General features: G+C 40.9%; 8 protein-coding genes across 19 annotated transcripts in view; 6 read left to right on the forward strand and 2 right to left on the reverse strand.

The window, feature by feature from the left end:
• The window catches only part of agla (amylo-alpha-1, 6-glucosidase, 4-alpha-glucanotransferase a), a 39171-nt gene extending 35860 nt beyond the window's left edge, over positions 1-3311 (forward strand). For both annotated transcript variants that reach the window (XM_034556285.1, XM_034556286.1), the window contains 5 exons: positions 315-526; positions 1090-1187; positions 1370-1457; positions 2229-2362; positions 2509-3311. In XM_034556285.1, coding sequence (XP_034412176.1) covers positions 315-526; positions 1090-1187; positions 1370-1457; positions 2229-2362; positions 2509-2626 — 650 coding nt within the window. In that variant the 3' untranslated portion in view covers positions 2627-3311. The remainder of the gene's footprint in view (positions 1-314; positions 527-1089; positions 1188-1369; positions 1458-2228; positions 2363-2508) is intronic.
• A 12575-nt stretch (positions 3312-15886) lies between these two features.
• Positions 15887-43669, reverse strand: si:ch211-267e7.3 (ADAMTS-like protein 2). 3 transcript variants are annotated; one of them, XM_034556287.1, is made up of 20 exons: positions 43447-43669; positions 35783-35872; positions 35436-35536; positions 29692-29767; positions 28536-28638; positions 27942-28087; positions 27658-27781; positions 25912-25992; positions 25419-25594; positions 24906-25305; positions 23149-23217; positions 22115-22421; positions 21680-21780; positions 20003-20129; positions 19574-19787; positions 18557-18712; positions 18298-18468; positions 17999-18175; positions 17616-17769; positions 15887-17528 (listed from the first exon to the last, which is right to left on the reverse strand). In XM_034556287.1, exons 1-20 carry the CDS (start codon positions 43537-43539, stop codon positions 17380-17382), a joined length of 3015 nt encoding a protein of 1004 aa, XP_034412178.1. In that variant the 5' UTR covers positions 43540-43669; the 3' UTR covers positions 15887-17379. The 3 variants fall into 3 exon arrangements, with proteins under 3 accessions (XP_034412178.1, XP_034412179.1, XP_034412180.1); XM_034556288.1 differs by having other exon boundaries at positions 15897-17525; positions 43447-43651; XM_034556289.1 differs by lacking the exon at positions 15887-17528 and having other exon boundaries at positions 17760-17851; positions 43447-43598.
• A 965-nt stretch (positions 43670-44634) lies between these two features.
• rnf2 (ring finger protein 2) lies at positions 44635-58814 on the forward strand. Of its 8 annotated transcripts, XM_034556301.1 has the most exons (10): positions 44635-44741; positions 48410-48506; positions 49209-49375; positions 52312-52394; positions 54226-54358; positions 54450-54549; positions 54838-55010; positions 55208-55397; positions 55829-55946; positions 56107-58814. In XM_034556301.1, the coding sequence occupies exons 2-9, from the start codon at positions 48420-48422 to the stop codon at positions 55928-55930; spliced, it is 1035 nt and encodes a 344-aa protein (XP_034412192.1). In that variant the 5' UTR covers positions 44635-44741; positions 48410-48419; the 3' UTR covers positions 55931-55946; positions 56107-58814. The 8 variants fall into 8 exon arrangements, with proteins under 8 accessions (XP_034412192.1, XP_034412190.1, XP_034412194.1 ...); XM_034556299.1 differs by having other exon boundaries at positions 55829-58814; XM_034556303.1 differs by having other exon boundaries at positions 54841-55010; positions 55829-58814.
• Positions 58815-62073: 3259 nt separating this feature from the next.
• Positions 62074-74384, forward strand: c17h5orf22 (chromosome 17 C5orf22 homolog). Its single transcript, XM_034556298.1, has 10 exons — positions 62074-62365; positions 64238-64383; positions 65083-65232; positions 66212-66345; positions 66648-66940; positions 67548-67610; positions 68495-68616; positions 71431-71497; positions 73395-73534; positions 73626-74384. The coding sequence occupies exons 1-10, from the start codon at positions 62297-62299 to the stop codon at positions 73780-73782; spliced, it is 1341 nt and encodes a 446-aa protein (XP_034412189.1). The 5' UTR covers positions 62074-62296; the 3' UTR covers positions 73783-74384.
• A 2408-nt stretch (positions 74385-76792) lies between these two features.
• LOC117746950 lies at positions 76793-85341 on the forward strand. The gene is made up of 7 exons (XM_034556307.1): positions 76793-77016; positions 80226-80370; positions 80491-80586; positions 83428-83572; positions 83728-83873; positions 84298-84437; positions 84799-85341. The coding sequence occupies exons 1-7, from the start codon at positions 76917-76919 to the stop codon at positions 84945-84947; spliced, it is 921 nt and encodes a 306-aa protein (XP_034412198.1). The 5' UTR covers positions 76793-76916; the 3' UTR covers positions 84948-85341.
• Positions 85342-90056: 4715 nt separating this feature from the next.
• On the forward strand, positions 90057-94845 carry LOC117746953 (actin-related protein 2/3 complex subunit 5-like). 2 transcript variants are annotated; one of them, XM_034556310.1, is made up of 5 exons: positions 90057-90291; positions 91565-91637; positions 92989-93165; positions 94009-94080; positions 94325-94845. In XM_034556310.1, exons 1-4 carry the CDS (start codon positions 90152-90154, stop codon positions 94045-94047), a joined length of 429 nt encoding a protein of 142 aa, XP_034412201.1. In that variant the 5' UTR covers positions 90057-90151; the 3' UTR covers positions 94048-94080; positions 94325-94845. The 2 variants fall into 2 exon arrangements, with proteins under 2 accessions (XP_034412201.1, XP_034412200.1); XM_034556309.1 differs by lacking the exon at positions 94009-94080.
• A 1066-nt stretch (positions 94846-95911) lies between these two features.
• On the forward strand, positions 95912-99154 carry tmem70 (transmembrane protein 70). The gene is made up of 3 exons (XM_034556308.1): positions 95912-96092; positions 97375-97474; positions 98541-99154. The coding sequence occupies exons 1-3, from the start codon at positions 95943-95945 to the stop codon at positions 98984-98986; spliced, it is 696 nt and encodes a 231-aa protein (XP_034412199.1). The 5' UTR covers positions 95912-95942; the 3' UTR covers positions 98987-99154.
• A 7230-nt stretch (positions 99155-106384) lies between these two features.
• LOC117746942 (cadherin-6-like) lies at positions 106385-135843 on the reverse strand. Its single transcript, XM_034556291.1, is given in 12 exon segments — positions 106385-106888; positions 106890-107139; positions 110506-110757; positions 113822-113939; positions 117598-117719; positions 120054-120190; positions 121360-121610; positions 123551-123738; positions 124943-125116; positions 126306-126425; positions 126534-126828; positions 135625-135843. Coding segments are annotated over 12 exon segments (2433 nt in total). The 3' UTR covers positions 106385-106581.
• Positions 135844-144179: the final 8336 nt, after the last annotated feature.

Here is a 144179-nt window from a genome sequence, read left to right on the forward strand (position 1 = left end):
TTGGTTAATACGGATCATCAATGATTGGCTCTAAAACTTATATTTGCTCCCTTTTTTTTTTTTTGGAGCTGATCCGATCCCGGACTTTGATCCGTGATGCAATCCAAAGTGTGAGTTTAGGATCCGTAGCACCACTAGTGGGAATGAGCTTGCATGACAGTACTCTGAGTGGTCGGAAGACGAGGAAGGCGCTGTATGAATGAGCCGTTTACTGACATACTCCTGTATTTGTTCTCCCTGTATTTTCAGATGGAGAAACGTCTCTTGCACTCATTCTCATACATGTGTAATGAACACTTTCCATTGTGCTCCAGGTAAAGAAGTGTTGATCTCGTACTCCCAGTGGAACCAGCAGCTCCAGCAGTCCTTTGAGCCAGCTTACTGGGTGTCCGGTGACCCACATGATCCCAATGAAAAACACCCTGATCTGGTGCACAAAAAAGGCATCTATAAGGACAGCTATGGAGCCTCCAGCGCCTGGTGTGACTACCAGCTGAGACCCAACTTCACTATTGCCATGGTGGTGGTGAGTAGACATGCTGAAGCTGTGTGTGACTTCTTTATCGCCATCAGGCGTAAACCTGGGGCAGATGTGTTTGTGCTCTTACATCCGTCTGTCTGTCCACGATTGATCTTATTATTATATGGGCACATTTATGGCTATGCTCAAGAACTTCTCAGGGTTGAGGTGACTCACAATTAAAAAAGAAAACATCTTATGGACTACTTGATACCGCCATTGACTGCGGACTCCTCACTCCTCGTGATCAACAGCGGCTAACAAAGAAAAAGGCTTCTTTTTCCCTCTTATTGTGGCTCAAAAACTGCCATCCATAAGTTTGGTCTAATCTTGAAGCAGAGCATCTGCAGATCAATTCCATACCCGATATGTTCTGATCCACTAAAGTCAGGCATGATTCTAAAGGAATACATTTCAGTTTTTGTGATTTTTGCCACAATCTGACTGACAATTGAGTAAGATTGAACTCTGATTTGTTTGGGAGGGCAGAGGGAGACTCCTGATGATGGAGATGTGCACTAGATCACGCAGTGATGATTGGCCGGTTCACACGCTCTCTGTGTTTAAAGTCTCCAGAGCTGTTTACAGTGGAGAGGGCCTGGGAGGCTCTCGAGGTGGCTGAGAAGAAACTACTGGGACCACTGGGAATGAAGACACTTGACCCTGAGTAATATATATATCTTCATACAATTTCAAGAATGTTTTGAAGACGTGGTAGAACTACTGCATTCCTTACTGCTCGTAAATGTAATCTCTGCTTGAAATGGTTTATGACACGTTTAGATGTAGCAGCAGTGGCAGGATTAGTCCATGCAGTCTCACACTGATATTGTATATGTGTTGTCCTAGTGACATGGTGTACTGTGGTGTCTATGACAACGCTCTGGACAACGACAACTACAACCTTGCAAAAGGCTTCAACTATCACCAAGGACCGGTGAGTGTGACACACATTGAATACAAAGTATTAATAAAAACAAACTGCTGCTTATAGCGTTGCATGTCACGTGGCTCCTGGAAGAGTTAACCAACCACTTCAAGTCATTTAACAGCTATCACAACTAGCCATGCAGCTTCAACTTTAGCTATATTTGTTAGCCAGCTATTCAAACATGTCATGCTGCAAATGTATTAATACAATACTGTATGATATGTTAGTATTTGGCTAGAGTAGAGGATGAAGGGCTAGCAAAGCTTTCCTTAAGCTATGTGCCCATGTTCTTATGCCTCTGAGGCCAAGTCCGTCCCTCTGCTCCATTCTCTTAAACAAACGTCCATTTGGACTCAAGAATGAACTGATTAGATGTTGAAGTTCAAAGGTCACTGGGACCTCACATCTGACATCATCAACACAATTTCTCAGCGAGTTTCTTTGAATGTGGTACAAACGTCCATCTAGACTTGACTGACCCCCTCTGAATTGCCTTGAAAGATTACGTTGTAGCTCATTTCAGGAGTTCTGGCAGCAGCGTTCTCCCTCGACCCATTTCAGGAAGGATTGACCCCAAAAGTCACTGTAACACAAATACGTAGAAAAAAGGGATCCAGGTTGAAAAGTACCAAAGTTACCCTTTAAACTTAGGTGACAGGATGTTTCCTTTTAATGTTGGTGTCGCACCAATATAATATTTACACGGTTCTCACTGCACATGACTTACTACTGGTGGTGTGTGTGTGTGTGTGTGTGTGTGTGTGTGTGTGTGTGTAGGAGTGGCTGTGGCCAGTAGGTTACTTCCTGCGTGCTAAACTCTACTTTGCCGAGAAGCTGGGAGCAGAAACCTACGCTCAAACCGTCACCCTGGTGAAAAATGTCCTGTCCCGACATTATACCCACCTGGAGAGGTACGACTGCTTCTGCTTTGTTTCACATAAGAAAACTGGACCATTTTTATATGTATCGAGATTCAAGGACACTGAGTGATCTGTAATGTTTAATAATCTTTGTAATATGTTTTTAATTGTTGGTGTATTTACTTGTGCCTTCCTAGGTCTCCATGGAAGGGTCTGCCAGAGCTGACCAATGAGAATGGCCAGTACTGCCCGTTCAGCTGTGAGACCCAGGCCTGGTCTCTGGCCACTGTGCTGGAGGTCCTCTACGACCTCTAAACGCCCCCTGATGTGATGCAGTCTTACTTCCTGAAGCAGAATTCTTTGGCTGCAGTTTCACTGAAGAAGGTCACTTTAAACACAGCGCTGGCTTTGTAGACGCACACAGAACCACACATGCAGTTCACTGGCTCTGTTGTTGCTGTTTTGGTTGATAGTGAGGCTTCAAACTACATGTATTCACAATAAATATTTGATATAATCTGAGGTGTGATTACTCCACCACAGCTGTCCTCCTCTTTCCCCTCACAGTGGACTCATTTGAATGGATTCATTTGAATGTTGCCCTGTCCACTGCCTGCTTGGAACTATCCTTTGAGGACCCCACAGCGCTGCCCAGCTCACCGCTGTGTGTTTGTACCCTTAGTCTGTAAATGTCCTGGTCCAGTCTCTGACATCATTTATGACACTTCAGCTGTCGCCATGTTGGCAATCTCTCAATCATAGATATGCTCTGAATTGGAAATATAGCACCCTGAAAACATTATTTTTTTACCTTAATCCCCTTCACTGATAACCTATTTCAACCTAATAATCCTCACTATCTTTCCCCAATGACATACATGCAGCATACTTCTAGGCTGAGCCATCATGTAAAACCAGTAGCAACTCCTGAGCTGATATGGTGCTGGTGTTCTTCAAGGTCCACTGCTGGTGAATTAAAGTGAACTGTATATATCAACAACCCTTGCCATGTTCTTGACCTGAACAATCTACACACCTTGTAGGTAGAGATCAAAGCATTTGGCTGACGATGACGGACAGTTTGTCTTCTGTGTTCTGTCGCCAGTCAAATGAGACGAAAACTCCTTCAGTCCAAAATCTGCATTTACCAGTCGGACTTTATACTTTGTGTTATAAGTAAATTACACATTCATATTTGATCAAACGCACAGAAAGGTCAGAACAAATTCTGTTTATTTTGTATAGCCCAAAATCACAAATTTGCCTCAGAGGCCTTTACAATCTGTACACATACGACATCCCTGACCTTTGACCTCACATGGGATCAGGAACAACTCTCAAACAAACAATCCGTCAGTACATGAAGGGTAAATTGGGAGATGTTTTTAAAACCTTTTAGCATGGGATGATTGTCATATTGAAAAAACAATAACTCAATACTGATAATTCAGTAATATTTTGAATGAATGAAATGTGGTGATTGCTCCCTCATATCCAGCTTGTTCTCACCCCCAAGTCGTCAAATACGGCCGCTTCACTTCAAACTATGACGCTCTATAAAAGTAAAGGAGGACATTAGGTCATGTGTTGTAAACACTAAAACCAAGCTGCCATATTTGATATTTTGAAGTTGGAAGTGAGAATGTGTTGTAACTCAATATAAAATGGCAGAACACACTTATTTTGCTGCTTGGCAGGTGCTTTAATTAGCATGAAAGCATTTGTATACATTCACTGTTGGACTCGACCTGTCCTTGTGTGACTTATTAATTATTAAAACCAGCTGAGCACCAGTGTACCAACACCCTGTTCCTTAAAGCATACCAAACCTGGTGCCTTTATACACTTCGAATAGTCTTCCAGCTGTCACACATTTTACCACATTTTCCCTACAAGCCTTATAATGTTGTTAAATAATATATAATTCAAGTGTGTATTAATGTTGAAACAGTAACTTTGTTCATTGTGTATCCTAACCATGCTGTAGATGTTACATGACACAGCATTGCTCTCAAAAGGTCTTAAGACATGAAGAGAGGTCACTGTGTGTCCAGGGTCACTGCTGGTAATTGTTCTGTCTTTGACCTTCTGGTCTAGCCTAACTCCTAACACTTGAAATTCTCTCTCTGGGACAAATTCACAAATGGATTGTGTGGCTTTTGCATAAATGCCGATTTGACACTGCAGGTATTTGCTAAACTCAAAAAATAAATCATAAATCTTAAAATAAGAGAATGTAATTAATATTTTCCTCAGTATTGACATAATTTCACCTACCTGACTCGGTCTCAACCCTCACAACCATCAAATTGGCTTCAAGCACATTTATACTTTGCCACATAGAAGATTGCAATCAGACCCAAAAAAGGGCAAATTGCACTCTTTATTTTGTATAGCCCAAAATTACAAATTTGCAGCAGGGCCATGGCAGGGGGCGGGGCTACAGAGGCAGAAGGCCAGCCCACCAGGCAGGAGGCATCGCGAAAGAGGCCAGACCAATGAGGCCAGGCCCTTTAGGCAGGAGGCACAGAGAAGGAGGCAAGGCCATTGGGAAGGGGTCCAGGACAGGGGCTGGATGCAGGAAGCAGGGGCACGGCAGGGAGCAGGACCAGCTTCAGAGACAGCCAGGTCCAATGGACCCTATGAGACGTGAAGTCACAAAGACTACGGGGAGGAAGCAGAGTTAATAAGGTGCAATGGAGAGATGTAAATTCATCCATAAGGAGAGAGAGAAGAGGAGATAGGTGCTCAGTGTATCCTAAAACATCCCCCAGCAGCCTATAAGCCTATAGCAGCATATCAAGGGGCTGGACCAGGGCAAACCTGATTCAGCCCTAACTATAAGCACTATTAAAGAGGAAAGTCTTAAGTCTATTCTTGAATGCGGTGACTGTGTCTGCCCCCCGGACTGAAAGTGGAAGCTGGTTCCATAAAAGAGGAGCTTGATAACTGAAGGCTCTGGCTCCCATCCTACTTTTTAGGACTCTAGGAACCACAAGTAGCACCGCATTTAGTGAGCGCAGCTCTCTAGTGGGGCAATATGGTACTACAAGCTCCTTAAGATATGATGGTGCATCACCAATCAAGGCTTTGTAGGTGAGGAGAAGAATTTTAAATTTTAAAGGCATGTTTTGCTGTTATAGCATGAGTAATATCTTACAAAAATCAAACCATGAGATGGGGCAGATGCTGGTTGAAAATGATGCGTGATTCATGATGTTGTCAGCGGCCGCAATCTATTCTTAGTGAATTTGTCCCTAACTGGCCGGTTCTTGGAAGACAACACAACATCGTTCAATATGTAAGATGTTGACATGGAAGCTTATACTAACAAATCTTACTGAAGCTGATATACTGTTCTAAAACCAAGGGATAGCATTCATTGAAAAGGTAATGCAACTAATTACAAAAAAAGAGCATTATTAATTAGTGTTATACTTTTGAGGTTGGCCAGCAGTGCCAATAGAGAACCAATATGTGTGTGCAATGGCTGATTTAATACGGAAGTATTTAAACACGTCTCTACAATAATACAGTCCAGGCAGTGGGACAGTGTCTGTAGTGTAGCTGCCATGTCATCAGTGTGTCTGTAGTTTCCTCTGCAGTGGGACAGTGTCTGTAGTGTAGCTGCCATGTCATCAGTGTGTCTGTAGTTTCCTCTGCAGTGGGACAGTGTCTGTAGTGTAGCTGCCATGTCATCAGTGTGTCTGTAGTTTCCTCTGCAGTGGGACAGTGTCTGTAGTGTAGCTGCCATGTCATCAGTGTGTCTGTAGTTTCCTCTGCAGTGGGACAGTGTCTGTAGATGAAGCAATGCTGAATAAACTGTCACATGACCAAGCTGCGTCTTCCTCTCCTGTGTGTGTTGTGTGTGTGTGTGCGTGCGTGCTAGGAAATTATATACAATAAACATTATTGTATATCTAAAACAGTTGCAAATGTATATTTTGTCATCAGATTTTTTTAACTTCATAATAGAGAATCACTTTTTTACTGGTACGAATGACAATATTAGATATCTAAAATGTAATTATAAAAATAATAAAAGGAACTGTGGATATGTTAAATACCATTATTACTAGTATGAATATCATTCCCTCCGGGTTCTCCAGGTTCCTCCCCCAGTCCAAAGACTGCTCAGGTTAACTGGACTCTAAACTCCCCGTAGGTGTGAATGTGAGTGTGATGGTTGTGTCTCTCTGTGAGCCCTGAGATGAACTGGACACCTGTCCAGGTGAACCCACCTTCCCCCAATGTGAGCTGGGACCGGCTCCGGACCCCGAATAGGAGAAGCGGTAAGTAAGAGAGTTTCATTTAGGATGCCACCCGATTTTGGAAAAATAAGAAACATTTGTTATTAATAAATTCAATTCAGTTTATTTTCTATAGCCCAATATCACAAATTATCCTCAGAGGGCTTTACAATCTGTACACATGACATCCCTGACCTTTGACCTCACATCGGATCAGGAAAAACTCCCCAAAAATAACCTTTGACAGGGAAAAAAGGGAAGAAACCTTCAGGAGACCAACAGAGGAGGATCCCTCTCCCCGGATGGACAGATGAATAGATGTCATGTGACCAGATAAACAGAGTTACAGAGTTACATAAACACATTCAATAAGTTCAATTAAGTCTCAATCTCGATTGCTACGGAGTTCTTGTTATGGTATACTAGGTGTTCTTTATATAAATAATACATTAATTGGACTAATTACATCACTAAAAACATACACATAAATTAAATAAATAAACGATAAATTAATAAAATGAATGAAGAACACAATGATTAATGATTGTAACAGGTTCCCCTGTTACCCGGTGAGTCGCGGACTTGCACAGAGGCAGCACACAGCTTGAGGTAGTTCCAAAATGCTTTTATTATCAACAATACAGGCTCGGTGACGCTCCTCGCTCTCTCCCCTCTCCTCTCAGTCCCTCCTGCTCTTTATTGGGAAGAGACAGACAGATCAACCCCAGCTGAGGCTGATTAACCCTCAGCCCCAGCTGAGGCTGATTAGACATCATTCGGCACTGTTCCCTGAACCACCCCCACTCCATCCACTCTGCAGCTGAGCCTAACCACACCCCACTGTCACAATGATGAACCACAAATAAATGAACAGGGTTGAATTTAACCAAGTAGAATCAATGACTCATATCATTAATGAATGTTTATCAATAAAATGTGTTATTTGAGGATTATACAAATTTGTTTGAGTTTGAGAAGCACCAGGCAAGATGGTGAAGTAATTTCATACTAGTCCTAATTCACGGGAGATCCTAATCAGGTTTAAAGTGTTTTGATCTGTAATTGATAATGTAATGTAATGTAAGATAACTACCGAAAAAGATTAGAACAAACGATATATAAAAACATCTATGACGTAGGATCTTATCAACTGTTTAATAGAAAAGCAGTATTTAAATAATAATATGTATATAAATTGAAATTGACCAAAATAGAAGACTATCTTAATGTGGATTATATCTCAAGGAATCATAGTATTTGACAGAAGGTCCAAAACCCACTTTATTATTTTATTCACATTTGGACTTTAGATGCTGGTAAAACTCGAAGGTGGGCTCATAAAAGCTCAAAGTAGGCTCAGCCTTGAATGGATTGGCTTGTTGTGTCTTATCTACTGTCAGTCTATCAGCAGTTTTTGGAAAAAGTTTATTAGTTTGGTTTTTGTTATTATAATCCTATTTTTGTTTTTATCATCTTGTTAACGACACCATTTATATCTGTAATGTAAAAGAACAACTGTAGATTTCTATAATAAACATTGCTACTGTAATAATTAAAAAATAAATTATTAACTGGAGCTGTAGGTATGAGGAATTATAGATATCTGGGACTGTATTACAGAAACATCTTAACATAATGTCAGGACTATAAAAGGTTCACACTAAAATATATCTTTTAAAACAGCTGTAAAGTACTTTACCAAAAAGAAAAGGAATCCAACATAAACACATTATGAGGATATGATTGGTCCTGACCCAGATCAAGATGTTCAACGTCTGTGTGACTAGGGTTGCAAAGGGGCGGAAAGTTTCCATGGGAATTTTGGCTCGGGAATTAAAAAAAAAAAAAAATGTGCCTAAGTTTTTTTGCAAAAACATATAACAGGGAACTTAAATGTAGTTGAGAACAAGACTATGCACGCCGAGCTCAGCTGGACCCTGAATGCAGCTGGTTGGGAACATTGTCTGCCAGAAACATAAACATAAAACGTTCTGTTGTTTTTGAACGTCTTTGTCATCAGTGTTGTCTGAACGTTTCAGCCCTTTGTCTGGCAAGTGTGAGAGCGCCGAGTGGCGTAGAGGCCAAGAGCGGTATTGCAGACAGATAGAGATTTCAATTATAGCTGCAACATATTGAAACAAAATAACTGAACTAGTTCATTTTTTGGAGCTGTTAACTTAGTGCAACATTTTGAATTATGAACTATGAACTGAACTAGTTCATTTTAAAATGTGTGAACTATGAACTGAACTAGTTCAGAAAGTGAACTTTCCCAACACTGTTTGTCATATAGCATATTGATTACTTGGTAAACTGAAGCCATGTTCATTTTAATACCAAGTTTATTTGTATACAGTAGACTAACTTGTTACAGCAGTGAGGAGGACGTTGATGAGGTCCAGGAAGAAAACATTTAGACCTGAAAGGATTTTTGTGTTGGGGGGTGGAGATCATAGGGAATACACCTTTTTTATTCAACGTTCATGTTTTTGTTGTTCGATGAAAGAATAAAGTTCTACTCACAAAATGTCAAAAAAGTAAAAAATGTCATTTTTAAAAGTTCTATTATAAATGTTTGCATGCATGTCTGCTTATGACGAGGTACATACAGTCAAATTACCCCAACATTTTCAGTTTATTCCTGTTAATTCCCGTGGAAAGTTTCCAACTTTGAATATTCCCGGAATGTTGCAACCCTGACAGTGACTACACAAGTAAAGTAGCTTCAATGTGGAACTCTTCACTGTTAGCCAGGCAACAGAGAGGCCAGAGGAAGATTAACATTGTTATTAATTTAAAAGATGTGGACTAATCAGAAGCTCCAGCTGTAGAAGACTAAATGAACTGTTTGCATGTGCACCTTTGTTCCTAAACTGGAGTGTTTACTACAACTCCTGCTACAACAAATGTAACAAGCACACATATTTCATTTCTAAACAATGGTTTTATTTGTTTCATGAAAGTTGGATTCCTTTAAACCATTGTTTTATTTTGAGCTATATCATTAGAAAAATTGTGAATATTGACAGCAAAACAAAAGATAGTAAGCAAGATAATCACCTTTCTACCAACAAACTTCTACAACAATCACTTCTATTCATATTCTAGTGTGTGTGTGAGTGTGTGTGTGTGTGTGTGTGTGAGTGTGTGTGTACACACGTGTGTGTCACTAGTAGGCAGACAGACTCAGCAGAATGATGAAGAGCAGAGCTGAGGAGGAACAAACCTAGAGAGAGAGAGAGAGAGAGAGAGAGAGAGAGAGCTCCATCAGCAGAGTTTGACATGAAGTCAGTCAGTCAGTCAGTCAGTCACCCAGTCAGTCAGTCAGTCAGTCAGTCAGTCAGCCAGCCAGTCAGTCAGTCAGCCAGTCAGCCAGTCACCCAGTCAGTCAGTCAGTCAGTCAGCCAGTCAGTCAGTCAGTCAGTCAGTCAGTCAGTCAGTCAGTCAGTCAGCCAGTCACCCAGTCAGTCAGTCAGTCAGTCAGCCAGTCAGTCAGCCAGTCAGCCAGTCAGTCAGTCAGTCAGTCAGCCGCTTCTGAAGCAGTCAGCACAGCACATGAGTAAATACATCAATCTGTCCGTCATCCTCACTCCAGCTGCAGAGCTCCCACCGCTGTCCAGCCTCAGAGTGCTGCTGTTCAGCTGGACCCAGAAGGTTTTGTAGTCCTGGACCAGAGTGGCACTGCCATGTCAAAAACAATAACATTAATAATGCGGGAGGTCAACAGTAAGTTGTAAAGTAAGAAATGATCCGTTATTTGGATCCATTTTTGCTGTCACAGATGTGAAGCTGGTTGATGCAGTACCACCAATGACCACTAGACGGCCAACGTATATGATTAGACACAAGGTAGCTTCATGAATGTTTCAGATGCTGGCTTTAAGAACATAGTAAATATTAAAATAGTATCATCAGCAAGAGGCATGTGTATGAGTGCAACGCTGTTACCTGAAGTAGACATCGCTGTAGTTACTGTTGCTAGGGGCCTCCCACGTCACCTCTACTTTCTTCCTCTTGATTGCTGACGCCTGACTGACAGTTGAGTTCTGCATAAAGAACACACAAACAAACACACACAGACACACAACACACACACAAACAGACACATTGGTCATCACAAAGATAAAAATACAAGCCCATATTTACTTTTTTCCAATGTTCTTCTCCATTATTACCAAACAATTTAGTTAACTATTGAAAAGAAAAGAGAGATAGTTGTGAATAAATGTTTCTAATAATACATATGGTTTGTAGCCTCCACACATACCTCCATGTCGTTACAGTGCAATGCAGTAAACAGGGTGGTGCTGATGTTGGTGAACTTCCCTACAGGCCAGAGCACCTCTAACAGAAGGAAACAAAGACATGCTGTCCACCTCGTGATGTCATGTGTCTTGGATTGTATTCCACAACAAATACAAACAATGCAAACTATTTTCAGTTGTTGTAACTCTAAATGAACACAGTATGTGAAAATAAAGCACCAGCGTCCATCGTCTGTATTGTTGACAGTAATCCACATGCTGACGTCACTACTTCATTTTTCATTTGAGAGCTCAGATATTTGACAGTACACATTCTAAATGACAGACGTTCCCTTCAAGGATGCAGGTGTTTACCGAGGCCCTCCCTGCTTCTGGCCTGTAAGAGGAAACCCTGGAACTCGGTGGAGCTGTTCTTCACCACCTCCACCGTCACTGAGAGGAGAGAAGTAGGGAGGGGAGGAGGATTCATGTTAATATGAGACAGGAGCAGCAGGAGGCACATACGGGTATCAAATTGAATAAATAAAAACGCATGTGCAACTAGTTACAGAAATATGTTCACATCTGAAGGAGGAGAGAAGAAAGGGATCGACGAGTCTCAGAGGGAGAGTGAGGTCAAACTAAGTTCCACTAAACATGACCTTTGACCTTTGACCTGTTACACCATACCACCTCTGGGATGGAAGGTGGGGTCAGGGAGATTTAGAGTGGGGGTACAAAGAGAACATTCAGGAAAGCAAGAGAATTCAATTCAGAGAAGACGACGAGAAAGAGGGAAAGAGTTGGAAGAGAAATAAATGGTGGTTATTACATTTTGGGTGAAAATTATTATTATTATTATATCAATATAATTTTACCCATTTCTGAGATGTTTTCAAAGTACTGTACATATGTAAACATCTATAATAAATATGTTGAAATACTACTATTACTGGTGATACTACATGTTTTTTGAAAAATAGACATATGTTGGTACTAACATAATACTATCATTATAATAGTACATGGTTTGTAATTCAGAATCCTGTTTTACAAATAATAGATTGACAATGTATTTTTTACGGTCCAAGGCCTCAGACCTTTACTGGGCCTAATACCAGAAAGTCGTCAAGAGGCAAAAAAAACAAAAACGTTGCACCACCACACAGATGATAACCTATGATTTATCTCTTCAAAACATTAGCATTTAATTAGTCTATTATTGTAATTATTGCCACAAGGACATACAAATGTAATGAGGGCAGTAATTTGAACCACATGGCCTTCATTAATTGGTACTTGGAGCTCACCTAGCATGTACAAACACAAGATGTTAAATAAATCATGGCTTCATACACAGTAAATATTTCATTACAATATTGTAACGGACTTCATCAGAATTTTGAGTAAGATGAGCTGCACAGATGTACCTGTAATGACTCCACCCGGCCTATAGGTGGCGCTAGATGTAGCCAGTGTGAATGGCGGGCTGCTGGCGGAGGGGGTGAAGGGTGGGTGTACGGGCATCATGCTGCCACAGGAGAAAGCCACGGAGCCGTTAGGGAAGCCCACACACTCCTGCACACAGCACACACACACTGCTACCAGCAGGGCTGTGGCTCGACGAGGCATCTGAAAATGACAGAAAACAACTTTATTAATGTGGACAAAATGGAACATTTCACTTGATTGGCAAAGTTTCAACTAACCACATGTCTTCTTTGGGCAAATAGTCACAGTAGGGAAATGAGGGACATGCAGTATGCAGCAAAATGAGCAGTGGCATCATCAAATCACATGACAAGATATATTTGTAGGTCAATAGAAAATAAACAATAACAGACTTACAGGTAAAAAGTGCTGCACAAACTTCCAACAAATAGATCGAACAGATTAAAAGAAAGTATCATATGTCATTTAAGTAACAAGAAGGGTGCCATGGATTATAAGTCATTATAAAGCATTGATATAGTAACAACATTGTCTAACGATCAAAAACTAGACTTAGTGGGATATTACAGATATTCTTTGGACACAGATTGTCAATCTTTTCCAACCCAGTACAAATATTGTCTGTGTTCAGATAATATAACATTTGTAAGGTAACAACATAACTACCGTAAATGAACTGCCCTTAGCAGACTATATTACATGTTACGTAACAAATGTAACACCATTGTGTAACACCATTAATGTAACACCATTAATGTAACACCATTATGTAACACCATTAATGTAACACCATTAATGTAACACCATTATGTAACACCATTAATGTAACTCCATTAATGTAACACCATTATGTAACACCATTAATGTAACACCATTATGTAACACCATTAATGTAACACCATTATGTAACACCATTAATGTAACACCATTATGTAACACCATTAATGTAACACCATTAATGTAACACCATTAATGTAACACCATTAATGTAACACCATTATGTAACACCATTAATGTAACACCATTGTGTAACACCATTATGTAACACCATTAATGTAACACCATTAATGTAACACCATTAATGTAACACCATTATGTAACACCATTAATGTAACACCATTAATGTAACACCATTAATTTAACACCATTAATGTAACACCATTAATGTAACACCATTAATGTAACACCATTATGTAACACCATTATGTAACACCATTAATGTAACACCATTGTGTAACACCATTAATGTAACACCATTATGTAACACCATTAATGTAACACCATTATGTAACACCATTAATGTAACACCATTAATGTAACACCATTAATGTAACACCATTATGTAACACCATTAATGTAACACCATTGTGTAACACCATTAATGTAACACCATTATGTAACACCATTAATGTAACACCATTATGTAACACCATTAATGTAACACCATTAATGTAACACCATTAATGTAACACCATTAATGTAACACCATTATGTAACACCATTAATGTAACACCATTAATGTAACACCATTAATGTAACACCATTATGTAACACCATTAATGTAACACCATTAATGTAACACCATTAATGTAACACCATTAATGTAACACCATTATGTAACACCATTAATGTAACACCATTGTGTAACACCATTAATGTAACACCATTAATGTAACACCATTATGTAACACCATTAATGTAACACCATTAATGTAACACCATTAATGTAACACCATTATGTAACACCATTAATGTAACACCATTAATGTAACACCATTATGTAACACCATTAATGTAACACCATTAATGTAACACCATTATGTAACACCATTAATGTAACACCATTATGTAACACCATTATGTAACACCATTAATGTAACACCATTAATGTAACACCATTATGTAACACCATTAATGTAACACCATTAATGTAACACCATTATGTAACACCATTAATGTAACACCATTATGTAACACCATTATGTAACACCATTATGTAACACCATTAATGTAACATCATTAATGTAACACCATTATGTAACACCATTAATGTAACACCATTAATGTAACACCATTAATGTAACACCATTAATGTAACACCATTATGTAACACCATTAATGTAACACCATTAATGTAACACCATTAATGTAACACCATTATGTAACACCATTAATGTAACACCATTGTGTAACACCATTAATGTAACACCATTGTGTAACACCATTAATGTAACACCATTAATGTAACACCATTAATGTAACACCATTGTGTAACACCATTAATGTAACACCATTAATGTAACACCATTAATGTAACACGCGTGACACGAACAGCGGTCCCCTGGATGACAGTCCTGTGTATGTTTAAGCCATCCTGCCGTTAGTGAACTATCTGGCCTGTTATACTTGCTAATAAACCACGTACATTTTCATAACATCCAACTTTCAGTCACAACAGTTCAATATGTGATGTCACTCGACATTCAGCATATCTGTTTTAAAACGACAATATTGTTTCCTGATGACTGAGCCGGCCGTTTCATGTTTCAGATGTCTGAGTTTATGTTCCACCAAAAACACATTTCCCTGGGCCCTTCTCCAATATTTCATCTAAATAACTGAGAGGTCAAATTATGAACTTGTATTATTTCACAAAAGAGCAAATATTAGATTCCAACAACTTTTTGGAATCAGAAGTAATCTTTTCTTTTCTCTCTCATTAATAATTTCAATAACCTCAGATTTCTCTGGTGGCCCATTGGGGGGGCCACCTCTGTCAAATGGAAGTAAAAACAATCTGCACACACTGCTTTTGAAAAGAATGAGGATGTGTTGAGCATGTATTAATTATATAATTATAATGCAGGTTCATAAACAGTTTGCCTTTCATTCTTCTGGCGTATGTCAATGTAAGTAAAGTAAACGTTCCTATTTGCCATTTATCAAAAACCTGGATTCACTGAACACTAACTCTATTAGGAAGTGTCCTCATCCTCAACATGTTGACACACTGATGTTTAAAGCAAGCTGCCATGTATTAACCTTTAGAAACATTGAAAATGGAACTCTTAATATCTCAGAATTCCATTGTCTCTGGATCCGGGTGCAGCTACTCACCTTGTCTGTGGAGCCGTTGGGTCTTTCCTGCAGAAACAGACGAAGCAGCTCCACTGTGGTGACAGCTTAATGGTCTCTGAATGACAGCTTAATGGTCTCTGAATGACAGCTTAATGGTCTCTGAATGACACGAGCAAATCACCCGGAGGTCTCTTACGGTCTTTTGTAAGCCAGGGATCCAAACCACTTCAGAGGAGTAGTTGGAGGGCAGTCATGTGTGTCGTTTGTTTTCAAGCAGGTCATATTTCAGATGATATCTTAATTAGTACCCACAGTTCCCCTGTTATTGCTCCTTCATTTGAGTATGGAACCTAATATCCCCTCTATTGGGTTCCCATACAAGCCCAGCTTGAATTACCATGGTTACGCTGAAAGACATTGACATTTAAGCTTTTCACTAACAGTGAGTTCCAGGTCTGAACCTTGTTATTAAAGTCTCCCTCCACGTTCCTCCCAACCTACTGAGGGAAGCCGGTTGTTTGGGTTCCAGCAATCACAGGTCAGAGACAGATGCGTGTCAAAAACAGTGGACCTTTTATTCTTTATGTGAAATACCGTAAGCAAGAACAACAACAACAACAACTACAGTAGAACAGGTAAACAACACTCTGACAGTTACATGTATGCAGAGTATCTGATGGATGAGAGTGGCCTCAACAGTTTTCACTCAGCTGTTTGGGGTTGTGCCATGTTTGTACTTGTCTTCTGTTCTCAGGACAGCTTCTCCAGTGATGAACTTTGACCCCCTCCCACCTGAGAGGCGTACAGCAGTAGAACCGCTGGCTCAGACGTTACTGTACCTGCAGATGTTACTTTTCACAGCATCAAAATGTGTCTACATTGAAGTGTTTCCAGGTGTTGGGCAGTACAACTGCAGATGTGAGAAGTTGTATGAGGATTTGTGTGTCTCCTAAAGGAAGCTCTGTGAGGAGGTGTAGGCAAAATGAAGACATCTGCATATTTTTAAGTAGCTGACAAAAGAGCGTCCATATCAGCATGGCACGAGTAATAATACAGGGCCGTATATGTAAAGCAGGACTTCTTGTCCTTGGTCCAGTCTGCCCTTCTCTGTTGCCACAGTAACAACAGAGCAGCACAGGCTTTCATGTGCTTTTTGATGAACTCGCTTTAGAGGAACATTAATGACACAGATTTTTTTGGAGTTATATTTTTGGGTTGTCTGTCCTATTCTCAGCCTGCAGGGAATTTCTTCAACTTTGGAACAACTGTCCACCTGGAAACCTGGATAAACTGATTCAAATGTGATGCTCAGGTCACTGTGAACTCACAAAACACATTTATGGCCATAACTCAAGAGTTCATATGCTGCTTGTGACAATTTCACACAAACTTGGGATGGAAATAGGTTAATGTGATGGCATTCTGACATGATAGACATGAATGTAAACTCTACAATGACTGGTTGGTGGAATCTGGAGGCTTGGGCAATAGCAAAGTTACCGGCTTCAGGTCCCCGTTGTACAGATGTATTGTTTAGCTGTCTCAAGGCTAGGTGGCCACAGAAGTACACTGCTTTGCTCCATGCTGGTACTCCTGTCTGTTTCTCCAAACTGGGAGTGTGCTGACTACCATCTACTATAGGTAATACACTGACTATGGAAGAGTACTTCATACAAACCCACTTAAAAATATCCGTACTGTTCCTTTAAGAAGTGAGGGAATGGATAGATTACAGACATTTACTATAGGTGGCACCACTTTGAAAATAGAATTGGAGTTACATGCAGTGATGGACACAGGGGTGGATGGGCTTTTACCGTTATCTTTACTAGTGATAAGGTATAGGTATAACATTGACAGGTAGAAGGTAAAGCCAGTGACCACAGGTTGACCTTTGACATCAGTGATAGGAGGAAGAGTTACAAGGTTACAATGAATGTAGTAAGGCCTTACATTGCTAGCAGCAGGCTTTTGTGTAGCACCAATACGAATGTAATGTGACCTTTGGTACCAGGGGTTGAGGTGAGAGGTTACAGTAATGACTTCAGGGTCTTGGTGCCTTACAGGACTGGCAGCAGGCCTTTCTGTAGTACCAGTGGGAACACAGTTTCACCTTTAGGACCAGGGCACAGTTGGCTGTTGGTTTGTCTTGGCAGGAGTCTTCTACTACTACTGACGCTGCTGGGGCCGCTGCTGGATAAACACACACAAAAACCATAAAAAGTGGGACTTATTTATCCTCCACTGATGGAGTAGAAAGCTTGCTGAAATGTGTTGTACCTGGTGCTTCTGTCGGACAGCTCTGGACTTCACAGCTCTGTCGGGCTTCTGGCCTGTGGGCAGAGTTGCAGCTGTGGCCCCTGGTTACCAGCTCCTCCCCTTGGTAACACTTCACTTCCCGAACCTGGACGCCCCTCCCACAGGTCTTACTGCACTGAGGGGGCATGAGGGGACATTGATCTCTACATATTATTGATGATCAGGCCAACAGACAATCAGTCCAAATACAGCTGGACCTACAAAACAAGATTTCATGAATTGACATAATACAGACAGAATATTTATGAAGGTGCAGGAATGTATACAATTAGCCTCCCGTGATTTGAGATCCTTGTGGTTATGTATTGTTCATCAGTAAGTAGGCATTACAGACAGACAGGTACCTGAGACCAGGATGTGGTAAACCATTTGGAGCAGGGTCTCTGAAAGCAGGAAGAGCTGGTCTCTGGTTTGTTGGTGTTGTCACAACTGCTGTCTGGAAACTCTTTGAACACACCACCTTCCAGTCCAACACACACCACCTTGCGGTGACGCACGCCGCGCCCGCATGTAGCATTACACTGGAACACATTAAAAAAAAAGAAGAAAACTTGACTTCTGGTCTCGAAGAAGTACAAATTCCCCCACCAGCCAAAATATGCCTTAACAAAGAATCCCAAGGACTTCTTCTTTAATCGTTTACCTGCTGCCATTCCTGTTCCACCCAGTGGGGGGCGCAATCTCTGTCACCACAGGGATAGATGGCCAGCGGGCGCAGCGCCTGGTCACATTGCTCCTCTGACATCACTAGCCCACCTGATGATCGACAGGTCACTGCACGGACCATCCTTCCCTCTCCACACACACCGGAGCACTGGCACACACAGACACGTTTCATTGGAGATGCGATCATGCGTGATGTATGTACACCATGCTCAAAGCTGAGTGAGTGTCTAACTCACGGGTCCCCAGTCAGAAACTGTCCATCTTCTGTCACAGGGCGGGCCTTCACAATCCTGACTTTCTATTGGCTGAGAAGACTTGTTACAGAGTCTCATTTCCATGGAACAACGGACCTCCCGAGTGCGGACACCCCGAGAGCCACAACGGGCCGAGCACTAACATACACAGTGACACACAAACACACACATACATTATGAAAATCAATATTGCAAAAAACTGTACAGTTTGAAAAATGTACAACTTGATTTTATACACGTGTGGAGCAAGAGTTGCTCAGTGGCATTCGCTGGCTTGTGATTAGAGGACACCATCCTTATTTGTTAGATACATTTCATGAAGCAGAGAAGTGTCTGTCAGCATTGGCCTTGGAAGGTTCAGGGCTGGTTCAAAACAGTAGATCAGTAGAACAGCCTAACTGTCGGTGGAACGGTGAAGTTAGCCATTTCAATATGGAGGTCTGTTGATGCTGGCGCTTTCTGAGCCAGCATTAAGAGGCCATTTGAGGAAGTGCAGTTTTTGCACTGGCTTTGTCTCTCAGTACCGGAGGTGGACGCTTGGATTGAACGTCCTAGTTGGGCCAAGAGCCCTTAGATCCTCAAACAGGAGCAGGAGATACTTGAAAGACATCTGTCCTGCATTCGGCCCCCCTAATGACTCCAACATTAATGAATGGATGGGTGCAAGGGTTATTATTGTTTGTATTATTTTGGTTTTAGGTCTTAGATTTCAATTCGAATGTAGCTTCATCTTCAAAAGGTATTTTTTTCTCCTCCTGCAAAGATTCCACCAATATGCGTTGTTAGTTAGTCTTAATGATGACTGCACACTCTAGTGAGGGAAATGTTTTGATTCTGAAACCTTTGCATTAACTTTTGGGCAACAGAATGCATGCTGGCAGTTCTTGACTGCTTTGACCACATATCAGATGTCAAGACTTTTGGTACCACACATCAATATTGACAGTACCATTGCACAGCCTGACACCAGAAACATTGCAGCGTGGCATGGTGTATTACCTCGGACCACTCAGACACCTCCCACTGGGGTCCACAGCTCTGGCCAAGGCAGACCTTTCTATTAGCTGGTTTGTGAAGATCATGTGACAGACAAAGTGAATCGTAGACAGAGGAGTCGAGACCGGGCGACAGCATCTTCCAGCAGCGCACAGTACGATATTGAACACCCTCAGCACAGGTTCGAGAGCACTCACTCCAACCACTGGTCTCCCATCTGAGGAGAGTTGCAAGATGGTCAGACATTTAGTTCAATTTCAGGTACAGTTGGTGTATAAAACCATTTCAGTCACATTAAAAGAAGTCATTCCTACTTCTGTTGAGTTTTTATTCTATTTATCTATAGTATGGCATTCTTGTTTCTTTCCTTCTTCTTTGCCATTTTCAAAAGAAACTGTGCCAAAGTCTGAAGAGTTCCACTAAGGGTGGTACCTTGGAGGACATTCCTTCCCAGTGCAGAACTCATGTGTGGGCTCAGGTCTGGTCAGAGAGTCACAGTAACTGTCATCGACCTCAGTACCGTCGTATCGGACACAAAGGGCGTAGCTAGTGGTGATACCTGGCAATACACATAGACACACAATGTCAACAGAGAGTACACAGAGCACAGAGATAGATCAACAACATACAAGGAGACTGGGGCTCAGTGGTGAGCAGGGTCGTCCTTCAATCAGAGGATCGGTGGTTCGATCCCCGGCTCCTCTAGTCCATGTCCATGTGTCCTTGGGCAAGACACTGAACCCCAAATGTCTCCCGTAGCTGTTCTACGGGGTGTGAATGTTAGTTACTGCTGATTGGCAGGTGGAACCTTAGCCCCTCCCATCAGTGTGTGAATGAGTGAATGATGACATGTAGTGTTAAAGTGCTTTGAGTGGTCGGAAGACTAGAAAAGAGAAATAAAAGTACAGGTCTATTTACAATGCATGTATGTTGCAGGTGATATAGGGCTACACCTGTCACAATAATGAATATATCGACTTATCGTCCAATATATGGGCATGACCCCAAACATTACTGCTGCCCTCGACATTGCCTGTTGTGTTTGTTTACATAGGAAATTAGACAGTGCCTATATCTTAATTACTAAACCTAATCATTTTTGTTCCATTAATTGTAAAAATCATCTTCTTTCATTCTTGATTAGGAGTCATTGTTTTCCATAACAAATATTGTCTGTGCTATATCTAACCACTGTCTGGATGGGTCCATTATACGCCCGTTTATTTTAATGTAATTGTTTTCCTTCAGCAACATTGTAGTATTATTGCCCAGGTATACAATCTGTTGGGATTCTATGTCCTAATACCTCGTTCAATACTGTATTTACTCTCTCACAATATGATTTTCATCTGTATGGGCACATTGCCTCCAGAATGCTTGTTTTCTAAATTGTTTGATTTTACATAAGGCATAATAAAGAAACAAATGCAATCTTTGGGATGTCTGTAGTGCTACACAGATATGATCATGATGTTCAATTCCTTTCCTTCACTGTAGATTTGACATACAATTTAGTTTTAGCCTGACATTAAAAAAACTATGATCACTACTATGATGCTATAATAATTTATTGAACCATAATGCATCATATTTTATTTGTTATATCTGTGAGTAAAATCTGGATCTGCAACTGAACCACTCTCTCTGTTCAAGGTGGAGCTTTTAATTCTCATATAATGCTGGTTAGTTCAATCAATAATAATGCATCATATTTTACTGATAATTTAGATGACCCTTAACATTGAATTATTACACTTGATGAGATTTATTTCACTGTATCTCCTAAATTTAACACCAGATTAATTCTGAACAGCGAACAGGAGCATACAAAGCCTGGGTAAAGATCCAAACAAGCTGGTAATCACTTTCACCAATATTAGATGGAAATGCGGTGTGAAATGTCGCCGTGGTTACCGGCACACTAATGTTTAAACTGGGGTCTGGTACTCTGTCTGAGATGTCCTGAAAGGCAATATCACAGTTCCAGCCACACTTGTATGTTCTATAGCAAACAACTTTCAAAAACTGTATCATCAGAAAATAGAACAGAAAACTAATGTGGGTGTTATCATATTGGTGTACTTGTGTGCATGTTATGAATGTGTTTACCTGTTGTACAGGTGGAGCTGCAGGGAGCATAAGCAGAAACCTTCCAGCGATACATGTCTGCCAGACTAATATCTGGCTCCAAACCCACGTCAAAGTCATTACTAGTGAGAGACAGAAACAGAGACAGACAGGCACATATTCTAAAATCCTGATTGTTTTCCGGTTCATTTGATAAAAACCCAGTAAGGCAATCATTATGATGCAGTCAGGAGAAAAGGAAAGTTAATACAGTAATATTAAAAATGAGGGTAAACAACACGGCCTGCAGCAAGAAGTCAATATCATTCAATTCATATAATGTTTTGCTCTTTATAAGCTATAAGCAAAGAGAGAACAAATGATGGTCACTATTATGAAAGTGTAAGCCGTAGGACATCTTACAGCATGACAGTGCCCTTCATGCATATACTGAATTCCACAGCTGTTGCCTCATACCTCTCTGTATTGGCTGCATGGACTGCAGGCACGTGTTGCAGCTGTACCGAGATGGCAGTGTGTGTGTCTGAGTGTGGGCCAGTTTCTGTTTCTGTGTGTGTAACAGAGTGTGTGTCAGTAACTGTGTGCGTCCCTTTGTCTGTGTCAGACATGTGTTTTTCTGCTGGTGAGTGTGGATCAGTAAGTGTGCTCTCCACAGAGTGTGTGTTTGAGTGTGTTAGGGAGTGTGTGTGGTTGTAGTGCAAGTCCTCCAGTAGCAGATAGGGGGCATCTTCTGGCAGGGCTGCAGAATGAACACTCTGACTACCTGTGAATGGATAGAAACGAATGAATGTAGGGGTATTTTGGATATTAACAGATATTACTCAGGATATTATTGTAATATTGTTAAGACTGAAATATATTATTTTCTATCTGTTTAAATGGAATTTCTATGGCCTCTTCTCTTTACATGGGGGCCAGAAGTCAAGAAACACCGAAACAGCAATAATTAGTAGGGCTTGTTGTAGGTATCCAATCCAATCCATTTGTGTAGAGGATTTGCCATATAGAGGCCTATCTCAAACCAGCTGTTTTTTTTCTTATATCTGCAAACATCCCATTATCCGAACCGCTTGTCCTATTGGGGGTTGCGGGGGCGCTGGAGTTGATCCCAGGTGAGATTGGGTTCACCCTGGACAGGTCGGCAGTTTATCGCATATAGAGACAGACAACCATTCACGCTCACATTCTACGAGTCTTTGGACTGTGGGAGGAAGCCGCAGAACCCAGAGGGAACCCACGCTGCCATTGGGAGAACATGCACCCAAACCGGGATCAGGGATCGAACCCTGGCCCCTCTTGCTGTGAGGTGACAGTGCTAGCATCCACACCACTGTGCAAATATTATAGGGAAACAATATCATAACCATTGTCTTGACATTTCCCTGTGCATAATATTTTGAGTGTAAAAAATAAATGTTTTGATGTTTTATTTTCTTAAACATATTTAAACACTTAACACAAAGGTGTGAGGCTTCATGTGTCTCTCCTACCAAGGAGAGGGTGCACTAAAGTGTTGTCATCAGCAGTGGGGGGCTCGTCAATCGAGTTGGAGGAACTTCCTTAATGAACAGAAAAGCTCATTAGACAAATGCAGCTTGATACAGTACATTCATGACAGACAGATGAGCCACAAAACAGCTCAGACTAAAAGAGAATGGTTTCTGAAAGCAAGAGAGGGGGCGAGTTACAACAGTGTTTCTGTCATTGGTCAGGTTTGCATTAGAGCTGGACCAATAAATAGCCAGGATGATATACTGGTCATATAGTGGACTAATGCAGCATAGGTGTACAGCTTCGGCGTAAAGCATCGGCGTACAGCATCTGCGTACAGCATCGGCATAAAGCATCGGCGTACAGCATCGGCATAAAGCATCGGCGTACAGCATCGGCATAAAGCATCGGCGTACAGCATCGGCGTACAGCATCGGCGTACAGCATCTGCGTACAGCATCGGCATAAAGCATCGGCGTACAGCATCGGCGTACAGCATCGGCGTAAAGCATCTGCGTACAGCATCGGCGTACAGCATCGGCGTACAGCATCTGCGTACAGCATCGGCGTACAGCATCGGCGTACAGCATCGGCATAAAGCATCGGCGTACAGCATCGGCGTACAGCATCGGCGTAAAGCATCGGCGTACAGCATCGGCGTAAAGCATCGGCGTAAAGCATCTGCGTACAGCATCGGCGTAAAGCATCGGCGTAAAGCATCTGCGTACAGCTTCGGCGTAAAGCATCGGCGTATAGCATCGGCGTAAAGCATCGGCGTACAGCATCGGCGTAAAGCATCTGCGTACAGCATCGGCGTACAGCATCGGCGTAAAGCATCGGCGTACAGCATCGGCGTAAAGCATCTGCATACAGCATCGGCGTACAGCATCGGCGTAAAGCATCGGCGTACAGCATCGGCGTACAGCATCTGCGTACAGCATCGGCGTAAAGCATCGGCGTAAAGCATCGGCGTACAGCATCGGCGTAAAGCATCTGCGTACAGCATCTGCGTACAGCATCGGCGTAAAGCATCGGCGTAAAGCATCTGCGTACAGCATCTGCGTACAGCATCGGCGTAAAGCATCGGCGTACAGCATCGGCGTAAAGCATCGGCGTACAGCATCGGCGTAAAGCATCTGCGTACAGCATCGGCGTAAAGCATCTGCGTACAGCATCGGCGTACAGCATCGCCGTAAAGCATCGTCGTACAGCATCTGCGTAAAGCATCTGCGTACAGCATCGGCGTAAAGCATCGCCGTACAGCATCGGCGTAAAGCATCGGCGTACAGCATCGGCGTAAAGCATCTGCGTACAGCATCGGCGTACAGCATCGCCGTAAAGCATCGTCGTACAGCATCTGCGTAAAGCATCGTCGTAAAGCATCGGCGTAAAGCATCGGCGTACAGCTTCGGCGTACAGCATCGGCGTAAAGCATCGGCGTACAGCTTCGGCGTACAGCATCGGCGTACAGATTCGGCGTACAGCATCGCCGTACAGCATCGCCGTGGCAGCGTAGCCTCCTGTCCTCAGTTGACAAAAAGTTGACACTGTTGCTCTGTCAGTACATTGTTAGCTGCCTATTTTTACTCCATGATTGACTATCTGCTAAAATGGACAAAGCTTTCAAAGTTGACTTATTAATGGAAGAACCAGCACTGAAACACTATATATTTGCAGCTTCTATGCACAAATGTGTTATAATTTTCAAAAGAGTTCAAAGCTTAATTATTAGAAGACAGATTCATCTGTGACTCACGGTAGCCTGCAGGCACTGGAGGTCCTCGCTCGACATCATTATGGCTGAATACATGACCGGTAACACCTGCCGGTCTGTAGACCAACATGGCAGCCGGCGGCGGGGGGCTGGGTGTCCTGATTGCCCAAAGTACTTCCTCCTCCTCTTCTTCCTGCAGCTGGACATGTGATTGGTCATCAGCTCCCAGCTGGCTGTTGTAGTGATGGACAGATGTCACACTCCCATTGGTCGCTCTAAGTTGATCAACTCCGACGTCCTCGTTGACCTCGTTATAGGTCAGGTTAAGATGGGAGCAGGCGGGGCCTGCTGTGATGTCTTCAGCGGCAGTGAGGTCATGAGGTGTGCGGGGGATCGTGTATTCGTAAGTGATGTGGGGAAGCTTCCCATTCAGGTTGTAGTACTTCAGGTCCAAAGAGAAAATCACATGTTACCTACTGTATACTTGAACTGAACAGATGTAGTTATTGTAGTAAAATGAGACACACATATACTTGGCCCGTGTGTGTTTACTACCATAGCATTCAGGCCCTGAAGTGTTGGTCCTTGGGCAATGATATACTCCAGCCCATCAGAGAAGACATTGCTTGGACGGCGGTATTTAATCACTGTTCCTGCCACATGGAAGTTTTGAGGATTGTCAAACACAGTGTTTCCGTTGAAGAAGAAATGACCAGCTTCATCTGAGAGGGCTAGATAGGAGAGGAAACATAGACTCCAATATTCAAAACAGGGTCAAACACTGGAGATAGTAGTACTTACAATATAGCTACTGGTTGTTGTTTTGGACAGACCACTTAGAGTTAAAAAGATCCAAATGATCTCTATAGAGTCAGTACAAATATAAGTCCAGACCATGTTTAGCCTAGCTCATAAGGATATACAGTATATTTGAATATGTATACATACATAATACAAAATAATTCAGAACCACAATGGCCCTTTTTTGCTTTACATCTGTAGATTTCATAATCAGTTTAACGAGCTAAAAGAAGTAGTAGGTTCTCACCCAGGATGTTCTCAGTCTTGTGTCTTTCTATGATCTGAATGTCTGAAGCTCCAGCTGGGATGTTGGTGACAAACACATAGCCTGATGACAAAAGCACCTACTTTACACACAGGCACAGGCATTGTCAGTTGTGAGCTAATCACCAGGAAACATGTGTGTACCACAGGAAATAAAAGACAGACACCAACATGGCTTAAACATCTAAAACACGGTTATGGTGGGACACTACCAGGAAACTAGATGCATTACCTCAATTCCATCTCAGTTTCTGTACCAAAACATATTTTCCAACGTTTCCACATCCTCGTGGTATCCTCACCATGCAGATCATGAAGCTTCTATACTGTGTGTTCAGCTTTGTAGGTTAATTTAAGTTCTTTGGTAGTCAAAGCATGAACAAATTGTGGAAAAAAACTCTAACAATCACCTGTTTCTGAGGATAATCCACAGATTTTGCAGTTTAATTGGAAGTGTTTTCTAAAACAAGATATCAACTTTCTTTTTGAGACGCTTCGATAACCATTCATTTTATACTGATTTGTATTCGACCTGGGAGTCGAAAACTGGACATATAAAACAAAAACAATCTGCATGGCTAGATACCACAATAGTTGAGTAGTAGTTGTAATTTCTTTAAGTGACAATTTTATTATTATGTTATAATATAATATAATAATTATAATTGAAGACAATTGTGAATATATTATCCAACAACCTTTTTTCCATGGCACCCAGGTGTCCGGAGGCAAACATGCACCAGACACATGTATGTGTTGTAGTTGTATTGCCTAAACCCAACAAAGCATTTTTGTTGTCTCACCTAATCAAACGGCGACTATAAACTGAAATAAGAACAATTTAGAAATAAAACAGAAAGGTTCACTACGTGTGGAAACAGAATGTAAAACCCAGTGGCCTCTGCAGAAAGACAAACTGGAAAAGACAACAGAGACGGATTTGTGTCTTTTGAATTGAATGTTCTTCCTCAGAAGTAGTTTGAGAGCTGGAGAGCAGAGAGATGGGAAACAACAGCATTTTAGTCTGTGAATTAAACCTTTAGGTTGCTGATTGCTGGAATAGTGCAAAGACTAACGGATTAATGCTTTTGGTTAGTGTGTTTTACAAGTTAACAAGGCATTTACACCCTTCCACCAAGTTTTATGGACTTTTTCGTAATCTTGCTGACAAAACGACAAACAAACCAACAAAAGGAGCAGAATACATAACCACAAACAAAGGGAGTAACTGTTACTACATGTCCGTAGAATTATGTTGACGCACAAAGAGGTGACAAAAAAAAACTATCAAAGATTCTCTATATCTTTGTGGAAAGTATTTTTTGTCAAACAATCACGTAATCGACTATAACTAGACTGAACTGTTCTTGGTTTTCTTTAATTAAGGCAAGATTTAAATGTCTAACAAATGTTAGTAGACTAGAAATGGACTAAAGAATTAAAGAAATAAAAGGACTAAGACTGAGATCTAAAATTGGCTGACAAAATGTATACTATTTAAACAAACTGCTGTAAGAATCTCATAAAAGTAAAATTCTGTGAGAAGCAATAATGGTCATCCAGCCAAGATATGTCATGGTATGTCAAGATATTCTGTTAAAACAGCAGCTGACTTTCCTGCTAAATTAGTGTTGTTGTGCCAGTGTAACCAAATTCAACACTAGACATTAATGATAATGCTTCATAATGAATATATCTATGCACATCTGTCTACTTGTGTGTGTGTTACCTAACTGTGTGAGTGCCTTCCTGTATGATCCAGAGATGCGCTGGCAGGACGTCCCGTTGCCTCCACATAGCCCACATCTGTCTACTGTCTTACTGCCATACAGCTCCCCATCACAACCTACAGGCTGGAGGAGACGAGGAATTACAAAACACTGAAGACATTCAGCTTGTTAGTCCTTTAGATGAGCACTCTTCCACACAAGACACATTTGCTTTGAATGAGAGTAAAACCATGAATGTTTTCTTCCAGAAAAATAACATCATATAATGTTCTTGTTGGGTTACCTGACATATTCCCTCTATGCAGACTCCATGGTATTTGGCATCGTGGCAGAACGTACCATCGTGGGCGGGAACTAGCAGCTGTCTCTCACCACTGATGGTTGTACACTGCAGGTCACATGGCTTACTGGAGATGCTGATGTAATCGGCTACAGAGGGGATTAAAGATATTTACTTTAGTGACATCATAATGATAGATTTCTGTGCAATGAAGTCTACAACTAATTGAGTTATGTGATTATCATTTGGGATTGGTCAAATGTAATGTAGCCTTGTGCAGCTTTAACTGAAGGTGGTAGAGCAGTTCAACTCAATCGTTCCCATTTGCTGGACTTATTAACAATAGAATATGTCATGTTTGTGGTCAAACCCAAATGTAATGTAATGAGAATTGACCATTTTTCAACAATTGACTTTAATTTATTCAAGACGTGTGAATCTTAATGTCCAGCATAGTTAGCTAGAAGAGTATGGAGAGAGCATAGAGAAAGAGCAAAGCATTGTCACGTGTCACGTGTTCAAGATTGATACCTGACAGGTGGACAGATGGAAGACTGAAAAGGACTGGAACACTAAGACCAGAGATTGATATCATACCAGGGTAAAGAGGTATCCACTGGTAGTATCTTCTTCCAAAGGCTTTAGAATTGAATTGGGAACACTGGTGCTGTTTGAAGCTCACAGTGGTGCTGGGACAGGGCTGAAAAACACAACGAAACACACAAACACTTATTTTTCAACCTGGACCCTATGTTCCCATGTCTTTTACTCTATCTAACTAATGGGGGCAGCACTTGTTGTAATTGGACCAGTACTGAGTTAGAGCACTGTAGACGGCAGACGCCCACGGGCTACAGTGTAATCCTATCGGGTCATTTCCTTCCACTAAAAGGACGTGTTTTGGCCACTGAGAGGCTCAGAATTGTATAACTGACCGACAACATTATTTCATAAGTCTTACTCAAGGTAGACATCTTGTTCTGAAATCTCACAAGGTGACACTTGCTAGAGGACAACAGTGGAAACAGGCAGAGTTTGGTGTGTCAGAGTACAGGAAGTTGAGTTAAGTGTTATCTAAAAGATGTTCAATGTCATGGCTGAATATTTAGATGATTTTGACAATGTGGGTGAGACCCTTGAATTGCATGGCTGCCCGTATTTATATGAACCAGAGTTTATGATGCAGAAGAGAGGAGAGAGAGCAACAGGCAGAGGAAGGGAACCAGCTGCTGTCCAATGTTCAGATGAAACAAGGACACAACCATTAACAGACCGGATCAAGGCTAAGGTAAAGAAAAGGGTCCTTTCCATAATGCTGTCAGACACTTATTAGAATATTTTGAGCCTGTCATCGGCAAAGCAAGCACTTTTAGTGGACGTTACATTGACACCTCGCAGCTCGTTTACAGCGTTCTTGCTCAATAGATCGTCAACATTCCAAATGTGTCCCAGTTTATTTCCTGTTGCAGTATATGTGAATGACATAAGCTGACATGTACAAGTAAACATGGCTAGCAATGCAATTCTGTTGGACGGGTCGATACTGGACCAATTCAAAAAATGTTTGTCCCTATTAGTCAGTTAGACATAGAAATGTGGAAAAATATGGTCCATGTTAAAAAATACAGAAGTCACCCTTTAAAGACTTATTTAGTTTTTCTCACAAATATCTTCCATTTACCTCTGTATTGTATGGTTAAGGACTCAATGAAGTACACATTTGTATTGTATCAATATCAATGTAGCATCATACCTGGTTTGGACAGAGCTGATACTGTTTAGGAGAGCCAACACAATATGAACTGTTTACGTTCTGGGTTGTGGACAGCCTGAGACAGAGAAAGGATACAGAACAATACAGTATGTTTAATATACTGTGGACAACACACAAGATATATCAAATGATGCAGTATATTGCCTTGCCTATAGCTTCACATCCACACTATAATCCCAGTATCACGTCGGAGAGAGGGTAATGGCCTTTGTCTCCTCAATATGGTGTAGCAAGAGTAGGCAATGGCAGTGTCAGATACTACTTCATATGTTCAAGAACTGAATACAAGTTCTCCAGTTGTGTCTTTGCTAACAAGACAGATGAGTCAAGTTAGGTGAGGTCGACGGAAAGCTTTTAATCTTAAATTTATCCATCTCAAAAACAATTTCACGTTTCTTGTGCAACATTTTGTGTCACGACCCTGATGCACTGACGGTCCACAGTGCATCGGGGTCTGCGGCGATGTCGGCAACCCACCATTTTGTTTACCATGCTTTGTGGGTGTTCCTTTATTCTGTGTCATCACCATTTATATCAATACAATCAGTTTATGATTCAATTGTGAACACACGTGTTTTGAAGATCAAACCTCTTAATTGTGCAATCAAAGTGTACCAGATTATGTACAAAGCTTTGTCCTGGGTCTGACCACAGTCCCCACCACAAAACCCATTCCTGCACCGCGGCTGTGGGATGCCAGTTGAGGCTTAGTGGTGTTCAGAAATGTAGGGTGAAGTAAAGAACAGGAAGCAATGTTACCAACCACAAACAACTTTTTCCAAAACCTTTTCTCTGGCATACAGTCAATCATGCCCACACTCGGCATACATGACATCTCACCCATTACTAAATCTGTCATTGACTTTATTTTGAACTACCCTGCTTCTTTTGTCCTGTGTTTGTTTGACTATATGCCTTTATGGTTTCCCCACCTTTTTTCTGTGCATCACCTGTGTTGTATTAGTTTTGTCAACCTTGCTCTGATCCCTTTGTTTCTTCCACCAATCAGCTTTCAGCCTGCCCTCATGTCAGCCCACCTGTGTGTTGTCGTCTGATTAGTTTCTTGTGTATTTATAGTCCTGTCTGTAAGAGCCAAATGTGGTAATGAAAATATGTTACTATATATGTCTACTGGGTGGCGCTGTTCTGTGGTCCTGTGCTTGCCTATATAGTCAATCAGATCATGATTGACGCAGGTGTTGGACCCTGAAAAGGCCAAATGGTTTTGACCGCTCTTGGGGTACAAGTGTTAGCTTTTTCCACCGCTATCTTGGCATGCCTCAGCAAAAGAGAATAAACCCAATATATTTATACAACAACAAATGTGTCCGTGGGTGATGTCAGCAAAGAGAAATGAACACGGAGGTGTCAGTCAGATCAATCTGAGGGGAAAGCACCTCAGTAGGCCAAAGTACTTGACTGTCTTTTCCCTGTTGCTTGCCAGTTCATCTTTCTTTACCTTGTTGCCTGCCTGCCATCTGGACTTCCATTTTGTAAGCCTGTTTTGTTTGTTAAAGTATCTTTATTGCATTGGCCTGCCTCCAGGTCTGCATTTGGGTCCTTCCCCTGCTCCCTGAATCTGTAACCTGTGACAGAACGAACCGACCAGACATGGACTCAGTGCACTCATTCAAAGCTACCAGTCTGCTTCTTAGTTGGCTAATTTCATTCCTGGGAACCAGTTAGGCTGTTCCAGTTCCCCGAAAGTCAGCAAGCCCCCAGCGAGCAAGCTTCTTGGTCATCCAAATAAAAGTGTGGGTCGAAGAAATGTCAATCCCCGAAGCTACCCAGCAACCCAGAATCTCTGCTGCCCTTCAACCCAGAGTTTCCTTTGTTTATTCCACCAATCAGCTTTCAGCCTGCCCGTATGTCTGCCCACCTGTGTCTTGTTGTCTTATTAGTTTATTTTGTATTTATAGTCCTGTCCTTTGTCTATTTGTCTTTCTTTGCTTTGTTGCTCATTGGAGCTGAACCTCGGAAAGATTAAGCTGCTCTTCTTTCAGGGAAGGCCTCTCCATCACCACTGACAAGTCTGTGGTGTCCCCTCGGACTGCAAGGAACCTGGATAGCTTGCCATGCATCATCATGGGTCGGGGGTTTATTCTCCATAATATCAGAAGGACACGTTAGTTCCGGACCCAGGAGTCAGTGCAGACAGGTTCTTGTCATGTCAAGGCTGGTGTGCCTGCATGTGCCGTGTGATCTCTGCAGCTCATCCAGAATGCAGCAGCGTGGCTCTTCAACAAACCTGAGTTCACCTACATTACCCCTCTCCACTGCACCGTGCACTGGCTCCCCTGTGGCTGTTTAAGCCATTTGCCAACAGTGCGGCAAATGGCTTGGACTCATTTAAGATATGGTCAAACCATACATCCCAGTCCGTCCACTATGCTGTGCTACTGCCAACCAGCCTGCTACTTCCTCACTATGAGAAGGCATTTCTTTCTCTATTAGTTCAAAATTCATCAGTTGAAGCAGAAGTTGAATGCACTTATTGTAAGTGGCTTTCAATAATCAATAACTTTTATTATCAAATGAATGATAAAATGAAACAGACATGGCATTGGCAAGTACAAATGTTATTACCAGCTTGCTGTATTTGGTTCTATTGAGATTGTGTCACTACTTACGGTTCAAATATTCATGTCTTCAGAGGAAACATGCCATCTGATCAACAATAGCTGGCTCTGAGGAACAATTACAACTTTAATGTGTTTTTTGACAGTAAAATAGATAGGACCTCTTCATTCACTTTAAACCAGCTGATGAAATACATCTCATGGGTCTCAGAGCTTTGCATGCGTGCGTGGGTGGAGAAGGACCTACAGGAGTCCATGCATCTGTCTTTCATTTCCATGTTAACGGCACCCCCCACACACCTCTGACTATCAGCCCATCCTCCTACACTGTTAAGACGGTAAAGTAGGAGAGACTCCAGGAAGAGGTGAGCGAGAGGTCACTATGTGAGAGTGTCACATCTAATTGGTATAAGGCGATGAGCGTAGGGCATGAGAGGAAGAGGAGGGGGGGAAAGCAGGAGAGGAAAAAGGGGCACTAGGTGAATGGATTAGGGTAGAGTGTGCAAAAGAATAAGTGGAGAGGAGAGAAAAGGGTAAAAATAGAAAGAGTAGTAAAAGGGGCAGACATGAGAGGAAAAAAGGGGAAGGAGAATAACAAAGACAGGAAAAGAAGGGGGATGAAGGCCCACAGTGAGGGCAGAGTGGCGTTAATCTTGGTTGACAGACATTTCCGCAAGTCTGAGAAGGGGAGGTCAAAGGTGATGAGATGGCTGCAAACACACATTCTATCAACGCTCTCTTTCTAACTTCCCTTTGTGTATGGCCTTGTCTCTACTCACTCCTCTACCATGTTGCTGTGCGCATAACGTTACTTGTGTTTTCTTTATGTTTTTACGTACACCGAGTGTACAAGACATGAAGGAATCATCAAATACCCAAGACGGTGATTTATATCTTTCATTCTTAAAACTGTGGGCTCTATTTTTGACAACACAAAGCCATTTGCTGGCTAAACATTGTGTTTGGTTATTTCCTGTCTCCAAACCAACCCACTTGCACCGGGGTGGGTGGAGTGGTGCAGCTGAGGTTCTGTTTATTGAAGAGAGAAGGTACAGTGCTATTTTGGGGCTTATTTTAACATAAAATGTGCTATTGCATTTCCCCTCTTATAACAAACATAGCTGTAGTTGGCAGAGATGTGTGGAAACAGACCTCTCCAAAATCCCAAAATAATGAACTTTCATGTATGTTGGGTCCAGTTGGCTAAACAATATTTAATATTAATGATGTCATGCAGCGTAACTTGATTAATCATTTAAATCTCCTGACATGGTGACAGGATTGGTCAGGACCTAACAGAAATGGAGGTTCAGTGTTTTCCTATACACCAGACAAATATGCTGTCACGCACAGATTCCACGTTTAACAGGGAAATAATTTGTATCATAAAATGGGTAGTTAAAATCAAGTAATCTGATTAGTTCATAACGGTGATATCATTTCCACATCCCACTGACTTCTAATTCCTTTGCACTTGCAGTATTCAGTAGTCAAATAAAAGAAATGTGACTAATATGTCGTCATGACTGCTTAGCGACGGGGTTACAGAGGGTCACTTCTACACACAAAACAGGTTACAACGTAACAAACTTAGTTACCTAAAACCCGCTTCAAAATAGAAACACTGAAGTTGAATCTTTATGGAGGAGTAGATTGAGCAGCGCCCTTCTCCAGACAGAAATCCACCTGCTAAACAACATGCAGCGCTCCATAAAGATGAGGTTCCATAATGTGGCCCATAATATGCAAGGTAGGAAGGCAGCAGAAATAAACTACTGCCTCCGCAGCACCATGATTCAGAAACTATTTGATGCCCGTCTTGAAACCAGAGAGATTATTGCCATTAGGAGCTATGAGTGTGAAACCTTTATGTTACCATACATTGTCATATTCATGTAATGTGTTTATGTAACTTTGTAAATGCTGTTCATTCTGTACACATGACATCTATTCATCTGTCCATCCGGGGAGGAGGATCCTCCTCTGTTGCTCTCCTGAAGGTTTCTTCCCTTTTTTCCCCATGAAAGGTTATTTTTGGGGAGTTTTTCCTGATCCGATGTGAGGTCAAAGGTCAGGGATGTCATGTGTACAGATTGTAAAGCCCTCTGAGGCTAATTTGTAATTTGTGATATTGGGCTATACAAAATAAACTGAATTGAATTGAACATAGACAGAGAACTAAAGGCTTTCATAATGACGTTGACCATGTCTTGAGACATCCTGTTTCTCTCGCTGCAGAGGTTTCTGTGAGACCAAGGCATTACAAAGCCATCATCAAAACCTGGTATAAATGAATAGTTTGTTATAAAAAACTATGCTTCTCCAGGAATGTACATAAACAGATGGAGGCAGACCTTCCTCTCGTTCATTTCTAGCGATATCCTTTATGTTTAACGGTCTACACTGTAACAACATGAACTAGCATAACAGTTGCTGACGGTAGTAGACAATTCAAAAGTTTAGAGTCAACTTTGTATTGATATTTGTCTTCTTTCCTTCAACAATAAACATTTTAACAGAAACAAAAAGAGTATAATTCAGACAGCAAATGGTGTTGGCCCCAACAGAAGACAAATTAAATGATTAAAACTACATTTTAGTTTTGTGGAAAGAATATTATTTGTTGTCTTTTATAAAACCTTTTATAAAACCTTGCCAGATATAAACTGTTTGATAAAAGCAGTAAGCCATGAGGGGCTGTGATATACAATCCCTTTGCAACAGTGATTTTAGCTCCGCCCCTTAGCTGTAAAATCACTGTAAAGCATGGCCTCAAGTGGCTCATGGCTTAAGTGGAGAAGCTGTCCCGACAAGCTGTAATGGATTCAGGATGGCCCCATCGGTCAGGACCGGTCCCATCTGACAACATGCATACAAGGATACTGAACTTTTTAATAGCCTCAGTAAATAACAAAAGACAGGCAGATAGTAACAAAGGAAACGTGTTGTCCCCCTCCCCATATAATGCCTCCAACATGGGCCTGGTTTGAGCTGCTACGGGCGCTTAAATGAGTTGGTCACCTTCACATGAATGTACGTTTGCCTAAGTTTCCCCTGTGTACAAACCAAAACATCCACAACACAAGAGTAACATAGAAATTCTCCCTCTATAAATGCAACCATATAGCTTTTTGAACACACTACCTCTGTATCAGACAGTGCCTCTCCTGACTTCTCACTCCTCCTCCACAACTCCTGGAACAAGAGGACCAACTGGACCACTCTCCCCACCACTGAAACACCTCCTGGGAGAAAATATAATAACAGTCAGTAAAAGCAACCTGATCTGACGTGTCATTTCCACTAGGGAGAGGTATGACATTACAAATGGAGGTTTGGCAGGAAACTCATTCAAGTCATTCTGTCCCTTGACACAAGGTTAAAATGGCTCTATCTGCAATATTACAGTCAGACACAATTTACAATTACATTACATGTCAAAAGTGAGACAAGGAAACAGATTAAAGTGTGTAGGAGTGTGATCACAGTACCTTGTTGCTTGTCTGTTTGACATTCTGACCCCCAAAGCTGTGTGATTGTAGATGGGTGGTACGCTGCTCCAACCTCCCTTCACTTCTGTCCTGGCAGACACACACCCCAAACACACACATGTACACATGAACATGGATCATTTTTACTCTATGACCCCCCATATATAAGGGGGATGTAACGATATATATATATTTCCATGGGGATATGGATCTAGTTCAACTGACCCGTTAATTCTCCAGCTAAAGTAACCTTACCTAACCAACTCAAAGTTGTATGTGCTGTTTTATTTGCTAGCCCATTATTAATGTATCTCTGCGGGTAGAGCTTTGCAGAAGAGAACGTCTGTGTTTGGAGTTGAAATAACAGGTCTATCTATACGCCTGATCACGTATACTTTATTATCAATGATTGTTTCGAGGGAAAAGTATTTCTTTCGGATTACAATTGTTTTTGATATAAGCTTTCACAAATAACTTTCTAATCATAGTCGACGTAGAAAGGGGGTGTCACCCAGGTGGTTGTGTCCCGTGTGAAACGTAAAGTTAACGTTTATAGATGTTAGATGAAATACTCTATGCGGGTTTGTTTGTTTTATGGAAATTGCCCGGTGCTCTCTGAAAGGTCAGTATTTCACTTTTTTGGATGGCTACTATACTGAAAACCCCTACCATAAATGCTGCATACCAAAAATGTGTTAATTGTGTCATCAGTTAAACATCTGTTTCTTGCTAAATGAGAATATGAAGGAGAGGTTCATCATTAGAATCAGTAATGTATAAATCAAAGTAAATGTAATGCGTGTGAAATTTGAGCTAATGTAAAATTCTAAAATCACACGCACGCACGCAAACACACACACACACACACACACACGCACACACACGCACGCACACGCACAACGTTCCACTACTGTGTTGTCTCAACAAGCCCACACAGGCTCCTTACTCTGTCAGATTACCCTCTGGCTAATTCAACACACACATCTCTGTGTTTGTGGGATATTTGTATGATTGGAGAGCTGAAAATAGACAGTAGTAGTTGCTTGCTCTAAAAGTTAAAAGACAGGTTCATGTTTGGTGGGAGGATGCATTGCAGCAGTGCCAGTGCATTGTTATGGCTCAGTAACCATCAGCAGCGCAAAGTTGGATTGGAAACAAAAAGTATACTAACCCATTGTTTATGATCAACTATTAACAATGTTGCAAAGCTCAATCACAACATTTTGAACAAGTTGAAAGAGTGGAGTATAGCCTCGCAGATATCAGAAAGATCGATATTATCGGCAAATAATAATAGTAATAATATATTGCTATATATTGGGGAGTTTTTCCTGATCCGATGTGAGGTCCTGGGACAGGGATGTCATATGTGTACAGATTGTAAAGCCCTGTAAAGTGATATTGGGCTATACAAAATAAACTGAATTGAATTGAAAATTGCTGTTTATGGTCATATAGAAAAATGTTTGTGTCACGACATGTTTCATTTTCATCCGTAAAATGTCTTTGTCATTATTCTGTCCCAGTGAAACCGAAGGCAGTGACGTATTCACCAGAGAAACAGAATATTTGAATGGTAGAGTTACAAGAGGGCTTTAAATCAAATACTTTGTGTTTGATTGCTAAAAAGTGGGCGTGCTTAGTGTGATATGATGCTATGGTGCGGACTGTGGCTCCACTCAAATGAACTGTACTTGTAGATCTCTTTTCTAGTCTTCCAACCACTCAAGGCTCTTTAACACTACATGACATCGTTCACCCATTCACACACTAAAGGGAGGGGCTAAGGTTCCACCTGCCAATCAGGAGTAACTAACATTCACACACATACATACACTGTAGAACAGCTACAGGAGACATTTGGGGTGAAGTGTCTTACCCAAAAACACATCAACATGGACTAGCAGAGCCGGGGATCGAACCACCGATCCTCTGATTGAAGGACGACCCTGCTCACCACTGAGACACAGTCACACCTCTTTCATCTTTGTCTAAAGATTGCAGATTTATTTGTGGAGGGACGTCATGATATTATTGATTTAAATGTGTTTAAAGGTGCTAAAGTCCTAATTCTGAGCATATTTATGATTGAGGGGTTGCCTCCACACGGCTCTCAACATGGCGGCGGATGAGCTGGAGGATAGAAGCTATCAGGGGACGGCGTTATCAGCGGTAACCACAGTAGGAGCGCAATGCAGTGCGGAAGCAACTACCTAAACAGTAGAAAACAACAGAGAGACTCACATGCACTAACATGCACGTGCGGCCGGACCGGTTTGACAAAGCACAGGGAGACTCAGTTTACAACACAAACAGAGGGATAGCTAATTCAGTCTCTGGTCAGCTAGACATTAGTCCACTATCTGAAATCAAAATGTCTAAATTAGCACTTTTACACCTATAATTAAATCATATTTATTTATTTTTAATATTTATTTTTAATAATAATAACACCTTTTTTATAACGGCTGATACATTGTTATTCGATTTTCATCTCAAATATCGGTGCCATAATTGCCTTGAATAAAATATAATTTTTTTCAGGCTCCAATATGGAGTCCACTTTGATTGTTTAGGTGCAATACATATGTAAAAATGTTGATGTCTCTGAAATATAGGCCAATTAAATTATCTAATATTCTTAGATTCTAAAAGCATTGGGCTACTTTGCTAAAGTAGCTCTCGGATATTAAACTTTTAAACACATTTAAAAATGTTTCAGACATATTAACATATTTAAATATGAGCATACAATATATATATATATATATATATATATATATATATATGGATGGATGGATGGATGGATGGATATATAGTATGCATGTAAAGTATGTAAAGCTCACAGGAAAACTGTTATTTCAAACTAAGAGATGGTAACAACACAATAAACTCAAGCCTTTCAATAGAAAGCATTGCCTCACTGTTGCTATTGTGCATTATGTTTAAGTGTAATAATATGCAAAGACTGCTTTAGAACTGTTGGAAGACAATGTCTTTCATTCGTCTTTGCCAACAAAGGTTTTCAGATGACATGCCAGTTGTTGAGAGCACTACACCACTTTGTTCATGTCTTTTTTTTTTTACTGTTACCATCAATTTAAAGTGTAGTCAACTTCATCCACACAGCTCAGCTTCACATCCAGAAACCTCTTGCTCACTGCACAGTATGTCTTTTTCTTTTTTTCTTTCATTGGCAAGAATGAATGGACTTAAAGATTACAAAAACAGCACTAAACAGAACAATATGTAATTTCATCTCTAGGGCCTTATTGTTCAGTCCATTCATGTGCATAGAAACCAAGCAGTGCTTATGGTTTAGACGAAGAACTGTAAATGCTGCTAAGAAAAAGAGTCTGCAAACAATTGTTTGCACAGCCTTTGGTAAAGCATCTGTTTAGAGTTTCAACCATGAGACCCCAAGACACCCAGACAGGCTGGCTGGCTGTCACCATGCTGTCTTCTTTAGTCGACAGCACTTTGCAATACGCAGTATCACTTTGCAATACGCAGTATCACTTTGCAATACGCAGTATCACTTTGCAATACACAGTATCACTTTGCAATACGCAGTATCACTTTGCAATACGCAGTATCACTTTGCAATACGCAGTATCACTTTGCAATACGCAGTATCACTTTGCAATACGCAGTATCACTTTGCAATACGCAGTATCACTTTGCAATACACAGTATCACTTTGCAATACGCAGTATCACTTTGCAATACACAGTATCACTTTGCAATACGCAGTATCACTTTGCAATACACAGTATCACTTTGCAATACGAAGTATCACATTGCAATACACAGTATCACTTTGCAATACACAGTATCACTTTGCAATACACAGTATCACATTGTAATACACTGTATCACATTGCAATACACTATATCACATTGTAATACACTGTATCACATTGCAATACACTGTATCACATTGCAATACACTATATCACATTGTAATACACTGTATCACATTGCAATACACTGTATCACATTGTAATACACAGTATCACTTTGCAATACACAGTATCACATTGTAATACACTGTATCACATTGCAATACACTATATCACATTGTAATACACTGTATCACATTGCAATACACTGTATCACATTGTAATACACAGTATCACTTTGCAATACACAGTATCACATTGCAATACACAGTATCACATTGCAATACACTATATCACATTGTAATACACTGTATCACATTGCAATACACTATATCACATTGTAATACACTGTATCACATTGCAATACACTGTATCACATTGTAATACACAGTATCACTTTGCAATACGCAGTATCACTTTGTAATACACAGTATCACATTGCAATACACTATATCACATTGCAATACACTATATCACTTTGCAATACACTGTATCACATTGTAATACACAGTATCACATTGCAATACACAGTATCACATTGCAATACACTATATCACATTGTAATACACTGTATCACATTGCAATACACTGTATCACATTGTAATACACAGTATCACTTTGTAATACACAGTATCACTTTGTAATACACTATATCACTTTGCAATACACAGTATCACTTTGCAATACACAGTATCACTTTGCAATACGCAGTATCACTTTGCAATACGCAGTATCACTTTGCAATACGCAGTATCACTTTGCAATACACTATATCACTTTGCAATACGAAGTATCACTTTGCAATACACAGTATCACTTTGCAATACGAAGTATCACATTGCAATACACAGTATCACTTTGCAATACACAGTATCACTTTGCAATACACAGTATCACATTGTAATACACTATATCACTTTGCAATACGCAGTATCACTTTGCAATACACAGTATCACTTTGCAATACGAAGTATCACATTGCAATACACAGTATCACTTTGCAATACACAGTATCACTTTGCAATACACAGTATCACATTGTAATACACTGTATCACATTGCAATACACTATATCACATTGTAATACACTGTATCACATTGCAATACACTGTATCACATTGCAATACACTATATCACATTGTAATACACTGTATCACATTGCAATACACTGTATCACATTGTAATACACAGTATCACTTTGCAATACACAGTATCACATTGTAATACACTGTATCACATTGCAATACACTATATCACATTGTAATACACTGTATCACATTGCAATACACTGTATCACATTGTAATACACAGTATCACTTTGCAATACACAGTATCACATTGCAATACACTATATCACATTGTAATACACTGTATCACATTGCAATACACTATATCACATTGTAATACACTGTATCACATTGCAATACACTGTATCACATTGTAATACACAGTATCACTTTGCAATACGCAGTATCACTTTGTAATACACAGTATCACATTGCAATACACTATATCACATTGCAATACACTATATCACTTTGCAATACACTGTATCACATTGTAATACACAGTATCACATTGCAATACACAGTATCACATTGCAATACACTATATCACATTGCAATACACTATATCACATTGTAATACACTGTATCACATTGCAATACACTGTATCACATTGTAATACACAGTATCACTTTGTAATACACAGTATCACTTTGTAATACACTATATCACTTTGCAATACACAGTATCACTTTGCAATACACAGTATCACTTTGCAATACACAGTATCACTTTGCAATACGCAGTATCACTTTGCAATACGCAGTATCACTTTGCAATACACTATATCACTTTGCAATACGAAGTATCACTTTGCAATACGAAGTATCACTTTGCAATACACAGTATCACTTTGCAATACACAGTATCACATTGCAATACACTATATCACTTTGTAATACACAGTATCACATTGCAATACACAGTATCACATTGCAATACACTATATCACTTTGTAATACACTGTATCACATTGTAATACACTGTATCACATTGTAATACACAGTATCACTTTGTAATACACAGTATCACATTGCAATACACTATATCACATTGCAATACACTATATCACTTTGTAATACACTATATCACTTTGCAATATACAGTATCACATTGCAATACACTATATCACATTGCAATACACTATATCACTTTGTAATACACTATATCACTTTGCAATACACTGTATCACATTGTAATACACAGTATCACTTTGTATACACAGTATCACATTGCAATACACAGTATCACATTGCAATACACAGTATCACATTGTAATACACAGTATCACATTGCAATACACTGTATCACTTTGTAATACACAGTATCACATTGTAATACACAGTATCACATTGCAATACACTGTATCACTTTGCAATACACTGTATCACATTGTAATACACAGTATCACATTGCAATACACAGTATCACATTGCAATACACTGTATCACATTGCAATATACTGTATCACTTTGCAATACACTATATCACTTTGCAATACACTGTATCACATTGAAATACACTGTATCACATTGTAATACACTATATCACATTGTAATACACAGTATCACATTGTAATACACAGTATCACTTTGCAATACGAAGTATCACTTTGCAATACGCAGTATCACTTTGCAATACGCAGTATCACTTTGTAATACACTATATCACTTTGTAATACACAGTATCACATTGCAATACACAGTATCACATTGCAATACACTATATCACTTTGTAATACACTGTATCACATTGTAATACACAGTATCACATTGTAATACACAGTATCACATTGTAATACACTGTATCTTAGTAACTTAATGTAAGCTGTACCGTAATTACAATTGTACCTGAATGCCCAATTTACCAGTGGGCCTCAATGAGTACAGTAAGGACTGACAATCAATCTCTTACAGACACTGCCAGAGTTCTGGATGGGATGGCAGTACTGGAGACCCAAACACAAGTCCTTGTAGACGTATGTGAAAATGATGAGAAGTAAGAAGACAACACACAAATTACAATCTTATGATCTTAAATGAACCCTAAATTCCATTTGCAACAATCTGCCTGCATTATCAAACATGAATATGTATATGTGCATGCATTGTTTCGTTTACATCCCATGGATGAAGTGGGACAGGTCTCTAGCTGCACAACCAGAGACACACAGGCACGTTGAGTTGGGGAGCCGTACGAGACAGACCCCCTCAGAAGGTACACCAAGGCATGTGCATCACGCCAGACACCATTTATAATGCACATAACTGATGTCACTTGACTATTGTGTGTCGTGATGTAAACACATCTCTGAGCCACGGTTTAACAAGCCGTGGCCGTTCTTTCCTTCATGCAACACGCATCCAAACCCGCTGGAAACGCAAGAAAAGTAGCACCTCTTCTCCGTTACATCCCGGCATTCAGCCTCCCTTCAAATACACATTACACTGTAGGGGGAAACGCTCCAACGGAAGCCCAACAGCCCCGGGGACTGGACTTCTATCACACGCCGTGTTCTTATCTCAGCCGGGTACAAAGTGATCCAGCACTACGGTGAAAACTACACGGTGATCAAGACCGGATCAAAATGACACGCTTGAGAGTTCACTCCCCAGTTCCCCTCGGAACTTTGTACCCGCTTTGCAAATGGATTCAGCCGTGAGACGTGAACAGACGGCTGTTCCTCGAGCTATTTACCTTAACGGGCCAGTTGTTCGTTAGCGGGAGAACCGGGACGTGTAGTAGGAGAAACGAGCACACCGGGAGAGCTAAGCCTCCGTTACCGAACATGGTTCATTCATGTCATGGACCAACCACACTTCTCCTCCTCTTACCTCCGCTCCCCTCCTCACCCCCTTCCTCTCTCTCTCGCTCTCTCTACCCTCCTTCCTCCACCCCTTCTGACTTAGCTCCGCCTTCTGGTGTTGCTCGCGCTCATCACACGAGTACGCGCGCGGCGCGGCGCACGCGACCATTCGTACTTTGGTTTCTGTTCAGAAGTTATTCTCAACATTTGTCCAAGTTGCGGTTCAGACTAATGTGACGTGATATTAAGTCCATGGGCCGTGTTTTTGACAAACGGGTGGTCCTTTATCTGCTCCGTGGAACAGCCTACTCTTTAAATAGCACAACTGCCCCTTTGTAGCCTATAAGGCCCTGCTTTACAGCTTCCGGAACATTGATATATTGATATATTGTTATATTGTTGCACCTATGTTCTTTCATGTACTTGTGCACGTAACTGCCGTGTCTATTCTTCACCTGTCCAGTTTAATTGCCCTTGTCTAAAGCTGCAAACTGATTCTGATTTGTAATTATTTAAAGTCATTTTAATGGAGGTTATTTTCCAACGCAGACTTTCACAAACTTCCACACCACCTATTTTAGTCACTGATTGACCGGCACATCTCCAAATCAATAGCCTACTTACTGAGTAAGTAATTCATCAGTGATGAATATCTGCATGCCTTATACACTAGATCATTAAGCCAACGCTCTACCGCCATCTAGTGGTAACAATGAAAACTACATCCCAGTCGATGACCGGTGTGAGTACCTACTGAATGAATACAAAAGATAAGTCTCCGATCAGTGACTTCGAAAGGCTAGTATGGAAAGGGGAGTGAAGCAGAGTAAAAAGATAGTTAACAAGCCTATTCAACCAGCTACCCTCTTCGCTATCATCACTTCTTAATGATTGGCTACTATTTTAATTATTTGCTCTTCAGAATTTTAATTTTAATATATTGTTTTGCCAGTGCCAAAAAAAGCATGTAAACTATTCTAATGTATGGTTTTTCGCGGTGACATTTTGTTTTCTAATGCAAGGCTGTTGGAGAACAGGTATTGTGCACATCCATCCCTCTTTGATTTGGGACCCCGGGCCCCGTTGTCAAAGCGCCTCGATTTCCCAGACTGCATTGCTTCTTATACATCCGCCATATTGCCTTCGCCGAAACGCGCTGGATCGATTCGTACCCTCAACTGAAAATGTAAGTCCAGAAACAAATCAAATTTCAAGCAAGCTCAGACTATGTAGTTTGTATGTCTGTAATGTTGTGTACGTCCCCGTTTGCGGTCCAGTTTGTATCGGTTTAAACGCGGGGCACAAGCCTATAGGTTAGCTCACCTCAGGAGTTGGTGCGTCGGGTCTTTCTCTGTTGTTGTTTTCTCCTCTGTCACAGCGACAAATTACATCCACGATTCCCTCGCAATATTTCAACGGTAAGCGTTTTGTATCATTACCTTTTAATATGTAAATGTACACAGCTGAACTGGTTCGCACGCCTTTGCAGTCTTTGTCTTCGGCCGGCTGCATACGTGCTATATATATATATATATATATATATATATATATATATATATATATATATATCGTTAGCTTATGTGCCTCTAATGGCATCGTTACGAAGAATAGCTAGCTTCAATTATAGCTATTTAGCTTTAGCCGTGCCCCATAGATGTTACATGGAATCTGTACGCGGGGTCTGTCTATTAACTGCAACTGATTAGCTAGTATCAAGAGGATGCACTGAATTGTTAAGTAATAGCTACGTCTGGTGTTGAGCTAGCTAGCAGAAGTACCTGTGAACGTTTCTACTAACAATCACAAAGAACATGTATCTAGTTTGCGTCCATTAGTCTACCACATTTTGGTTTGTTTGTTTCCATGCATTGCTGATTGTGGCAGCGTTAACGTTACAGAGAATGAACATGTTGCAGTTAAGACGTCATACGGTTCATGTCTCTGTTTTTTAATACATTTGTTCAGCATGTATGGGAAGCTACATCCGTGTTCCTACATACCAGTATTGAATTCTCCGTCATATTAGGCAGCATGGCCACACAACAATCTGAGGGTAAGGCCAGACGATGGACATTCCGGTTTCTTGGCTCATCTTTGTGTCTTTTCTAAAGGCTTTTATGGAGGCATGTAACCCTAACCCATCAGGTCCAACACCCATTCTGGTGGACTTTGAATATATTTAGGTCAGGAATTCAAGCAATGCACCATCAACGGTCTCAGGTGGCATTGACAAAGAGGCAACAACTATTATTTGAATTGCCAATTAAAGTGAATTTAGATTTTCAATACAATTTGAATTAAATGTCCTTGAATTTTTTGATGTCTTTCACGTGTTGCTGTGTCTTGGCATTTCTTTATTTTTAGAAATAAGCACAAATACACAGAAAGCATGTATAATGTCATCCAATGCTTTAGCCAAATTAGCCATACATTTAACAGGCACCCAACGTTTTTGAGTTGCCTGCCAGATAGGAAAGTAACCCCCATATCAATGTTTGTGGCTGCAAGAACATTTCCTCTAGTGATGTTTTTTTCACAATTTATAAACAAATGTGTGTTTATGAAATAATGACGGTTGCAATGGACTGAGTATTGTATGTGTGCATTTCATATTTATATAGGTGAATTCAAATGTATTAGAAAATAAATGAAAAAAGATCAAAAGTAATTAACGTGTGCAGGCCACAAATGGCAATAATAAAGAACACTGTTGTCAAATGTAGATCTAATCTTCTTGAGGGTCTTCAATGTGTCTAATATCCATCTCTAAAATATGAACTGCTTGAAGCAAGTTGGTGGTCTTTCACCAATAGAGTTTACTCTAAATAAGTGTTTAGCATACTATGTTTACAGTTAAAATCAAACCTGGATGATAAATTAAACAGACTGAAACTGTCTGTTTATTACACAGTAATTTAATTGAGCCTATTAATGAAATGTTGCATTTATTGTGTTTTAGATAGGAATGCACTGGACCTGTCTTAATTGATATGAACAGAAGGAGAAGCAGTCAGCAGGTTCCCTTTTTAATGCACAGCAGTTTCAAAGGCAGACTTGTTTTTAGTTCTTAAATGCACTTTGAGGACAGAGGAGGCTTCTTGAGAACAGGGGTGTATTCTTTGAAAGTCTTGTCGGCAACCGCAACATAAAAGAAGCCTGACAGCCAGAATAATCTCAAACCAATTGTAACTGTTCTTTTTGTATTCATAAGTTAGTCATTTCTGATGATCAAAGGCGTGATTGAACTTTCTGCCGTTTATGGCAGAGTACTGTTTGTATTGACCTCGTAAGGCTCTGTTCTTACTGCGTTCCTTAATGGAGTTTTCACTTTTATGTTTTTATGTTTACTGCGTCAAATAATGATATCAATAGGAACATCATTTTGTATTCACCACTAATTTGCTGTATTTCATGTCATGTAAATGGTCAGGAGTGCGGCTGGCTAGATAGAGATATGACATCAGAGCATTCTTGTCACATTATGCTGAGCTGTGAATTGATTTAAAAGTAAATATAGCATTTTTCATGAACACAATAATGCTCATCTGATAGAAATTTTAGCTGCACCACATCTCAGTGGTTATTTTCATAAAAACACAATTCGAATGATTAGGAAATAAATAATAATATTTGTATTAAATGATTTGCTTTGGTAGCTTTAATTGTGCATTATAATCGGCTTAGAGCCAGTGGTAGGAAGTTAAACAGTTTATAAATCCTTCTGTGTCTATTTTATATCCCTGTGAAACATTTCCTTCAACCACTTGTTTTTCACCAAAAACACAGCCCTTATAATGGCGCCTTTTTAAAACCAGGAGAAGACAATTCTAAGAATGACTCTTGGGTGGCTAAACTCAGAACGGTTGTCCATTAATTGAAGAGTTTGTGGTTCTATTTCCCCTGCCCGTATGTTTAATACTTTACCGTTTGTAACCTCTTTCAATTTGATCTGCTCACCCTGTGTTACCTTGAATTATGGAAGAAAACATTGTTTTTCTCACATTGTGATCGAAGAATAAAAAAAACGGAGAACGGTCTTGATGAATTCAAGTAAATGGATGCCAGTTTTAAAAACAGCAAAACTATCAAACTGTTGACAAAGTCACTCAACTCGTGCTGTGTGATCCAATGTTTTTCGGTAGAGAAGTGCTCAAATGTCTTTTTCCCTATTTTTACAATTCACCACTAGTAATTAGGGATGCACTGATACCAATATTACTAATAATACTGTGCTCCTGCTTTCGTATTCGTACTTTAGGTGTGTAACAGAAAAAATATCCACTGATTTAGAAATGTCTCTTTCCCCAATGTAAGTCTGGGAACAATTATTGTTAGGCCTCATGTCATCATGTGACGGATCCTACATTTGTAATTCCACCATTTGGCCACTATTTAGAATTAGCTTCAAAGCCCGGCACTCTTCCTGGGGACTTGGGTAGCCCCAAAGTTAGCAACGGCTCTGACTCGGGTGCTCTAGGTGGGCTGACCTTTCAAGTGACCCAGCACTATTCTCCTGTAAATGACAAGAGTTTTGGTCAGCTTTTTTATTTTACTATAACGGTTTAACTGATGCCACCGTTAAACGGTTAATTATTAACAACCCTACTGAAAGACCATGCTGTTTGTAACAGGGAAACGCGTTGTTTGAAGATACAATGTCAACAGTATCATGTTGTGTATTTAATTAGTTAATGTGAGACACATCCAATGAAAATACAACTTTTTCAAAGTTGTTAAAACTGTAATGGTATTATTAAGTAGTAATATATGTACTCTGTATTGAAATGTAGGTGCCTGGACGTGGTCTGAAACAAGGTCATCATTCCATCTTGGATTGGTTCTTTTGTGTTGCAGAGTTGCAGTGATGACTCAGACTGTTCAGACCAACGGGGTTCAACCCCTCAGTAAGACCTGGGAGCTGAGTCTGTATGAGCTCCAGAGAACTCCACAGGTAACAATTCATAGTATTTCACTTCATTCACATATGTGTCTTATAAAAAATAACCCTTTATCAATCGCACATGTGAAATGTGTTTCTGGCATACAAATAACTAAGGATGGTATTTCAGGGGCGAAAGAATCGTATGTTCTATTGGTGTATGCAGATTTATGTCATAAAAGAGATACTTCTGAATTGATTCACAACTTCCAAAAATGTATTAAAAATGGTTTCCTTTTACATACTGATGGACAGTAATCCTTCACATTAGGACTTTCAATTAATATACAACATTTTAGTGGGCAGAAATTACATTTGAATATGGAAATATATTCCTTCATTATCTATTCCTATTTCTGATTTTTTTTCCCCGCTGCTCTTTAGTCTTAATCACACTTTACTCTGCTTTCATGACACACCTTTGCCACACTGCCTTGACTGGTGTAGATCTTTAACTTGGAAGACCACTATGTAGAATTAATTTATCCAAAAATCAAATGGTGAGATTCACACCCCTATTCAATTCTTATGAGTTGATGGGATAGCTTTCCCTGTAACACAACTCTTGAAAATAGAACATTGTGGTGTAGAATATCTAAAATGATGACTCTTCAGTTGCCATGGTTCTAAGATTTTGAGGACCGTAACCTGAAATCATTCCACATGGCTGTATCTTTGTGTGTACTAACCTTCATTTCGATCTGTTTCATACTGGCACAGGAGGCTATAACAGATGGACTGGAAATAGCAGTGTCGCCTCGGTCCCTGCACAGCGAACTTATGTGTCCTATCTGTCTGGACATGTTGAAAAACACAATGACAACTAAAGAGTGTCTGCACCGCTTCTGCGCTGATTGTATCATCACAGCTTTAAGATCAGGGTAAGTTTGACCATGCAGAAGAAAGCATTATTGTTTAATAGATATGTCTAAAATCAGTACTCGCATGCCCAACTGTACATTAAAAGCATTCTCACTGTTTCCCACAGGAGCTTGTTAGACTATGGTGGGTTGACCCTAGACCCTCTAGAGTAGGGGTTCTTAACCTTTATGAACTCGGGCCAACTTTTCATGTACAAAGTGGCCCATTTAAATATTAACACTGTATTGGTTTAACTAATTGATCTCACTCTTGGTTTGATTTATATTTAATAACTAAATCAAATCTACTTACAATTTGACAAGCAAAAACCGTGTCAAATAAATGACATGGTACAATGTGATCATCACAAAGACAATTATTCATCATTTGTATGTAAACCTTGCCCTCGATGGACTGGCGGCCTGTCCAGGGTGTCCCCTGCCTTCGCCCTATGTCAGCTGGGATAGGCTCCAGCGCCCCCGCGACCCTAATGAGGATAAGCGGTATTGAAAATGGATGGATGGATGGATGTATGTATGTAAACCTGCACATACAACAAGACGCCCAACAGGCGAACAATTCATGGAACAAATCAAGCTAATACAAGAACACATTTGAAGGCTCAAGTCAGGCTTAACTCGTAAATAACAAATAAATAGATTTTACTACAGAAAAAAGGAGGGACTCTTAAAGAAACAGAGAAAAAAAGGGACATTTGATAATATGTGGTAATAAAATGAATACATTCAAAATAATAAACTGTAAATAACATTTACATACAGTGCAAATGAAAATATGGCCTTATAATCTGTGAATTCTGATTCAGTAGTCTTAATCTTTGCATGGCAGAAGTTGCACTTCATATCTGTGACATCTGGCTTTTAAAGCACATTTGGAGTTGCCAGTCAGGGACACGACATCTGGAGCCCATTTTCCTTTCCCTTGAAAAATCCCACCGGCTTTCCCTCGAGTGCTGATGTTTGGTCTCGAGATGCTGCTTTTAGCTTTGAAGGCTTCAGTGCTGCGTTGAATATCGTTAGCCCACACACTCCATACACACAATCTAGGTAATTAAAGGGAAACAATGACATTTTTCCTCCTGTCCATTCGGTCAATTAAGAGATCTCTTGTTAAAGCAATTTGAGTGTAAATGATCAGAGATGAAATCAACAGTCATGTTACACAACACTGTAACAGTACAGTTACATTACATTTAGCTGACGCTTTTATCCAAAGCGACTTACTATCATGTTACATTCATACACAGTAGAACAGCTACAGGGAACAACTCAACGCAAGTGTCTTGCTCAAGGACACATCGACTAGGGCGGGGATTGAACTGATTGAAAGACGGATCTGCTAACCACTGACCCACAGTCGCCCGGTTAAACTTAAAACACACTATGACCTATCTGTCCAGACAAAGCCTCTAACTTGAGATCTCTTCATAGCTGTTAGCCTGTTCTTTTGGACCTTCAATGCAGAATTTAGGACCTCTTGATTGCACTCTCTTGGGGGTCAAGAGACAAACAAATCCTCTATATGGCAGCAGGGATTTATTCTTCGGATTTGTATGCAGAGTTTCTCTGAGCCTAGCTCCGGGGACCGTACCGCTCTAACGGCGGGTTAACCGGCATGCTGACTCTCGTCTGGCGGCGGAGAAAACATCAAATGTTAACTTGAAGAATCTTGGTATTCTATCATCTTCCTTCTGCTGGTTAAAGTTGCAGAGCACGGGGAAAGTAATCCTTTTTATTTTTTCGGGATCCAAAACAGTCTATTGTTCGTCCAGCGAAGTTGAGACTCCTCAGAGGTTTTCTTTTAAAAGCAACAACGTTGCGTCACCTCCTTTTATCCAAATCGAGTTCAATGGAACGGCGGACAGAAAAGGTATGCGCTGATGTTTATAGTCTCAGTGACGTCAGGGCCGTATCACAGGGACTCCCTGGGGTTCCCATGGCCCTCATCCAATGAGGAACCAGTGTTGCGGTTCGAACCAAATCTGACACACAGATGAGGTTTTCACGCCTGATGGGGGTTGGCGGGGTCTAAACCAGTTTAGGCTTTCGAAATGACACGTAGCCCCATGCCTTTTATTTGAACCATTTTATTCCCCATCGTGGGCAGAGAGTAGCAGATGACAGCTCAAAGATGCACTCGGCTGTGTGTTATCACTAGCAGCCAGGGACCGGTTAAAAGCAGTGAGTGTGGAGTCAGCTAGCAGAAAATACAAGTTGTTATGGGAAAGTGTGAGTCACCGCAACCATGAGAGGTCCATGAACATGCTGCCATAACTAGACAATAATAATAATAACAACTCTTTCTATATACTGTACATAGGGGCAAGTATTTAAATGAAATGTAAACCTCCTCTTAATATAATATATGCAGGTCTACTCACATCTTCACATATTTGCTCTGTCATCAACCATTAAGTCATTGCGAATAACAAAGTATTTCACCGTATCTCATCAACCAATATCATGAGGCTTGACATGCACTTACTCAATAGTCAGCGTCTCTCTGTGATTTTGACCTCTAAAAGGATGCTGACTAAATGCCAGAGAAAAGGTCAGTGAGGCACTGTGTGCTCTAAAGAACCCAAATGTAGTCAAGAACCCTAGGGGATATTCAGCTTTGACTTGTGTTTCACAAACTCTAATTTTAAGGTTACGTGTGTGGGAATAAGAGTGGTCTATAGGTTTGTCTGAAATAACTATGTTTTCATTAGTGTATAATCACCTGAAACTGAGAAACGTCCTATCACAAAGGGAAGAGTAATTTATATATATATTTTTTATATTCAGTTGGTTTCAATTTGCCACCTCACCGCTAACTCTCAAACACTGGTCCTTTAAACATACCTAGACAGAAATGATAGTGCATTTGAAATGTGTTGCATTTCACATTGTATCAGCACTGTTGAATGTTTTGAAATGTCTGTCTGTGTTTCCAGTAATAAAGAGTGTCCTACCTGTCGTAAGAAGCTGGTGTCCAAGAGGTCGCTGCGTCCAGACCCTAATTTTGATGCTCTGATTAGTAAGTAACCACAAGAATGTCATGGGAATTCTGTCAAAGCACCCAAAGCCAGCAGCACGGAAAGGGTGAGGCACAAACGGCCCCTGGCGCACACACTTTTGAGATGATCTACAAATTGGTACACGCTTCAGAACTGGTGATTAATACAATGTTCTTTCTTGATCGGGCCGTGGTCAGCGGGCGCCAACGCGTCCTCAAATGCACACCGGGGTTGGGACTAAGTTCCTTTTATTGACCCATTCCAAACACAGAGAGAATTTTACAGATCCATCTCAAATGTGGTCAGCAGAATGTGAAGACCTTCTCAATAGTTCATTGTGAAGCTTTTTGGTTTTCGTGGAAGTCAGCTGCATGTGACACAAAGAGTGTGCTCACATGATATATGTCAACATGACTAGAGTGTGTTCTCTAGCGCCACGTAGTGGACACAGAAGGTGTTACAGAATTTGCAATGCGTCGCTTCCAGCTCTACACACTCTTAGAACAAAGACTATTCATAAAACAAACGCATGCCCTCATAAGTACATATGTATGTAGGACAGCTGTCAACTAAGTCCCTTAGCAGAAATACCTTTTTTGGATTCTTTGGACATGTGGAGACTTGTGTGGCCTCCACACAGCTATTTCTCATTTGAGACGCACCAGCCTGGTGACCGGACCCAGACACTGTTCTATCTATTAATTATCTGGACTCTGTACCTACGACCGATAGATAATTGAGAATTCTAACATTTTACAGAGTGCCTCTAGTTTAACCGGCTAGCCTTTCCAGCCCTTTATGGCACTCGTTCAGCGGTCCAGGAAACACACCGACCAATTCTATGCACTGTAAATCACATCAGCCTATCAAATATGTGTATTCTGAGAAGCATCGCGGCTCGAGTGAGATTTACACAGCTGGGAGAGACTCTCCAGACTCCCGAGAGGAGAGGCAGAAACGAATAGTCCGTAAGTCAAGAAGTTATTTCACTAGGCGTTCTCCAAAAAGAGAAATGTGGACAGTGAGACCAGAGCCTTTAACTAAGAATGGACAGACTCTTCTAGGTTAATTCTTTCCAAAGACGGTTCTAAACTAGTATGTTTCTCGTGTTCAGAGACTGTAATGTTTATTAAAAGCAGTAACGTGAAGCTCCACTACGAGACAAAGCACAACTCATTTGAGCAACCGTACCGACTCGCATCCCAAATGAAGGCACAGAAAAATAAAGCATCTAAGAGCCAAATATGATCAGAATCCTGACGCATTAATTCACTGCCCAACATTGATGTTAACAGAGAGAAGCGCTGAGACAATTGGTTTAAATAACCACAGACGCATGAGAATAATATAATATAATGTGTATATTTTGGTTGACATCACTGAACACCTGAATTTAAAGCTACAGGGCAAAAACAATTAAGTTAAATTCATTTTTGTAAAATTAAGTATTTTACTCAAATGCTTTCTGTAATGTTTTAAAATCCAGCTCGTTTTGTAATTAAGAAGAAGATTTTCGTTATGATTCATCCAGTTATATTTGAAAACTGACCATAAATATTGTTGAGATATTTAGTCAGTTGTTGACTTCATACCGACGTTGATAGAACTGCTCTGCTTCTTCAATATTTATGGGACTAAATCAACTAACCTCGTTGAACATTAATTGCAGCACCAGACCCTTTGTTGGGATCAGATTGACTTGTAAAAATGATTAAAAAAACAACCCACTCAGATATTTATTAGCTTCACTTTCATAAGAAAGTTTAAATTATGACACAAAAAAATCTGGCTGAACTGAAAATGGTGTAAAATCCAAGTAGTTAGTTTTCATACGAATCTATGCCATTTCAGGCAAGATTTATCCCAGCCGTGACGAGTACGAAGCCCATCAAGAGAGAGTCTTGGCTCGCATCAGCAAACACAACAACCAGCAAGCCCTGTCCCACAGCATAGAGGAGGGGCTGAAGATCCAGGCGATGACCAGGTTACCAGTAATATCAACACGCACCAATAATGCAAACGCAAACATCACAGCTGTCTTGCTAATAAGTTGAGTTTGCATTTGTTTCTGTCAGACTGCAGCGTGGTAAGAGACACACAGTGGAGAATGGTAGCGGAGCGGAGGACAATGGAGACTCCTCCCACTGTAGCAACGCGTCCGTCCACAGTAACCAGGTATATTGCTACGTATGGTGTTTCACACATTATCAGTCGTGTACGTCATACCAATGCATTCTGGGTCAAACCTTAGAAACCCTGCTGGGAGTTAGTTGTAATTTGTGATCGGTGAAAATATTTGTTGTATTAGTGTGGAGCCCAGTGTAATGATGAGGAAATATTGTAAGACACCTTTCGCTGTGATTGGCAGGGAGGTATGCGACACTAGTGAATATAAGCATACATGAATCCACAGCCCGCCCCCTTGCCTTATGACATCGTAAACATGCGGTGCTTTTCTCCAAGGAGGCAGGTCCGAGCATTAAGCGCACCAAGACTAGTGATGACAGCGGTTTGGACATGGATAACGCTGCGGAGAACGGGGGCGGGGACTCTGTGATTGAAGGTGGCGCCAGTGAAATCGAACTGGTGTTCAGGCCACACCCTACCCTGATGGAGAAGGATGACGGTCACAACAGGTAGCTGCACACAGTGTGTGTGTGTGTGTGTGTGTGTTCGTGTGTGTGACATCGACATCGTTAAAGTGATTGGAAGACTAGAACAGCAAGTCCATTTTATGCAAATAACCACTATAGATGACTAACATGTACATGGTTCACAATGACTTTGGGGTGGTTATGAGTAATATCATCTTTAATAAAGTGTCTGTCTACAGTGTGGAGTTTGTCCCTCGCTACATCAAGACGTCTGGGAATGCGACAGTGGATCACCTGTCTAAATACCTGGCTGTCAGACTGGCTCTGGAGGAGCTGAGAAGAAACGCAGAGGCAAGTCCTGTTAATGTGGAGGCAGCGTCAGAGAAGCAGTACACCATCTACATACCTACTGCTGGGAACCAGTTCACTGTGAGTATACACACACGCAGAACAGGATCATCTATACTGCAAAACATACACGTACTTATGTGATGAGGGATTTTCTCTAGTCTCTACTAATGTCTTCCCCTAGTAGTACTGAACTCTAAGTAGTGAACTCCAAATACATTGTAGGTCAAACTAAAAACCGTGAAACGGATAAGCAAACAGAGAAGGTAAAACATCTTTAGAAAGGAAAGTCTTCCAACTTTGAGATAGCAGATTGCGAAAATACCTTTTTCAATCTGCTAAGTGGTTTTGCTTATGTATAGCATTTGATAGCTATATTTGGAAGGAACAGCTCTGCTCCTACAGATGAATGGAACCACAATTGAGCATAACATGGATGTTCACTAGAAAGGTCTTCAGGGTCAGAATGGCAAACCCTCATGGATGTTTCAACTGTTAAACTCTTTTCACAGGTTCTGAACGGTTCCTTCTCCCTTGAGCTGGTCAGCGAAAAGTACTGGAAGGTGAACAAACCCATGGAGCTCTACTTTGCTCCTACTAAAGAACACAAGTAGACACACTACAGCATACATGCATGTATGTATGCATGCATACATACGTACATGCCTACATGTATACATGCATGTATGTATGCATGCATACATACATACATACATGCCTACATGTATGTAGGCATGTATACATGCATGCATACATACTTACATGCCTACACGTATGCATGCATGCATACATACACACATACATGCACACCGGTAGGAAGTTAACATATGGACTTGACTACACCTGCACACACACACACAAACAAGAAGAGAGGAATGTCAGGAGATGAGAGGGTTTGTTTGAACCCTCAAAAGGACTCTTGTAAAAAGAAAAAAAGTTTGTTTTATATTCTCTGTATCTTTCTCGATGTCTTTCTATTTGTCTCAGTAGAAGGTAGCAGATCAGTACAGCAGCCAGCAGGTAAACGTGACAACGGGCTGTTGATGGTATTTGTAGATTCTGTTCATAAATTTAGGACTATTCTGTCAAACTGTGACTGCAGCCCCACAATATGCAGAATATAAAGTAGAGTACACTAGCCAACAGCAACTCCCTGTGTCAACTGTACATGGTCATATAACATGAATCTGACAGGTATGGAAGCAAAGAGCAGTACCTACCGTGAGTAGTCAGGTGTCCAGAGAAACCGGACTACTAGACAGTTTTACCAATCTAATCCAAGCAAATAGATGTACATCATTTACGTGAACTCTTGGATCTGAATCTTTATTTGTTTTGAATATTGGGTAATTGAATCTTTTGTCTGAATTTGTGAACCCTAAAAATGTTTGGCAATTGAACAGTGTGAAATAAGCTACTTGATTTTTTTCAAGAGGGAAATTAAAACCATATAAATTCAGACAAAGTTTTTATGTTCTAAATTAAATAATCAGTTGCGATTAAAATGATTAGTGCATTTTCTTTGCTTCCATAGACACTTGTCTAAACTGCCGCTAGGCTTTATTAGCGCCATCTGGCACTGTGTGTATGGGTATCTGAGGAAACACCTGTTAAACTGTCTTCATACTGACAAACAACAGTGGGCCGTGAAGGCATATCAAATTGCAGCTACATAGTAATATGAAACTCTAAAAATTGCTTCAGGCAAATTATAAATCTGTTTCTGTTTTTTTTGATAATATTGTAAAGTAACTTTTTTTTGTTTAACACAGTTTTTGTAATTTTAAACTAGAGAACAATGTGGAAGTGAATCTCTGTAAAGGAAGCCACACAAGTCGCTCTTTTGACTCCTTCAGTACGACGAGCTGCACCATCAGCACGGCTCCTTCTTTAGTTCGGATGTGTCCACTGTCCACGAGAACAGGTCCACTCGGTGGGGACAACGTGAACTGTGGTGGAGAAGCTCATAGTTGTTGTCTTGATCTGTTGCCTTGATCTGTTGCCTTGTAGAAACAAACTGTCTTCTAATATCTGTGGCTTGTTCTTTTCTAAATGTATTTTGTAACATGTTGGGTTGGGAAGATGTGTTTGCAGCACATTGGACAGTTGGACCATTAAAGTATTCACTGTCATCCCAAACCTCCTCTCTTAGCTGACCAGTGTGTTGCCATCACTTCTTAGATGTCCAGGACGGTCTTCATGTACAGCTCAGACATTCAGTCATCACTGAATACATATTTCTTCACACATTGGTTAAATGTTTTCAGGCCCAGTGAAGCGGAAATCTGTGTTAGTTTCTGCTGTGACTTATTTTACAGTTAGGGGGATTTCAATCAAACTGTATGCATTTAAATGGACTGCTAAAGTGTTTTTACAAAAACGTTGTAAATGCCCCTGTTTGTAGTCCCAAAACACTCTGATCCTGTTTAGCTAAAGGAGGAGTCAGAGGGTTTGACTAGAGTAGAAGTCCTGAGAATAAGTGACCATTTGAGCCAGTGAGTGGATGTGAAAGCAAACATGTTTGTACTATAAATGTCCCGCTGTGTTGATGCCTTATTTCGCTCTGCATCTCATTTGGTACATTGTCACGCCCACAAGAACACAACCATGACTCCAAAAACATGCATGTTTCTTCTTTTTTTTAATGGCCTTGCTGTTTGTGGACAAGAGTATGCTCCCATTTGTGTCCAAGGAAAACCATGAGGCCATTTCTGCCACTGCAGAGCGAAGTGAAGTTTGCATGTCTGAAGCGCCTTACTTCCTTCTGCAAAGAGAGTGCCCGTAGATGTCATCTGAGTGCACTATCATGGCTGCTGCTAACGGCCTTAGGAGGCACATACACTAATCATGAGTAACCGGATGAATTGCTGAGATGAGAAACTCAGTTTTCACATGAACAAACTTCAGTCACGTGACTTATTGTCACATTCCTGGATACATCGTTCACTCCAGTAAAGAAATAATTGGAGCTCATTTTAAAATGTCAGTTTTCAATTCCATTCAGGACAGTTCAGTCAGTATTTGTGAGACTGTATTTGACAAGATCATCTTGACACTTTTTGTTTTCATCGACATGACTTTAGCTCAGTTGTCTCTTTAAAAAGACTGATAGAATAATGTAAATCTCAAGTTCCTGCTCTCCCTGTTAATGTGCCAAGTAGGTTTGTTGCGGGATCTAATGTGAGTGTAGCTGACTCCCCATGAGGGACCCCACAAATAGAAGGGTCGCAGCAGCTTTCTAGCTTCAGGAAAGAAAAAGTGGTAAGTTCCACAAACTGAACTGTCCCAGCACGTGTCAAAGGTCAACAGCAGGGATCCCAGCTTTCCTCCTGTCTCATTTGGTACTTGACTGTTAGCTGTCTCTGTGTGTGTGTGGGGGGAGGGCTGTGTACTGCATCTTTCTGTTCGGGCAATAAACCTGAAACTGTTCAACGTGGATCACAATGCTGTTGCTAATGTTCTCATTGTCTGCTTAATAAATGACTTCGTAGCATCTTGGGTGTGATCATGGACTCTTGTCATGTACTCTGTCACTTATACAATTATTACAAACTTAAACCACTTAGTTAGGTTTCGAAACACATGGCTGGGCTTCAAATAACCACGTAAACAGGAGGGAAACCCCTTCACAGAAATCACTCCTGGGAGGCAAACAGGTTTCCTGGGTGAAGGGCCTGTGTTTACCCCTAAGACTCCATCAACACGGCATTCTACTGCTGCTCTGTGGTTTACATCTTCATTTCAACTTCTGCACAATGTACTTGTTATACATGTCTCATAACATTTAAAAATATCCAATAATAGGATGTTCTGAAGACGAATTTCAAAATAAAAGCTCTAGAAAATCACATTCATGAGAAAATGTGTTTCTAATTTCAGATTAGATTTTAAAAGAAATTGTCCATAGTTACAAACTAATTACACTTCAGATTAATAGACCACCTCTAGATGTCCCTTAGAGACAATTAAGAAATTCTGATGTTGAATTACAAAATGAAAGTCCTTCAAAATCTCCTAATGACATATTATGTATGACTATGATTGATATATATTCTATACACAAAAACACAGTCCTGTCTATTCATATGACAACAGGAAATTCAGTTAATTAGTGCTAATTTTAAGAGAATGTTCTCATTGACATAATCATTTGACGGCCGCAGCTGTTTACATTTATATACAAAGGATACACCGGTGTTTCCTTTTGACAAAAAAGACGCAAGTGTGAGAAACGATGCAAATAAGAGACTTGTGATGTAGCCCATGACTCGCTCGAAAGTGAAGCAACTTTATTGATACATGCCCATTTGACAAACACACGCCTCTCTTTTCATGTTATCATTGTCTGAAATACACTACCGGCCTTAACTCAAGTTTGCTTGTGAAAACACAAAGATTGCGTTCTCTAAATGAGAGCACATTTTTCATAGATCAATTTATACAATGTTGGCTTTAATATATAAAGAAAGGGATAACCTTAGATCCTATCGTTCTGAAAATCAAACAGGATTAATGAAAAACATATTAGTTGAAACATAAGACTCGTACTTAGCTCTCTCCTCTCATAAGCAAAGTGCCTATCTTGCTTTGTGTGTCCATCTTTATCTTTATGTGTAGAAAATATAACAGCCATAGAAGTTAATATAATTTACTGGATTTTATTTGGACAATATCCAGAATGAGTGTAGACTTAAGACTTTCCTCTTTAATAGTGCTTATAGTTAGGGCTGAATCAGGTTTGCCCTGGTCCAGCCCCTAGATATGCTGCTATATCCATTGTATAATCCATTGTTTCTGACAGTTCATAGATTGGTTCAATCAGAGTGTGATTTTGCTCTGTAGTTTTGCTTCATTCAGTATATGATAACACAAGAGACAGAATTTCAGGGTCATAGTGATATTTTATGCTCATTTGGACACTATCACTGAGATAAAGATGAACTAGTTCAGTGTCAAATATGTCATTCAATGGAAAAAAATAATATAATAATCTATATTAATGCAAAGAATAGAGAGATGTCGATAGTTATTTCTTGTATTTCGAATTCGCTTGTTCACACTCGCTCAATGGAGACAGTTTCTAACTTACCTTTCCTTTGCCTCAAGTAAACCTGAATGTAAACAGGTAACACTCGTTAACTACAGACAGACACATTCTGTAACTACCTGGACTTACATGTAAACCTGAATGTAAGCAGTAACACTCGTTAACAACTACAGACAGACACATTCTGTAACTACCTGGACTTACAGGTAAACCTGAATGTAAGCAGTAACACTCGTTAACAACTACAGACACATTCTGTATCTACCTGGACTTACAGGTAAACCTGAATGTAAGCAGTCACACTCGTTAACAACTACAGACACATTCTGTATCTACCTGGACTTACATGTAAACCTGAATGTAAACAGGTAACACTTGTTAACTGCAGACAGACACATTCTGTAACTACCTGGACTTACAGGTAAACCTGAATGTAAACAGGTAACACTCGTTAACAACTACAGACACATTCTGTATCTACCTGGACTTACAGGTAAACCTGAATGTAAGCAGTCACACTCGTTAACAACTACAGACACATTCTGTATCTACCTGGACTTACATGTAAACCTGAATGTAAACAGGTAACACTTGTTAACTGCAGACAGACACATTCTGTAACTACCTGGACTTACAGGTAAACCTGAATGTAAACAGGTAACACTCGTTAACTACAGACAGACACATTCTGTAACTACCTGGACTTACATGTAAACCTGAATGTAAGCAGTAACACTCGTTAACAACTACAGACACATTCTGTAACTACCTGGACTTACATGTAAACCTGAATGTAAGCAGTAACACTCGTTAACTACAGACAGACACATTCTGTAACTACCTGGACTTACAGGTAAACCTGAATGTAAGCAGTAACACTTGTTAACTACAGACAGACACATTCTGTAACTACCTGGACTTACAGGTAAACCTGAATGTAAGCAGTAGCACTTGTTAACTACAGACAGACACATTCTGTAACTACCTGGACTTACAGGTAAACCTGAATGTAAGCAGGTAACACTCGTTAACTACAGACAGACACATTCTGTAACTACCGGATCCGGCCCGCGGGCCGTAGTTTGCCCACCCTTGTGCTTATAGGCTGCTGGGGGATGTTTTAGGATACACTGAGCACCTATCTCATCTTCTCTCTCTCCTTATGGGTGAATTTACATCTCTCCATTGCACCTTATTAACTCTGCTCCTCCTGCCATGCCCCTGCTGATGCCCCCCCCCCCCCTCCTCTCTACCTCCTTCTGTTTCATGGATTGGAGGTCCATTCATACATTGTCATATTCATGTAATGTGTTTATGTAACTCTGTAACTCTGTTCATTCTGAACACATGACATCTATTCATCTGTCCATCCGGGGAGAGGGATCCTCCTCTGTTGGTCTCCTGAAGGTTTCTTCCCTTTTTTCCCTGTCAAAGGTTATTTTTGGAGAGTTTTTCCTGATCCGATGTGAGGTCAAAGGTCAGGGATGTCGTATGTGTACAGATTGTAAAGCTCTCTGAGGATAATTTTAAATTTGTGATATTGGGCTGTACAAAATAAACTGAATTGAAATTGAATTCAATTGAATTGCTCTTATGTAATGCTTCACATGCGGGAAGATTTAATAAACCTACTTTTTACAGTTCAACGTCCCGCTTTTTATTATATATATTACCAAATGTATTAGCGAACACTCGGAACCAAATATTGTCATCCTGTTTCTAGTCGGACAGAAAAACAATGCTTGCCGTTGTTTCCGGTGCTCCTCCTGCAGTCGGGTATTGTGGCTCCAGCTCGTTCTTTAATCAAAGAAACGGACGAAACGTGATCAAACTATGTGCTTGAGAGGGAGGCGTGAGAACGTGACGTAAATGAGCGGAAGTCAAGTGTATTACGTCACGTCACCGAGTAAACACACGTTGCTGTCTGTTCACAATGAGCTCTGTGCCGCTGAAGAGGTCATACAAGGAGCTGCCGGTGTGGATAGTGGAGGACCACCACGATGTAAGCCTGTCTCTATACTGTTGCGTTGTCTCTGGAGACTTTCAACAACATGTCTTCCCGTATGTTCCACACCTAGCTAACGTTAGCTGTTCTGCTAGTTGCTTAACACGTACGGATGTAACCTAGCAACCACTGTGTAACACTGCTGACAATATGAGCACTTATAGAAAAACTCCCATATTACTGCTCATTATTATGAAGTATAGCAAATGTTACTATTGTGTTTAAAAAAAAAATATCGACAGTTAACTTTAAATTAATTTGTAATGTATTAGCTGCACTTTAATGAAGTCCTCTTAAAGATTGTATGAAACGGATTTCAACATTTGGTCCGTAAAATCTAAAGACCTTTGTGAGGAAAACTAACGTTTGAGGTTTCATGGAATGGGTTAACATGACTAGTCATTAACTAATAAGATGACTGCACGTGTCCAAATCTGCCCCATATTTGACATAGTAGGCTCGTTCGAGATGAGCCAGTCATGTGCAGAATCGATCGGCGCGCAATGCATGCGGGTTAGATTTGATTTATTAATCCCCAAGGGGAAATTTGTTGTCATCATAGTAGCGCCCAACACTTTACAGACACCAAATGGAATAGACTAAATAAACTAAACACACAAAATAAAATATAAGAACAGGGATGACAGATATATACCACAAAAAAAGATATATAATATATATATAACATATATATAAATAAAATATATATATATATATATGTATACAATATACATACACAATAGAATCCAACAAAATGTGTGTATATATATATATATATATATATATATATATATATATATATATATATATATATATATATATATATATATATATATATATACACACACACAATAGAATACAAATAACTGTGCAGTGTGTATTTAAGGACATTAATTTAAGTTTAAATAGAACAGAGCCCACATAAGGTTATCAATTCAACCTATGTTTACCTAATGACAAGTTAAAATTGGTGCTATTACACCTGTATAAGCTTCCCTTCACAGGGTGTTGCTGGGATGACGGATTTTAGAGGCCAACCCCGTAAATTAGAATTGCACTGGTTCCCTCGACAAAAAGCCTTTGAGATTATTGGACACATGAACTACTCTATGGTCGCATGAGAGGGAGGATACACAACAAGGCTGTGAAGGTGGACTAGCCAGCGTCATGACAATTTGTTTCTTTTAGCCACTTGTTAGCAAGAGCTCAGAGATGAGCCCATAAACATCAGGGAAACAACTCCAGCAGATTGACTTCCCTCTTTTCTTTTAACATCTGTGGAATTACTGCACATTCCAGTCAAAGATGCGCTCACCTTTACTCATGCAGCAACGAGTCGGTGCGCTTTCGTATACTGCTGCCACGAATATTGATTTCCAACGTGTGCTGACTGTGCAATAAACTGTACGAACCTCTGCTACTGGTGGGAAAAACAGAGACTTTTCTTCATCCTCTGTTTTGTGCTTCACCGACACTTAGTTGTGGAATGATACTGGACTCTGAAAAATCATCAAAATAATCACTTGTGGGAACATGGGTTCAAAGTGCATCCTAAAGTCCTCAAATGAAAATTAATTTACAAAATATAACATGGCTGACTTGCTTTCAGGCATTAATTGGAGGCGTTATAGAGCCAGCTGGGCACGCCAAGCTCATCCACTGCATTTTCACCACTTCTGAAGCGTGTGCTAATTGTGTAACTTTTCAAGCTTCCTAAGCCCCTCAAAGATACAAACAATGGCAGGAAAATACACATTTCAAAGTGAATGAGATGTAATGTAAAGTTCTTCACAGACTAGAAAGGCGCCATACATCCAAAAAGCATAGATATTATACCAGTTTACTCTTTTTTGATTGTATTTTCACCAGGTGGTGGGTCATATTTATCGTGCCATTGCATCAAGACACCTCCCACTGAAGAACATAAAGATGATTCATTTAGACTCTCATCCTGATCTGCTCATCCCTGTCAACATGTCTGCTGACACCGTGTTTGATAAGGAGAAACTGTTCAGGTATGATTCTTTTTTGGGCCGAACATTACCATTTGCTGATATTCCCCATGCTGACTATGAATGTCAACGTATTTTCAGATTTACTGTTGTGTTTGGTGCCAGCTTCAATTTGTGTTGGTTATTTACGGGCTGTTTCGGGCAACAGTTACCTGATGGTGATGACAACGGGTGATTGGTTTACAAATACAATTCGAAGAAAGAGTTTGCCACGTGGGAGTATTACAGATGCATGTCACTGTCTCTTAACTTTTAGTTTCTTTTAACTTGTCCTGTTCTGTGTTTTTTGTTTGTAACTATGTGTTTCTTATGTTGCTGCCTGTCTTGGCCAGGTCACCCTCGAAAAGGAGATTTTAAATCTCAATGGGATTCACCTGGTTAAATAAAGGTTTAATAAAAACTAATAACAAAAGAGCGTTGTTATGTTCAACGAAGTAAAACTACGGCATACAAGATTACTTTAAACAATCACTGTAGGCTCTGGATGAGATGTGCTAAGAGAAGCCTCAGCCCAACCAGGGGGGGCGTACCACCCAGTACATTACAGTGGGAATATCCTCCATGCCATGCAGCACTTACTGGGCATCCAGTTGTGAGCAGAGTTGTCAAGCCAGAGAGGGAATGCCACCTGAGACCTAACAAACATTGTGTTACATTGTGTTGGATTTCACCAATCACTGTATGTTTATGTTTGTTTTTCAGTGAGTTGAGTATAGAAAACTGGATAATGCCCATGGTTTATGCTGGCCATGTGTCATCTGTGGCGTGGCTGCATCCATACTGGGCCCAGCAGATCAGAGAGGGTGAGCACAGGATGGCTGTAGGAAGAGACTCATCCACCACCACCATCAGGTAGGATATACACTAACCAGACCGGAGGGGGGGCACGACGACATCAGGCGGGACGGCGTTATCAGCTGTAACCGCAGTAGAAGCGCATTGGAATAGCGGCAGACATGAGCTAGCTAGTTGGGCACGCTCACATGCACTAAAAGGCACACTTGGTCGGCCCTGCCACCTCGGATTACAGCACACATAGAGGGAGAGCGACTTCAGAGTTAAGTACATTTCTGCTCTACATGTCTTCCACTCGGAAGACCAGCGGTTTTATCCCGATTCTATCTCCCGAAGACACTTGCTTCCGAGGCTATGCCACCAGTGTCTGAATGTGAATTAGTTAAGTCCTAAAGGGCAGGTGTTACCTTTTCAATTCAGTTCAATTCAGTTTATTTTGTATAGCCCAAAATCACAAATTACAAATTCCCCTCAGAGGGCTTTACAATCTGTACACATATGACATCTCTGACCTTTGACCTCACATCGGATCAGGAACAACTCTCAAGAAAAGAGAAAAAAACCCTTTCACAGGGAAAAAAAGTGAAGAAACCTTCAGGAGAGCAACAGAGGAGGATCCCTCTTCCCGGATGGACAGAAGCAATAGATGTCATGTGCGTGGGAGTTAAAGGACAAGTCTCGGTCAAAGATAACGCTGAGATTCTTTACAGTGGTGTTGGATGCCAGGGCAATGCCATCTACAGAAACCACATCACCAGATAATTGATCTCTGAGGTGTTCTTTTATACCATTAATGTATGAATCTGTGTGAGAATGAAAATGATATGTGCTTAAAGTGCTTTGAGTAGTCCTCCCACACGGATGCTTTCTCTTTTGTTGCCTTAGACGGATTATACTCCCTGTTACCATTTTGCTTCATAAGAGCTTTGTGACTTAATGTTGCTCCGACAGAGATCGTTGTTTCTTGTCCTTTCTCTTGGGTTTTGTCATGAACTTCTCTTTGTTTCTTTGTTTCTGCCCTCTACTCTCTGTGCAGGGTGAGCAGTACAGACAACTACTTCCTCAGTGATGGTCTGTATCTTTCGGAGAAGCAGTTGGAGAACTCCAAACCTCTCAGGCTGAATGTGGTCAAAGTCAATCCTGTTCAACCAAGTGATTGGTCACTTACAGGTGTGGAATGACCCTCTAGTAGTTAGAGACATTAGTAATTGGATTACTTAGATATCCAAACCAGAAATGTTTTTGTTCCCTACCACCTGTTGGCGGGTGCACACATTTAACAGGGTTATTTGCTTAGGCTGTAATTACCATATCATAAATGTAGTTGAGTTGAGTTTAATTAATTAAATGAGCTGACTCATTTAACATTGTATTAAGCTTTCATTCAAAACACCCACATGTCCTTCCCTATGACCCCCCACATTTCGACATGTTTCCATTTCACTCTTTCACTTTTCTGTGGCGCATTTCAGAGAAGAAAACTGAAGAGGACACAGAGGGATTGTTTGCCAAGAGACCCCATACAGAGCGCAACAAAGCTGGGGAGGCCAGCTGCTCTGAGCCCCTCTCTAGATGTACTGACATACTGCAACCACCAGAGGGCACCAACATGTCACCCTTGGGTGATGACGACGACAACGAAGGATCCACTAGTTACGTTGTTAAAAGAATTTCTGCATTAGTTAGTGAGACAGAACCATACATCTTGGACATTGATTTGGATTTCTTCTCATGTAAAAATCCCTTCAAGGAATTATACACGCAGGTAAATCCCACTTGTCCACTTCTAGTTGTGTAGTGGCTCCTTGCTTTACCCTGCCCGGTCCTACCAGTTTTACTCCTACGCATATCGAAGGTTACAATATTGTATAGGGGGCGTCTTCTACTGGATTCCATAGGTGATACTCTTTTCCAATCACAAGCACGGGTTTGAGAATTTACCGACCACAGTGTGTCAGGCAGCACACTGCTCAACATCCTATACCCGTTTTAGGGAGAGGGCTCCCCCTGTGGTTTTAGAACTAGGTTTACAATATCATGACCTTTGGGATTTCACATAACATCGACCCAACCACACACATCCTGACCGACTAGAGGTTAGTTTGCCACAGCCAACCTACTTCTTTATAACCTAGGTAGGGGGCCTAGGTAATACAAGTTGACAAGCATATCTAAATTCACATGTTCACACAGGTAAAGATCCAGTCTTTCACCTATTTACCCCATTTAGTTAAAAAAAAAACATACCGGGGATCAACTAAAGCACAACAAATATGTACTTATAAATCTATGACCAGCTACACGGAGATCCCTCTGTAGTTAAAATGCAATAGAATTGATCTCTGTTGTTTGTCTATCTTGTCTGTGTCAAGGAAGAGTATGACATCCTCAAGGAGCTCTACAACTTCAGAGGACCCGGCCCTGATGCTGATGAGGTCAGACTTAGTTATTACATGTTGTTCAATCAAAGATGATATTCAGTCCACCCTTATACTGTACACACACACACACATACACACACACACACACACACACACACACACAGTAGGACTATTATACACAACTCACCAGGAAACACAAGCAAATCAGAAAGGTGCACTCATTAGATTTGCAGATCTCCACCAGTTGTGTGTGCAACGACTACTTCAATATTGTGTTATTGAATGAAAACAACCAGTGAGTGTTATGTTCAGTTACAAGAGCCTGTGTAATCCGATATTTCAGAAGAATATCCACATTCGACTGTAGTGTAAAGCATGAGCTCACTGCATTAGAGAAACCCGTTTAGTGAATTTTAGAATAATTTCACAGTGTAATTGTAATTTCTCTAAAGGAGAAATCTAATTGCACCTCTACATATAGATCTGTAGAAGATGCTGTATCACTGGCTCTGCATACTATATTCATACATATTGAAGGTAAAAACACCATTTAATACCGTTGGACCATCTAAACTGCAGTAAAAGCGTAAGCACCTTGATCATTGGATGTGTTTCGATGACTTTCTGAGTGTGGTTTACTTTCTTAGTAACTTACTCATTTACCATAGTTCTCAACACAGGAGAACCACGGGGCTGTTGCCTTAATCCCTTATTCTACAGTTAGTTCACATATGACTGTTTTGCCAAATATCCTGATAACAGCATCATAAATACACATTTAGAGAGCATCCTTACTGGTAGCATACTGGTGTTGTATTCTTGATTATTTGTATTTTATGAGTCATACCACAATCACAGTACAGAATAATTTGTAGTATAGTATTAGTGCTTTGTTCTGTAACTAATGTGTGTGTGTGTGTGTGTGTCCGTCTGTCCAGGAGGAGCTTGATGAGTGTGTGGAGCGTCGTGTACATCAGTTAGAAGACCTGGAAGCAGCATTTGCTGATCTGCTGGAGGATGATGGGGAAGAGACGGTTACACGCTGGGCCAGCAACCCCGGGTAAAGTCCTCAACATGCTGCCTTAGCATTGATGGTCATGTAACCATTAGGAGGACACTCTAGATATGACAGTTACTTATCATAGGGGAATGTAATATTGTTTCTCGTGTGCACACATTTTGAATCAGGACTGCGTGTCACTGCAAAAGCTTTCTATCCACCAGTTTAGAAAAGAACCCATCAGTTCCCTGATCACATCCCAGACAGTGAGCAAAGGTGATGAAGTCGAGCCACAGAAGTCCCCGTAGAACTTGTCACAGCAAAGATGGACGAGATGACAACCGTGGCTTTTCTTTAGTGAAGCAACACCAGTGAGCTAGCATGTACTATACCAGGGCTCACTGTTTACTGAGGAGTGTTCTATATTTAGCCTCATTGTGAACTTTATGTTCATGGAATGTACATTTCTTTCTGCTAACACTACCATCACCAATGCAAAATGACAATGAATATGAAGCATCTGAAATCTCAAGTTACTATTAACTATACTATTTGAGTATTATTGGGTGCTACAGGGATGACGTATTCTTTTAGGCCAACCTCAGGAAGTTAGCATCTGCCTAAATAAATACCTTCACTCACAAAAAGCCAATGGGATTTATCCATTGGCTTTTGGATTATTACAGAAAGTAAGCTCTGTGGCAAATAAAATGTTTATGATTCCAGAAAGATAATCATTACAAATGAACACCACTTTTAAGATTCAAGCATAAATGCAATCGCTAAAGCTAACATTCGGCTGTAAACCACGGTCATCACCACCAAAGGCGGACTCGTGTCCTGGTGAGGACGTTTAGTCGTCTCCTTTAGACTCTTGTTAGCAGCCGCCCTCGAAGATATGTAAATCTTCAAAATTAACAAGTGGGGTATTTACTAATGTATTTTCTTTGACAAAACAAAACATTAACATCTCTCAAGCTTGTGTTGATCACAGACTTTTTTTCTGTAATCTAACCAAAAAATACTTTCAGAAAACTGTAATCTGGAAGTACAAAAATGAAAACTCATTCCCGGGTTTTAGAACAAGTAGTGAATAACTATGGGGTCAGATCAGTCTCAATAATTGCAAATGCACACAGAGAGACTCACAAATGCAAACACAAAGAGTCACAAATGCACACAGAACAATTCACAAAAATGTTCGATTTACAAATAAATTCCAATGCACACATAAATAAATTACGATATATATAAATCTAAAAGAAAAATCACAAATACATTTCTATGTGGATTCTTCTATTTGTTTGTATGTATGTATTTATTTGTCAATCGCACTACATTTGTTTGTGGATTGCTCCACATGTGTGTGTGATTTATGCGACTCCCCTGTCGTGGCTGGATTCACAAATGCAGTTTTTTCAACACCTATCCGTAGCCAATCAGATGTCGCCCTCATTTTCAGCCAATCACATTGGAAGGTATTTGTGAATCGTTCTGCGCGCATTTGTAACTTTTTGTGTTTGCATTTGTAAGTCTCTCCGTGTGCATTTGCAATTCTTGAGACTGATCTGACCTCATAAATAAGTTAATCCATCCATTCTTGCTAGCCCTATTTTTCCTCTGGGTAGGGCTGCACAATTAATAGAGTATTAATCCTGATTTTTGCTTCCAGTGATTAAATGAACAAGATTGACTTTGATATTGATCTTCAAAGTCTGCGCTCCGCTGCAAATCAAGCTCCTTAATTAACAGCCAGCCACCACTAGATTGTGGCCTTATTTTTGGGAGCTGTCATGCTGCTAAATGCGCACCCTGCAGCTGCACCCTGCTACAAACCTTCCTGAATGTTGCAGCTGTAGTCCAGAGAAGTAAAATACTGTATATTACTTGTTTGACAAACAGCAGATAGGCAAAACGAAAATGCACTAAATTCAGATGGAGAATAAACTTATTTTAAGTCTTTTTTCATGCAAAGATCTTTTAATTAGCAGGAATGTACATGAAATATAATGCAGTTTATTTAAATATGAAAGTGCAATCAAAGTAGTTTGTCTCTAAAATCAATGAATATTTGTGATAAAGAATTGTGATTTGATATCAAAATAACGGTGGTTATCATTGTGGACACCTGTAGCCAGTCAGGTAGCTAGTCAATCGCACTGCTCACAGTGTCAGACAACCATTTAACTAAGGGCAACTTAGGTAGCCCCGCCCTAAAGCATACCCTGCTTTCTGGTCTAATGGACTCTAAATTGACCATGATGTACTAAATGAACATCACGCTGTATTGAAGAAGACTTGAAACTAGAGATTGATTCAAACCATAAACTCATGTTTACAATGTTTACTGAGGGAATAAATCAAGAGAGAAGTTTTTTTAGACTTGTGTACAATCTGACTTCATCGCCTCCTGCTGGCCAGTTGAGAGAATACAAGTTTAAGATACTCCCACATTTTGCTGAACTGAAGGTTCAGCAAAATACCTGCTGTGAAGAGGGCATGTAGTAATGATGGTGGATGTTATGTTCAGAGAGATGTTATGCAGTACATTCTGTACACACCCACACAGTCCTGAGAACGGTTCTAACACGTCAAACAAAGTGAAATCACCTGTGCTGGTGAACCATGTGTGTTATGGGATGTCTTTACTCCCTGTGTACTAGACACTCAGTAGCTCACTCTATTGACATTTCTGACACTTATTAATCATAAACTGATAAACTGACCGATAAAGTGTGGCACCACTGTAACTGTTGCTTCTAAAAAGGGCAAGGCCTTACATTATGTGCCTATTTGCATAATATCCAATGCTTTTGCTTTTAGGGTACAGCTAGAGTGTGTTACCTTCATTTTTTTTCTCCCATGTGTTTTCAGCATGGCTCCATTAGCCCAACTGGTTTCCAGTTTGAAGTCGAGAAAACAGTGCCCTGATTATGAAATGGTAAGAAAGTTCATGCACTTCCGTACTACAACTGTATGTGCCACTGCTACAACAACTATTACTCAAGTTGTTATGAGAGGTGTGAATCTCCAGTGTATGAATCCTGTGCCATTGACTCGTATCTCAATGTGTCGCATCATATTGGTAGCTCGAGCAACAAGGTAGCGGACTGGTGAGTGTTTGAATGGCGTCTCTCTACTCTGTATAAGGTCCACCCTCGGTGAAACGCAGAGGTCAAAGGGCAAGAGAGTAACCAGTACGACAGTAAATGACAACCAAACGCAGTAAAAACTCTCACTCCACTGTATTCAATTCAGTTTATTTTGTATAGCCCAAAATCACAAATTACAAATTCCCCTCAGAAGGCTTTACAATCTGTACACATATGACATCCTTGACCTTTGACCTCACATCGGATCAGGAAAAACTCCCAAATAGAAAAAACCCTTTCACAGGGAAAAAAGGGAAGAAACCTGATGAATAGATGTCATGTGTACAGAATGAACAGCATTACAGAGTTACATAAACATATTACATGAATATGACAATGTATGAATGGAACTCCAATCCATGAAACAGAAGGAAGTAGAGAGGGGGGGGGGGGGGCGGGGCATCATCAGGGGCATGGCAGGACGCCGGCTCACCAGGCATCAGACACCTCCAGGTCCAATGGACCCTATGAGACGTGAAGTCACAAAGACTCCGGGAGGAAGCAGAGTTAATAAGGTGCAATGGAGAGATGTAAATTCATCCATAAGGAGAGAGAGAAGAGGAGATAGGTGCTCAGTGTATCCTAAAACATCCCCCTGCAGCCTATAAGCCTATAGCAGCATATCAAGGGGCTGGACCAGGGCAAACCTGATTCAGCCCTAACTATAAGCACTATCAAACAGGAAAGTCTTAAGTCTATTCTTGAATGAGTTGACTGTGTCTGCCTCCCGGACTGAAAGTGGAAGCTGGTTCCATAAAAGAGGAGCTTGATAACTGAAGGCTCTTGCTCCCATCCTACTTTTTAGGACTCTAGAAACCACAAGTAGCCCCGCATTTAGTGAGCGCAGCTCTCTAGTGGGGCAATATGGTACTACAAGCTCCTTAAGATATGATGGTGCATCACCAATCAAGGCTTTCTCTTAATTGATGTGAAAGACTAAGAACAAGGCGTTCAAATGAGTTGTAGATTAGTTTAGGTTTAGGATTCAATAATAGGCTTGAGTCAAAGATGGCTGCTACTCCACCTCCTCGGCCGGCACCTCGAGGAATGTGAGTATTAATATGACTTGGAGGAGTTGATTCATTTAGGCTGACATATTCTTCATGCCTCAGCCAGGTTTCAGTAAGACACAATAAATCAATGTGATTGTCTGATATTAAATCATTTACTAATACAGCTTTAGATGACAGAGATCTAATATTTAGGAGTCCACATTTAATTATCTTGTTTTGTTGCACTGTGGCAGTAGTGATGTTAACCTGTATGAGGTTATTTTGTATGACTCCTCTTCTGGTTACTTTTGATTTAATTAATTGAAGTGGCCATGGGATAGACACAGTCTCTATTCTTATGTACATAAATTATTTTAGGATCATGGGCATTTGTCAATCATTTCTTTTACATAGCCTGCTTTCTGTCCACATGAATGTTTGCCTGATGAAGACTACAACATTGGGATTGGGAACACTGGGTTACTCAAAATGACAGTTGGACTTTCTATGTGACTTTGTTGAAACATTCAGAAATTATTTGGTAATATATCATCATAGTCAGTGCCTTTCAAAGTAAAGGCATTAATCACTCAAATTACACATCAAGTTTCATACTTTATTCACACTTTATATCTGATCTGCGATCACCCCTCATCCTTACTCCTTCTGTGCTTCACCCCTCATGCTCTCTCAGGTCCATCAGGCAGGGCTAACCTGTGACTCAGCTGAGCTGCCTCACCACATCAGCACTGATGAGGAGATCGACAGACTCATTTCAGCTGTACAGCTGTTTCTGAAGGCTGTGCCAACACCTACACTTGTTACTATATCCAGGTAAATAATACAGAATGCAAGCCTATCGTGTTAAAGGCACAGTAGTAAAGGAAGAGAAGTTAAATGCGTTTGTTCCTGTGTGTGTTTTCAGGTCCAGTCTGGATGAATACTGTCCGGTAGAGCAGGTGGATTTTGTCCAGAGCAGAGTACTGGCTGTGCTAGAGAACCTGTATGGAACACTGGACGTACACAAAGACTATGACAACAGCAGCATCGAGACTCAGGACTGCCAACCAAAGACCTCTTAACAAACACCCACATACACGTGTCCCTTTTGGATTTGGTGGATGTACCGCTTGATAAAGACAACCACATAAAGAAATGACACGTCAGAAGCTGTTGCAATGAATCTTTAAGTAAATGAATATTGTATCGCCAAAAGCTGGAACATTTTTAGGGCTGTTGGTCATGATTCATTAAAGTACAGTCAACAAATGTGCAGACTCAAACCAGCGATGAATGAATATTGAAGTTTACAGGTATCCCCTAAACAAAACTGTATATTCTGTAAGTATATTCTCTGTGGTTATTGTAGTCAAAGTTTCCACTTCACTTTACTCCTAAAAGAATATAAATGTGTACAACTCCGAGTCAAGGCAGCAGATAGCACATATCTGATACAGCAGGTTTTATAATTAATAGGTTCAAAGAGTTTTACCTGGATGCAAAATGTTCTGGTGTTTTGTCTTCAGGACTCAGTATGGGAGAAGAAGTGGTGACTCCAGTCGGGATAGTGATGCTAGGCGGTCTATCAGTCTGTCAGCAGCTGCATGTGACGGGATACCACAGTAGTATGTGTGCGTTTCAGTGTGTTCTCATCCTCAAAAGGAATTGTGCGGGTTTATGAAGATGTTTTCCAAAAGAGACATGATTAATGCTGCACACATCAGTATAACAATAATAACATTATGGTAGCAATCAAGAATTCTAATAATATATAATTAGCTTATTTTAGCTTGTGTCAACCCTGTTTCTAGCAGCTGTATGCAGGTGTCAGCTAAAACTGTATATTACCTTCCCAGAACCAGGAAGCACACACAAATCAATTAAAGTAGCTTCACATTTGCCCATATTTGACTAAAACTAGTGCCAATTTAATCTTTGGAGTTCATCAACACAAGTCAACAGAAAAACAAGCTAACTATTAAAGGTGCTCTCTACGACTTTTAGAGCATCAACGTAACAGCAAGCAACAATTTACTATGAAAACATATATACAGGACTGTCTCAGAAAATTAGAATATTGTGATAAAGTTCTTTATTTTCTGTAATGCAATTAAAAAAACAAAAATGTCATGCATTCTGGATTCATTACAAATCAACTGAAATATTGCAAGCCTTTTATTTTTTTAATATTGCTGATTATGGCTTACAGCTTAAGAAAACTCAAATATCCTATCTCTAAATATTAGAATATCATGAAAAAGTATACTAGTAGGGTATTCAACTAATCACTTGAATCGTCTAATTTACTCGAAACACCTGCAAGGGTTTCCTGACCCTTGAAAAACACTCAGCTTGGTTCAGTAAACAAAATCACAAGTATGGGGAAGACTGCTGATCTGACTGCTGTCCAGAGGACCATCATTGACACCCTCCATCAGGAGGGTAAGACACAAAAAGACATTTCTCAAAGAGCAAGCTGTTCACAGAGTGCAGTGTCAAAGCACATCCACAAAAAGTCTGTTGGAAGGGGGAAATGTGGCAGGAAACGCTGCACAACCAAGAGGGATGACCGCAGCCTTAACAGCATTGTGAAGAAGAGTCGCTTCCAGAATTTGGGGGAGCTTCAAAGACAGTGGACTGAAGCTGGAGTCCAGGTATCAAAAGCCACTGTTCACAGACGTGTCCGGGAAATGGGCTACAATAGCCGTATTCCCACGGTCAAGCCACTTCTGAACTCAAGACAACGGAAGAAGCGTCTGACTTGGGCTATGGAAAAGAAGCACCGGACAGTTGCAGAGTGGTCCAAAGTCCTCTTTTCAGACGAAAGCAAGTGTTGTATTTCATTTGGAAGTCAAGGCGCCAGAGTCTGGAGAAAGGCTGGAGAGGAGCAACATCCAAGTTGCTTGAAATCCAGTGTGAAGTTCCCACAGTCAGTGATGGTTTGGGGAGCCATGTCAGCTGCTGGTGTTGGTCCACTGTGTTTCATCAAGTCCAGAGTAAATGCAGCTGTGTACCAAGAGATTTTAGAGCACTACATGCTTCCGTCTGCTGAAAAGCTCTATGGAGATGAGGATTTCATTTTCCAGCATGATCTGGCACCTGCCCACAGTGCCAGAACCACCAGTAACTGGTGTACCGACCATGGCATTACTGTACTCGATTGGCCTGCCAATTCCCCTGACCTGAACCCCATAGAGAATTTGTGGGGTATTGTGAAAAGGAAGCTGAAAGACACCAGACCCAACAATGCAAATGAGCTAAAGGCCGCTATTGAAGCATCCTGGGCATCCATAACACCTCAGCAATGCCACAGGCTGATTGCCTCCATGCCACGCCGCATTGATGCAGTAATCCGTGCAAAAGGATTCCCAACCAAGTACTGAGTGCATTAATGGACATTTTCAAATGTTTGATTTTGTTTTGCTGTTATATATATTTTTTTTTAACTTGGTCTGAGGAAATATTCTAATATTTAGAGATAGGATATTTGAGTTTTCTTAAGCTGTAAACCATAATCCGCAATATTAAAAGAATAAAAGGCTTGCAATATTTCAGTTGATTTGTAATGAATCCAGAATGCATGACATTTTTGTTTTTTTAATTGCATTACAGAAAATAAAGAACTTTATCACAATATTCTAATTTTCTGAGACAGTCCTGTAGTGAAGTATACCTGAGTAGAGAATAAAGTGTGTGCGTGTAATCTGCTATAACGGCTCCCATTGTCGACTTTTGTATCATTAATTGCAAAGGAAGGTTCACGTTGTCTTTAGTTCTCCTTTGTTTGCCTTTTCGGTCTGCCCACCCATAAACTACATGCTTTAAATAAACGAGTAAAAGGACTGCCATTGCCTGGAAAGAACGTGTCATGTTACAGCTTCTAGACATGAACAAATGGTTCACTATCCTGTGAATCAAAATGCTCAATCCTCATGTGCCAATGAAGAAATGCACTGTTGTTATGCCTTGTGTCCAGTCGTGTTACCGCAAACAACGTGTTTAGTCAACAGTGAGTTCCAGTGAAAACTCATCACTTGGTCTACTTTGTCTTTAACAAACGTTTGCTCAAAGACTTTGGGCGTTTACACAGAGCTCGACACGTGAAGGCATCACGGTGTTTCTCCGCCCGGACGGTCAGTGACAGCTAGCAGCAGCAGACCGACACGTGAAGGCATCACCGACACACAGCGCACAGACGGAGCTGAAATCCGCGAACATGAAGGACAACAGCTTGCCACGTATTGTCATTATTGTCTTGTGTACGGTGGTTTTTATTGCCGTTTTAATTGTTAACGCTTTGGCCGGAGCTGGAAGAGGTGAGTTAAATCACGTTAGTCAGACACTGGAATGTTCTTTTACAGTTCAAGTTAGGTTACGTTTCCTGGAATACTCCCGACACTGGCTCGGTTAATGTTACATGTTCTGTAACACGTGTGATCTGGCGTAATGTATTGTTTTCGCCTTATTCAACTGTGTTTTACTGGTTATGAAACCGTTTTTTACTGGGAGGGAGGCTCCCGGGAACTCGGCAGGTCGTAACTGTAGTTCTACAAAACAATGGCACACGGTTTCCATGACCGTGCTTGTGTAACGTGAAGACGAATGTAGCATGTTGAGCTAGTGTCCAACTATCTAGCACTATACACCAACACGGCAGAAGTTATTGAAGAGTTTGGGTCTTATTCAAGAAGCCGCGAGAATTGACAGACGAGAAGAGAAGATGTCTGTTCGCCCGAATACGAAGACCGGAAGCTGTTCTTCCTCTCATCTACATGTTAGTGGCATGAAGCTTGACATCTATGGGTAAGGGAGCGGCACATAGACATATAACTATTCTTTTCTACGCACAATGCAACAACAACAACACAAGTTTATTTCGGAGTACAAAATGAGGGAGGGGGGCGTGTTTTCTTTAGCCCCGCCTCCATGCCCTCCGTCCATCCTCCGGCTCATTCACGTGGACGGAGGAAGGAAAATAACAATTTGACTATTGGTACATTTCAACAGCTTTTACGACCTAATGATTTTAATGAGTGCTATGCAAGTGTTTACACTTAGAAGTTGATTAACCTAAAACATAAAGAATCATCTGCTGAGTTAGAGATGTCTCTTTCCCAATGTAGGTGGGAAACATACTTTTTGACTGACCGCCAGAGTCAGAATTTGTGACTGAATTCTAAAAGATGTAAGTAGCGAGTAAATGACAAATAAGAGACTTGGGGTGTACCCAATGTAAGATCTTCTTGAAAGCACTTCCTGAGGCCTTACTGTGGCATACCAGAGACTGTTCAGAAAGGAGACAGCCCACTGAGTCATTTTCCTGTATCTGTGTCGTGTTGGTTTTGCCACTGCCAACGAGACGAGTGGCAGGTCCTGAGTCCACGGAGTCCATCTTGCTGTGTTGTTGTGTGCCAGAATATAAATTGCATACTTTTAAGATCATACACTAATCCTAGGCTCTAGCAGGCTGCCATATCGGTGTGTCCAAGATGGAGAAAGGATGTTGCTAATAGTTTAGCAAAGCCTTCTGCTAACCTCCTCAGTTGGCTGCTGCACACAGAAGGCTAAACTATTAGAGAGATTGAGAGAAGTGTTGCTAATAGGCTAATCGCTGGCAGAAATTAATAAGATGTCCTGTTTGCCTGGGTCCAGACTTTTGAGTCTGCCCCCTCCACCGAGTTTGAGTTGACTGATACATATGGCATTGTGTAACTTAATTAAAAAGTGATCGAGCCAATGACCGCCACATGGGGACGAACAGCGTTTCCAAGTGTTGACAACTGTGTGCCAGAAACTAGGAGTTATAATAACAACAATGGAGACCGCTCCAGACGGCAACTAATAAAGCTGTTTTAAAATTGAAAATGTTTATTATTTTGAAATCAAACAGCACTCTGCTTTGATGTCTGTGAAAATGGGTTATGTACCTCTGGTACAAGAGCCTCTGTGGCGTCTTAGTTTAGCACCTTCCTCATTTGTCTTCTCAATATTGCCCAACATCTTAGGCTAGTTATGTTTTTTTGTTACTTTCTCTTTCTCTTAAAAACTCTTGAAATGCCTGATGGTGTTCTGATTGATTTCCTCATAGAAATTATCTTTATCTTTAGCAATGTCTGATATTAGCCAAATGTCCCAGTGTCAGGCTTATTTTCTCTGTGTTGCATCAAAGGCATGGTGGAACCAGCCAGCACACCAGCACACCAGCTGGACACATTGTTTGATCATGTTTGAAATGTGCCATGAATTAGATATATGGTGTTTGTCCATTTTTAAGAGACATCTTTTGCAAAAAAGTCAGTTTGTTGTAGTACCATCTTGTGTGAAACCGCGAGGTAACAAAGTAGGTAGTTATCTTACCTAATGTGTATTATCAGCGACTCTTTATCAGCTGGGAAGCAATGGAACAAATAAGACCATTTGTGTGTGTTGGTACATCCCGAAACACACAAAGCATCATAGCTGCAGCTAGAAATGTCTCTTAGACTTTTAGGCCTGTAGTCTTTCTTATTACATTTTTTACAGGGTTATACTTCAACATTTTAATGACAAAATGCAACTTTCTTGACGTGCAAAATTATTTTTTAAATTGACAAACATCATATGTGTAATTTAAGGCACAAATAATACAAGATCATTTTGTCCCTCGCTGTTGACTGCTGCTCATATTTTTCCCAAAAAGAGTGAGTGTCAACACAGATTATGACGGATTCTTTCGCTTCATTGTAACCAATAATGGACTCGCTTCAGTCTAAAATGTCATAGCAGAAAAATCAGGAGAAAATTAACTTGTGTTAGGTGACAGGAAGTGTATACCATTTTAAACCATCAGTGGTGCTTGTAATGTCGCGCTCCACTTCGGAGGAAGAAAAATGTTCGTGTCCCAACAAAATTGTAACAAAATGGTCCATGCTGAATTTTTATTGAAATAACAACTTTTTGTGACTCCTCCATCTGTGCTTTTTTAAATAATAGAATAAAGAAAATTGCAATCACTTTTAATTAAAGCAGATTGCTCCATCAGACAAAAACAAATAAAAAGTGCAATCACTTTGTTAGAACAATGCAAATAAAGTTGTGCAAAAAAGAACTAATATTTGGCAAATAGCTTATTGTGGCTGCAATTAACATGTTTGGCACTGGATATCTTTTCAAGATAATAACAATAAAGTGCAACATGTGAAAAACTAAACAAAACAAGTTCAAATATTTGTTGTAAATATCTTGTCTGTCAGCTGAGGAAGGTGCTGGTCTCTGCATTGAAGATGAAGATTTAATTCATTCAGCTTTCCAAATATGTCACCAGTCATGGCCGATCCACTGAATACATTTTTTATCATATATATATATATATATATATATATATATATATACACACACAACTTGCTGTGGATATCTTGCAATAGTTGTATACTATATACACGGAAATAAACACCTCAACCCCATGCAACTGAAACACTGACTGAGAACCAGGCCTTATCATCCAAGGTCACTGATGGACCTCATTAATGGTCTTGTTGTTCTCCAGGTCCTTTTCATTCTTCTACAGGTAATGTGTCAGGCCGCTATGAGACAGACATCACCCCAGCTGGCTGGACCTTCTCTATCTGGGGCGTTATCTATACCTGGCTCACCCTGATGGTGATATACATCACTACATATGCATTTAGAGGGTAAGATAACATCCAAATAGGCATACTCAATATTTACTTGTGTGGATTTAACCTGTCTGATAGGACTCATTAGTCAGAACAAAATTCTGATGAAACTGATCTCTCTCTTTCTGTGAATAGATCATGGGCTCAGTGTCTGATGCCATACACCTTCTATTTTTGCTGGCTGGCCAACATGGTGCTGAACATGATCTGGCTGCTGCTGTGGGATAGAGAGTATGTCTGCTACTTCTACTCATTCATTTGCACAAAAAACTAAATACAGCAATGATAAAAAAAGAAAGAAAAGGAATGTAATGTGGATTTGGGGTGGAAATGTAGGGGTTGAGGATTTGAAACACCCTCAGTTGAACCATGAGCAAGCATTAGCCAGGACATTAACTCCCATTAAGAAGAGGAGGGATTAAGAGCAATGCATGCATTGAGTATCACATGTATATTTATGATGAAAATAGACTTTATATTCTTCTTAAAGAGTAGTTTCATGGAGGACGGATACAATACATAAATGACTCAATAAAAAAATTAGACAGATAATGTAAAAATACATAGGCATTAATTAATTGATATAATGTGACTAAGTGATTTCAATTGGCTTTTAAAAAATCGTATTAAGTCCCCCATTTATTTGCTCTTTCATTTAATTTCCCATTTATTTAGCTCTAGGGAGGAGAGGGACAGGCCCGGCAGAAGAGTGACTCAATTACACATTTTTTAGATGTTATTGCTTGCTCTGGTGACAATATTTTAGAGTTGAGAAGCTCCAAAAGTCCTCCACACACCAGTCTGTTGAGAGAGCTCCAGTCACAGTCAAAGGGGGGTCTGGGAACTGGCTGGCTTGCAGGCTAGCTAGCAATGCGCGTGCTAAGCACCGCCTCTGGCGGTCAGGAAGGATGAAATAGAACAGACGTTTCTGAAAAGTAAAATTTGCTCTGAGCACCACAAACAAAATGCCATTCACCTCCATTGTATGAGGAAGGAGGCAGAAATCTCAGTGATTGATATCTTTAAACACTGCCAAATAAAAACCCAATATCTGCAGGAAAGTAAGAATATAGGTTTTTAGTCAGGAGATGCACTCAGCTGTTAGAGTAGTGAATGAAGGCAGAAGGCAGTTAATGGAAGTTTGAGTCCCCACAAGGTCCTTGAGCATGCAGCCATAACACCCAACATATTATGCAGTTTGCTGCAGCAGAATGTGAGATAAGCCATGGACGACAGATGAAGAAACATAATCATCGATCAAATATCAAATACAAGGGGCCATTTTTAGAATTATTGAAATTGCTCGGATTCTTATTATTCCGCTTTTTATTTTTGAACATTGGGACCATTTTTGGGGCACGTAGACATTTTTAAAACTAACCATATTTGGTACGCTTGTCAGACTTGGTGAAAATAGCCATATGATCAAGGAGTCAAATCTTTGCAATTCATAGTTGCTCTCTAGCGCCCCCTAAAATTTTGAGCGGTGACGCCCCTCACCCAGAATGTCCGATTGACTTGAAATCTTTCACACATGTTCACTTACACCTGCTCTACAAAAAACCCTCTCAGACCCCTAAGGTCCGCCTACTTAGATTTTCCGCCATTTTGAATTTTGTGAAAAACACCTAATTCACTTTCTTAACTACATGCTTGGTCCAAATCAACAAAACCTGATATCAATCAAATCATTGAAGCCAGATGACGTAGAATATGTCAACCGTTTTTTAATTTATCACTATGGTAAGGATCTATGGTCCAATGAACATCTTAGGGGCGTGTCTTGTTTTTCAATGATCATAGCGTCAACACTATTGGGACTAATCACTTTGAAACATTTTTCCTAAGTGCACATGGCATGCCTTAACTTGCAAATAAAATCTTGTACGATTTGAACACCAGGGGGTGCTACAATAATTTGCCGAAGTTGCGCGTTTTTAGCTCGTTTTTGCCACTTTTTGCCGTTATACATTTAACGTTATCTCCCACAAAAAAAAAAATCAGATCGACTTCAATCTTCTTTCCAGGATAATCAGAAGACCGTGAGCATGATTATTCTGCAAAAAAACGTTGCTTTCACCCACTCGTCGTTAAAAATATTCCAATAAAACCCCACTTTCTGTTTTTTGTTATGCTAGAGACTGTTGCTGTAACTAAACCAATCTTTCCAAAAATAATCATGCATGATGCCAGTCAAGCCCTGAACACATTTCCAAGAAGAAACATTCAAAATTGTCATTGGAACACCGATTATAAAATAAAATGATGAGTTTTAGACACTAATATTTTCTAGCTATACGAGTTCTGATCAAATTTTTCAGCAAACTGGTGGCGCAGTGGGATAAACACCTCTCTTGAGTGTGGGAGTTGTGTGTTCAAATCCAGGCCAGGGCAAACCTTTTTTTTTTACCTTTAATTTACATGACGGGGTCTAGACTTCACGTAGAGACACGTGATGCATGTATCTGTTCACATTCTCAAAGCGCCCCCTACTGGCCAAAACAAATGAGCCTAAAATGCATCAGATTCACATGTAATTTACACAACGTGGTCTACACTTCACATAGAGACGTTGTGCATGTATTTGTTCACATTCTCAAAGTGCCACCCACTGGCTCAACTGGACTTGCTCGAATCTGCCCCAAACTCGTCGTGCTTGTTACAAGTCGCGGTCTGAGGATATCGACAAGCTTATTTTCACTCGCGGTCGACACGCCACGTACTGGCGAAAGAATATCGGGGTTACGCGAAAAACTGTAAAACGTACGACCGGCGGCCCCACGTACTCGGCCGAGCAGGTCGGCCTCCCGCCGGTGCCCCCGAACGGCGCGGGTGAGCGAGGACCCGTTCATTGCTGCTCGCAGCTTTAATTCTGTTTGTGATCACCACATGATGGTGAACATCATTATATAGCCATGGTATAAGTTGTAGAATCCATAAAAATGCAATTTATCTAAATGTAGTATTTGACTGAGCATATCAATGCCAAAGATAATAAAGTTAAGGCAGAATGTATTTGATTTTCTGCACTGAAACGACTGCTGACCCTCTCTCCTTTGTTTTGTCTTGCAGGTTGATGCTTGCAGCTCTGGTTGTATTAATCCTGATGACAATTTGCAACTACACTGCTTTGTTCTTCTGTTGCTTTGCCACAGATTACTATGGACTCTGGTTACAGACATTCCATCGCAAAGACCTGTACTGTCTCAGAATACTGGTATGGCAGACTGTGTGTGTGTGTGTGTGTGTGTGTGTGTGTGTGTGTGTGGACAGAGTGTTGGTAGACTATGATCTTTATTCACTATATTGCTGATGAGTCTCAATGAATCCCCTGATGTCATTTTTTGTGCTCATGAATGTCCACATGTTCAGGTTCAGAATGGTTTGGCTCTTTACACCACATGGACGACCATCGCTTCTCTGATCAACTTCTCATTGGTTCTCCACCTGTGGGGTGTGGCCAGGAGCACAGCAGCAACAGCTTCTCTATGCATCCTGTTTGCAGAGGTAGTGGGATGGTAAGCTTGGATTGGATGAGGTTAAATGATGGGAATTTCAGAAGTAGAAGAGTGGTAGATGTGACACTACCAGATTCATTTGCTTTAGTTTTGACAATGATGTAATCATGACTGTCACTTAAAAGTATAAAAATGTATTTTGGGTTAGGCGGAGGCCCTCTTGAGTCTCAGCTGAAGGAATCGGACACTGTGGCACCAATAGCAAGCATTAAGAATAACAATGTCTCACTGATAGTCTCATTTACTTATGTTTCATAACCAGTTCAAAGTTTCACACCGTAACTGTAATGCATTGGACTAATAGCAGCTGCTTAATGCATTCAGACATTTTAAAAAGACATGTTTTTTTTATGATCGTCAGAAAGATCTGAATGTAAACCATCAGTGTACTCCCATAAATGATACCGTTTGTCTGTGTGTGCAGGTTCCTCCTTGAGAACTGGGTGCTGGACCGTTGGGTGCGTAACATCCTGACCGTGTACCCCGTTGTGATTGTGGCTCTGGTTGGAAACGTCTTCAAACATTTTAACCCAGCTGATCCCACTCCCAATTCTGTGTTTATGGGTGAGTACTTGATCCCTTCACCGGCCCCACTCCCATGTTGGGAATAAGTGGCTGCTTTTCATCTGATATTCACAGTGTATGGATCCTGGATGAACAGATTATGAACAGAACAGACATAAGGCACAAACACATAAAATACACATCCACACACACTGTTTCAATGTAATTTGCCTACAGTGTCAGAAAACAAGATTCCTTTATAAGGAGGTCAGCTAGACAGCTGCTTCCAAATATAATGTGATTTATATTTACAAATGCATCATAAAGTGCTGCCTCCCCGCACTTGGAGGATTGTTTGAGTTCTGCTGGCTAACTCAATCACCCACTGTTTAATTCCTTGACTTCTTGTGTGTCCTATCAGTGGCATTGCTGGTGTTAGCATGTGTCCTGCTGGTTTCCCGACTCTGCTCCGTCATCTGGAGAAACAACAGGCGGCCTCTCCACTCGCCAGGCTCAGCACGGCTCATGGTATCACCCCTTGATGGCCAAAGATTCATGATTTTGACTTAAACAGGAATATTTTCAGTACCTCCTGTCAGGCTACTCTTAATTACATATTCAAGTATTAATGTAATGGGAAGGCAGGAAAATCTCTCTTCTTCACATTACTCTTTTTGTCCCTCAACTGTAATCAAGACAATGGGACACTTTTAATCACTAATTACTCCTATGACTGTTAACCATTACTTACCATTAATCTCTGTATGTTATGTACTTTTTAAACAAAAATGTTATAGTTTTATTGTTACATTTATGGCTTTTTTTTATTATTGTGTATCCATTCAAGTACAATATACTATATACTGTCAAACTACCTTTATACAATTTAAGTTCAATAGAATGTTAAAGAGCTTTGTTGAGTTCATTCTGAGTGGCCAATTAAAGCATTCTTTTTCACATCTAACGCGTGTCTGAGTTCCTAAAAGTGTGTAAAATTAACTGCAGAACAACTATTTGGCTGATAAGCACAGTGTCTGATATTCATTTCCCCACCATGAACAGCAGATAATGAAGACTGTTCATACAACTTTGAACAGAGAACCATTAATGCCATTTCTTAAATTTCCCACGCATATACAACGGCTAAGTAATTGCAGAGGTACTGTCACTAATGGATTTACTCGTTGTTTTGATGGGTGTCTTCTGGAGGGGTCATTAAGTGTTGTTGTTGTTGTTGTTTGTTACAACTGGCAGTGTCTACGTGCTAAAGGGGACATCAACAACAAACCTTTTACGCAACCCAATTATGTATAATACACTGCTGCTAGGGGAATAAAAAAGAAATAATGATGAAATAAAAAGTAATATTTCTCTACTGATCTGCATTATAAATGGGATTTCTGTATGATTCCAATTTCAAGCATTTTTATAAACAAAATGGCAGAATTTGTGGCTGTCCTGTTCAAACAGCGACGAGCCGTGCCTCCTCTCAGATTGTGCAATCCATCACAAACTGTTTTTGCAAATCGTGAGATTCTGCGGCCATATTTCTTTGTTTGCGAGCCCTCCGCTTCTAAAACACTCCCGGTGGGGCAGCAACGCCTCGTCGGAGCCGGATCGTGGCGCACCCCAGGTGAAAAATAAATATGCTAAGTATATTTAATCTTAGCATTACAATATTATTATATTTCTATTGTGGTTATAGGATACCAAAAGTTATACTTTTGCCTTATTCCAATTACTAAGAGCACACTTTCTTATTAACATGCTGTATTACTTTGTACACTATACATGTCCATTAAAATATTATAAATGTATTACAAGTATTCTAAATGCTGAATGAACTTCCCAGATAGTAATCAAAATCACTTTATTGAATTTAAGTTGACATGGTACATGTCTAACAAAACAATATAGACGAACAATGAACCATCAAACATTAAACGACAAACAGGATCCATGTTATGTATTTTTCTTTTGGCTTAAGTGCTCATTGTTACACGTTTGCCCGATGACACTCGTCTTTAGATATTCTTTAATAACAGTATCTGTTAAGAGATGATGTCACATATATTCATACAACATTTTCTTATGTTTTCACTACACAGTAAATCCTGTTGAACCAATATTAATTTTTGAACAGTAAATCAGGATTAACATTGAGGAACTATATCAATATGTCATGCCAATATTACCACTACATGTCAAACATATATTTCATCACTGGTCAGACAGCCACGGTTATTAATAACTGACCGTCCTCGTCCTGTCTGCCATTTAAAAAATGTTTTGGTTTCATCAAAAGTAATAAGTGAAACGTGACATGATAAGTTAAGAGCACTGTACGTTACTCTTGAATTGGTAAAAGGATAAAGTCTTTCCCGATGAGGTCCCTTCCCTGAAGCCATGGACGCCGACAATAACATAAGGCATGTGCGGCCGAGCTTTACGGATGGTTCCTCCTCACTCATTCTTTTAAATAAAGGTTACTTGAGATGGTAAGTTTAATAACTTTACTCACCAGAAAGTGTTCTTTAAGTATGGTCAATAAAGTAAGCAGAAATTAGGTTATAAAGGGGCTATCGGTGCTTCATTCTAATACACATAATCAATAATAATTACAAATGTTCTCAAGAAATGTACACATAATGTACTGAAATATAAGGATGAATAAGATATACTAAAATGGCAAGATATCAAGATATATATATATATATTTTTATATTTTATTTTTTGCTTTCGGTGCATTTTCACAGTAATACCTTTTAACACATTCCAAAAGAATAATACAATGAATCTATTGAAATAATAGCATGAATAAGTTCAGTTACTAATTACACTCAAATGTTACTTAAAATATACAAAGTATGTGGTATTAGTGCTGCGTTCGACACCATTGATCATGACATCCTATTACAGAGATTGGATCAATTCAATTCAATTCAGTTTATTTTGTATAGCCCAATATCACAAATTACAAATTTGCCTCAGAGGGCTTTACAATCTGTACACATACGACATCCCTGACCCAGGACCTCACATCGGATCAGGAAAAACTCCCCAAAAATAACCTTTCACAGGGAAAAAAGGGAAGGGATCAGTCGATTGGCATTTCAGGTACCGCACTAAGTTGGTTTAAATCCTATTTATCAGATCGATCTCAATTTGTATTTGTAAACGATGAAGCCTCAATGACCACCAACGTTAATCATGGAGTTCCACAAGGTTCTGTGCTTGGACCAATTTTATTTACCTTATGTATGCTTCCTTTGGGCAACATTATCAGGAAACACTCCATAAACTTTCATTGCTATGCAGATGATACTCAATTATATCTATCGATCAAACCAGAGGAGACCAACCAGCTCGCTAAAATTCAAGAATGTCTTAAACACATAAAAACATGGATGACCTGCAACTTCCTGATGTTAAACTCAGACAAAACTGAAGTTATTTTACTGGGCCCTGAACACCTCAGAGATCAATTATCTGGTGATGTGGTTTCTGTAGATGGCATTGCCCTGGCATCCAACACCACTGTAAAGAATCTAGGCGTTATCTTTGACCAGGACTTGTCCTTTAACTCCCACATTAAGCAAATCTCAAGAACTGCATTTTTTCATCTACGTAACATTTCAAAAATCAGGCACATCTTGTCTCAAAAAGATGCAGAAAAGCTGGTTCACGTGTTTGTTACTTCCAGACTAGATTACTGCAACTCCTTATTATCAGGCTGCTCTAATAAGTCTCTTAAATCCCTCCAGTTAATCCAGAATGCTGCAGCTCGTGTACTCACAAAAACTAAGAAAAGAGATCACATGACTCCTGTATTAGCTGCGCTGCACTGGCTCCCTGTAAAATCAAGAATCACATTTAAAATTCTTCTCCTCACCTACAAAGCCTTGATTGGTGATGCACCATCATATCTTAAGGAGCTTGTAGTACCATATTGCCCCACTAGAGAGCTGCGCTCACTAAATGCGGGGCTACTTGTGGTTCCTAGAGTCCTAAAAAGTAGGATGGGAGCAAGAGCCTTCAGTTATCAAGCTCCTCTTTTATGGAACCAGCTTCCACTTTCAGTCCCGGAGTCAGACATAGTCACATCATTTAAGAATAGACTTAAGACTTTGCTCTTTAATAGTGCTTATAGTTAGGGCTGAATCAGGTTTGCCCTGGTCGAGCCCCTTGATATGCTGCTATAGGCTTATAGGCTGCTGGGGGATGTTTTAGGATACACTGAGCACCTATCTCCTCTTCTCTCTCTCCTTATGGATGAATTTACATCTCTCCATTGCACCTTATTAACTCTGCTTCCTCCCCGTCTTTGCAACTTCACATCTCATAGGGTCCATTGGACCTGGCTGTGTCTGAAGCTGGTCCTGGGCCAAACCTCATTGGTCTGGCCTCTTTCGCGATGCCTCTGTGGCCCTACCTCCTGCCATGACCCTGCTGATGCACCCCCACCCCCCCCCCCCTTCTCTACCTCCTTCTGTTTCATGGATTGTGGTCCATGCCTACTCATTATTCATACATTTCTGTCATATTCATTGAATTTGTTGTAACTCTGTAATGCTGTTCATCTGGTCACATGACATCTATTGCATCTATCCATCCGGGGAGAGGGATCCTCCTGTCGCTCTCCTGAAGGTTTCTTCACTTTTTACCCCACGTATGTGTACAGATTGTAAAGCCACATTTAGGAGAGCAAATTTGTAATTGAATTGAATTGAATGCTGGGGCAAGGGGGCATGTGTCCTAAGCACTGCTCAGTGTGATGTGCCATTTTGATCTGAACTTTCTATTTATTCCTGTTGCTCCCTTTGAAAGCGTCACAATAGACAATGAAAAGCTGATTGGTGAAGTTGAAATGACAACTCTTACAATAAGCCAAGAGAATAATGCATTTTCAGATAACATTTTCAGATAAAATGTCTTTTACCAGTCTGGATCATTAGGGACATTGGAGCCACAGAGCCCATGTTGGACAACCTTGGTGTTGATGCCAGCATCTACAGCCGTGAGCTCACTGAGGTCTTTCACCAATCCCTACGAGCTGTACCAGATGTACCAGATGTCCTCCTCATCCACTGCGCTGGGAATTTGCTGGACGTCTCAAGCAGGTTAGTGGACAGTGTTATGGCTACATATCATTGTTTAAAAGGCAGCATGTATATCCCTCACGGGCTTGACACTCCTGCACTTAGCCCAACCTAGTCGGCTTTACTTAAAATGTGTGTGAAACATGTTGCCTCAGACCATTTAAGTTTTTACACATGGAAGAAACTAAACAGGTAAAGTTGAGTTTACTTTGAACCTTAAATGGATGCAGTAAACATATTTAAGTCCACATTAGTAATCTTTACTCAAAATCATTAGTTCACCTTTCTTTAGTCTAAGTTTAATGAAATAACTTTTTAAAGTTCAACATACATACGCATATATAAATACATCACTAATATAACATTATTTACTTTTACTTATTGCTTTTTCGACTTTTACAATATGTGTGTGTTTTTTTATATATTTACGTTAACTATTAATACTATGATTTGATTGTTACTTTATTTACCTAATTTTATAAAGTTATCCGGGGACAATATCTCCTTGGATGTTCTCCAGTCCAGTAGGTGGCGGTGTGCACCTCATAAGCAACGGGTGCAACCCACCATGTAACTAGAAGAAGGAGACGAATGTAACGCGGAAGAACCGGAAAAAGAGACAGGAGTTTGTGTCGGACAGCTGTCAATCAAACAGTCTTTCCTATCGTGTCCAAGATGTCGAAGAATACAGTTTCCGACCGGTTTAGAAAAGTAGACGTTGATGAGTACGACGAGAATAAGTTTGTGGACGAGGACGACGGAGGAGAGAACCAGGCTGGTCCGGACGACGCAGAAGTCGACGCTCTGCTCCGACAATATCCTTTCACGTCTTCCCGGTCCACGCAACTCGTGTCAGGGCTCACGACACGACGCACAAGTAACCGTACACTTCCGCAGTATATTTTGATATGTTCAAAATATGTCTAATTCCAATGTATATGACATTTAGTTGGCAGAGCATTTCCGTTGATAGCAGCAGTGTGTGGTCAGTAGGGAGCTGGATGCTCATAGAACAAGGTAGCGCGTGCACACCTCATAGAAGAAGGTAGCGCGTGCACAGCTCATAGGAGAAGGTAGCGCGTGCACACCTCATAGAAGAAGGTAGCGCGTGCACACCTCATAGAAGAAGGTAGCGCGTGCACACCTCATAGAAGAAGGTAGCGCGTGCACACCTCCCACTCGGATCTTCGTCAGCTCAAAATGTTAAAAAAAAGGGAACCGCGCCCATATTTATACATAATCCACACCAATATGAAACAAGCTTATAATATGGCAGGTGTGGTTCATCCAAAACATCACCTTCATAAAACCTCCACAAACAGTTAACAATGAAATAAAGTAGATACAAAACTGTGATACAAATGTCATACTTCTAATAATCAAATATCATATTTTATTAAGCATTACATATATCAGAAGATGCATACAAATATATTGCATTAAGTTATAGGAAAGTAGGAAAGATCTTAAATACACATTCAGAAATGGTTTAAACAGTCTTCTAAATAAGTCAAATTCCAATATGGAAGATATATCGCTCTATATTATGTGTATTTACCTTATCTCACCTTCAAAATATACCTACAAACATGTATTTATCCTGAATTACCATGGCTCAGCTTTCCTAATTAAATAATGTTGAAAATCCTCCCTAAATATTCTGCTATACATGCAGCGATGAATCAAATCCCAGTTTTTTTTCTAGTTCACAGAAATTGCAAGAATATTCTTTTTTTTTAAACATATTTTTCACTTACGTTTCTTTTATTACGTTCATTTAAATACATTAACATTAAACATAAACATCACATTTAGACTTGTCAGACAATAATAAAGTGCAGAAAAACCAAACAGAAACACGACAACAACAAAGAAACCCATAAAAACAAATCAGCAGACAAACAAACCAAACAGAAACAAAACACCAAAAGAAAACAAAAAACAATAGAAAAAAAACAACAATTATTTAAACATTAACATCAAACCACCAACCTTGTGGTCAACAGACTTCCCCCCTCACCCACTGAGCTCAGTGATGCACATGTATCAGTCCTGTGGAACTCCTTGTCCTTGACTGTTGTTTTGCAAGGGGAACATGAATGCAGCTCTCCAGGCCGTGCTAAAGAATCCTCCAATCAACACCAAGAACCAGAGTGCAAAGGTAGATTTCTCTTCACAAAGTGCTGTTGTGATGATGGAAGAAATGCCTTCACCTTCTGCTTGTACCACCTGATGGCAGTGATACCAGACGGTGAATGTATTTGAAGTATTAATAAGATGGGGTTCTCAGCTGCATGTATAGATAATCTTTTTTGGAAATTCCACATTCTATGGTATGAGAAGTGTCTCTTAATGTGCCGAAATGATTTATGAATAATTTTATGGAAAGTGATAGCTCAAGCAGGTGGGGGGATTCAGGGATTTAATGTTTAGCTGTTGAAGAAAAGCTTTTTCTGTGACGAGGCAATATTGGGATCTATAGATGTTACACTATGGGGAGAAGCCGTTTCCTGAGTGGAAGGGACTGGACAATGGAAGAGCACTCAGCAGTAGTATGTGAGGAGGATTTCAATGCATTCATCCTTGGTAACAAGTGTGTGGTTGGTCGCAGTAGCTCGTCTATTGATGGAAGATTGTGGCACATTGACAATAATAATTAAAAAAAAGGATTTGAAAAAGTTATTACAGGGTGCATATGAGTTCCAACAGTAATATAAGTTAATATGTTTCATTTGTTTTGGGCTCCAGAGCCAGGCGGCAACCTCTGGTTCCGAAAAGTGAATCCAATGCTGAAGTGCCTTAAACTTGTATTCTCTCTAATATCCACCAGGGGGCGACTCCTCTGGTTGTATAGAAGTCTATATAAATGACTCTACTTCTCTTGATTTATTCCCTCAGTAAACATTGTAAACATTAGTTTATGGTCTCAATCTCTAGTTTCAAGTCTCTTCAATACAGCGTGATGTTCATTTAGTAAATTATGGTCATTTAGAGTCAAACGGACCATAAAGCAGAGGGTGCTTTAGAGCGGGGCTACAGGGTGATTGACAGACTACTATCATGATGTTGTCCAGTCTAGGAGTTACCTGTGTTTTCATCTCTTAGCCTTTCACAGTGTGCTCTCAGTGCATGATATGTTATCTGTTTCATATGTTGGTCATCTTGTTCAGTGTTCTGTTGTACTTGGCCAAGATGGCCAAAATTCTGAAAATGTAAGGCTTCAAAACTGTACTACATCCACTTCTCACGCTGCGTTCCAGACAACATGTAAAGAACATGAGCTGACGAATTGTTTAATTTTATTCAATTATTATTTTTTATAGCTCAAAATCACAAATTTGCCTCAGAGGGCTTTACAATCTGTACACATACGACATCATCATCATGCTAAAATGACACAACTGGGCTTAATCTACAAAGAAAAAAAAACACAACATGTTTTGCAGATGTTCCTGGAATATCTGTTTTGGTACTGCAGACTGTTCCATAAGCGTGTGTGTGTGCGTGTGTAGGAGAGAGCCGAGCTGCTGGTGGTCAAAGTGCTGAGCAGCTTTAAGAGCAGTGACATAGAGAAGGCCGTGGGCTCTCTGGACCAGGCTGCCGTGGACCTGCTGATGAAATACATCTACCGAGGCTTTGAGAGCCCCAATGACAACAGCAGCGCTGTGTTGCTGCAGTGGCACGAAAAGGTATGCACGTGGTCATAATACAATATGAAGCTCATACTAATTCCAGATGAACTAAATAGAATATTGTTCAAGTGTCATATTAGGAACGTTTTTAAAATCAGATTTAATTTTTTTTTACAATACCACTCATTACAAATCTGTGTACATACATTATTGCATGTGTACAGTGTTTTGAGCAGCTTCTGCACCTCAAATGTGTTTTCATTGTTCTTGTCAATAAAGCAAGACAATGTGTCTTTGTTCATGCATTACATTTTAGAATACAGAGAAATATCACAACATATTTATATTGACCTCTTGTGCAGTTTAGTTTTTTTGTCTCACCTGACTGTGCGCAAACTCGATACCTCTTATGACAACATTTCCCTCACCTGCTGAGTGACGGAGAAGAGGTCCACCACTTCTTAGGAAGGTGTTCACCACTTAAATGTTGAGTCATTCTTTTGCTTCATAAAACAGCATGGAGCATTATGGTAAGAGCAGATGGTCACATTTGAATGATGAACTCATTGTTCAAGACTTTCCTTTTCACTTAACCCCAAAGTGACCAGTTATATATTGATTTCTCCCCACATGTTACCTGGAATCCTTGAGGAAAACTTTAAGTAAACATCAAGAACAAACTATATAAAAATGTCCTTTTACAATACGCCACACAATTCCGTATATTCCAAGTCTCCTTTATCTAGTTGTTTGCTCCCTACTTCACAAACAGCATACAGTAAGGTTTTAATGAAGATGTTTTGTGTTTTACAGCTGGAAAAATGAGTTGGCTCAAGTTGTGTGATAGTTGGTAACCGGATGTTTTTATTGTTTTTCTGTTATTAAACTTGCTTCATTCAGACCTCAGTTTGGGATTCTCTGTTCACCGTGGAGGCATGAGGAAAAACCAAAGGTTTTCTTAATGAATTCAAGGTAACACGGGTACTTTTAAGGTTGAAGTATTCCTGTCCTTTTTTAAAGGTAATCTACAGTTTAATGAGGACAATCCAATGCAACAAAACTGGGGATATTCTTCTGAAAGTCAAAACAGCTCCCCAAGCCACACAAACCAAGAATGTGTCTCTTAAAAGGGGTTCACAAATAAGTAGTTTAATTTATAAAAAGGCTCATAAATAATGGAGCAGTTGGCCACTAGTTTGTGTTTGTGTGCCCACAGGCGCTGGCAGTGGGAGGAGTTGGCTCTATAGTCAGAGTCCTGACTGCCAGGAAGACCATCTGATCCTTCCAGAATCCACAGAGTCCATCTGCAACACAAGATCACCAGACCTGAGTACGACGTTCTGTTTTTGAACACGATTCACATTTATTTTACAGACTGTCTGTCTTGTTTTTCTGCATTCACTGTTTCAAACACACCTCTGGAGTTTGTGTGTGCTGGAAGTCCAGCAGGGAGGTGCTGGCACCTCACATGTCTGTGTCGGCCATTGCAGAGAAAAGACACATTTGACACGGTTTGTTCTTGGATGGACCATCATAGACTGGTGACCTGTCCAGGATGTTTCCCTGCCTTTTGCCCAGTGCATGCTGGGATTGTAGTTATTTTATTTTCCCATATCATTCTAACTTTGTAACGTTTTTGTTTGTCGACTATTGTTTTCTACTTGCACCACATTGTTGTGTGGAGCCTGGCTATTGTCTTTTTTTAAGTAAGAAACAAAATAAAGTTATAAACGTGAATATTTACTGGTGACTTTCATCTCTTAAAAGGCCCAGACTCTAATAAGCCTTTACTGTTCTCTGTGTGATCTATGATTTATTAAAGACCATTTCATGCCCCAACATGTTGCCTGTTGTAGACCAACGATTAGTCAATTCATTAAGTCAATTGACGCAAACATCAAATTGCATAATCAATTCTAATTTTCAAGTAAAAATATCCCAAACGATATGTTCCAGCCTATCAAACTTGTCCGCAATTATAATAAACACAATATTTTGGGGGTTTTGAACCAAACAAGCCATCTGGGCTCGTCTTGGTCTTTCTGATGTTTTGCTGGCCTGATATGTAACAACTACTCACATAGCAATCGTTCCTTATTGCATTCCATCTGGGATTGGAAACTAGCAAAGACACTGAATAGACCTTTAGATTGTGTTGCTACAGTATTACAATTAAACTACCAGGGGCCACTTTGTTTTAAGAAAGATAAACTTGGTTACCTGTGTTTTAATTCATTACATTGTGTATCCATGTACACACATTTTCTTATTGTGTGTCCAATACTGTCATTTAGTCCACTTATGATTGCAGCATCAGCCTGACTATGTGACTTCAGGATCATTATGAAAAAAAGTATAACAAAATACAAACGGACAACAACACCCCTCAGCTGGCTGCTCTGGTCCTGTTCCTGACTGTCATGGAGCTGCCGGGTGGAGAAGTCCGGTTTGGGGGTCTCTCCTGTTGGCCTTCTTGGACCTTGACCTCCAGCATTCGGGGGGGTCGGTTTGCAGCCGGCTGTGAAGCAGCGGGATGAGTCAGCACCTCCAACCTGAGACCATGGTGCTCTGCTGCCTCCACGTGGGGAAGGAGTTGAAGTATCTCGGGGTCTCGTTCAGGCTGATCTGTGCGGCTGCAGTAAACCGGCACCTCGACACAGGAACTCATCCACCGGCTCTCTGGTCTCTGCCACGCTGCTGAGACACGTCTTTAAACAGACATAAATCCAACCTGAAGGGGGCAGTAGAGACACGGGGGATGCCCACTGCCGTGACATCTCAACGAAGACGAAGAAGAGCAGAAGCGGAAGTACTTCAGCGTGTGTGAATGCAGTATGGCGTTCAGGGTCGCTAACACCATGTTTTCTGTGAATCTTGTGCGGAGGCTCCGACCCTGCGTCGCTCCGCAGTCCCTCAGAAACACGCCCGGACCGGCGGCGACGTCCTGCGGGTCGGGGAGCCCGAGAAGGTCCTTCCTCAACCAGGTACGTGTTCATATTCATACTCCAGTATTCCATGCTAAATGACATTCCATTTGTTTCTATTATATATATATATATATATATATATATATATATATATATATATATATATATATATATTGATAGCACATTATCACAAACATACATTTTGTTTAGAGTGCTTTACGCATACGTAAAGTATTAAAAGCCTTTTTAAAGGGGAGAACAACAGGAAGAACCCCAGTAACAGAGCAGGATCCTGTAAATAGATTTATGTAATGAGAGCAGTCATAATATTAGAAATATGATCACAACTAACAACAACAGCAGTGGATAGACCATAATGATAATGAAAGCAGTAGTAATAGCTCTAATAATATAAATGTACTCATAATAATAATAATAATAATGTCAGTGAGTGTCAGCAGGACCCTGGTCCAGATATAACTACAATCCTAGTGAAGAAACAGAGTTAGTAATTAAATTCAGTTTATTTTGTATAGCCTACAATCACAAATGACAAATTCCCCTCAGAAGGCTTTACAATTTGTACAGACATCCCTGACCTTTGACCTCACATCGGATCAGGAAAACCTCCCAAGAAATAGAAAAAACCCTTTCAGGGGGAATAAAGTGAAGAAACCTTCATGAGAGCAACAGAGGAGGATCCCTCTCCCCGGATGGACAGATGAATAGATGTCATGTGTACAGATGAACAGCATTACAGAGTTACATAAACACATTACATGAATATGACAGAATGTATCAATGTGCATTAATGGAACGTGAATGCATAGAGAGCAAGAGGAGGAGAGAGGAGCTCAGTGTATCCTCCCCCAGTAGTCGAGGCCTATAGCATGCAGAGACTAACATTGTCAGCCTTTTTTACCAATTTTAATTTGAAACGTCACAAAAAGCAAGACGACACGCTTCTCAGGGATTTCTCATGTGTTCAAGTGGGAGTAGCTCCTCCATTCCCATCATGCATCAGTACTGTCAGCACAGGTGGCTTAATGTGCTGCACTGTAACAACCTGTGGCTGGAATACCATCGGATCACATAACTAGAACATGAGCTCTCAGTATTTGACATGTTTTAATAGAATAACCCATATTGTAGTTTTGTCTACTGCAGAAACCACATGTGAAGAGATGGGATTAGGGGGAAACCTTTTGTTTTGCTTGTTTTTTCAGTAGATATAATGATAACGTGTAGCACATACCATACAGGACATCCCAACAGACTCAACTAACGGAGTAGTTTAAGCGTGCTAAAGCCAGCTCTCATCTGCTGTTCCTATGAGTAGGTGCAGTCCCACTGTCCGTCCACCTGTTGTTTCTCCACCGTGAGCCACTCTGAGGATGGGAACCTCATCTACACTGGCAGCCTGGCCACTGCTGTACGTGGTGAGTCACTTTCACCCAGTTACAACCTTTTTCCTATGTCTGATGTGAGTGCTTATTTAGTTACAATTCAATTGAAAGATTGCTAATCTTTCCCTCATAGTAGAAGGTATACGATAACCTACATTAATAGTCCATCGGCCAGATCAGATATTGGTACCATCTGAGTGGGCCAAAATTACCTATACTACATTTTCTTATATGGTCAATTTAGAATGGATTATGTTTCTGGTGACCATATTTGTAGATTACTTAAATTACAGCTGCTAGATTACAAGCTCGATCTTAATGAAATTCATTACTCTGATGATACAAGTCTGGGATATTTGTCCAGCTCAGTCACTTAAGTTTGGTGTACTGCATTCAATGAGCCTTCGTTTTAAAAAACCCGGTCAAACCGACTGCTGCTTGGATTTAGATTATTATGTATTCGGGGTGCTTGGAGCAGCCAAAAAGGTGTGACTGTGTCTCAGTGGGTCGTCCTTCAATCCCCGGCTCCGCTAGCCCATGTGTCCTTTGGTAAGACACTTCACCCCAAATGTCTCCCGTAGCTGTTCTACGGTGTGTGAATGTTAGTTACTGCTGATGGACAGGTGGAACCTTAGCTCCTCCCATCAGAGTGTGAATGGGTGTGGATGTTAGTTACTGCTGATGGACAGGTGGAACCTTAGCTCCTCCCATCAGTGTGTGAATGGGTGTGGATGTTAGTTACTGCTGATGGACAGGTAGAACCTTAGCACCTCCCATCAGTGTGTGAATGATGACATGTAGTGTTAAAGAGCTTTGAGTGGTCGGAAGACTAGAAAAGATCTCTACAAGTACAGGTCCAAAAGATGAAAAACACCCAATAAATAATAAACAAGACTTATATTATCACTTAGTTTCTAAACCAGAAGCACGGTGGGACTACTGTGTGTGTGTGGATGTGTGTGACACACATACTTCTGCTTTTAAAGTCAAAGTTTAAATGTACATTGTATACATTCTAATCTAATTCACTAATTGCATTAGATCATTAAAGTAATGTTAATTTGTTAAGATTCTCGTGTGAGTAACTTTTTCTCTTCAGGGGTGAAACTGTTTTCATACAGCACCAGCGGGGCCAGCCTCTTCTTCATGCCCTACACCCTCCTGAAGACCGGACTAGTGGTCCAGAGCTTTGCCATGAAGGCCACTTTCTGTGGAGTCATTGGATTCTTCACCTTCCTCACACCTACCCTCCTCCACTTCATCACCAAGGGCTACGTGATCCGCCTGTACCACAACCCAGACAGAGACACCTACACAGCCATCACCTACAGTGTATTCCTCACAGAGAAAAAGAGTGTGTTTCATCAGAGGCAGGTTAGGATCCCAGCTATCAGCAAGATGTTCACCACCTTCTATGCTGACAGAATGGGGCTCCTGGTGAACCCGGACCTGTTCCCCATTCCACAGGACTATAACCACCTGATGGGCTACGATAAGCCCTTCAGCTTTGACACGGACCAAATCAATAAACCTAATGAGAGCTGACCTGCCAACAGGTTGAATGTGGTGTTGGTATATGAATTGTATCCACAAGTCCAATCAACAGTACTCACGTTCACATTTCATGGAGCACATAGCAATGCTTTCTCAAAACAGATTTTTTTGTCAATATTTTGATTGATCTTTTATGTTAATAAATGTACCTGTTGAAAATGGTTTATTTTTCTTGGGCTCTGCTGCAACATTCCCAGCTGCAGAATTTCTCTGTCTGTGTCTGTGTGTGTCTGTGTGTGTGTCTCTCTCTCTCTCTCTCTCTCTCTTTCTCTTTCTCTTTCTCTTTCTCTTTCTCTCTCTCTCTTTCTCTTTCAATTCAATAGGCTCTATTGGCATGGATTTTGCAACAACAATATTGCCAAAGCACCAAGACAGTAAAACAAAAAATATACAATGCATATGGATAATAATATCACATAAATAATTGTTGTGTGTTTCTTGGGACACAATAAAAGGTGTGTGTGTGTGTGTGGCTCACTCACTGTCCCTCAGGTGGTATCCTGACAGGACATGAGGTGCAACAAGGTGGGCTGTGTTTCCTTCTCCTAGGAGGATTCTTAGTTGGGAGGATTCTCCCAGTTCTCTAAACCTTTGATCTGGGAGTCGAGCCGGTCCAATAAAGTCCGTCTGTGTTCTGTATATTTGTCACACTTGAGGAGGAAGGTCATCTCTGTCTCAACCTCACCTGGAGAACACTGACCACATATTCTGTTTGCTTTTGGTTGCCAAGATTTCTTCTGTCGGCCTTTTTCGATTGCCAATTGGTCACTGAGCCTGTACCTGTCTGTCTGTGGTGGTCACTGAGCCTGTACCTGTCTGTCTGTGGTGGTCACTGAGCCTGTACCTGTCTGTCTGTGGTGGTCACTGAGCCTGTACCTATCTGTCTATGGTGGTCACTGAGTCTGTACCTGTCTGTCTATGGTGGTCACTGAGTCTGTACCTGTCTGTCTGTGGTGGTCACTGAGCCTGTACCTATCTGTCTATGGTGGTCACTGAGTCTGTACCTGTCTGTCTATGGTGGTCACTGAGTCTGTACCTGTCTGTCTGTGGTGGTCACTGAGCCTGTACCTGTCTGTCTGGTGGTCACTGAGTCTGTACCTGTCTGTCTGTGGTGGTCACTGAGCCTGTACCTGTCTGTCTGGTGGTCACTGAGTCTGTACCTATCTGTCTGTGGTGGTCACTGAGCCTGTACCTGTCTGTCTGTGGTGGTCACTGAGTCTGTGTCTGTCTGTGGTGGTCACTGAGTCTGTACCTGTCTGTCTGTGGTGGTCACTGAGCCTGTACCTGTCTGTCTGTGGTGGTCACTGAGCCTGTACCTGTCTGGTGGTCACTGAGTCTGTACCTGTCTGTGGTGGTCACTGAGCCTGTACCTGTCTGGTGGTCACTGAGTCTGTACCTGTCTGTGGTGGTCACTGAGCCTGTACCTGTCTGGTGGTCACTGAGTCTGTACCTGTCTGTGGTGGTCACTGAGCCTGTACCTGTCTGTCTGTGGTGGTCACTGAACCTGTACCTGTCTGTCTGTGGTGGTCACTGAGCCTGTACCTGTCTGGTGGTCACTGAGTCTGTACCTGTCTGTGGTGGTCACTGAGCCTGTACCTGTCTGTCTGTGGTGGTCACTGAACCTGTACCTGTCTGTCTGTGGTGGTCACTGAGCCTGTACCTGTCTGTCTGTGGTGGTCACTGAGTCTGTACCGGTCAGCACCAACTGACTCAGGAGACTCTCTTCTGGGTTCAGCTCTTGGCTCTGGAGGGCTCCTTAATGGAGGGTGTCTTGTGAACTTGTTTGAAGGTGATTCCAAAAAGGGGATATCTGCCTAATTCTGCCCTACATGCATTTGTTGGTCTTTTTCTTTGAACGTTGAGGATCGTTCTGGAGAATTCTGCCTGTAGGGCTTCTGTGGGGTGTTTGTCCATCTAGTGTTGCTATGGTGACTGAGTGGACCCCAAACTTCACTACCATACAGCGCAATGGGCTTGATCACATTATCAAAAATCGTACACGATTTTGATTGGAATTTGGATATTATAAAATGTTCTCTCTCTCTGTGGCTGTCTGTGTCTCTCTCTCTGTCTGTCTGTCTGTGTCTCTCTCTCTCTTCTCTCTCTTTCTCTTTCTGTCTGTCTCTCTCTTATCTCTTCTGTCTGTCTGTGTCTCTCTCTCTCTCTCTCTCTCTGTCTGTCTGTATCTCTCTCTCTCTCTTCTCTCTCTCTGTCTGTCTGTCTGTCTCTCTCATCTCTTCTGTCTGTCTGTGTCTCTCTCTCTTCTCTCTCTGTCTGTCTGTCTCTCTCTTCTCTTCTCTCGCTGTCTGTGTCTCTCTCTCTGTCTGTCTGTCTCTCTCATCTCTTCTGTCTGTCTGTGTCTCTCTCTCTCTTCTCTCTCTCTGTCTGTCTGTCTGTCTCTCTCATCTCTTCTGTCTGTCTGTGTCTCTCTCTCCTCTCTCTCTGTCTGTCTGTGTCTCTCTCTCCTCTCTTCTCTCTCTCTCTCTGTCTGTGTCTCTCTTCTTTCTGTCTGTCTGTGTCTCTCTTCTCTTCTCTCGCTGTCTGTGTCTCTCTCTCTCTCTCTCTCTCTTCTGTCTGTCCAGATTGCTGTATGGTCAGTAAACCAGTGTACGGTCTGTGCTGGCCATCCCATCATCCCATTTAGAAAGTCTCGGCAAATTAAAATCTGTTGCCGTCTTTCAATTCTCTTACAGCTAAGCATACATTTGTTCGAGATAATTAGAAAAGCACAAAGAATGAAACATTTATGCAAAGTTTTATAACATGAAGAACAACCATGATGCTACAGTGGGTTATCAGTCAGAATAATGCATGGCATTACACTGCAGTGCAGTCAAAGGAATACAGTTTCAATACAATCAAATGTCAGGATGTATGCCATAGTTTTGCCGTTTATTCAACAACATAATTCAATTCAGTTAATTCCCCCCAGAATGGCACAAACAGAATTTTACTTTTAGGATTTGGTTCTGTAGGTTGCATTATAATTATTAAACAAATTGTGTTTTGGGGCTTATTTGTTCAAACTTGACCTTTTGAAAAGGCATCCCTACTTCACAGCATTGCATCTTAATGTCTTTCAATGGTAACCTCCTTTTCAACTTCATATTACTGTGCTCGGTTGGATTCAGCTGAATCAAACTGATTGTTGTTGTTGTTGTTAAATGTTGTGATGAACTGATGCCGCGGGGCCAGTTAATAGTGCAATGGGAATTTTATATATTCTTAGTATGTAAATCATCTTCTGTCCTGCAGAGGTGAGGAAGCATATTGTTACCTTTTGTCAAAGAAACAATCACTTGTGGAGACAGATTATAACAAAGGACAGAACGGAGACTGTTAGGTGTTATAATTCCCAGGATCTTTGAATACTCATCATCTGACCTGATCCCTTGGTTACTCATCAAAGGATCTGAAGACAATGCCTCCTCCTGAATCCCCCTTCTTGTTTACATGTACATGTGTCTGTGAATGGACTCTTCAGTGCACCCTGAAGACTCCTGTGTGGCTCCGTGTAACGGTGACTCTTCTTGCAAGAATGAATGATTTCATGATTAGACAAGTTCTGGTTCTTCGATATTCGTCAGTTCAGCTTTAAAAGACTCAACACTGGGAGCGGATACATTTTGCGGTCACAATAGTCAGGGTCATTTATCGATTCAAACATTTTATTATCCTGAAATAGGAGTTGCTATTGTGTGTTTTGGCAGTTTCAATAAAAGTGTTGTGTGACCATGGTCTGCTCGAAGGCTTCAAGCTAAAATGTCAATACAATTCTTGAAGGAAAAGAAATGACTGTCCAGCTCCAAGTTTTAAAAAAATATAATTTTAGAGGTGTGAAACTACATAATTTATTTTATGTTTAATTTGATCAAAATAAAGTTTTGCAGTGAAAGAAACGAAAGGATATCTAAAAGTGCCCACTCATTCATCTGACCCAATGCATACTAGGACAGATGACATAAACAACAGGAATAACTAGACACTTGATGAAAAACACATTCAGGTGCTCACACAAGATATCTAGACTGTCATGCTGACATGGAGGTTCATACATACCCAGGGTATCACGGTAACTATCTCTCCACCCAGGTACATATTCCATATTTATGACAGATGATGTGGATAATTATTTAAGACTAATAGTACAGTTGTGTGTGATCACTCAGATTTTCCTTGATCGAGCCAGATTCTGAGAGACCTGAACATGGAGTAACCTAAAGTTCAACCTTTTACTGAGACTATCTTTATATCTCTCCATATGTAGCTAGAAGGTACTTTCAATAAGACAAGAAGTGGAGCACACTGCACCTATGGATGCAAGACTCAAGATGGTACTGGTACTCCTGCTGGATCCATGAGACAGTCTGGCCTGTACGTGGTCTACCCTGTGACATGGTTAAAGCACACTGGGTTGTCTGACTAGAGCTCTAAAAGGGCAGAGAACCCTGTTCTCCATCTGCTTGTGGCCAAACAAAGAATAGAGCTCAATTGTCTACATTTTCTGGGAGAGGATATGGACATGGTGGACATGGTGGGTGGAGGAGGATGTGGACATGGTGGGTGGAGGAGGATGTGGACATGGTGGACATGTTGGAGGAGGATGTGGACATGGTGGAGGAGGATGTGGACATGGTGGAGGAGGATATGGACATGGTGAAGGAGGATATGGACATGGTGGAGGAGGATGTGGACATGTTGGAGGAGGATGTGGACATGGTGGAGGAGGATGTGGACATGGTGGACATGGTGGGTGGAGGAGAATATGGACATGGTGGAGGAGGATGTGGACATGGTGGAGGAGGATGTGGACATGGTGGAGGAGGATGTGGACATGGTGGAGGAGGATATGGACATGGTGGACATGGTGGAGGAGGATGTGGACATGGTGGAGGAGGATGTGGACATGGTGGAGGAGGATATGGACATGGTGAAGGAGGATGTGGACATGGTGGAGGAGGATATGGACATGGTGGAGGAGGATGTGGACATGGTGGAGGAGGATATGGACACGGTGGAGGAGGATATGGACATGGTGGACATGGTGGAGGAGGATGTGGACATGGTGGAGGAGGATATGGACATGGTGAAGGAGGATGTGGACATGGTGGAGGAGGATATGGACATGGTGGAGGAGGATGTGGACATGGTGGAGGAGGATGTGGACATGGTGGAGGAGGATATGGACATGGTGAAGGAGGATATGGACATGGTGGAGGAGGATATGGACATGGTGGAGGAGGATGTGGACATGGTGAAGGAGGATATGGACATGGTGAAGGAGGATATGGACATGGTGGAGGAGGATGTGGACATGGTGGAGGAGGATGTGGACATGGTGGACATGGTGGAGGAGGATGTGGACATGGTGGGTGGAGGAGGATGTGGACATGGTGGACATGGTGGTGGAGGAGGATATGGACATGGTGAAGGAGGATATGGACATGTTGGAGGAGGATGTGGACATGGTGGACATGGTGGTGAAGGAGGATATGGACATGTTGGAGGAGGATGTGGACATGGTGGAGAGGATATGGACATGGTGGAGGAGGATTTGGACATGGTGGAGGAGGATGTGGACATGGTGGACATGGTGGTGGAGGAGGATATGGACATGGTGGTGGAGGAGGATATGGACATGGTGGAGGAGGATATGGACATGGTGAAGGAGGATATGGACATGTTGGAGGAGGATGTGGACATGGTGGACATGGTGGTGAAGGAGGATATGGACATGTTGGAGGAGGATGTGGACATGGTGGAGAGGATATGGACATGGTGGAGGAGGATTTGGACATGGTGGAGGAGGATGTGGACATGGTGGAGGAGGATGTGGACATGGTGGGTGGAGGAGGATGTGGACATGGTGGAGGAGGATGTGGACATGGTGGACATGGTGGTGGAGGAGGATATGGACATGGTGAAGGAGGATATGGACATGTTGGAGGAGGATATGGACATGGTGGAGGAGGATATGGACATGGTGAAGGAGGATATGGACATGGTGGAGGAAGATGTGGACATGGTGGACATGGTGGGTGGAGGAGGATATGGACATGGTGGTGGAGGAGGATGTGGACATGGTGGAGGAGGATATGGACATGGTGGGTGGAGGAGGATGTGGACATGGTGGAGGAGGATATGGACATGGTGGACATGGTGGGTGGAGGAGGATGTGGACATGGTGGGTGGAGGAGGATGTGGACCCTCTCCACCACCTACTGCAGGGACAGCGGAGCACGTTCTCTAACAGACTGCTTCAGGGGAAAGCATCAGGTATTCATAAAAGTATCATGAAACTTGTAATCTGGTGTTCAGAGACTCTTTATTGACAAAAATCAAGTAAACTATGTATTCTTTAAGAAAATCCACTCTGTCCAGCCTGAATTCAAATGATAAAATATGGAAATGCAGCTTCAAGGCAGTAAGTGCAGTTTAGAATACTTTGAAAATCAAATAACTGATTCCACTTACTGGTTTTAAATATAAAATGAAAGAAATGGAGGCAGGTTCCCAAAAAAGGTCAATGTTTCATAAATTAACTTGGTTATGTCACTGTCTCTTAACTTTTAGTTTCTTTTAACTTGTCTTGTTCTGTGTTTTTTGTTTGTAACTATCTGTTTCTTATGCTGCTGTCTGTCTTGGCCAGGTCACCCTTGAAAAGGGAGATTTGTAATCTCAATGGGATTCACCTGGTTAAATAAAGGTTTAATAAAAGTGAGGAAAGCATCAGGTATTCATAAAAATATCATGAAACTTGTAATCTGGTGTTCAGAGACTCTTTATTGACAAATCAAGTAAACTATGTATTCTTTAAGAAAATCAACTCTGTCCAGCCTGTAATGTGTTTTCGAAGCATAAAAAAGGTGGAAATGCAGCTTTAAGGCATTAAGTGAGGAAAGCATCCGGTATTTATGAAAATATCATGAAACGTGTAAGTCTGGTGTCCTGAGAGTCTTTATTGAAGAAAATCAGCAACCATGTATTCTTCAATAAAGCTACAAAACTAGAAATTACGCAATAACTATCTATATTCTCTTGGTTTCAGCACAAAAAAACCCAAACCTGCATAAACATGAATAAATCAGTGCATTTAGTCATACAAGTTCTCCTCTTTTACTCCGTGTTCTGTGTTCTTGAAGCGAAAGTCCCTCAGAACAGAAATGGTCCTTTTGTACAAGACAAAATGCAATCAAGTTCAAAAGTATTAGCCCCCTCCATTCCATAGCTCAGCTAAAGGGCACTTAGTCACAAGCCTGAAAGTATTTTTAAGTCCAATTCTCAATTAAACAAAAATTTAACAAACAAAAAAATTAAAAAACAATTACAATTGGGACGAGAAATGTAAATTTCTACATCTGTTACTTCCAGTTCACAAAATGTCCTTCTTTGAAAATGACTTGGGATACGGTACACACATCTCGGTTCCATGTGCAGTGAAGACAGGTCAAGGATCAGGTAGCTTCATCATGTGTCGTCGGTATCAGTGTTGTTCTAATCTAGTTTGTGGTAGTTCGAGGTTACCAACCTTGGCCTTGCATTGGTCAACATCTCTCCCGAAGCTCTTTGACATGGACGTGTGTGTGTTAAGAGAAGTCACAGTCCTCAGCACCATACAGCTCAGCTAGCTTCCTGAACCGGGGCCCCCAGTCACTCAGGTAGTGGTAGTCCTGCTCAGCCTCGGAGGACACTGATCCCAGTGAGCTCAGTGACTCGGCCACTAAGCCCTCGCCCTCGTAGGCGTAGGTGGCCAGCGAGTCGTACGGTGGTGCTGTCGGGTTACAGTCGTTCTCCAGCACTTTGTGATTTATGAACTGGCGTACATCCCTATCTATCACGTTATCACATGATGCCATGCTGACTGGCGCTATGGTGAAGCCAGACGAGGGGGGGGGGCCGTTGGCGTCGTGGTGAATACAGCATGGCGTCAGTGGGGATGATGTCGCGCCTCTGCTTGGTGGACTCCTCTAGAGCGACAGCAGTGTCCGGGTGTCGCAGTGCTCCAATGTCGAAAGCCTGAGTGTCCTCCTCTCCTCCTCCCTCGTCATTGTAGCTCACCACGTTGTCCCGCACATCCTCCTTGGAAATGATGAGAGGCTCCTGCTTCCTTTGTTGCTTTAAAGATGTGAATAGAACCACAATCACTGCAGGAGACAACAGCAGAAAGATATGGGTTGGACATGTTTACATTGACACAGCCAATGAAGACAGGTAATAAATCAAAGAATAAGGTCAGTATATTTCAAGGGTCTCATTTGGGTAGCTTTGTTTGTAATGGCTTATGACTACATTTTACTCAAGTTAATTGCTTAGGTCATAATCATGATCATGGCTGGAGTTCATGCATTAGTTACTTCTATATTCTAGTTATTCTTATTCAACTTGTCAGTCTTGCTGCAGCACGTCTACCACAAAAACTAAGAAAATAGATCATATTACTTCTGGATTAGCTTCTCTGCACTGGCTCCCTGTAAAATGCAGAATATAATTTAAAATCCTTCTCCTCCCAAACCCTAACTGGTCCATCGTCATATTTTAAAGGAGGTCATGCCGTATTACCGCACAAGAGCACTACGCTCCCAGAATGCAGGGTTACTTGTAAAGTAGTTATCTTTCCCCATGTCATCCCCATGTCATCTAGGGCTGAAACGATTCCTCGAGAAACTCATACCTCATACCATCGGTTTTCCCCTTACGCATACGTCAACAAGAAGAATAAAATCTTAAAGATAACTCATTTCGCAGTCCAACCCCCAACTCTTGCGATTGTGTCACCTCATCCCTGATCCGTAAAACCCAAACAATTTACTCTACCAGCACTTCCTTCTGGATGCAGCTTTGTGCAAGAGCTTTGTTCCGACAGCAATGTTTTAAATGAGTAACTTCCTTTAAAGTTTTAGTCTGTGGTATGTAAAGTGTTAATCCATATCTTGTCTCTTTGGATACCTTTGTATAGATCGGTATGTCTTACTTTCTATTGCCATGTATGCACATTCAGAGAGGGCTCAGCCATAAATAATCATGCAGAACATTTGATTGGCTAAGCTCATGCAGGCCAGTTTGAATTTAAATCAAGTCTGAGCACAGTGGCAACCACAAAAAGAGTTGAGGTCGGAACCCCCAAAGAAAACCACATACTGCATACACATAGCATTTTAAATCATGAAATGTCTGTAAATGTCTTCCAAAGACAGATGAACTGAGGCAGAGAACAACACGGAGATGATGTGAAGGTTGAGGTAATGATGACTACAACATTCATGTGCACATCAGTAATAATAAAATACTACAGTTCATGGCTTTCTTTTGATTACCATGTTAAATATAGTCCAACTACCTTCATCGTGTGCTCTCACAAATGAATATATTTCTTGCATTTGTATGCGTTATCCTAGATTTTCGAAGGACTGTGTTCTTTGAGTGTTATCTCACCTTCAATGTATTTTCTTTGGTGAGAACATAAGTTGAAAAGTTTATGTATTTTTTTTCTGCACACTAGGATTTAATAAGAAACTTATGATGGACTTGACTGCACTCTTGATATATTTATATACAAAAACGTATGGATGGTAGTGGTTAATGGACTGTACTTGTATAGATCTTTTCTAGTCTCCAACCACTCAAAGCTCTTTAACACTACATGAAATCATTCACCCATTCATACAGTCATGGCAGGGGCTACCATGCAAGGTACCACCTTTCCATCAGGACTCTATCTAAGCATTCATCATTCATACCTATTCAGGCACAGCCTGCGGGAGCAATTTGGGGTTACGGGTCTTGCCTCAACCCCAAATTAAGGCAAGACCAAAGCCATGGACTAGCGGAGCCATGGAACGACCCTGTAGGACGACCCTGCTCTACCAATGTGCCACAGTCGACCGTATTCAGGTTACAGAAACAAAACGCGTTATGACCATATAGCTGCCATGCTGTCTCAAGGACACTCGTCTGTGTCCTGGTTGAAGACAATGATTCATTCTCGTTAATTGGTCGTCCTGCTGCTTGTGTTTTGAGTGACTGCTCCACCGCTGCTCGTCTTTCAGTTTCCTCAGATCTCTTCAACCCATGCCATCCTCTTTTCATACTCGACTCTGGCTTCATCAGCATCCCTGCCTGGCATTTCTTCAGTCCAATCACTCCTATAGTATTGTTGCCTGTAGTGTCATATTGTATCAGTGTTGTATTGTATGCTACAATATTATATGTGTCATTTTGTATTGTTCCCTGTGGTGTCTGACTGTATAATATATTGTATAGTATTATTTTCTACAGTGTTGTATTGTATCATATAGTGTCATATTGTATCGTTTAATTGGTGTCCTAATATCATGTTATATTGTATAGTATTATTTACTACAGTGTATCATTTAGTGTTGTAATGTATAAAATGATTGTATCATATAGTGTTTCCGATGGGGTCATATTGTATCATAGTGTTGTATTGTATCCTACATTCTTGTGTTGTATCACATGGATCGTATAGTATTGTATCCCACAACAATGTGTATTGAATCATTGTGTTGTATTGCATTGTACCCTACTGTATCATATACTATGTATTGTATATTCAATTCAATTCAGTTTATTTTGTATTGCCCAATATCATAAATTCCCCTCAGAGGGCTTTACAATCTGTACACATACGACATCCCTGACCTTTGACCTCACATCGGATCGTATTGTGGTGTTTCATTCCTGTATCATACCATGTCATGTACTAACTGTAAACTACTGTATAATGAACATAAGCCCCTCCCCCATGTGCATGTGCTCCTCACTGCTTTGGACTGTGTTGTTGGTGTTTACACAACATTCTACAATTGCTGTAAAATGTTGTCAATAACTACAAGATCTAAATTCTACTGGGCATTCATAAATATGGCACAGCATTTAGTATGACATCATTACATAGACTCTCTCTCAGTACCCCCAACTCTGAATAACTGGTGTAAGTCCACTAAGTCTGCAATGACCGCACTTTCAGAAGCATAAATATGTATTAATTTTCCCAGCAGTGCACTAGACTGTGACCACTGCATGCCTCAGAGGATACGTGAGGTTGTGGTAGCAGATAGGACAGATTCATTTTCATCCGTTAAGTTCTCTAATTTTTATTCATCATAAATTATTTATATAATCTAATTTGTATTTTGCAATGTTTTTACAGATTTTTGCATAAGATCCTATTTATTATATTACATTACTACATGTTTCTGTCATTTAATTAAACATAAAGGCCTATGAGTAAACATACTTTATTTTGACCTGCAGCTCTCACTTTCACTGCCGGCTCGAATAATGAGTGGTCAGCAGAAGTAGTTTCATACAGAACATTTTTATTTTTCTAATTTCCAAATGTCAAAACAGATCAATTTGACCCGCAACATAACAGGAGGGTTAATTCAATGTAACATATGGTCATTCAACTACAGCCCATCTACCAACACATCTACAACTTGTCCCAGTCCCCTATGTGTTCTTTCATACTGTATCTTCCCCATACTCACTCAGCAGTATGATGGCACACAGGAGGATGGCGATAAGAGCTCCAGTGCTGAGGCCAGGAGAGCTGCTCAGAGCCTCTGCATTACACACTTCCATGTTGCCTTCACGGTTGCAGGTGCACACCCTCACAGTAAGAGTGCCAGTACTGCTCTGCATTGGGTAGTCGCCGTCGGTGATCACCACGGGAACCAGGTAGACACTCTGATGAAGGCGGCTGTAGTTGGCTCGTCGAGTCAGGATGCCAGCAGTGTTATCTGAGTAGGAAAAAGCATCATTGTAGCACACATGCAGTGCACAATAGAAAAAATGTGAGTCCAACCCATTCACCCCCCTAAGCAGACTTTCTTGCTCTACGTCATCTAATAATGATGCAGATCTTTTTCATTGGAATTAGTTGAAAGCCTATGTGTCCCATACTGACACTTAAAGATGCCTCGGTATCAGACGCTGTTGGAGCGGAATTTAGACATGCAGTTCTAACATTTAAACACTACCATTTTAGTGTAGGAGTCTCTGCAGGTGTGACACAGGAGTCTGCTCAGAAGCAGGCTCTGGAGTTCGTTGCTGTGATGTAGACCTGTCTGTCTCGTGCATATCTGTGTAGAGGTATGAGGTGTTGCTGGTTGCGTCTCAACACCCCCTGAGGTAGATCCAACAAACTCTCTGAGTGGATGGTTTCTGAAGCACAGTTACAGCTAACTTTGCATCAGTCACCCAAACCCCTTCTCCTTTTTTCTCCGAGCACTGTGGTGCCAACACTTTGTCATGGCGGGTGTTGCAACTTTGGACAAATCAACACAGTGCAAGAATCGAAACATATTAAATGTGAAGCCAGCCAGCTGGAACGTGGAGTCCGGTATCGATCCACAGAGCCAGGTCTCAGTGAAGCACAAAACGGCGGATGAAGAAAAGTCTCTGTCTCTCCCCACCAGCAGCTGAAGTTCATCCAGTTTGTTGCGCAGTGAGCGAACGTTGGAGAGAAATATGCCCGGCAGCGGTGTGTGAAATCTACGTGTGCGGAGACGCACAAGCGCGCAGGCACATTTCGCTGTCTTTACATGCACTTCAATGCATGTACTTTAGCAGAAGTTACGAGAAAAGTTGGAAATAAGTCCACTGGAGTTGTTACCCTGATGTTTATGAGCTCATCTCTGATGAAAGAGCTCCGGGAAACAGAGTTTACGACAAAAACAACACAAAATAACGAGCACCAACACACAGAGGCAGCCATTTTGCGGCGCCATCTTAGATCGATAGCTAGGTAGGTAGGGCTCTCCTGCCTTTTTTAGAAGATTCTTTACAGTTTGAACTCCCCGTTCTGCCTTCCCGTTACTCTGCGGAAACCTTGGGCTGCTGGTAAGATGCTTGAAACCATACAAGGCTGCAAAGGAAGTGAAGGCCTGTCCAGAAAATTGAGGCCCGTTATCTGACATTAGGACCTCTGCAAAAATGTATTTTAAAGGGTCAACAATATCAGTGGACCTGGTGTGGCACAAGGGAGCCATCTCAACATATCTTGAGAAATAATCAACGACAAGCAGATAAGATTTTCCTCCCAGAACAAACAGGTCCGCCCCCAACTTTTGCCGTGGTCTTTCAGGATGACATGAGTGGCTCCTTGTGATTTTGTCGCTCATTGACATGAGCGACAAAATCCCAGCACAGGAGGACTTGAAAGTGCTTTCTTCAGCATCTCAAACTCCATGGCCTGGTCCACATCCCAGAACCAGCAATTCTTAATCGGATCAGGAAAAACTCGCAAAAAAAAACTTTTCACACATAAGGAAAAGCAGTTCGTAATTTGCGATTTTGGGCTATACAAAATAAACTGAATTGAATTGAAATTGAATTGAAAAGAGTGTGGACGGGAAGCACATCGTTTTTGACCGTGGTGTGTCAACTTGGTTGTGTCAAGATATGTCTTATCCCTTCTTTTATTTTTTTTAATTTATTTGCACAATTCAAACAATACCATTTAAATCACAGCAGAGATATATGAATATCACAGTGCAGGAAGAGACAAAAAGCCAACTGGGCTTATTTGAAGCCTCCACCTATATAATATTTAAAATTTTACAAAATTACAAACATAAAATGAAAAATGCATAAAATGGAGAACAAAATAAAAAAGATGTGCATGTGAAAGTGAGCATGGCTTGCGTTTGTTCAGGGATATTGGATTCTACCCCTGTGGCATTTCCTGAGCAATGGTAATGGTACAAGTCCCCAACAGCTAAAACAAGAAAGACATGAACACTAATCCATTAAAAAAAAAAAACTCTTACAAAACAGTAATTAGACTTTCTTTTAGGCAATTTTTGAAACATTTTATAGAATGACATTTTTGAAACATTTTATAGGATGACATTTTTGAAACATTTTATAGAATGACATTTTTGAAACATTTTATAGAATGACATTTCTTTGTGTGGTATCCTGTTAAATGGATCGAAAGACGCAGAGCACTCAACGCTTAATTGTTAACTCATCCGAACAAGTTCTCCCGTTCGCCCCCCAGTGGCTTTAACATATATATTGTATATTTGTTAAAGTCACTAAATATTCTGAGGGACCTTGAACAAGCCTCCTGAATAGGCTCCTCCTCCATCTCATTACTCAAATCCCCCGCCCCCAAAAACTTAGCTATGGATAGAAAAGGGAAAAGCTCTGAACCATCTACCTGGCTCACGACTTAAACTGAAAAAACAGAAACTCAAACATGCTGTGGTACTTGACGAGTTAGGGCTGAGAACAGGTAGGTTGATTCCAATTACCTTTGGACGGAGCCAATCTAGCTGTTTCCCTGTTTCCAGTTTTTGTGTCAAGCTAAGCTTGTGCTGGTTGTAGTTTCATATTTAATTAACATGAGAATAGTATCTTTTTTATCTGACTCGCTAAACTCAAAAAGCAAATAAGCTATTTTCAAATGTCAGACAAGACAGAAATATTGAGCCACCCTTTATATCAAAGTTGCAGGGTGCTGGATCATAATCACTTTTTGTAATATAACCATGACTATAATATCGAAACGGAATGGCCTGTTAGGCTTTGTATGTTGGTATGATGATGTTGGTAATGGTCGATACTGTAAACAATGCTGTTGCTATTACATTGGTTGGTTGAGGGATGACAGGGAGGAACCCTTTATTATCTTTTTTTTAACACACACACAATAGTTATTTTCTGGTTTTTATGTTGTTGTTGTGGTTCATTCTGAATCAAAACAGTTCACATTAGGCAAATGTATTTGTTTAATGTCTGTTTGATATAGTTCATGTAATTAATTTAAGGCACTGTATCTGGTCTAGTGTTGCCTACCTCCATTGTCTCGGACAGTGAAGTTGCTGCGGTGGGTCCTCTCAGGAGCCAGGCTGAAGAAGAACTTGTGTCCTGTTGACGGCTCATCGGCATCAACAGCACTCACTGTCTGGATCCACTGCCAGAGACACCAACAGCCATGAACGTTAACATCCCATGCATTAGTAAAAGTGCATTCAATGGATGGAAAATGACTGGTTCCTTTCAAAGTAACAATACACAGTGCTGTCCTCAAAGAAAAATAAATAAAAAATAAAACATCTCAATCATGATTTTCATTTCTTTTGGGAAAATAGTTAGTAGCAATCTTACAAAAATAATGATATGCTTATTCTAATATGTATGTTGATGTTGTCCAATGTCAAGTCTTTATTTGCACAAGACGATACGATATGCATGAGCTAGTTGGGGCGCAAAATCCAATTCAAGATTGACAACCGTAAGAGAATACAAGAGAGAAAGAACAGGTGGAGAAGGTGGCAAAGCTCCCTAAATTGTGTGTGTGCTTCATAGTAATTAGCATACACTAGTGCCTGTCATAGTAGCATCATGCATAACAACCAATTCGATGAAACAAGTGCTTCTGCTTTACACACCGTGCTGTTGATCAATACTAAGAAAAGAGAAAATTAAATTTCAAATTCTTCTCCTCACCTTGGTCAGGCACCATCATACCTTAAGGAGCTTGTAGTACCATGTTACCCCACAACAGAGCTTATCGTACCATATTACCCGACTAGAGAGCTTGTAGTACAATATTACCACACTACAGAGCTTATCGTACCATATTACCCGACTAGAGGGCTTGTAGTACCATGTTACCACACTGGAGAGCTTGTAGTACCATATTACCACACTGGAGAGCTTGTAGTACCATATTACCCCACTAAAGAGCTTGTAGTACCATGTTACCGCACTGGAGAGCTTGTGGTACCATGTTACCCGACTAGAGAGCTTATCGTACCATATTACCCCACTGGAGAGCTTGTAGTACCATATTACCCCACTAGATAGCTTGTAGTACCATATTACCCCACTAAAGAGCTTGTAGTACCATGTTACCCGACTAGAGAGCTTGTAGTACCATGTTACCCCACTGGAGAGCTTGTAGTACCATATTACCCCACTACAGAGCTTATCGTACCATATTACCCGACTAGAGAGCATGTAGTACAATATTACCCCACTGGAAAGCTTGTAGTACCATGTTACCCCACATTACCCCACTAGAGAGCTTGTAGTACCATGTTACCCCACGACAGAGCTTGTAGTACCATATGCTTGTAGTACCATATTGCCCTACTAGAGAGCTTGTAGTACCATATTACCCCACTAGAGAGCTTGTAGTACCATGTTACCCCACTGGAGAGCTTGTCGTACCATATTACCCGACTAGAGGGCTTGTAGTACCATATTACCCCACTAGAGAGCTTGTAGTACCATGTTACCCGACTAGAGAGTTTATCGTACCATATTACCCCACTGGAGAGCTTGTCGTACCATGTTACCCCACTGGAGAGCTTGTAGTACCATATTACCCCACTACAGAGCTTGTAGTACCATGTTACCCCACTAGAGAGCTTATCGTACCATATTACCCCACTACAGAGCTTATCGTACCATATTACCCGACTAGAGAGCTTGTAGTACCATGTTACCCCACTAGAGAACTTGTAGTACCATATTACCCCACTAGAGAGCTTGTCGTACCATGTTACCCGACTAGGGAGCTTGTAGTACCATGTTACCCGACTAGAGAGCTTATCGTACCGTATTACCCCACTGGAGAGCTTGTAGTACAATATTACCACACTACAGAGCTTATCATACCATATTACCCCACTACAGAGCTTGTAGTACCATGTTACCACACTGGAGAGCTTATAGTACCATGTTACCACACTAAAGAGCTTATAGTACCATGTTACCCCACTACAGAGCTTATAGTACCATATTACCCCACTACAGAGCTTATCGTACCATGTTACCCCACTAAAGAGCTTGTAGTACCATGTTACCACACTGGAGAGCTTATCGTACCATATTACCCCACTACAGAGCTTATCGTACCATGTTACCCCACTAGAGAGCTTGTAGTACCATATTACCCCACTAGAGAGCTTGTCGTACCATGTTACCCGACTAGGGAGCTTGTAGTACCATATTACCCCACTGGAGAGCTTGTAGTACCATATTACCACACTACAGAGCTTATCGTACTATATTACCCCACTAAAGAGCTTGTAGTACCATATTACCACACTACAGAGCTTATCGTACCATATTACCCGACTAGAGAGCTTGTAGTACCATGTTACCACACTGGAGAGCTTATAGTACCATGTTACCCCACTAGAGAGCTTGTAGTACCATATTACCCCACTGGAGAGCTTGTAGTACCATGTTACCCGACTAGAGAGTTTATCGTACCATATTACCCCACTGGAGAGCTTGTCGTACCATATTACCCGACTAGAGGGCTTGTAGTACCATATTACCCCACTAGAGAGCTTGTAGTACCATATTACCCCACTAGAGAGCTTGTAGTACCATATTACCCCACTGGAGAGCTTGTAGTACCATATTACCCCACTTGAAAGCTGCGCTCTCTGAATGCAGGGGTAACTTGTGGTTCCTAGAGTCTCAAAAATTAGGATGGGAGCCAGAGCCTTCAGTTATCATATGGTAAATGGACAAATAGCTTTGCTAGTCTTCCGGCCAATAGAGCTTTAACACTTGTCATCATTCACCCATACACTGATGGCAGGGGCTACCATCCTTGGATACACGGAGCTCCTCTTTCCTCTTCTCTTCGGAGTCTTTGTGCTTTCTTGCATCACCGATTTTGTAACACTTTATAATAACTGCACGCTATGAAACATTAGTTAAGTATGAATAAACACTTAATTCGTCAATTATAAGGCATTTTTCCAATATTAAAACTCATTAGTATGCAATTCAATTAATTAAGATATTATTTAAATGTAAATTATTCATGCTGTTTAATGATGTGATCATTAATAAACCTCTTTAGCTGGGTGAATCTGCACATTGTTTGCAAAAAAGAATGCTTTGGATGGTGGTGGTTTGAGGAAGAGGTTATGATTTCATCCCCAAAATAAATCAAATCCCGCTTCATACGTCTTGCTCAGGCACCGGTACAACAATGTTTGTGTACGGTATGGAGAACTCCGGACTAAGTCGAAATGGCGCATGGACCCGGGCCAGGTGATGGTTACATTGGAGGCATTGCCCGTCAGTGGTGAGTATGTTTCTTAGTTTGCTGAGATGTACACCTTATTGATTATGAGCTTGCCAGCTAGCAAGATACTCATTAACTCAAGGTTCTGAGACACGCCACTACGTCACCTCAGTTGTAAGTTGAGCAATCCAGGTGACAGTTGGTATACGATAATGACAATGTTGACCATGTATCTGCTCATGGCTAAGCAGCGCAAACAAGTCCTTGAAGGAAGTTGGTTGATGAATAACTTTAACCATATTGATTATAATGAAAATGTATATTTGTTATTATTATTATTAGGGCCCAAACACTGACAGTCGGAGCTTTGAAATCACTCCACTCATATAAACCTCAACCCTCAGCTCTATTTGGACAACCAATTCTGATCCTGCTCGATCCTGATTAAGTTTGGTTACTTAACTACCAAAAGGACAGTATATTGTAGCTCAGTACATAGTGATTTGATCAACAAAAGCAATGCCTGCCTGGCTCTCTAAACTATAGCATGTAATGTGTGATGAAGCTGTAGTACCTGTCCAGCCGTAGTTCTCTCACAGACAAAGGTTTCATAGACAACGGCGAAGGTGGGAGGGTTGTCGTTGACATCCAGCAGGCGGATGGAGACCGTTACATGGCTGCTCTGACGGGGATTATCTGAAATGCAAACACAGACAAAATGAGCAACCAGATCCACTTTCACATTCACACTGTAAACTGGGGATGTACCCTAATTACCCGAAAGTATTCCTGAAAGCACAAATAATCTTGCATTGCTCAATAGTTCGAAACCTAAATAGTCACAAAAATATCCCAATGGAACGAAAAAACATTTGTCCGACAGCCTGTTATCCCAAAAACAAGCCAGTTAATACAACTTAGTTTAACTAAACATTTAAGGAGAGAGAGATCAAGATAAAAAGTAGGTTGCAGTATGAGGATGTGGAAATATTTCTTATTAATATTATATGGTATAAACCATGCCTACTTCCGATCCACTATCTGTAAACCAGATTCCTAAAAAATTGCAGCTTGGTCAGTGTTTCTCAGTCTCTGGTGCCGACACTCATGCCTACCTGAGGCGTTACAGGCCGAGCAACTGATGCAGTATCAAGAGCAAGATAGTTGTTACAGGGCGGGTGGGAAGGGAGGTGGATGGGTCAAACAAACAGAGGACCGCCGTACATGTCCCGTAAAATCTTAAAGTCAAGTTGACACTTGTCAGTCGTTAGTTACATCGGAAGACACGTGACTCAAGTGAGTCGCTAGTCATATGACTCGTTTGTCACTTGCTAGTCATGTGAGTCACTAGTCACTCTTTAGACACGATTTGTTTTATTTTGAAATTCCCCTCCCAGTGGTAGTTTGACTTCCTGTCTTTGTGGGTTTACCTCAATTTTTCTGTGGATCACCTGTGTTGTCAGCCTTGCTTTGCTCCAACTATCAGCTTTCAGCCTGGCCTCGTGTCTGCCGACCTGTGTTATCTGATTAGTTTCTTGTGTATCTATGACCTGTCTTTTGCTATGGTTTGTTTGCTATGTAATGGTAAATGGACTGTACTTGTATAGCGCTTTTCTAGGCTTTCGACAACTCAAAGTGCTTTTTAACACTACATGTCATCATTCACCCCTGATAGCAGGGGTTCCCATGCAAGGTGCCACCTGCCCATCATGCCCTAACTAACCATCCGTGTATCATCCTTCTGCTCACCGTGTCCAATTACATTTGGGTACTTCCCCAGTTGCCATTTTTCCACAGTGACAGCGCTAGATTGTTCATAGTTTGAAGTTTAGGTGTTGCATTGGTGTGAGAATGTGTGTGTGTGCGTGTGCGTGTGTGTGTGTGTGATTATGACGTTTCTGTACACCTCAACTGTGGGCTATATGGTACACAATGTGCTACCACTGAGCAGCTCATTGGCTTGCTGAGTGGCACCTCGCAATTAGCTGACAAGAGAGGAAGTTAGAGTGTAACACTCTTACACAAGATGAAATATGGAAACATTAAAGGACACAGATGTTAACTGCTGTGTCGAAGTAGTTAATATAGTCTTGTAACTTCCACAGCATGTCTCAGTTCAAGCTTGGAAACCAATCAGGTTTCTTCATGTATTGTGCTTGAGCCAAACTCTTTGTGGAAGCCGAGGAGAATAAAACCTTAAATTAGAAAATCTCAGCACAACCATACAGCTTCCATTTGATGTATTATGGTGGGTAAAATGGACTTTCAATGTATACGAGTCAGTGGACTTTTGAGCTTAGATAGACAGTTTGGTTACACTTTATATTTAGGTCTTTGTAATAAGCGATAGTTTATAGGTAATATGGTAAAGGGACTTTTCTAATCTTCCGACCACTCAAATCGCTTTAACAATACATTCCTACCCATTCCTACACTGCAGGAACAGCCTGTAGGAGTAATTTGGGGTTAAGTGTCTTGGCCAAGGACACATTTACATGGACTAGCGGAGCTGTGGGTTGAATTGCCGATCCTCTGAAAAAAGGACGGCCGTGCTCTAACATTGAGTCACAGTATGCCTCTTATGAGTCCTGACAAGATGCTTATTAACAATATTATATGTTAAAATAAACTGAATTGAATTCAAGTTTTTATTCTTTTTCAATTACAGTTGCTTAAGGAATAGTGATATGAAGCGACATTGTAAGTGTCAGAGGCATCATTATGTGTATAATGATGCCTCTCACACTTTAAATTTCACATTCTACAGTCAGGCTTCAATTCCCCACCTATCGCCAATTTCTCATTTTTATAGATCATAATGTTTGAGTGGGAATTGGCGTAGGCCTCTTCGGACCCTGTTTATATAAATAAGTCTATCAATAAATGAGTACACATGGTTGCTGTTTTTTAAATGTTATTTTTAGACTCTGAGGAGCATGAATAACTTTCCAGGAGAAATCGTAGAGGCTGAAATCTGAAGAGCTGAAGCTATTTGTACAACTAATTGTTGTACCTTCTGTCTGGACTTACTGAACTCAGTAGCGATGACTGAAACATTATGCCAGGCAGTCTCCTCTCTATCCAGGCCTTTGAGCAGGAACACAGATCCATTCCCTGGATGTACGTTGAACAGGCGGTCCATGTCGGTGCGACGGTCAATAGAGTACCTGGCACAAGCAAGACAGAGAGAAGGTGAGAAAGGGCTACATTAACCTACTGGGGGCCTGAACAGCTGTGTGAAGCTCTTTTAGTACTTCCCACAGGTATTTTGCGTTATAAATTGGGCAGCTAAAATCTGTTTTTAATGGTCCAAATTAAACGATGTTAATTAAAGAAATGTTTCCATGGAGGCCTGTGAATGTGTGATTATGAATAACACATTCTAAAACCACAATCTGGCACTGAGAAAAGAAATAGTCAAAACAACAACAACAAAGCTAAAGTCAGGATGTGGTAATCCCACCTAATTTAAAAGATATGCCTACCAAGCCCTGAGTATGAAATGTGTCCCACTTGTTTAACCTGCACATTAACAGTAATGTAGAAAGAGCTATTTATAGTTCCAGAGGGATTAGATTATGTGAAGTCTTCTTATCCTTCTATTTCAGCCCAGTCGTCAGGAAAAGAAGTGTTGGTATTGTACGTTTCTGTACCAACGCATATGTTGAATGAGGATGCTTTTTTGTGGAAAGCAAGTACATGGAGAGGTTATAATTGAAAGTTATGTGGTATTATAAAGGGGGCCATTGTTGTTTCTAGCTGTGGGGCTAAACACCTCTTACTTTAATCTGCAGGTAGCAAGCAAGACACGGGAACTTGGCAACAGTCTTGAGTTGTAATATAATATAAAACGTTAACTACGAACTCATTGTCACAGACTCTATCCCTTTCTCCCTCTCTCTCGACCACACACTCGCTATGTCATGCTTGCATTACACTGCCTGTGTATACCAGGCATACAGATGACAACCTAGCAGGGAAACTAATTGATGCAGTTGACACTTAGTTGGAGTGTCTGCATAAGTCTCATCAATCTCATCCTTCTTCATAAATGTCATCCTCACATTCTGAACAAAAGCTTCTCTCTCTTCCAAAATCAATTGCAAGCGGCCTTCTGAGCAGAGCATCTTTTGGCTATCTTGATCACTAGTGATAAGAAACACAGCAGGCAAAGCTATATTTATTGTGTCCCACATCCAATTTGGTAAAGACAGAAGTGAGAGCAAAATGAGGCCAATGAAATAATACATTTAAACGGGTCCCACAGACCCGAACACCACACAAGGGTTGATAGTTAACCTTTCTGTAAGATTATTTCAAAATGAAAAAGCCTTACTTGACCTTGCTGCGAGCTCCATCAGGGTCCATGGCACTGACTGAGCCCACGGCCACGCCCACTGCAGCGTCTTCCTTCACCTCCATCACATAGCTGGCTCTGTCGAACAGCGGCGGCTCATCCACGTCATCCACGCCAATCCGGACCGTGGCCATGTCCTTTGAGGCTGGGGACCAAAAACGAGGGTCCACCTGTGTGTTCTGGACCTGGATCTCTACTGTGTATGACGGCTTTTTCTCAAAGTCCAAAGGCTGCAGGGGCAAATAGAAAAGATAAAAGAAAAACAGGAAACACAGGGGGGACTTAAGATCATCTCTGTTGGTACAGTAATGGTATCTTGGTTAAGATGAAGCTGCTTGGAAAAGTTACAGGCCTGCTGAAGCCATCATTAAGTTCATTGAATTTATTGTAAGTAGAGATTGAAATGATGTGCCTGCCGAGAATATTTATGTGTACAAATAAGTCATATAGATAAATTATTTAGCAGATCAGTATAAAGAGTCAGAGGTCAACATTCACATTCATTTGGTTTCTCTTTTAGGTCTCCCCAACTTCTGAGAAGAATCTTTTAGCAGCTAAATATCCATCAGCGACTGAGCAGGTATTGTGCAGTGGGTCAGAGCTATTTCATTTCCAGCAACAGGAAATGAGTTTGCAGGCCACTATGTTTAGTGAGTTTGATCTGAGCGTGTGGCTGGAAAATCAAAACAATGACCTCTTCTCAAACATTTTAACATCTTTCAAAGCGCTTCTTTGTGAGTTTGTCGCAACGAGAGATACCTTTCACATTACACATTGTAATTTGATCCAATGCTGCTTGATTAATGTAGCTATACATATTGGTGACCCATAGTGAAGTTTTAACTAACAAATACAACATGTTATTACCTTTTACCTTTTGCGCTTGATGTTTTGAACCTGGTTTGTGGGATTTACAGTAACTAATTAGGCTAGCCTGGAATACAGACTGAATGGATTTGTGATCAGCCCAAACACAAATAGAGTTTTTATATTGTACATAGTAATAGCAAAGGTAGGATTACTAATACCAGACTTGGAACCGAAGCATTGTTTTTCGTCACATTCTTGATACAATGCAGAACATCATATTTACTTGTAATGCAGCAAGGGAATAACTTTAATATATTTAATTATATTTTAATTTGATCGCTGAGAAGTTAAGTATGAAAGGCATTACAAATAAAAAGAACCATTTACAGAGGGGAATCTAACATTAATACAAATAATATTGCTGAAATTCAATTCAATTCAATTCAGTTTATTTTGTATAGCCCAATATCACAAATTACAAATTTGCCTCAGAGGGCTTTACAATCTGTACACATACGACATCCCTGTCCCAGGACCTCACATCGGATCAGGAAAAACTCCCCAAAAATAACCTTTGACAGGGAAAAAATGTGACAACTGTGACAATGCTGCATAGCGATTGTTTGAAACAAGAACAAAGATTTACTTGAACAGGTCTAACTACATGAGCTGCCTTCGCTTCCTGAAGGGAACCTGGATATTGTCCTCATCTCATATCTTGCTGACAGTATATCAATACTTTCTTTGTTGAAGCTTGCAGACTTTCTGAAAGTTGTGTCAGCAAGAGGAAAACAAGCATTTCTAATTATCAATTTTGATTGTACATCAGTAAACACACACTCTGTGAGGACACTGTGATGACACAAAATCCAGTCATCTATTTGGTGTCTGCTGTAAGGGCTAGGACTGGGGGTTGTAAAGGTAAAGAGGAATACATTTTAATGTTGTTTCTTTAACTGTCAGGCATGCCCAGGCTTTGCATATTAACCGTACGTGTAAAACGGACTACGTGGGCAGTATGAGTGGAACGTGTAGGATCTGCTGAATCACAGCTTTAGAATTCATTTGATTTCAACAATGCCGTGAGAAAAATATCAAGATAACTAAAAAAAACAGCCTAATTTCAATATAGCCATTTGGAAAGCAGATTTCACATTAATGTAAAATATGCAGTTTAACTCCTGACTTTCATTCTGTGTACTGGAATTTACTCTACTGCTTTTTTTATTTTACGGTCTTATATATTATATTATTGCTTATATAATGCATATTTGAACCCGTTTCCTCTCACAGTTCGTCACAATAGTTTATAAATGTGATTAGTACTCTGAGCCCACAGTTAAGTCCTTCTCTCACTCACCTTTCCGACAGTGATAACTCCCTCCTGTGTTTCTTTGTCAGTGGAGATGTCGAACATGTCCATGCCGTCTCCACTAACGATGGTGAAATACATCTCAGCGTTCTTCCCGATGTCCCTGTCGGTGGCTACAATTCTCCCAACTGGAGTGCCAGACTTGGCTGACTCAGGAACTCTGAACTCGTGAATACCTGAAAATATATGAAATACTGTCATCTAAATGAATCAAGACTGGTGCTGCTTTTATGTAACCCCGCTCTCTCAATTTGGTTGGGATTCCATCCGGGCCAGGCCACCTCCCAGAATGCCTTACTTTATTGGCCTGTTTATATTTTTTTCTAAGACAAGCTCATGTAACTCCACTAGACTTGCTTGAATTTGTCCCAAACTTGCCATGCTTAATAAAAGTCACGGTCTGAGTATGTCGACAAGCCAATTTTCACTCAGAGTTATAGTGCCATCTACTGGCAACCGGAAGTGGCTTACATGGCATTTACATGATGTATACACTTGTTATAAAGCATGTTGATGCATGTTGTCTCGCCCCACACAGTGGATACAGGAAGTGGTGGACTGTTTGCAAAGCATAATTTCCAGCATCACTTCATGCAGGAAAAGCTTTAGAAGATGAAAAAGGACTGATCTCAGGATGACGCCGGAACTTATACCCGGCTGTGGTCGTCCAAAGTCAATCATCTCATGTATATATAAATGTCTGTTACATTTTAGAACACATTAAACCTCTTATTTTATGCATGTGATGCAGTATTTTATTACCTCTCAGAAACGCCTCTATGATAGTAACCCTCCTGTTTGCTGGAGAGGATGTGGAAATCTGTCTTTTTGGGATTGCCCTGCTATCACAGACTATTGGAGAGGGATACACACCGCCCTACAAAACATGTTTGAGGGTGAAATACCTTTGGAAAGTAAGACCATGTATCTGGGATATTTACCTAAAAATGTCAAAAAGAGACAAATATTTATTACATGTACTTCTGGTGGCCGGCAAAAAGACTCTCATCAGGAAATTTAGTGGCATCTATTGGTCAATTGCAGTCAACTAAATACCCCTCCCTTCCTTTCCAAGTGTGTAGAGAACTATGGTGGCCTCTAGGTAGAGATAGGTATCTTAAGGATTTTTTACTAGTAGGAGCTCAATACGTATTCAATATTGTTCATGACTAAATAATTCTCTTTAAAAACATATATAGAATTTTTCATGATTAGAATTTAGTAATATTTTAATATTTTTTAGAAGAGCAACATTAATGTTTACAACAACAACATTCCTTTATAAAGTAATTAATATCTCACTGGAAACAAAAATGTCAATAAAATAATCAACATTCCTGGGTGAGAGTGTGTTTCATCATTTGTATGCTGTTGTCTTACTCTGAGTGAAGCGGGGAGGGTTGTCGTTGACATCAGTAAGGGTTATGTTAACTATGGTGGTTCCAGTGAGCCCTCCTCTCTGTCCAGCCATATCTTTAGCGTCAATCACCATCTGATAGTGCTCCCTCTGCTCGCGGTCCATGTTGCCAGGACCCAAGGCTGTCCGAATCACACCTGAACAAAAGTAACACATGCTTTTGTTTAAATTCTGCTCTGCATTTTCTCTTTTCATATAGCCCCCTTTTACCAGCATCCTAAATCTAGCTAAACTTCATAGAACATATTTGTTAAGGTTAAACTTAGGGGAACACAGCAGACCTTCTCTACCTGCGTTTGTTTGGGTGGTTGAGAAGATAATCTACTGTCTGTTTATTTTTGCACAGTAGATTAAATCAGGCATATCTACAATGGTTATTCATATTCATCTGATAAGGAGTTTGCAGTATGGGATTTACACACACACACACACCACACACACACACACACACACACACACACACACACACACACACACACACACACACACACACACACACACACACACACACACACACACACACACACACACACACACACACACTGAGAGAAAAAGCAGAAGATAAACTGATATCATCTCAAGTGCAGAGCTCAGTTATAAAGACACAGCTAGCCTCATATTTACAGCCCAGTTATTTGTTTCCCCCTTTTCTGCATTTCGTGCTTTTTATTTATTTATTTGTTCGCTTTATTTATTATTTATGTCCACATATTTGTTTATCAATAAGAAGTGGGCCTTAATACAAAAGGTTGAGAACCCCAACGAGTTCATCATGCCATACACTGCCACTCACTGGCCAGCCAAAAAAAAAACAAAACAATATCAATAACATCAACTAATGTGGTAATATATTTATTAAAAGAGAGAGACAGTGGCTGAGGAGTGAGGAACATCAACATTTTGTATTACATTGAACAGTAGGTCAAATATGATTTGTTTGACATTTTTAACACTTTTAATGTGGAAAAAAAAGTGAAACCTACCTAAAATAAAATGATTCATTTATAACATGATTATAAAGTTACACAACTCTTTTTATAGTTTTAGATCAGCATATGTATTTCTGCCACCCCTTAAGATCTCTATACATATCTCTATGCATATTTCTGTAGATCTGCCACTGCTTGAAGGTTTGATCCTATACATGTGGATAATTTGTTTTTTAAAGCCTAAACAATAAGAGATAACTCATTATGTTCTGTTGAATTGTCTTGTGGATATGTTGTGCTGTATCTGATTGCCTTTAATTTATTTTCTTACTGGAAGTGATAACCAACAACTCCATTAAGGAGAGTAGGATTTAAAGGATGATTATGTCAGACATACCTGTGTTTGGGTCAACAGAGAAGTACGGGTGTCCCTGGCTGATGCTGTAGACCAGTTTGGCACTGCTCCCATACATACTATCATCAGCATCTGTAGCCGTCACCTGGATCACTGATGTACCTGGGAGATACACATCAACATGGCTATGTTTTAATAATTTGAAGACAATAATAAGTAGAAGAACAGTAAACATTACACTAACTCTCCACCAGTCACTGTTTTCCTTACCAATATCAGACCTCTCAGGCACACTACCGGTGTAAACTTCTTTGCTGAACTTAGGCTCGTTATCATTGATGTCGTGTAGTTTGACAGTGAACTCGGTCTCTGGCTCCAGCTTTTGACCTGTCTGTTTATTGACCACTGTGGCTCTGAGAATATAAAAAGCCTTCTCCTCACGATCCAGCCGGCGAGTGGCGTGCAGGTCCCCGTTATTCTCATCGATGACAAAGATACTGCCGGCCCCCTCACCAGACAGAACGTACTTGACTAAGCCATTGCCGTAGTCCTGGTCCGACTTGAGCTGATGAGGGACACACAAAGAGACACTATTATATATCTTCTAACAAGTATTGTGTTTGTATCCAAGCCTGATGTATCTTCTTCCTCTGACCCTCAGAACTTCATTGTTGTTAAAAATGCATCAGTGTGCCTTACTGTTGCACTGAATTCCTCAATTGTCATGAACACACTCCGTGTGTACACCACTGAGTACATTAACAGCTGCACCTCCAGTCACCAGTCCGTCAAGCTCCTGAAGTTTGCGGATGACACCTCCCTCATTGGACTCATCTCTGGTGGTGGGAGTCTGACCAGCTGGTGACTTGGTGCAGTCAAAACAACCTGGAGCTCAACGCTCTAAAGAGTGAAGATGGTTGTGGATTTCCAGAAGCCCCCCTGGCACCCATCACCCTATGTAAGTCCCCTGTCAACGTTGTGGAGTCCTTCCTCTTCGTGGGCCTGAAATGGGAACTGAAGGAAAATGCCAAGAACTCAAGATAAAAAAAAAGCTTGGGTCAAGAAATCAACAGAAAACTTGACAACCTGGTGTCGGAAATGCAGAGTTTGTCTGCCCGAGTTGGAGAGGCGGAGACCCGGGTGGAACAGGTAGAGGACTGGGCGATGGAGGCGACAGGAGCGCTCTGCACCTGCCTGGAACAGAAAAGACCCCTGCAGCAAAAACTAACGGACTTAGAGTCCCGGTCCAGGAGAAACAACATGCGCCTCTTTGGAGTGGCAGAGGGAGAAGAGGGAAACTCGCTACCACAGTTCATCGTGAAACTCCTCAGAAGTGAGCTGCCATTACCACAAGACTTGGATCTGAAAATACAGCGAGCTCATAGGACCGGGGCACAGAAACCCCGTCCCGAAGCCACACCGAGACCTATCATTATCAACTTCCAGGAGTTCACAACCAAGGACTTGGTACTGAGAGAAGCTTGGAACAAGGGAAAAATCCAACTGGGTAATAGAACTCTCTACTTCAACCACGACTATCCGACAGAGTCAAGAAGCGCAGAGAATACAACGGGATAAAGACAGCCTTAAAGGGGATTCGCTTCCAAACACTATACACGAATATCCGGATCCACTGGGATACGGGGACCCAAATACCTCAGTGCAACATTATATTATCTGGTCATTATTTTTCATGTTTTACCTGAACCCCACCTGAATCTACACAGGCCCCTTTTAAGAGGCCTCTGGGTTTAAATGCTGTCTTGATTATTGCACTGTTTATTGTTTTTAGCAAATAAATTATTCTGATTCTGTAATTTATTTTGACTCCATCCCACATACACTGTTCTGCTGACACAAATACTCAATAGAGCTCCAAATGTAAATTAATCCAAAGCTGAAAATGCACAATTTTCTCTTGTTGGAGGAAATACATTTACTCAACATCCCTTACTGCACCGATGCAAATGGGCAAAGAAAATGGAGAAGTTTGATGGGCTTTGAGAATGTATGTTTGCTGTCAGGAGAAGGCCTCATGGAATATAAAAGATCCAAACGTTATGTTTCTATGTCAGTTTATGTCTGTGCAACCGCCCTTGTGTAAAGTATTAGAGGCTTTATCTTCTCGCCGATACGGTTGTCGGATTGAAGTTTTAATATAAGTCAGTTTGGAAAGCGAAAACAAATGTATTGAGTGATTTAGGACTTGGATCTGTGTTTGTGAGTTTTTATCCAATTGGTCAGACACCTGTTACCATACTGCTACCCTGTGCAGTTCACCAGCATTCTACTTCCTCAGTGGACTGAAATTAATCCATGCAAAGAGCCAATTCATACATTTTTAATTTCCTGTGCTAGTGAAGTGTATGCAATTCTACAGCTATATTACAGTATCAGGACCAAAAGAAACATGGTGGTTCAGCCTAATCGGGTTTTTATTTAAATGAAACCTCTGTCTATGTTGAAAGAGCTGACTGATGGTGCATGAATGGAGGGGAAAAAAGATAGACCGGCCAGTGGTTGATGGCGACAGGTTTATGTAAGACGAAAGAGAAAGACCAAGAGAAACCAAACAAAAAATCTTCTGAAGGCAAAAACTACAGATACAAATGAAGAGAGAGCAGCAGAAAGCCAGAGTTTGTGTTGAGCCTGAAGGAGTAAACATCTATCGGATCTGATGTGAGATCTGCTGCTTTGACATTGGTACCTGCAGCAATAACCCTGCTCGCTCTCTGTTGCCTCTTGTCTTTATCTGTATCTCTCTACCTTAAGTGGCTCGTTGTTCACCTTTCATCCCTGCCTCTATCTGTCACGAGAGAAGGGCAAGAATCGGACCCAAACGCCGACAAATAAGGAACAAAAGGAAACTTTAATTCTTTCAGCAAAAATCCAAAAGTACTACCTCACCCCCGTGATCTATGGTGATCCTAACAGGACGAACTGACAAAGGGGAAATACACAAACAGGGATTAAATACACAGGGATGGTGCAGGTGATTGGAAACAGGAGGAAACAATCAGGACAGGAAGTGGAGGGAAACAGAGGACACGAGAGACAAGGACTTAAAACAGGAAACACAAAACAAACTACAGATCCTGACACTATCCTCCAGGCCAGGTGTTTGGGTGAAGCCTTTGATTACATGTGTGTGTGTGTGTGTGTGTGTGTGTGTGTGTGTGTGTGTGTGTGTGTGTGTGTGTGTGTGTGTGTGTGTGTGTGTGTGTGTGAGCTATTATAGCTTCTACTTCTCCCACTACAACCTGTGGAAGGTGCAAGCTACTTACAAACACTGTCCTGGTGTAGACTGGACCCGATCTGTTCGCAGCACGATACCCAAGTACCAATGTTTTGAAGCGGATGCGGGCGGCCACCGGTAACCAGTGAAGGTCGCGGAGGAGCGGAGTAGTGTGGGTACATTTAGGAGGTTGAAGACCAGTCGAGCTGCTGCATTCTGGATGAGCTGCAGAGGTCGTATGGCACTGGCAGATAGAGTCTAGGTGTGAGATGACCAGAACCTGTGCCGCCTTCTGAGTGAGAAGGGCACATATTCTTCTGATGTTGTGCAGCATGTACCTACAGGAACGTGTTGTTGCAGTAAAGTTGGCAGTCAGGGAGAGTTGACTGTCGAGTGTCACACCGAGGTGCCCTGGCGGGGCTAACACAGAGTTGTTGAAGGTAATAGGTCGTGGGTGGAAGAGCCTTTGGGAGAGATGTCAGTCAGACCGGCAGAGATTTGTGCTGCTACCAAAGGGCCTGGGTGTGTGGCTGAAAGAGAAGGCCAAGGAGAGAGCAGCAGGGGTACACGTGTTGTTCGGTATGATCCAAGTCTCAGTGAGAGCCAGGAAGTCAAGCGATTGCTTGCCTGAAATGAATTCTGCCTTGCGGTTAGCTGACTGGCATTTCCAGAGGCCCCATGTGACAAGGTGTTTGGTATGTGTGGAACTGTTGGGATGGATAACAGAGGAGTGATTGTGGTATATGTGTGAACAAGTCCGAGGCCTATAGAATCTACGAGTAGATATACACACACAGGTGTGGAAGGTAAACAGCAATATTTTTACTCCCCCCTCCGAAGACTCCAACAAAAGACCTCTATATCTTTATCTTCCGAGTCGAATGACCCCTATGTAAATGGTAAATCGACCTGTACTTGTACAGTGCTTTTCTAGTCTTCCAACCACTCAAAGCACTTCGTCACTACATGACATCACTCAGCTATTCACAAACTGATGTGAGGAGCTACGGTTCCACCTGCACATCAGAAGTAACTAACATTCACACACCGTAGGCACAGCTACGGGAGACATTTGGGGTTAAGTATCTTGCCCAAGGACACATCAACATGGAGGGCTGGGATCGAACCGCCGATCCTGAATGAACTTGCTCACCACTGATCCACAGGTCTTTATCCTCTGAGTCTTCACTCCAACGAAAGACCCCTCTGTCTTTATCCTCTGAATCTTGACTCCAACGAAAGACCCCTATGTCTTTATCCTCTGAATCTTGACTCCAACGAAAAACCCCTATGTCTTTATCCTCCGACTCACGCTTAAAACTCCCACCTGGATTTACACCCGAGTTGATGACAGTTAGCTACAGCTGTGTTGACCACTCCCCCAGCTCGTTAGTGGAATAGAAACTAAACTCAGCACAGGATAAAGGGAACCCTTCCCTTTAATTAGTTAAGTTTAGGTAAGTGTTACAAGAATCTCCTATTCTTGCCAAAACTGATTATGGACAAAGGTCTATTTACCTCAAAGATACAAAGTAAAATAGAGCTTAGTCCCTAGTGGAATTTAAATACAGGTCAAACAAATCCAAGCTCAAACAATTCAGATAGGAAAAGACAGTACAGACTAACAATCTAGTAGACCTAAGCAGATACAATAGTAGCAGAGAAGCTTCTCAGGTGCTCTGTGATCCCACAGGTAATTAAGTATTTTGGCCTGATGATGGCGATATATCTATGTCAGAGGACTACTAAAACCAGTAATATTCACAATGTGTTGACTATTTGCGGTCTATATTATATTTTTTTAGGGAAGAATCTAAAATTAATGTTTTGCTTTTGGGTGGGCATTATCTTCAGGATCCCTGAATTTTGCTCTACCTTCATGCTAAGAACAAAAGCTAAGATAAAACAGATACTATAAGTAAGACAGTTTTGGAGCTGTTGAAAGGACAGCTACACGTAGGTCAAAATAACAAGGATTTTCTGTGGATTTGATAACATCAATCTTATGACTTATGTTGGAGTACTTCTTTAAAATTATTGTCAAGAAATTTTAACTGTCTTTAACATCTTAATTTATTACTGATGCCTCTATATAACCAACATATAGAGGCATCAGTACTTACTGACAAGACCATCAGTAAGAAGACTGGCTATTTCTATACAGTTATCTTTTATAATTGTCATGAGTCCCCACTGGGAGCAAACACAAACTGCTGGATGCCAAAGCCGTATTGATTGGTCCGCTGGAGAGAAGGGAGGCAGAGGAGAACCAGAACAAGGACTGAGCTGGGCAGACTGTCAGATCCTTCCAATAGGTATAGTGCTGATAATAAGAATAAGGGCTTTACCTCTGCAGGAAGGTCCTCTGTAAGAGGACTTGTCTGTTTTACCGACCTCATCATTTTTAGCAGGGACTTAAATAAAAAATTATAGCAGTAGATCATGTATGGGGAATCCCTTTGACTTACAAGTTCAGGACTTTGCAGTGTATGTGGGACTTTGTTAAAAAAGAGAAACCAGACCTTTCAACAAAATATCTCTGTTTTCACACAAGTATGCGATCAAGAGATTGGTATTTATGCTTTCTATTCGATTCCCTGATAAAGTTGCACTGTGAACAACAAATCTGTATTAAAAATTGCAAGAGGAGCGCAAGTAACATTAGCAGCACAGCTAATGACTAACATACGGAGGCTTTGTTCAGTTACATTATGATGTGTTCCAGATCTACTCAGTAAAAATGTTAAAAAAACATTATGACAATGTGTTCAATGTAATTTTGTTATCATCTTTCTGATGTCAAACTAGTCTTATATGGCATTTTCTTCTGCTATTTATTCTTTGTAATGAGTTTATTTTCTGTTGTGCACTTTGGGAACTATGTCTATTGTTGATTTTAGTTGATTTGGTAGACAATGAGTTTCCCCACGGGTGATAAATAAAGCTTTCTAATCTAATCGAAAATGTAATTTTGGTTAGAAATTTGAATAAATCTTAAAAGAAGTTTTCACAACATGAATCAATTATAAGAGATGATTTTTAACCGGTTTAATTTCCTAACACTAGCTAGCTCTAAGCAGTGTAATAGATTATTCAAAGATAAAGAAAGATGTTTTCATCAATTAAAAATACATTGAAAATACAAATGTTAAAATATAGATGTCACTTTGGATAAAAGCATTAGCTAAATGTAATGTGATGATGGCTTTACTGACTTCAGGACAGCTGAAATGATTTTTGGGATGGTGTCATAAATAATAAAAATGCTGCTATAAACAAAAAAACAATATGTATCTGCCAATATGGATCATCAATGATCGGCAATTGGTAACGGTGTCAAACAAGTGTTACCTGGGAACTCTAAAAGTTATATTTGCTCCTTTTTATTCTTTTGTGCTGATCTGATCTGTGACTCAAATACGTAATACGATCTGAACCGTGACCTTTATGATGGTTGCACCTCTAGTTCTTAAGTTGATAATGATTTTAATTGGTTTATACCCAAGTGCCCACAATATAGGTAACAAACTAAAGAAGAAGCTAACGTAAAGTCTGAAGTCTGGCACATTCTTCCTTTCTTCCCTCATTTCCTTTTCTCCCCTCTCTTTCTAACGCCCCCTCGCTGCCTTTTCTCTCGAGCAGTGTTCAGTCTGATTCAATGTGTCAGTCTGCAGGGCTGCAACACCTCCATGCTTTCACCTAACACGAGCTGACGAAGCCTGCGGACCATTTACCACAGCACGTTACTCTAGAGGAGCGCATGCTTTCTGGAATCTCCACCATTCATCCTGACAATCAAACTACATTCATATTTATTCTGCTCATTGCTGTTTCTAATTTTTATTCGAAAAAGGTAAACAATAGAGCTAAAAAACACAAGATTATCCAGTATATGACTGTCACCACAGCTGCCAATCATAGTAACTGGCTTGTCTGCACTGTTGTCTGCAATGTTCAGTTTTTTCAAGTCACAATATATTAGTCTCCAATAAAATCCTATCATCTAATACTAGTTGTTGCTATTTAATAATTGGATGGAAGATGGAATTAATTGATTTGTGTGCACATTTAGAATGCCAATATGCAGGATTGGCATTCTGAACCATCTGCCTGAAGGCAACACCTGAAATTCTGGGTTCATAATATGTGTTGGGTCGTGTATCTGTGCCTCCCTGAGCACAGATTTTCCATAAAGGGGTTGAAGTTCGTGAGGATCTTTTTTCCCGATAATCTTTATAGCCGTTTTAGTAAGATGTGCGAGCTAAGACTTTAACTGAACTGAAAGGTTGCCACAAATTACACTCTATAGAAGCATTCAATAAAACAGAATCATGAGTTTACTATTAACACCATAAAGTCTAAGCCTTTTAAAAAAAATACATCTTCTGTTGTAGCCTAGAACAAAGGGTTTCAACATGCACGTACCATGTGAGCAAGCTCTTAATGTGGACGCCAATATATTTATATGAAGATAGCTGATTTATGGGTATATTGTGAAATGCTTAATGGCAGTGTCACACTCCGAACACAACTCATTTCCCGTGCACTAAGTACTTCCTCTTCGATAAGTTGCCTTATGACGTGCAACACACAAGCACAATCATAAACTGCTGACCTTATACAAACGCTCTTTCCCAACCCTCCCGGACAACCAGCTATATTGTGAAGTCTGGGAGCCGTAGTTACGACAGCTGTTGAAAACAGACACATCACAACACATCCTGCGGCTGGAGAAACCCAGCCATCCACATCAGGGATCCACGGTAAATTGCGCAGCTACAGGAGCAGCTTGGGGTCAGGCGTTGTCTTGCTCATGGACGAAGAGGTAACCAGTAGAGTCATTGGCCAAAATCTGTTGTTTTCTGCTGTTCCCCTCCCCTCTCTTCCTCCAGCCCTACCCCTACTAGCATTACCCATCCCAACTTAACTGCTCCCCCTTTTTTCCATAGCTTCATCAGCAGGAAGTTCCAGCGTCCTTTCAAATTATTTTCCACCTCCCAGTTTCCCTTTAGCCCAGTCGCATCTGCTCGACTAAACCGACCGGGTCACACGCTCAGGCCGGTAACAAAATTCGTCTTTCTCAATTAATAAATCCATCTAGCTCCGTCACTGCGAGCTAAACACTCAACAACCATTGAGGAGCCAGGACGACTGTTTGCCGTCCTGGCTCCTCAATGGTGGAACGAGCTCCCCATTGACATCAGCAGAAAGTCTCTACACCTTCCGTCGCAAACTAAAAACACGTCTTTTCCGACTATTCCTTGAATAGGGAAGGTAGAGCCGTAGTAGCACTTTAGCGGCACTTAAATGGCTCTTACTGATGGCACTTAGTAGTTTAACTTTATTGAAGAAATTGTACTTGCTTGATTCTTGTTGTTCTGAGTTTGGACTCATGGTTTAATGCACTTATTGTAAGTCGTTTGGATAAAAGCGTCAGCTAAATGACATGTAATGTAATGTAATGTATTCTACAACCCCCACTCCCCACTTTCGGCCGCTCTGCACTCAATCAGTCACTTCCCAACTACTCCAAGGAACTCACAACAGCACCGATAAAGTCGGAGCGAAGGACCTATTGTTCTTCTAATGTTTATTATTAGTGCTCAAGCACCCAAAATTGATATCAGGACTGGTGAAAAAGTTGATATTTTAGGGATCTCGCTTTTGGGTATAAAAAAAAGGCTCTATTTTGAATTTTAAGAAAAAATAATTTTTGAGAACTCTACTACACGTTCGGTTTGATTGATACCAAATTGGCTGTGGGGTTTTCAAACCGAAACACACACTCAGATGTTTGCAAAAAGCAGTGACTTACCTTAGGTTAGCACAGCAAGCTAATCAATAAGCTTGTAAATAATGTGAAAGCTTGCTGAGTCAACTTTAGCTGCGCTTTGGATACAACTGAAAGGGTTCATTTGGATTTTTTGAAGTGGGGTTGAATTTATCCTCACCATGTTCTGCGAGGAAAAATTCCGCTCTCTACAAAGCCAGTAGACAAAAACAATAACTTTACCTCACAGAACATGGGAGACGTCTCGATTAGTTATTTTGTTTGTGGTATTGTGTGACTATCAGTTCTGAACTAATGTGGGGTCCACACATCAATACATTGCTGAAGATCCTTACCTTGCCAATGTACTGGTAGTCGCTTCCTGTATACTCCTCCTGCAGGACAAACTGGTTCCACATCCAGCCTCGTCTCACTCTTTTGAGTAGATTCGGTCCTCTGACCTGTTTTTCAGTTCCCTCTCCACCAACTATCTCTATTTGCTGTCCACTCAAAGACCAAGCATCCAGGGACAGGCCAAGACAGAGCCATCCAATGCCCAATGAGATAGTCCTCATTTCTCTGGAGGAAGTGTAGAATCTACGGGTCACAAATGTTTTATTTTCCCAGCAGGATCACCTTGAATTGTGAGATGTTCTATCAGTCATAGTCATTCAGGTTTTGGCTGACTGGGGAAAGGAGCTGAAAAATAGGCAGAGAAACAGAAATGAGTACACGGCTGTGCTAAACATTGCAATTCTGAGGTCCACATTCAAATTACTTTATTGGCACCTAAACTGCTTGATTTATTAGTGAACAACAATGTTTTTATTGATAAGCAAATGTATGCAAAACAAGTTGTGGTAAACAGAGAAGAAACGTTGCCTCATTTAACATAACCACACACCTAAGGCTACCTTCGCACTACGTTTCCATTTTAAAACACATATCTTTTGTGGCATTTACTCCTAGTGTCCAAACTACGACTCAAAACCCTAAAACTCCAACGTTCGAAATGCAATGGTTTTCTGGGGACCTTAAAAACGATGACGCAAACATCAGTGTTCATGACTTGATTGGCCGTTCACACCAAAAACAAAGCACATTTTCCACGCGAGTAGATTACATAAAATGTCAATGCAAAGACGCAAATGGATGCGAGTAACGCAAATTTGACAAATCGTGCTAGTTGGGGGATCCTCCTCTGTTGCTCTCCTGAAGGTTTTTTCCTTTTTTCCCTGTGAAAGGTTATTTTTTCCTGATCTGATGTGAGGTCAAATGTCACGGATGTCGTATGTGTACAGATTGTAAAGCCCTCTGAGGCAAATTTGTAATTTGTGATATACAAAATAAACAGAATTGAATTAAATTGAAAGTTAAAATTTTTCTGATACGAGGGCATCAAACTGGTCACAATAGTCCGGCGAGTAAACTCACGCAAGTAAAGCGTGATGTGAACGCAGCATTAAGGAGTGTGCATAGACCCACTGACGTTCTGTGTGTCAGTGGGCTTTCCTTCACTGTCTGTGAGTCAGTGGGCTTTCCTTCACTGTCTGTGAGTCAGTGGGCTTTCCTTCACTGTCTGTGAGTCAGTGGGCTTTCCTTCACTGTCTGTATGTCAGTGGGCTTTCCTTCACTGTCTGTACGTCAGTGGGCTTTCCTTCACTGTCTGTGAGTCAGTGGGCTTTCCTTCACTGTCTGTATGTCAGTGGGCTTTCCTTCACTGTCTGTGTGTCAGTGGGCTTTCCTTCACTGTCTGTATGTCAATGGGCTTTCCTTCACTGTCTGTATGTCAATGGGCTTTCCTTCACTGTCTGTGAGTCAGTGGGCTTTCCTTCACTCTCTGTATGTCAGTGGGCTTTCCTTCACTCTCTGTGCGTCTGTGGGCTTTCCTTCACTCTCTGTGTGTCAGTGGGCTTTCCTTCACTGTCTGTATGTCAGTGGGATTTCCTTCACTCTCTGTATGTCAGTGGGCTTTCCTTCAATCTCTGTATGTCAGTGGGCTTTCCTTCACTGTCTGTGTGTCAGTGGGCTTTCCTTCAATCTCTGTATGTCAGTGGGCTTTCCTTCAATCTCTGTATGTCAGTGGGCTTTCCTTCACTGTCTGTGTGTCAGTGGGCTTTCCTTCACTGTCTGTGAGTCAGTGGGCTTTCCTTCACTGTCTGTACGTCAGTGGGCTTTCCTTCACTGTCTGTGAGTCAGTGGGCTTTCCTTCACTGTCTGTACGTCAATGGGCTTTCCTTCACTGTCTGTGTGTCAGTGGGCTTTCCTTCACTGTATGTGTGTCAGTGGGCGTTCCTTCACTGTCTGTATGTCAGTGGGCTTTCCTTCACTCTCTGTATGTCAGTGGGCTTTCCTTCACTGTCTGTGTGTCAGTGGGCTTTCCTTCACTCTCTGTGAGTCAGTGGGCTTTCCTTCACTGTCTGTAGGTCAGTGGGCTTTCCTTCACTGTCTGTGAGTCAGTGGGCTTTCCTTCACTGTCTGTATGTCAGTGGGCTTTCCTTCACTCTCTGATAATAATAATAATAATAATACATTTATTTATAAAGCACCTTTAAAAACAGGGTTTACAAAGTGCTCTACATAGAAGCAAGGTAAAAACATAACAATACAAGTAAACATTTCAGAAAATACATGAGCCCGAGGAGCTGCGAGGTGGAACACTGCAGAACCACGCCAGCCAGGGAGGATGCAATCGGCAACCACGGACCACCGGAGCACCAGGACCGCTGAGAGGCGACCAGCCTCAGAGCAACAGCACGGAGCAGGGAGTCGGCCGGCTCGCTGGCAGCCGCCGGCCAGCAAGAGACCGTCGGCTAGCCAGCCAACGCCAGTTGACCAGATCGCAGTGGTGGAGAGCAGGAGCCAACGGCAATCACAAAATAAAAAATAATCCAAGATTTGCAGAATAATTAAGTCAGAAGAATGGCTACACTGTCAAATAAAATAAAAAATAATTTAAATGAATGTTGAATTCTAAAAAAAGTAGAAAAAAACCCAAATAAAAACAGTCCTAGACGGAGCGGCGTTAAGTTTCGCCAGCGTCCCCGTTGCCAGGACTACACAACAACTAGGGGGCGCTACAATAATTTGCAGAATGTGGCAGTTTTGGGCGTTTTTCACTTGTTTTTGTCATTTTTCGCCGTTATACATTTGCGGTTTCCTCCCTCAAAACTTATTCGATCGACTTTAATCTTTTTTTCAGGGATGATCTGAAGGCCTTAAAGATGAATAGTTAGAAAAATTGTGACTTTTCACCGCTTTTCACTTGACGTTATGTGGACCCCAATAAATGCCCACTTTCTGTGTTTTGTTATGTTAACTGATCCAATCCTTCCAAAAAAAATCATACATGATGCCAGTCAAGGCCTGAACACATTTACATGAAGACACATACAAATTTGTCACAGGAACCCCTATTAAAAAATTAAATGACAAGTTTTAGACCATAATGTATTCTACTTAGACCGTAACGTTATCTTCTTAGTCGGTAAAACTATCAAGTTTTCTCATCTGATTGGTAGCTCAACATGATAAGCATTCGCCCTGTGACCCAGAGACCAGTGTTCACATACAAGCCAGGGCTAATTTCTTGCATCACTTTTTTAAACATTTAATTTACATGATGTGGTCTAGACTTCACGTAGAGACACATGATGCATGTATATGTTCACTTTGTCACAGCGCCAAACTTCATGCTTGTTACAAGTCACGGCCTGAGGATATCGACAACCCTTTTTTTACTCATAGTGAAAGCGCCACCTACAAGCTCAACTAAACTTGCTCGAATCTGCCCCAAACTGGTCATGCTTGTTACAAGTCACGGCCTGAGGATATCGACAAGCTTATTTTCACTCATAATCGAAGCGCCACCTACTGGCGAAAGAAAATCAAACGGTAAAACGTCTGACCGGCAGGCCTGCGTTCTCGGCCGAGCAGGTCGGCGTCCCGCCGGCGCCCCCGACTGGCGCGAATGAGCGAGGACCCGTTCATCGCTGGTCGCAGCTTTAATTGCATGGGTTATTGTTGATCAGACAATTAAGCTAAGCTACATAACATGTTTTCATGGAAAATATATTTTATTTTGTCTCCTTTTTCTATTTGAGTAAACCCTCCCCTTTTTTTAAATAATTGTTTTGTACTATTTTCTTTTTGTTTTAAGACTCAATTCTGCTAGTTTGGTTCCATGAGACACTGCCCATGAATTCTCTTACACTCCTGTAGTTAAATGAGACTACAAAGTGCATTTTGTTGGGCAATGACAATAAATGAACCTTGAATGATACACATATCAATGCTAGCTAAAACTACTGTTCACCAACCACATCACCATGAAGAGTTCTGGCCAGGTTTTGAGGTCACTCAGTGTTTAGGAAAATCAACGAGCTTGTTGACAGGATTAGTGACTGGAATCAGTGAACTGGCACTGATACAAGTTGCAAGGCCACTACTGGTAGAGGCATTAGGATGTGTTTGAGTCTTATTTTATTTTGCACCGATTGCATTTAATTTCGTTAATCAAAGCATATGACATTACTAGCATCATGTAAAAGGCTGCAGACACCTGACCATTTTACGGGTGAGTGGGGGTGGGGTTGTACTTCCAAAAGCTTTCAACCGTATATCATATTTAGTGTAGTAGTTTGGACAATACAGAGTCAATGGACATTAAGATCTTTACTACATGCAAAGTAACTGTCATGTAGGTTTTGATGCGAGTGGGACATACACATTTGATTTGAAGGTCTGAGATCTTCTGCATTATACAACACCATTTACAAGCAGGCTTTTAGTAGAGTAAAACATTTTACAGTAACTGACACAGCACACAACAAGACGTGTAATTCCTGCCCCCTGTATTTGACCCCAACACACAGACACACACACACATGTACTCATTGGGTGACCCATTCCCAGTAATTACAAATATCCAATCCGCCTAATCCCCCATGTAACCTGAGCTGCTTTAATCTGAACAAAGGGGAGATAATAGATGTTGTGTGTATGTTTGGTTTTGCTATTCGTCAGAGACCCAGTTCACATTGTACCCCTTTGTAAAGTTTAAAGATGGCTGATGTTGTCTCAGTCGATTATTATTTTTATTAGGTTAGATATTTAAGATGTAAAGTCCTCACAATGATACATTTTTAGAATATGTGTGTGTGTGTCTGTTTATGAGAGCTCTGATGAGTCTTGCCATGTGCATCCACAACAATTAATTAAATTAAATTAAATTCAGTTTATTTTGTATAGCCCAAAATCACAAACTCCCCTCAGAGGGCTTTACAATCTGAGACTAAGGACGATGAGAGACTTGACACATCATGAGGAGCTTTTATCACACACCAGCGAATCCAACACACAGCAGGAGACAGTTTGGGAAAATCAATGACCTTTGGTGTGATGTAGGGCCGTTTCTCTGAGGCTGTGATTAGCATAGAGGTCACAACAGGTCATTCTAATTGTGTTTAAGGACTCCAATAAGCAGAAAACATGTTTAGAAAATTATACTGCATGCAAAAACGGCATGATTATTGCCCCAAATTCAGACCTGCCAACCCTATGTCAACAAATTATGCGCAGTAGTCCAGTGTTTGCCACCGGATTTTGTGCGACTTTGGTGAGTGGACCTCAGTTCCCCAAGAGGGGACTGGAGGCACACTCCAGAATAATCTTTTTTACATTTTCAAATGAAATGCATTAACCTCGTGCACATGGCAAAATGAAAAGGCTAGAACTATAAAGAACACTATTCTCTTGTAGACAATGTTGTGTGCACTGTGCTCTTCACTGTGCTCTTGGAACAATTGAATCATAAACATAATGCTATTATAAATATGAATGGTAATGACACGGCAAAAAAGCCACACCTACAAAGCATGGTAAACTAGACAGCGTCTGTTTTTCAAGATGGGTCTAGTTAATGGCTGACATGTCAGTGAATCCCTGACGTTCAGAGTACAGTCCGCCCCGGTTGACAGTTGTGGAGGCACTGTTGGACACAATATATTGTCTTATCATGCAATATACACAAATATTTATTTTGAAGAAAACAAATCAAGGAGTAACCAGTTGTTACAGTAAAACCTTCGTCTGACTGTCTGCCGGTGTCGAAGACTGTTTGAATGGACTGTGTTTATGAGGGTCTGTAGTGGCGCTCTGCTTGCAGTTCTCACATTTACAGACATTTTATCAAGATAACTCTGGTTTTATGGTCGCCAAGCGCAGAGAAACACAGACACAGAGGCACTGCTTTTGTCCCTCTCCTTTAGAATGTAGAACAAGCATCTACCTTGTAAACCGCTGTGTGTGTTCACAGGAGTGTGTAAGGAGTGTGGTTGGTTAAAAAAAAAAAACGACAGGAGGACAGGGCTTGGTTTAAAGAAGCCTCCAGTTGAGACGCTCACTTAACGCTGAATGTAAAAGAAACTGATCAATTTGTTTTTAAATACGTAAACGACATGAAAATACATGGTAAAAATAAACAATAAGGTAATCAGTGAGGTTGGCAATGTGAAGTCCTTAGGAATCATCCTTGACTCACATCTAAGATTTGATAAACAAGTGCGTAATATCAGCAAAAAGTTCAATCAAACCTCAACTGCTTCAGATTGACCAGAACGTATTTGCCATTCTGTAAGCCCAGCTTTACATGCATGCCATGATATTTCCACACTTATCATACTCTATCACTACCTGGGCCCTATTTCTCGTACCTGGCTAACGTGGATAACAGGATAATTTTCTGGATGAGATTACACAAGTCAGGGTTTTCGGTTCCTCGAAGCAAGTTTGGCAAAATCACCATAGCAACACATCCAAAAATTTGAACATGCTCCAGCGCAGGTTCATTCAGTCTAGCTGGATAAGCTGGCCACTCCCCCGAAAGAAAATGGCAGCTCCCTTCCTCATTGCTGAAGGAGCGATATTAGTTAAATTAACGTTTCATAGGGAGAGAGTTCTTCCAGATCGCCAAGATCCGTTATCACGTCATGATGACTTCCTATATGAGCGCTATCCACTATCCCACAAGGAATCATTTATTAAAGACCTTCTCGAGCGATACATTGAACATCACAGGCCGGACCCGGTCATTGACTGTCCCACAGACTGTATGCAGAGCCTTGTGGTACATTGTTGTACATTGTTGTACATTGTGGTACATTGTTCTAAAGTGTCGGCGATGCAGAACATCGGGAAAGCCGCTGTATGCTGCGCTGTTCGTAAAGTTTATTTAGCACGTAAGAAACTCATGGATGTGTTCATTACGTTCCCTGTCCATGTCTGAGTAAATGCAATAACAATTCTATATGGTCATCTCCACATACATGAACATACACATATATATTATCTTTTTGTTCTGAAAGAGTTATTTTAGATCTCATTGGATGATGCATGCCATGGAGCCACATTTAAAGAATGAGGCACTTAAAATTAGCCGATACATTTTCCCAACACTTATGCTGCGGTCACAACAAAAGCGTTGCGAGTAGATTTCATGAAAGTTAATGCACAGACGAATGGATGCGAATAAAGAGGATTTTCATCCACTTGTCTATACGCAGTCGGTGAAAGTCACCGAGCTGTGTGATCCTACCGGTGATGTTATGTATAAATATATATATATATATATATATATATATATATATATATATATATATATATATATATGATATTAATGTTATGAACCCAAACACAAGGGCATTAGATGTTCTGACGTTTGTAGTATTTCCACAACAAGTATAAAGCAGAAATAGTGGTTATTTCTTCCATTGTGGATGGAGGAAGTTATAAATGTTTCCATGGAGATAAGCCACGCCCCCTCTCCAGCGCGAGTGAAGTGAATGTATTGATTAGATTTTTGCCAAAAAAAGAGTCTCTTCCTTTGAGTTTATTTTCGTTTGTGCTGTTAGTAAATCATGTTTTCTGTGATCGACGCTTCCCCCTTTTGGAGTCGGACGGACACGTTATGGTTAAAAGAGAAACAACATTGTTCTCACACCTAACACCCCTATAAACACACTTGTATGTTGTGTATGTATCTGTGGATATATTTGTGGATGTATTTTCTTATTTTCTCTTAAATTTCTTTACAAAAAAGCCTCCTGTGGACAGGTGTTGTAAATTAGCGTTTCGCTACAAACACTTAACACAGTGCATCTAGTTATTGTGCAAATTATAATGCCACTGTGATGTCCATATCAAATAAAGTCAAGTCAAGATGGACATCTAAGGTGTGCTACAGTAATCTGCTTTAATGTCATTACTGGGAACATACAGACCTATTCTGTTCATTATGCCCTCTTTTGCTGTAGGGATCAGGGTAGTAGTTTCCTTGGATCCTAATCTCTTGTACAATGGAGGAATCCAATCTGGAAACTCCACTTGTTCCATAATTCAAAATCACAAACTCATATTGAGGCCACTCTGCATTTTGAATAACCAATATGACCATAATAAAGGACTCACAACTAGCTGATCAGATGGAGGACGTTTCACAAACTAACCTTTAAATATGGAGCTTTGACAACCTATTGATCCTGATTGGGTCACTAACAATAAATATAAACTTAATTGCCAGTTTACTAGGTTCATCTATAAACTAATGTAGTCTCATGCTATAGTGTTAATTAAAATAAGTTTGTATTTCAGAATAAATGCACATTTATGGTTAAATGTGTGGACCTGCTGAGTTGTATTATGTTATACTAGGAGGCATTTAAAAAATGTATTACATGTCAAATGTAAGGTCTCTCCCATCCCTTATCATCATCACTTCTCTAAAACTGATACATAATCTGGCAACCTTTCTTTTCACAGTTATTTATAATATGAGAAATCGTTACTGTTTGTATCACGTATAAACTAGTCAAGGTACAGTAGCCTGAATATCCAGGCAGTGACAGTGATCCAA

This window comes from Cyclopterus lumpus, chromosome 17, assembly GCF_009769545.1.
Source record: "Cyclopterus lumpus isolate fCycLum1 chromosome 17, fCycLum1.pri, whole genome shotgun sequence".
Classification (NCBI taxonomy): Eukaryota; Metazoa; Chordata; class Actinopteri; order Perciformes; family Cyclopteridae; genus Cyclopterus; species Cyclopterus lumpus.

What these genes read in the sequence shown, in the direction of transcription:
- rnf2 (XM_034556299.1), top strand. Translation starts at nt 48,420, where the DNA reads ATGACTCAGACTGTTCAGACCAACGGGGTTCAACCCCTCAGTAAGACC. An exon ending in AGCTCCAGAGAACTCCACAG is followed by an intron (nt 48,507 to 49,208) that starts GTAACAATTCAT and finishes TGTTTCATACTG; the next exon opens with GCACAGGAGGCTATAACAGA. An exon ending in CTGCTGGGAACCAGTTCACT is followed by an intron (nt 55,398 to 55,828) that starts GTGAGTATACAC and finishes CTCTTTTCACAG; the next exon opens with GTTCTGAACGGTTCCTTCTC.
- tmem70 (XM_034556308.1), top strand. Translation starts at nt 95,943, where the DNA reads ATGGCGTTCAGGGTCGCTAACACCATGTTTTCTGTGAATCTTGTGCGG. An exon ending in GAAGGTCCTTCCTCAACCAG is followed by an intron (nt 96,093 to 97,374) that starts GTACGTGTTCAT and finishes TCCTATGAGTAG; the next exon opens with GTGCAGTCCCACTGTCCGTC. An exon ending in CCTGGCCACTGCTGTACGTG is followed by an intron (nt 97,475 to 98,540) that starts GTGAGTCACTTT and finishes TTTTCTCTTCAG; the next exon opens with GGGTGAAACTGTTTTCATAC.
- c17h5orf22 (XM_034556298.1), top strand. Translation starts at nt 62,297, where the DNA reads ATGAGCTCTGTGCCGCTGAAGAGGTCATACAAGGAGCTGCCGGTGTGG. An exon ending in GATAAGGAGAAACTGTTCAG is followed by an intron (nt 64,384 to 65,082) that starts GTATGATTCTTT and finishes TTTGTTTTTCAG; the next exon opens with TGAGTTGAGTATAGAAAACT. An exon ending in CCGGCCCTGATGCTGATGAG is followed by an intron (nt 67,611 to 68,494) that starts GTCAGACTTAGT and finishes CCGTCTGTCCAG; the next exon opens with GAGGAGCTTGATGAGTGTGT.
- LOC117746953 (XM_034556309.1), top strand. Translation starts at nt 90,152, where the DNA reads ATGTCGAAGAATACAGTTTCCGACCGGTTTAGAAAAGTAGACGTTGAT. An exon ending in CCAAGAACCAGAGTGCAAAG is followed by an intron (nt 91,638 to 92,988) that starts GTAGATTTCTCT and finishes GTGCGTGTGTAG; the next exon opens with GAGAGAGCCGAGCTGCTGGT. An exon ending in TGCTGCAGTGGCACGAAAAG is followed by an intron (nt 93,166 to 94,324) that starts GTATGCACGTGG and finishes GTGTGCCCACAG; the next exon opens with GCGCTGGCAGTGGGAGGAGT.
- si:ch211-267e7.3 (XM_034556287.1), bottom strand. Translation starts at nt 43,539, where the DNA reads ATGTTCGGTAACGGAGGCTTAGCTCTCCCGGTGTGCTCGTTTCTCCTA. An exon ending in GTGGATACCTCTTTACCCTG is followed by an intron (nt 28,088 to 28,535) that starts GTATGATATCAA and finishes TCCCCTCTGTAG; the next exon opens with CCGATTACATCAGCATCTCC. An exon ending in CTGTCCGACAGAAGCACCAG is followed by an intron (nt 17,529 to 17,615) that starts GTACAACACATT and finishes GTGTTTATCCAG; the next exon opens with CAGCGGCCCCAGCAGCGTCA.
- LOC117746950 (XM_034556307.1), top strand. Translation starts at nt 76,917, where the DNA reads ATGAAGGACAACAGCTTGCCACGTATTGTCATTATTGTCTTGTGTACG. An exon ending in CTGCTGCTGTGGGATAGAGA is followed by an intron (nt 80,587 to 83,427) that starts GTATGTCTGCTA and finishes TTTGTCTTGCAG; the next exon opens with GTTGATGCTTGCAGCTCTGG. An exon ending in TGTACTGTCTCAGAATACTG is followed by an intron (nt 83,573 to 83,727) that starts GTATGGCAGACT and finishes CCACATGTTCAG; the next exon opens with GTTCAGAATGGTTTGGCTCT.